Source organism: Histomonas meleagridis (assembly GCF_020186115.1).
Source record: "Histomonas meleagridis strain 2922-C6/04-10x chromosome Unknown contig_25, whole genome shotgun sequence".
NCBI classification, from domain to species: Eukaryota; Parabasalia; order Tritrichomonadida; family Dientamoebidae; genus Histomonas; species Histomonas meleagridis.
In genome coordinates this window covers 499125-628302 of record NW_027150831.1, presented here as the reverse complement: position 1 = coordinate 628302, position 129178 = coordinate 499125, and the positions used below count along the sequence as shown (strand labels likewise).

General features: G+C 28.6%; 37 protein-coding genes across 37 annotated transcripts; 16 read left to right on the top strand and 21 right to left on the bottom strand.

Moving 5' to 3' along the window:
* Window positions 1-21317: 21317 nt before the first annotated feature.
* GO595_004228 (putative glycosyltransferase) lies at window positions 21318-22286 on the bottom strand (the record flags this gene model as incomplete). Its single annotated transcript, XM_067917337.1, has 1 exon — window positions 21318-22286. One exon carries the CDS (start codon window positions 22284-22286, stop codon window positions 21318-21320), a length of 969 nt encoding a protein of 322 aa, XP_067775766.1.
* Window positions 22287-23255: 969 nt separating this feature from the next.
* Window positions 23256-24518, top strand: GO595_004227 (prosaposin; the record flags this gene model as incomplete). The annotated part of the gene is made up of 1 exon (XM_067917336.1): window positions 23256-24518. The coding sequence occupies one exon, from the start codon at window positions 23256-23258 to the stop codon at window positions 24516-24518; it is 1263 nt and encodes a 420-aa protein (XP_067775765.1).
* A 1101-nt stretch (window positions 24519-25619) lies between these two features.
* GO595_004226 (uncharacterized protein) lies at window positions 25620-27239 on the bottom strand (the record flags this gene model as incomplete). Its single annotated transcript, XM_067917335.1, has 2 exons — window positions 25620-26443; window positions 27032-27239. 2 exons carry the CDS (start codon window positions 27237-27239, stop codon window positions 25620-25622), a joined length of 1032 nt encoding a protein of 343 aa, XP_067775764.1.
* Window positions 27240-28036: 797 nt separating this feature from the next.
* Window positions 28037-28414, top strand: GO595_004225 (nuclear transport factor 2 family protein; the record flags this gene model as incomplete). The annotated part of the gene is made up of 1 exon (XM_067917333.1): window positions 28037-28414. The coding sequence occupies one exon, from the start codon at window positions 28037-28039 to the stop codon at window positions 28412-28414; it is 378 nt and encodes a 125-aa protein (XP_067775763.1).
* A 6100-nt stretch (window positions 28415-34514) lies between these two features.
* GO595_004224 (PHD-finger family protein) lies at window positions 34515-36623 on the top strand (the record flags this gene model as incomplete). The annotated part of the gene is made up of 1 exon (XM_067917332.1): window positions 34515-36623. One exon carries the CDS (start codon window positions 34515-34517, stop codon window positions 36621-36623), a length of 2109 nt encoding a protein of 702 aa, XP_067775762.1.
* A 7643-nt stretch (window positions 36624-44266) lies between these two features.
* On the bottom strand, window positions 44267-44635 carry GO595_004223 (uncharacterized protein; the record flags this gene model as incomplete). The annotated part of the gene is made up of 1 exon (XM_067917331.1): window positions 44267-44635. One exon carries the CDS (start codon window positions 44633-44635, stop codon window positions 44267-44269), a length of 369 nt encoding a protein of 122 aa, XP_067775761.1.
* Window positions 44636-45060: 425 nt separating this feature from the next.
* Window positions 45061-45783, bottom strand: GO595_004222 (uncharacterized protein; the record flags this gene model as incomplete). The annotated part of the gene is made up of 1 exon (XM_067917330.1): window positions 45061-45783. The coding sequence occupies one exon, from the start codon at window positions 45781-45783 to the stop codon at window positions 45061-45063; it is 723 nt and encodes a 240-aa protein (XP_067775760.1).
* Window positions 45784-48399: 2616 nt separating this feature from the next.
* On the bottom strand, window positions 48400-49341 carry GO595_004221 (Kinesin motor domain containing protein; the record flags this gene model as incomplete). Its single annotated transcript, XM_067917329.1, has 1 exon — window positions 48400-49341. One exon carries the CDS (start codon window positions 49339-49341, stop codon window positions 48400-48402), a length of 942 nt encoding a protein of 313 aa, XP_067775759.1.
* Window positions 49342-51421: 2080 nt separating this feature from the next.
* GO595_004220 (uncharacterized protein) lies at window positions 51422-52771 on the bottom strand (the record flags this gene model as incomplete). The annotated part of the gene is made up of 1 exon (XM_067917328.1): window positions 51422-52771. One exon carries the CDS (start codon window positions 52769-52771, stop codon window positions 51422-51424), a length of 1350 nt encoding a protein of 449 aa, XP_067775758.1.
* Window positions 52772-53301: 530 nt separating this feature from the next.
* On the top strand, window positions 53302-54399 carry GO595_004219 (uncharacterized protein; the record flags this gene model as incomplete). The annotated part of the gene is made up of 1 exon (XM_067917327.1): window positions 53302-54399. One exon carries the CDS (start codon window positions 53302-53304, stop codon window positions 54397-54399), a length of 1098 nt encoding a protein of 365 aa, XP_067775757.1.
* A 4223-nt stretch (window positions 54400-58622) lies between these two features.
* On the bottom strand, window positions 58623-59201 carry GO595_004218 (transcription factor 2B; the record flags this gene model as incomplete). Its single annotated transcript, XM_067917326.1, has 1 exon — window positions 58623-59201. One exon carries the CDS (start codon window positions 59199-59201, stop codon window positions 58623-58625), a length of 579 nt encoding a protein of 192 aa, XP_067775756.1.
* Window positions 59202-59367: 166 nt separating this feature from the next.
* On the bottom strand, window positions 59368-60507 carry GO595_004217 (ankyrin repeat domain-containing protein 16; the record flags this gene model as incomplete). The annotated part of the gene is made up of 1 exon (XM_067917325.1): window positions 59368-60507. The coding sequence occupies one exon, from the start codon at window positions 60505-60507 to the stop codon at window positions 59368-59370; it is 1140 nt and encodes a 379-aa protein (XP_067775755.1).
* Window positions 60508-62105: 1598 nt separating this feature from the next.
* On the bottom strand, window positions 62106-62543 carry GO595_004216 (actin-related protein ARPC5; the record flags this gene model as incomplete). Its single annotated transcript, XM_067917324.1, has 1 exon — window positions 62106-62543. The coding sequence occupies one exon, from the start codon at window positions 62541-62543 to the stop codon at window positions 62106-62108; it is 438 nt and encodes a 145-aa protein (XP_067775754.1).
* A 4591-nt stretch (window positions 62544-67134) lies between these two features.
* On the top strand, window positions 67135-69000 carry GO595_004215 (Ser/Thr protein phosphatase; the record flags this gene model as incomplete). Its single annotated transcript, XM_067917322.1, has 1 exon — window positions 67135-69000. The coding sequence occupies one exon, from the start codon at window positions 67135-67137 to the stop codon at window positions 68998-69000; it is 1866 nt and encodes a 621-aa protein (XP_067775753.1).
* Window positions 69001-79454: 10454 nt separating this feature from the next.
* On the top strand, window positions 79455-80114 carry GO595_004214 (serine/arginine-rich SC35-like splicing factor SCL30A; the record flags this gene model as incomplete). The annotated part of the gene is made up of 1 exon (XM_067917321.1): window positions 79455-80114. One exon carries the CDS (start codon window positions 79455-79457, stop codon window positions 80112-80114), a length of 660 nt encoding a protein of 219 aa, XP_067775752.1.
* A 640-nt stretch (window positions 80115-80754) lies between these two features.
* Window positions 80755-81576, top strand: GO595_004213 (ribonuclease III; the record flags this gene model as incomplete). Its single annotated transcript, XM_067917320.1, has 1 exon — window positions 80755-81576. The coding sequence occupies one exon, from the start codon at window positions 80755-80757 to the stop codon at window positions 81574-81576; it is 822 nt and encodes a 273-aa protein (XP_067775751.1).
* Window positions 81577-82713: 1137 nt separating this feature from the next.
* GO595_004212 (uncharacterized protein) lies at window positions 82714-83076 on the bottom strand (the record flags this gene model as incomplete). The annotated part of the gene is made up of 1 exon (XM_067917319.1): window positions 82714-83076. One exon carries the CDS (start codon window positions 83074-83076, stop codon window positions 82714-82716), a length of 363 nt encoding a protein of 120 aa, XP_067775750.1.
* A 67-nt stretch (window positions 83077-83143) lies between these two features.
* GO595_004211 (uncharacterized protein) lies at window positions 83144-83878 on the bottom strand (the record flags this gene model as incomplete). The annotated part of the gene is made up of 1 exon (XM_067917318.1): window positions 83144-83878. One exon carries the CDS (start codon window positions 83876-83878, stop codon window positions 83144-83146), a length of 735 nt encoding a protein of 244 aa, XP_067775749.1.
* A 2319-nt stretch (window positions 83879-86197) lies between these two features.
* On the top strand, window positions 86198-87454 carry GO595_004210 (uncharacterized protein; the record flags this gene model as incomplete). Its single annotated transcript, XM_067917317.1, has 1 exon — window positions 86198-87454. One exon carries the CDS (start codon window positions 86198-86200, stop codon window positions 87452-87454), a length of 1257 nt encoding a protein of 418 aa, XP_067775748.1.
* Window positions 87455-89794: 2340 nt separating this feature from the next.
* GO595_004209 (uncharacterized protein) lies at window positions 89795-90721 on the top strand (the record flags this gene model as incomplete). The annotated part of the gene is made up of 1 exon (XM_067917316.1): window positions 89795-90721. The coding sequence occupies one exon, from the start codon at window positions 89795-89797 to the stop codon at window positions 90719-90721; it is 927 nt and encodes a 308-aa protein (XP_067775747.1).
* A 521-nt stretch (window positions 90722-91242) lies between these two features.
* Window positions 91243-92082, bottom strand: GO595_004208 (uncharacterized protein; the record flags this gene model as incomplete). The annotated part of the gene is made up of 1 exon (XM_067917315.1): window positions 91243-92082. The coding sequence occupies one exon, from the start codon at window positions 92080-92082 to the stop codon at window positions 91243-91245; it is 840 nt and encodes a 279-aa protein (XP_067775746.1).
* A 35-nt stretch (window positions 92083-92117) lies between these two features.
* On the bottom strand, window positions 92118-92519 carry GO595_004207 (uncharacterized protein; the record flags this gene model as incomplete). The annotated part of the gene is made up of 1 exon (XM_067917314.1): window positions 92118-92519. One exon carries the CDS (start codon window positions 92517-92519, stop codon window positions 92118-92120), a length of 402 nt encoding a protein of 133 aa, XP_067775745.1.
* Window positions 92520-94058: 1539 nt separating this feature from the next.
* Window positions 94059-94400, bottom strand: GO595_004206 (Signal recognition particle 14 kDa protein; the record flags this gene model as incomplete). Its single annotated transcript, XM_067917313.1, has 1 exon — window positions 94059-94400. The coding sequence occupies one exon, from the start codon at window positions 94398-94400 to the stop codon at window positions 94059-94061; it is 342 nt and encodes a 113-aa protein (XP_067775744.1).
* Window positions 94401-94902: 502 nt separating this feature from the next.
* On the bottom strand, window positions 94903-96318 carry GO595_004205 (uncharacterized protein; the record flags this gene model as incomplete). Its single annotated transcript, XM_067917311.1, has 1 exon — window positions 94903-96318. The coding sequence occupies one exon, from the start codon at window positions 96316-96318 to the stop codon at window positions 94903-94905; it is 1416 nt and encodes a 471-aa protein (XP_067775743.1).
* Window positions 96319-97056: 738 nt separating this feature from the next.
* GO595_004204 (Diacylglycerol kinase 1) lies at window positions 97057-98082 on the top strand (the record flags this gene model as incomplete). The annotated part of the gene is made up of 1 exon (XM_067917310.1): window positions 97057-98082. One exon carries the CDS (start codon window positions 97057-97059, stop codon window positions 98080-98082), a length of 1026 nt encoding a protein of 341 aa, XP_067775742.1.
* Window positions 98083-98703: 621 nt separating this feature from the next.
* Window positions 98704-99867, bottom strand: GO595_004203 (zinc finger protein, C2H2 type family protein; the record flags this gene model as incomplete). The annotated part of the gene is made up of 1 exon (XM_067917309.1): window positions 98704-99867. One exon carries the CDS (start codon window positions 99865-99867, stop codon window positions 98704-98706), a length of 1164 nt encoding a protein of 387 aa, XP_067775741.1.
* Window positions 99868-102224: 2357 nt separating this feature from the next.
* On the bottom strand, window positions 102225-102773 carry GO595_004202 (COMM domain-containing protein 2; the record flags this gene model as incomplete). Its single annotated transcript, XM_067917308.1, has 1 exon — window positions 102225-102773. One exon carries the CDS (start codon window positions 102771-102773, stop codon window positions 102225-102227), a length of 549 nt encoding a protein of 182 aa, XP_067775740.1.
* Window positions 102774-103079: 306 nt separating this feature from the next.
* On the bottom strand, window positions 103080-104165 carry GO595_004201 (CAMK family protein kinase; the record flags this gene model as incomplete). The annotated part of the gene is made up of 1 exon (XM_067917307.1): window positions 103080-104165. The coding sequence occupies one exon, from the start codon at window positions 104163-104165 to the stop codon at window positions 103080-103082; it is 1086 nt and encodes a 361-aa protein (XP_067775739.1).
* Window positions 104166-104727: 562 nt separating this feature from the next.
* Window positions 104728-105537, bottom strand: GO595_004200 (uncharacterized protein; the record flags this gene model as incomplete). The annotated part of the gene is made up of 1 exon (XM_067917306.1): window positions 104728-105537. One exon carries the CDS (start codon window positions 105535-105537, stop codon window positions 104728-104730), a length of 810 nt encoding a protein of 269 aa, XP_067775738.1.
* A 429-nt stretch (window positions 105538-105966) lies between these two features.
* GO595_004199 (Clan MC, family M14, Zinc carboxypeptidase-like metallopeptidase) lies at window positions 105967-107235 on the bottom strand (the record flags this gene model as incomplete). Its single annotated transcript, XM_067917305.1, has 1 exon — window positions 105967-107235. The coding sequence occupies one exon, from the start codon at window positions 107233-107235 to the stop codon at window positions 105967-105969; it is 1269 nt and encodes a 422-aa protein (XP_067775737.1).
* A 526-nt stretch (window positions 107236-107761) lies between these two features.
* GO595_004198 (uncharacterized protein) lies at window positions 107762-108121 on the top strand (the record flags this gene model as incomplete). The annotated part of the gene is made up of 1 exon (XM_067917304.1): window positions 107762-108121. The coding sequence occupies one exon, from the start codon at window positions 107762-107764 to the stop codon at window positions 108119-108121; it is 360 nt and encodes a 119-aa protein (XP_067775736.1).
* A 469-nt stretch (window positions 108122-108590) lies between these two features.
* On the bottom strand, window positions 108591-108875 carry GO595_004197 (uncharacterized protein; the record flags this gene model as incomplete). The annotated part of the gene is made up of 1 exon (XM_067917303.1): window positions 108591-108875. One exon carries the CDS (start codon window positions 108873-108875, stop codon window positions 108591-108593), a length of 285 nt encoding a protein of 94 aa, XP_067775735.1.
* A 2685-nt stretch (window positions 108876-111560) lies between these two features.
* On the top strand, window positions 111561-112187 carry GO595_004196 (C2 domain containing protein; the record flags this gene model as incomplete). Its single annotated transcript, XM_067917302.1, has 1 exon — window positions 111561-112187. One exon carries the CDS (start codon window positions 111561-111563, stop codon window positions 112185-112187), a length of 627 nt encoding a protein of 208 aa, XP_067775734.1.
* A 769-nt stretch (window positions 112188-112956) lies between these two features.
* GO595_004195 (DUF5057 domain-containing protein) lies at window positions 112957-114861 on the top strand (the record flags this gene model as incomplete). Its single annotated transcript, XM_067917299.1, has 1 exon — window positions 112957-114861. One exon carries the CDS (start codon window positions 112957-112959, stop codon window positions 114859-114861), a length of 1905 nt encoding a protein of 634 aa, XP_067775733.1.
* An 852-nt stretch (window positions 114862-115713) lies between these two features.
* Window positions 115714-117063, top strand: GO595_004194 (uncharacterized protein; the record flags this gene model as incomplete). Its single annotated transcript, XM_067917298.1, has 1 exon — window positions 115714-117063. The coding sequence occupies one exon, from the start codon at window positions 115714-115716 to the stop codon at window positions 117061-117063; it is 1350 nt and encodes a 449-aa protein (XP_067775732.1).
* Window positions 117064-117265: 202 nt separating this feature from the next.
* GO595_004193 (ribosomal protein S3) lies at window positions 117266-117916 on the top strand (the record flags this gene model as incomplete). The annotated part of the gene is made up of 1 exon (XM_067917297.1): window positions 117266-117916. One exon carries the CDS (start codon window positions 117266-117268, stop codon window positions 117914-117916), a length of 651 nt encoding a protein of 216 aa, XP_067775731.1.
* A 1129-nt stretch (window positions 117917-119045) lies between these two features.
* GO595_004192 (uncharacterized protein) lies at window positions 119046-120608 on the top strand (the record flags this gene model as incomplete). Its single annotated transcript, XM_067917296.1, has 1 exon — window positions 119046-120608. The coding sequence occupies one exon, from the start codon at window positions 119046-119048 to the stop codon at window positions 120606-120608; it is 1563 nt and encodes a 520-aa protein (XP_067775730.1).
* Window positions 120609-129178: the final 8570 nt, after the last annotated feature.

Here is a 129178-nt window from a genome sequence, read left to right as displayed (position 1 = left end):
TTTAAAAATTAGAATTAATTATTGATAATTAGAATATTTCAATAAAAAATGAAAATTAAGTAAAATGATCATAATAAAGCATGAATGTCATTAGTTAGTAAGTTTAAAAATGCAATTTAAAAAATTTTGAAAATTTTGATGATTTTTGCTGTGCAGCACCCCATTAATGTAAAAAATTAGACTTTTTAAATAGTTTATTTTGTATTTCAGACCAAATAACAATTGAATTCTGTCAAAATTGATGAAAAAATAATATTAAGAATAATTCATTATAATAATAAAGTATACAAAATATTTTGAATTTTTATTTGGTCGGACAAAAATAAGCAAAAAAAAATTGAAAAAAATTTTTTTTTAAATTACATTATAATAACCATACAACTTAGGCTGACCCTCAGTGAATCGTGACTAAATGCCACTCTTACACTTACAGGACCCTAGTTGACAAAATGTCTTCTACATTTGGTCATTAAAACTAAAGAGATTTTTATTTAAAAATATATTAATTTTATCTCATAATTTTAAAATAGTTTTAAAGTATCAATTTTTAGAAGAGTTTCTGGCTTAAGAGGCCTTCAGCCATTATCTCAGATGGCGTAGCTTTGGAACATTTAGTTTCCTAAAATTCCTTAACCAGAGACCATAATCAACAGTTCCTCTCGTACTAAATCAAACTACTAACATGATACTTAATATAAATATCCAGTAGGATAAAAACAAACCTGGCTCACGACGGTCTAAACCCAGCTCACGATCCCTAATACGGGTGAACAATCCAACCCTTAGTGACTTATACATCACTAGGATAGGAAGAGCCGACATCGAAGAATCAAAAAGCTGCGTTGATTTGATCTCTTAGCAGCCACAAGCCAGTTGTCCCGGAGGTAACTTGTCTGTCACCCCAAGTCTTACATACCTAAGACTAATTAGGGATCGTTAGGCCTTACTTTCATAACTGATTCTAGTACAAAAAGACACAGTAAATTAAGCTTTTGGCCTTATCCTCAACGTAAGATTTCTGTCCTTACTGAGCTTAACTTAGGACACCTTCGCTGCTTTTTTTTTTTTTTTCCGCCCCAGCCAAACTTTCTATCTAATTCTATCCTTTTAATTAAAAAGTAAGTATAATTCCAGAAAGGGTAGTGGTTTCTCATAATCCATTTATTAAATGTCCCACCTAGTCTGCACCCCTAACGAAACTATACAAAATTAGACCAAAGTGAAGCTCTACAGGGTCTTCTTTCCCCGCTGGATAATTTGTGCCCGTTCCCACAACTGTTGGTTCGCTAAGTAATAATTTGGGACAGTGAGAACCTCATAGCTCCGTTCATGCAGGTCACTAATTAAGTGACGAGGTATTTCGCTACTTTGATAAGAGTCATAGTTACCCCAGCTATTTACCGGCGCTTAATTGAATTTTTCCAAGTTAACAAACACAGCACTGAGCAGGATTCATATTATGTTTAATACTTTTATTAGTAATTACATAATACTAAGTTTTTATTAAACAGTTGGGCTCTCCTTGTAACTATCGGTTCTGATTTCCATCAGAGCCAAGCTTTATCCCGAAGTTACAGCTCTAATTGGCCGAATTCCCTAAATTATTATAACTTAATGGCCAGAAGCTACTTACCTTGAAGACCTGATGCGGTTATCGGTACGAGTAAAAATTTTTTCGTTTAAATTATCTTTTCAAGGATTAATTAAATAGCCGTAACTTAAAACGAATTTTAAGTTTTACTAAATTATTTCAACTATTCTCCAATTGATTTGATTCTTAGGAAATAATTAAAGTTATATAGGAAAGAAATCCCTATTATTTACAGTATTTAATTAATATTGATAATTTTTTAAATTTGTGTTACCACTATTTATTAAAAAAATTTTTAGTTATGAAATATCATTCATATTCCCTTTCTTTCTTTATTGAAATTAGGTTCGACTAACTCTGGGTCTATTTAAGTTGCCCAGAAACCCTACTCCTCATCAGCCCCCAGGATTTTAACCTGGATAATCGCTACTTCAATTAGGATTTGTAATAAATAACTTTTAATTTAAATTTACATTTAAAAATTCTTAAAGTTATTCACATCCCCCTACTAAATAATTATTTAAAAATTATTTGTATAGTATCAGTAATTACTATATGCGCCATTCATTTTCGAGGCCAGAGTATTCGGCGGGGGAGTTTTAACACACTCATTAACGGATACCTGCTTTTAGGGGCACCGACCCGCTGTCTAAATACATGGACTCTCTTAATGGTTTCATTAATAGTAAATTTAGGCACTTTATCTATACGTTAGGTTCATCCCTTTTCGCCATAACCGCTTACCGGTAAGAGCCCACTTGTAATATATATTCTTTAATGATTAAAAAAAAAAAAAAAAATTATTCATTTTAAGAAGGTTCGAAGTTTGGAAATAAGTTGCAGAACCGGAGTTCCACTACACCTCTACCCATTTCTCTACTCTCCTTAACTATTAATAAATATTACAGCTATCCTTAGGGAAAATTCGGAGGAAACCAGCTATTAGGAGGTTCGATGAGTCTTTCGCACCTATACCCATATCAAGCAAATGATTTGCACATCAATAACGCGGACGATCTTCCATCAGAGTTTCCCCTGACTTCAATCTGTACAGGCATAGTTCACCTCCATTCGGGTTTTGACAATAATACTCTATAGCCATCTCCAAAAAAAAAGAGCAGTTAATTTCTTTTCGCATTTAAATTTTAATAATTAAATACTCGTATTATAGTCAAACTCCCTAATCCGTGTTTCAAGACGGGTGTATTAATGAAATACCTTACCCTAAACAAGTTCAGGCGCTATTAACTCTCCGTTCAGGAGTTCTTTTCATCTTTCGTTCACACTACTTGTATACTATCGGTCTCTTTACAATATTTAGCTTTAGATAGGATGTACTACCTATTTTAAGATAGCATTCTCAAGCTATCCGACTCCTTTATTTAAACCTATGCTTAATTAAAATAATTGTAACGAGGCTTAAACTCTTTATAGCCATGTATTTAATCAATAGTTTAATATTTTAATTAATAAGTTTAATAAATTACATTAATCTAAAAATAGATTTTAAATTATCGAGCTTTACTCTCTTCGGTCGCACTTACTAAGAGTATCCTAGTTAGTTTATTTTCCTCCGCTTATTGAGATGCTTCAGTTCAGCGGGTTTTCCTATATAATTTAGAACAATTAAAAAAAGCTTAAAATAGTTTCTCATTTTTTATTTAAAATGATTAATTAATTATTATTTGTTACTAAATTATATATGTATTTATTAATAAATTAATAAATACGCAATATGCATTCAAAGATCGAACTTATCACAAATTGAGCTAATCTAGTCGCTTATCACATTATGCAATGTTCTTCTTCGTGTAAAGAGCCAAGACATCCGTTGTTTAAGGTTTAATTAATGATTGAAAATTAATTTTGTATTTAATTTTTTTATTTTTTTAAAATTATTGTTTAAATTTTATTTACTAAACTGATCCAACGGCAGGTTCACCTACCGTTACCTTGTTACGACTTCTCCTTCCTCTAGATAACGTGATTTAATCACCTTCTTTTTTTATTAAAAAAAAATCCAATGATTTCACCGAGTCATCCAATCGGTAGGAGCGACGGGCGGTGTGTACAAAGGGCAGGGACGTATTCAACGTGCGTTGTTGACACACTTTTACAAGGGATTCCTGGTTCATGATAATGATTACAATCATCAATCCCAACTACGTTAAAAATTATAAGAGTAGCTTTTCATTTTATTTAAAAAATGATCTTTTCAAATTAGCTTTAAATTATTCTTATTGTTTTTAACATTGTAGCGCGCGTGCAGCCCAGAGCATCTAAAGGACATCACGGACCTGTTATTGCTATCCTCTTCCTCCTGCTTAGACGCAGGGAGTCCCAATTAGAAATTAAAAATAATATTTAAAAATATTATTAATTATTTAATTGGTAATAATCTCGCTCGTTATCTGAATCAACGCTAGACAGGTCAACCCACGCACCACCAACGGCCATGCACCACCAAAAATTATATCCTGAAAGAACTTCATCCTGATCAGTCATTAAAAATATCTGGTTCTGGTAAGTTTCCCCGTGTTGATTCAAATTAAGCCACAAGCTCCACCCCTGGTGTGCCCTTCCGTCAATTCCTTCAAGTTTCAGCCTTGCGGTCGTAGTTCCCCCAGAGCCCATGAACTATTGATTTCTCTAATGGTCCTACTTCTAAAATAAAAAAATAAGCCCTCGTCGGCATAGTTTAAGGTAGGAACTACCCGGGTCTCTGATCCGGTTGGATACTCCTACTCTCGCCCTTGATCGATAGAAGTCCACTTGATAGATGCTTTCGCCTTAGTTTCTCTCTCATGGGTCAAAACATTTCGCCGTTCGCCATGAAATAGATCTATCCCCGATGAATCTCTTTGATCTTATTTAACTTTACTGAAAGTTAAATAAAAATTTCATACTGCGCAAAATCATTCAAGTATATTTATCCTTACTTTAAGCGTCCTGATTTGTTCACAGTGAACGTAACCTTTTAAAGTTACTTAATATTAATTCAGACTACGAGCGTTTTAACTGCAACAATATGGGAGCAAACTTGCAGAGCTGGAATTACCGCAGCTGCTGGCACCAGACTGGCCCTCTGCTAGGTTCCAATATAATGGAAAATTATATTCCTATATAATTTTATTATTAAAAATAAAAATTATAACTGGTCATTACCACCTCCGAGAATTTCGAGTGGGTAAGTTTCGCGCCTGCTGCTACCCGTGGATATAGTCGCTATCTCTCAGGCGCCTTCTCCGGCAGTACGACGGTAACCGCCCGTTACCCGTAATAGCTTAATTAGGAAAAGATCCTAAGTACTGGCCTGATAGGTCACTCATTCGATTGGATTTCCTTAATAAAAAGGTAAAATTTATCATTGTATTTAATTTCCAATGAAATTTTAAAAACATGTATTAGCACAAGAATTACTTCTGCTATCCATTTATGATTTCTTTAAAAAATCTTTTCCAAGTAGATAATAAGTGTGTTAATGAGCTGTTCGCAGTTTAGTTACCTGAACTTACACTTGCATGGCTTAATCTATGACCATAGTGTGCTTCCTTGGCAGGATCAACCAAGTATAAATAATCAAAAATTGATAATTTAATAAATTTTTTTTTTAATTTGTTACCACTGATTATAAATAAAAATAATTTTAATAAATTCTTTATTAATTAATATTATTTTTATTAACCTAAATTACTTTTAAAATTATAAAGCTTCTTTTATTATTTTTATAGAAAAAAAATAAAGAATAATTAATATAGAGTTTCTCCTATTTAATTTTTATTTAATTATTTTAAGTTTATTTTTTTCCTGAATTTTTTTACTTGTTATCCTCATAAGGGGCAAAACGACTTCATTTTTATAGGTAAAAATTTTAATAGACAAGAGCACTAATTTTTGCTTGAAATATAAACCTGTCAATTAAGTTTTTAGGAGATTTACTTAAGTAAAGTATAGAAAATTTTTTGAATGGTTTACACGAAAAGTGTCAGTATTTCTTAAAATTTTTTTATTCCTTCTTCTCTTGTTTTATTTACTTTGCTTACTGACTTATTGTTTAATAATACTTTCATTTGTTATATTACTTCAGTTTGGTGAGAAAATTTCAATTTTTCGTCATAAAAAACCGTAAAATTTTTAAATGTTTTATATATTATAACATCTTTAATTAATTGCTTTAAATTGTACTTCTCATCTAATTTCTTCTTTTTTCCTTCTTTTTCTCTCTTTTCCTAATTTTTTCCATCGATATCTAATTACTTTAAAAATTATTTAAATCTTTTAATATTGTTTAAATTTATATTTTATATCTTATTTTATTCATTTTATTTACTATCAATTTTTATTTTTAATTTTTATTTATTAAACTTTTTTATTTATTAATTATTTTTTAATTCTCTTAACGGTCGCTCGTTATTTTATTCTTTAATTTCCTTTTATTTAAAATTCTTCTTCACTTTATTTAACCTTATAATATTGCTGTTATACTTCAAAATTTTGAAATCAAAAAATTTGATTATTATAAAAATTTTAATTTAAAATTAAATTTATTCATTATTAAATATAACAATCATTTATTGTTGTTGATTACTATTATTTATTATATTAAATTTCAAAATTTTTGAAAATTTCAATTTTCATATTTTTTTTAAATTTCATTTTTTTGATATATCTCTTCATAATTACTCTTTAAATTGTTATTTTTAGACTTAATTGCAGTTAAAGATACCAGTAATTTACTTTAAATCAAAAAAATTTTAAGTAAATAAAAACTTCTCTTTTTAAAACTTGTAGTTTAATAATCTTGCATCAAATCAAAAATTTGTCAAAATTGAAAATTTTGCAATTTTCAAAAATATTGATTTTTTTGATTTTTTGAAAAATATTAAAAAAATTGAAATGCTTCTAAAATTTTCGAAAAATTCATTTTGATAATTTTTTCATTTTTCAAAATTTTACGGTTATATATTAAATACCCATTTGAAGGGAGGAGGAAATTTTCCTACGATAGCCCAATGGTGGATTTGCATGCATCCAACATCCAGCTGCCGCCGGTTCGAAAATAAGTCACCCACGATATTTTTTGATTTTTGTTGAAATGTTTTTTATATTTTCGAAATTAAACAGATCTTTACTAGAACCGTTTTATTTATTATCATTTTAATGAACTTTTCTTCTATTAAAATTTTGATTTTCTCTTAGATACATGAATTATCCATGAGGCCACTGACCACTACAAAAAGCATCAGGAAATTTGTGAATATCTCTGGGCCCATGAACAAGTCATTTTAAACTTGTTTTTCTCTGCTTTTAACTTCAAAATTCTTTGTAGAGCAGAACATTTCTCCATACTTTAAATCACTTTCTAGTAAAATGAAGTAAGAAATTTTCTTGACGAATGCCAGTTTGATATTCTTGCATTAATTCAAAGATTTCGTCCCACTGAGAGACTGCTGATTTTTGAGGTACTCGAAAATTTTTGATTTTGGAATGCAAAAGGGCGAGACTTTTCAAAATGCTATACACAAATTTTTTCGAAAAATTTCATTTAGAAGGCCTTTTTTTATTTTTCAAGAATTTTTTGACTTTATATGTCACAACACCTGCAACTCGAGGAAAGTCTCCTACGATAGCTCAATGGAAGGGATTGCTACATCCAACATCCTGCGCCGCTGGTTCGAAATAAAGCATCCCTATTTTTTTGATTTTTCGACGATTCTTGTTATTTCAAGAATTTCAAAAATTTCATGTAAATAAAATATACCTGCTCAATCCTAATTATTTTTCTTGCATTAAATCAAAAATTTGTCAAAATTGAATAATTTGCAATTTTAATAAAAATTTGATTTTTTGATATTTTTGAGTAATACAACAACATTAGTGAATATTTTTTACTTAGAATTTTAAACAAAATTGATTTTAAAACATTCTTTTTGATTTTAAAACATTATTTCTGAGGTATATTTAAAACTGACATTATTAACGTCTTATTTGAATGTCAAAAAGTGACACAAAAATAGATTACAAACGAACTAAATTGACAAAAGAAAGTTAATTTAAATTATTAATTTAAGATACAACTACTTTATAACATTGTTGTAACAATGAATTCAATCAAATTTACAATTTTTTTTTTTTTTTTCATTTCAAATGAAAAATTTGAAATAATTTAAAGATTAAAAAAAAAAATTAATAACGACAACCTTAAATAACTAACACATAGATAAAATTTAACGACAATATTAATGTCAAAATCGACATTTAAAATGAATGATTTTTATGTACTAAAATAATAATAATTTCCACAAAATGAATCAATACACACAAAAACAAGCAATTAATAAATAATAATATCATTATTATGAAAAAAATTAATGTTTATTGAGTTCAAAATCTTCAAATTTCGAAATCTACAGAGTCAATTAAACAATGTTTTAAAGTATCAAAACTCATAATTTCCAATATTTTTCTGACATTAAAAAAAAAAAAAAAAATTATTCAAAATATAGTTTTTTTAGACAATACAATTCGAAGTAAACAAAATATTCTTGCAAAATCCTAGTTTTTTTTCTTCCATTAAATTCAAAATTTGTCAAAATTGAGTAATTTGCAATTTTAATAAAAATCGATTTTTTGATATTTTTGAGTAATACAACAACATTAGTGAATATTTTTTTACTTAGAATTTTGAACAAAATTGATTTTAAAACATTCTTTTTTATTTTAAAACATTATTTCTGAGTATATTTAAAACTGACATTATTAACGTCTTATTTGAATGTCAAAAAGTGACACAAAAATAGATTACAAACGAACTAAATTGACAAAAGAAAGTTATTTTAAAGTATTAATTTAAGATACAACTACTTTATAACATTGTTGTAACAATGAATTCAATCAAATTTACAATTTTTTCTCAACTAATCATTTCAAATGAAAAATTTGAAATAATTTAAAGATTAAAACAAAAATTAATAACGACAACCTTAAATAACTAACACATAGATAAATTTAACGACAATATTAATGTCAAAATCGACATTTAAAATGAATGATTTTTATGTACTAAAATAATAATAATTTCCACAAAATGAATCAATACACACAAAAACAATCAAGTAATAAATAATAATATCATTATTATGAAAAAAATTAATGTTTATTGAGTTCAAAATCTTCGAATTTCCATCCAAATAAAAATATCACAATTTACTAATAAATTGAAAATTGAAATCTACAGAGTCAATTAAACAATGTTTTAAAGTATCAAAACTCATAATTTCTAATATTGTTTCTGACATTTCTATATTTGACAAAATTATTCAAAATATAGTTTTTTTAGACAATACAATTCGAAGTAAACAAAATATTCTTTGCAAAATCTAGTTTTTTTCTTCCATTAAATTCAAAATTTGTCAAAATGAGTAATTTTCAATTTTTAATAAAAAATCGATTTTTTGATATTTTTTAAGTAATACAACAACATTAGTGAATATTTTTACTTAGAATTTTGAACAAAATTGATTTTAAAACATTCTTTTTGATTTTAAAACATTATTTCTGAGGTATATTTAAAACTGACATTATTAACGTCTTATTTGAATGTCAAAAAGTGACACAAAAATAGATTACAAACGAACTAAATTGACAAAAGAAAGTTATTTTAAAGTATTAATTTAAGACACAACTAGTTTATAACATTGTTAAAACAATGAATTCAATCAAATTTACAATTTTTTAACAACTAATCATTTCAAATGAAAAATTTGAAATAATTTAAAGATTAAAACAAAAATTAATAACGACAACCTTAAATAACTAACACATAGATAAAATTTAACGACAATATTAATGTCAAAATCGACATTTAAAATGAATGATTTTTATGTACTAAAATAATAATAATTTTCACAAAAGGAATTAAGATACACATAAACAATCAAGTAATAAATAATAATATCATTATTACGAAAAAAATTAAAGTTTATTGATTTCAAGGCATTCCAATCTTTTTTTAGGTACCCCCATAGCAGACCGAACTATCCAACATCTAAAATTATTAACAATAAAATTATAATTTAGTGCCAAAATGATTACGATTATAATATAAAATGATTTAAAAAAATCAAAATTCATGAAATGAATAAAAATTAATTTTGAATTTTTTAAGATATTTTTATTAAAAGATTAAATATTTTTAAACATTAGGAATAAATTAAAACTTTTTTTACTTAAAGTATAATGAAATTTTCACTTTTTTATGAATAAATTTAGATATTTCAAAATTTTAAAAAATCAAAATTTTGAATATAAAGATAATAAATATGAATTAAATTTAATTTAATAATGTATTAAATTTTAAAAAATTTTAAGAATTCAAAATTTTTTTTAATAAATTAAAATATTGTGGCGACCGTTAAGGATTTTTAAATAATTTAATAAAAAAAATTATTAATTTAAAATATTTTGTAATTTTAATTAAATAATTAATTAAATATTAAAACAATAAAATTAAATTTATTGATTAAATTATCAAATATTATTTAATTATAAAGTTATTTTAATTTTTATTCTTAACGGTCGCCATGCAGGAATTTTAAAAAATTGATTATAATTTTTTATATATAATTAATTCATTAATAATATTAATAAATTATAATCATAATTTTTAATATTTTATAAAATATTTATATACTATATTTTAATAAAATCATTCTATTTGATAGTTTTCTATTAAAATTATGAAAAAATTGAAAAATGTTAAAAATCAATAATTTTAATAAAAAAAAAAAAAAAATATTTTAAATTTAAATGTTTTATTAATAAATCTATAATTTTTATATTAAAAAATTCTATTTTTAAAACTTTAAAAAAATTTTTTTCAAATAAAAAAAAAAATATATATAAGAAATGTAGATTTTTTCAGACTTAAAATACCTCTTAAAATTTTCACTTATTAAAAAAATTTTTATTTCATAATTTAAAATCAATTAATTTAATAATAAATATTATTAATTAAATGCTCTAATATATTAATAACTATATTATTAATTAAAATATTAATTATAAAAAAACTTTTTTAATAAAACAAAAAAAAAAAAAAATTTCAACATTAAAATGAATTTATTAGATTATATAAATAATATTAAGTAAAATTAAGTTTAAAATAATTTAAGAATATTTTTAAAGTATTATATAAAAAAAAAAATTATTCAATTTAATTAATTTTAATATTTTTTAAATTTAAGATCAATTTTTTTAAATTGAATAAATTTTAAATTTTTTGATAATATAATAAAATTTAAAAATATTATTAAATAAATTTATTAAATAAATTTAAATATTTTAATTATAAAATGAAATTAATTTAATTTTAAAATAATTTTCTATTCTATACTTTACATTTTTCTGATGTTTATCATAAAATTGACAATCATTAACGTATTCCTTAACGTATCATTCGGACGTTAAAAAGTGACAAAAGAAGAAATAATTTTTAACAATATTACCTAATAAAATCAATAATTAAAACTAAATTTTAACTTAAAATGATATAATTAAGTTTAAACAAGTTATAATTTAACAAATATTAGTTCAAAACTAAAATTTATAAAACTTTACATTTCCAAATTTTGAACAACAAACAAACAAATAAAATCAATCATTATATTAACAAATACAAGGTTAATTATTAAAGAATTCAATCTTTAAATACTAATTTTATATTAAATAATAACTAAATCTAGACAATTTCATGAATAAAAGAAATTGAAAAAAATTTTTACTAAACCAATTTAAATATACAAGAAGTAGATTCATAATAACAATTTTCTACAAAATCATTGACTAAATTTTCGATGATCAATATCTCAATTTTAACTATAAGAAACATCATAATTTTATTTAACCAACGTTAATAATTATTAAAATGACTTAGCTTTTTTATAAACAACCTAATTCCAATATTAAATTCAAAAATGTATCAATTTTTTTAAGATTAAAAAAAATTGAAATATAATCAACCAAATAGTTATTTAACACTATTAATTGATATTTTAATCAAAATTATCAATTTTTTTTCACAATTTCTTTGTTCTAAAGATGGAATAAACGTTTTTTTATAATATGCCGATCAAAAGTGACACATTTTTTTTTGATTATTTTTTTGAAAAATAACCATAAAATAACAATTTTAAAGCTTCAATTCGAAGATATAATGAAGCCAACATGTTATAAATATCATAACTTCAAGTTAATTTAAGAATATTTTCACTCAAAGAAATCAAAGAAAATATTTGGAATTACAAAAGAAATTAAAGTCAATACAAAGAAACAATCAATACATAGATAATATTTATATCAATAAAATCAGGAAATTCAACTTAACAAAAAATTGAATATTTGTTAAAAAAAAAAAAATCCAAAAAATTAAACATAAAATCCACAATATTAAGATGTTACAAACATTATTAAATCATTTTAAACCAAATATTACCAAATTTTTTAAGATGTAAATATTTTGAAAATTTAAAGTAAAACTAAGTTATTAACCATTAAAATCATGATCTATTAACAAAAATACAAAGATTATAAATTAAAATTCTAAGATAATTACCAAAACTGACAAATTGAATAAATCTCATTTGTAATTTAATCTTAATTTTTTCCAAAAAATTTGGATAATTTAATCCAATATTACAAGGTTAATTATTTTTAGTAGGATATTTTAAGTAATTTTTGAAGATCTTTGAAATTAGTTGAATAAATTAAAATTATTGATTTCTACGTCAAAATTTTGTGTTTTTAAGAAGTATTATAACCTTTTGATTCTTTTTTTAATTCCATTTTTTAAATTTAAGTTGATTTTATTTTTTTTTAGATGTTTTGATTTGTGGCGACCGTTAACAAAAATCTAAACGTATATTAATCAAATCGACCGTTAATATATTAATCATGTTTGAAATATAATCATATAAGAATAATTGATTAATTTTATCTAAATAAAAAATACTTACAATTTGATTTTAATGATGATTTTATGGTTAATTTTTTAAATTAATTATTAATAATTAGAAAATCTCAATCAAAATCAAAAATTAAGCAAAATGATCACTAAAACATGAGAATTATTTTTAAATCTAAGTTTAAAAATGCAATTTCAAAAAATTCGAAAATTTTATAATTTTTTTACTGTTTAGTACCCCAATAATGTAAAAAATTAGACTTTTTAAATAGTTTATTTTGTATTTCAGACCAAATAACAATTGAATTTAGGCAAAAAATTGACAAAAATTTAGATAATTTTAAAATTAAATTTTTAATCATTCATACTTTTCGTAAAGCATTCAAAATAATCAAGATTAAAAGTGACAAATAATTTGATATATTATCTGGTCAGATAAACTTACTAAAAATTAACGTTTTTTAATTCTAAATGACCGTTAATGAAATATTTTTTATTAATTAAAGAACAATTTTTAAAATGTTTTTCATCAAATATTATCTAAATAAAAAATACTAAAAATTTGATTTTAAACATGATTTTATGATTAATTTTAAAAATTAGAATTAATTATTAATAATTAGAAAATCTCATTAAAAATTGAAAACTAAGTAAAATGATCATAAAAATATGTCAATGCCATTAGCTACTGAGTTTAAAAATGCAATTTTTGAATTTTTGGAAATTTTGATGATTTTTGCAGTGCAGGAACACAGCAAAATTCGAAATTGTTTTTAAATAGTTTATTTTTTACATCCATTGGCCAAATAGGAATTGATTTTTGACTACTTTATGAAAAAGTGAGGCATAGTTTAGATACTGACATGTGATGTGAAATATTATCTGGTCGAACATACTTAAACAAAATAATTTCTTATTAAAATGACCGTTAATTTTTGGTTTTGATTGACCGTTAATTCATTAATAAATGACCGTTAATAAAATATTTTTTTTTTTTTTTTTAAACAAATTTTTAAAATGATTTTTGATGAAAATCATCTTAATAAAAAATACTAAAAATTTGATTTTAAGCATGATTTTATGATTAATTTTGAATTTTTGAATTAATTATTAATAATTAGAAAATCTCGATGAAAATCAAAAATTAAGCAAAATAATCATAAGAACATATGAATGCCATTAGGTATTAAGTTTAAAAATGCAATTTTTGAATTTTTGAAAATTTTGATGATTTTTGCTGTGTTCCTGCACAGCAAAATTCGAAATTGTTTTTTAAATAGTTTATTTTTTACATTCATTAAATAAATACCGATGGGATTTTCACTGATTTACAAAAAGTACGATGTGATTTTATAATTGACATATTATGTGAAATATTATCTAGTCGAACAAACCTAAACAAAATAATTTGTTAATGGGTGACCGTTAATTTTTGATTTTTTAGATGAAATAGGAAGAAATAGAAAATTAAGGGAAATTAGGATATTAGAGCATAAATACTGAACATTCTAAGTTTAAAAATGCGAATAAAGGAAGGCAGAAACAATAAAGGAAAAATTAGTGTCAGATTCGACTTTTTCAATGGTTTATCGAAAAGTGACACATTGAAATGTGATGTGAAAAATTACTCGGTCGAACAGACTTAGTCAAATAATTTCTACGCAAAATGATCGTTAACTTCTATTTTAAATGACCGTTAACTTTAAGTTTAAGTGACCGTTAATTTACATTTTTGATTGACCGTTAATTCTTATTTTAATTGACCGTTAATTTCTTCTTGATTGACCGTTAATTCTTATTTTAATTGACCGTTAATTTTCATTTTAATTGACCGTTAATTTTGATTTCTAATTGACCGTTAATTTTTCCTTTGAAATGACCGTTAAATAAGAAATATTTATTTAATTAAAAAAGAATATTTCAAAATGATATTTGATGAAAATCATCTTAATAAAAATTGTTCAAAATCATATTTTATAGATGATTTTATGCTTGATTTTAAAAATTAGAATTAATTATTAATAATTAGAATATTTCGATAAAAATTGAAAATTAAGCAAAATGATCATTAAAACATGAGAAGTACTACTGATATTAAGTTTAAAAAATAGATTTTTGAAATTTTGAAATTTTTGATGATTTTTGCTGTGCAGCACCCAAACAATGTAATAAACTAGACTTTTTAAATAGTTTATTTGATATTTTTGACCAAATAACAATTGAATTCTGTCAAAATTGATGAAAAATTGGAAATTTTTATGAAAATTCTTCAAATTTCTTTTGACTAGTTTACAAAAAGTGTCGGGAGACATATGATGTGAAATATTATCTGGTCGGATGAAAAAACATAAAATATTTTTTTTATAAAGAATATTTTAAAATGATTTTCATCAAAAATTATCTTAATAAAAAATACTTAAAATCATGAATTCAAGATAAATTTATGATTAATTTTAAAAATTAGAATTAATTATTAATAATTAGAAAATCTCAATAAAAAATGAAAATTAAGCAAAATGATCATAAGAAAGCATGAATGTCATTAGTTAATAAGTTTAAAAATGCAATTTAAAAAATTTTGAAAATTTTGATGATTTTTGCTGTGCAGCACCCCATTAATGTAAAAAATTAGACTTTTTAAATAGTTTATTTTGTATTTCAGACCAAATAACAATTGAATTCTGTCAAAATTGATGAAAAAATAATATTAAGAATAATTCATTATTATGATAAAGTATACAAAATATTTTGAGTTTTTATTTGGTCGGACAAAAATAAGCAAAAAAAAATTCAAAAAAAAATTTCTTTTAAAACATTATAATAACCATACAACTTAGGCTGACCCTCAGTGAATCGTGACTAAATGCCACTCTTACACTTACAGGACCCTAGTTGACAAAATGTCTTCTACATTTGGTCATTAAAACTAAAGAGATTTTTATTTAAAAATATATTAATTTTATCTCATAATTTTAAAATAGTTTTAAAGTATCAATTTTTATTTTTTTTTCTGGCTTAAGAGGCCTTCAGCCATTATCTCAGATGGCGTAGCTTTGGAACATTTAGTTTCCTAAAATTCCTTAACCAGAGACCATAATCAACAGTTCCTCTCGTACTAAATCAAACTACTAACATGATACTTAATATAAATATCCAGTAGGATAAAAACAAACCTGGCTCACGACGGTCTAAACCCAGCTCACGATCCCTAATACGGGTGAACAATCCAACCCTTAGTGACTTATACATCACTAGGATAGGAAGAGCCGACATCGAAGAATCAAAAAGCTGCGTTGATTTGATCTCTTAGCAGCCACAAGCCAGTTGTCCCGGAGGTAACTTGTCTGTCACCCCAAGTCTTACATACCTAAGACTAATTAGGGATCGTTAGGCCTTACTTTCATAACTGATTCTAGTACAAAAAGACACAGTAAATTAAGCTTTTGGCCTTATCCTCAACGTAAGATTTCTGTCCTTACTGAGCTTAACTTAGGACACCTTCGCTGCTTTTTCGAAGGTGTGCCGCCCCAGCCAAACTTTCTATCTAATTCTATCCTTTTAATTAAAAAGTAAGTATAATTCCAGAAAGGGTAGTGGTTTCTCATAATCCATTATTAGTGTCCCACCTAGTCTGCACCCCTAACGAAACTATACAAAATTAGACCAAAGTGAAGCTCTACAGGGTCTTCTTTCCCCGCTGGATAATTTGTGCCCGTTCCCACAACTGTTGGTTCGCTAAGTAATAATTTGGGACAGTGAGAACCTCATAGCTCCGTTCATGCAGGTCACTAATTAAGTGACGAGGTATTTCGCTACTTTGATAAGAGTCATAGTTACCCCAGCTATTTACCGGCGCTTACTCTCCTTGTAACTATCGGTTCTGATTTCCATCAGAGCCAAGCTTTATCCGGAGTTACAGCTCTAATTGGCCGAATTCCCTAAATTATTATAACTTAATGGCCAGAAGCTACTTACCTTGAAGACCTGATGCGGTTATCGGTACGAGTAAAAATTTTTTCGTTTAAATTATCTTTTCAAGGATTAATTAAATAGCCGTAACTTAAAACGAATTTTAAGTTTTACTAAATTATTTCAACTATTCTCCAATTGATTTGATTCTTAGGAAATAATTAAAGTTATATAGGAAAGAAATCCCTATTATTTACAGTATTTAATTAATATTGATAATTTTTTAAATTTGTGTTACCACTATTTATTAAAAAAATTTTTAGTTATGAAATATCATTCATATTCCCTTTCTTTCTTTATTGAAATTAGGTTCGACTAACTCTGGGTCTATTTAAGTTGCCCAGAAACCCTACTCCTCATCAGCCCCCAGGATTTTAACCTGGATAATCGCTACTTCAATTAGGATTTGTAATAAATAACTTTTAATTTAAATTTACATTTAAAAATTCTTAAAGTTATTCACATCCCCCTACTAAATAATTATTTAAAAATTATTTGTATAGTATCAGTAATTACTATATGCGCCATTCATTTTCGAGGCCAGAGTATTCGGCGGGGGAGTTTTAACACACTCATTAACGGATACCTGCTTTTAGGGGCACCGACCCGCTGTCTAAATACATGGACTCTCTTAATGGTTTCATTAATAGTAAATTTAGGCACTTTATCTATACGTTAGGTTCATCCCTTTTCGCCATAACCGCTTACCGGTAAGAGCCCACTTGTAATATATATTCAAAGATGATTAATTTCTTTAAGAAAAATTATTCATTTTAAGAAGGTTCGAAGTTTGGAAATAAGTTGCAGAACCGGGTTCCACTACACCTCTACCCATTTCTCTACTCTCCTTAACTATTAATAAATATTACAGCTATCCTTAGGGAAAATTCGGAGGAAACCAGCTATTAGGAGGTTCGATGAGTCTTTCGCACCTATACCCATATCAAGCAAATGATTTGCACATCAATAACGCGGACGATCTTCCATCAGAGTTTCCCCTGACTTCAATCTGTACAGGCATAGTTCACCTCCATTCGGGTTTTGACAATAATACTCTATAGCCATCTCCAAAAAAAAAGAGCAGTTAATTTCTTTTCGCATTTAAATTTTAATAATTAAATACTCGTATTATAGTCAAACTCCCTAATCCGTGTTTCAAGACGGGTGTATTAATGAAATACCTTACCCTAAACAAGTTCAGGCGCTATTAACTCTCCGTTCAGGAGTTCTTTTCATCTTTCGTTCACACTACTTGTATACTATCGGTCTCTTTACAATATTTAGCTTTAGATAGGATGTACTACCTATTTTAAGATAGCATTCTCAAGCTATCCGACTCCTTTATTTAAACCTATGCTTAATTAAAATAATTGTAACGAGGCTTAAACTCTTTATAGCCATGTATTTAATCAATAGTTTAATATTTTAATTAATAAGTTTAAAAAATTACATTAATCTAAAAAAAAAGATTTTAAATTATCGAGCTTTACTCTCTTCGGTCGCACTTACTAAGAGTATCCTAGTTAGTTTATTTTCCTCCGCTTATTGAGATGCTTCAGTTCAGCGGGTTTTCCTATATAATTTAGAACAATTTTATATAAGCTTAAAATAGTTTCTCATTTTTTATTTAAAATGATTAATTAATTATTATTTGTTACTAAATTATATATGTATTTATTAATAAATTAATAAATACGCAATATGCATTCAAAGATCGAACTTATCACAAATTGAGCTAATCTAGTCGCTTATCACATTATGCAATGTTCTTCTTCGTGTAAAGAGCCAAGACATCCGTTGTTTAAGGTTTAAATTTTAAGATTGAAAATTAATTTTGTATATTATTTTTTTATTTTTAAAATTATTGTTTAAATTTTATTTACTAAACTGATCCAACGGCAGGTTCACCTACCGTTACCTTGTTACGACTTCTCCTTCCTCTAGATAACGTGATTTAATCACCTTCTTTTTTTATTAAAAAAAAATCCAATGATTTCACCGAGTCATCCAATCGGTAGGAGCGACGGGCGGTGTGTACAAAGGGCAGGGACGTATTCAACGTGCGTTGTTGACACACTTTTACAAAGGGATTCCTGGTTCATGATAATGATTACAATCATCAATCCCAACTACGTTAAAAATTATAAGAGTAGCTTTTCATTTTATTTAAAAAATGATCTTTTCAAATTAGCTTTAAATTATTCTTATTGTTTTTAACATTGTAGCGCGCGTGCAGCCCAGAGCATCTAAAGGACATCACGGACCTGTTATTGCTATCCTCTTCCTCCTGCTTAGACGCAGGGAGTCCCAATTAGAAATTAAAAATAATATTTAAAATATTATTAATTATTTAATTGGTAATAATCTCGCTCGTTATCTGAATCAACGCTAGACAGGTCAACCCACGCACCACCAACGGCCATGCACCACCAAAAATTATATCCTGAAAGAACTTCATCCTGATCAGTCATTAAAAATATCTGGTTCTGGTAAGTTTCCCCGTGTTGATTCAAATTAAGCCACAAGCTCCACCCCTGGTGTGCCCTTCCGTCAATTCCTTCAAGTTTCAGCCTTGCGGTCGTAGTTCCCCCAGAGCCCATGAACTATTGATTTCTCTAATGGTCCTACTTCTAAAATAAAAAAATAAGCCCTCGTCGGCATAGTTTAAGGTAGGAACTACCCGGGTCTCTGATCCGGTTGGATACTCCTACTCTCGCCCTTGATCGATAGAACTCCACTTGATAGATGCTTTCGCCTTAGTTTCTCTCTCATGGGTCAAAACATTTCGCCGTTCGCCATGAAATAGATCTATCCCCGATGAATCTCGTTGATCTTATTTATAACAATGTTGTTATAAATAAAAATTTCATACTGCGCAAAATCATTCAAGTATATTTATCCTTACTTTAAGCGTCCTGATTTGTTCACAGTGAACGTAACCTTTTAAAGTTACTTAATATTAATTCAGACTACGAGCGTTTTAACTGCAACAATATGGGAGCAAACTTGCAGAGCTGGAATTACCGCAGCTGCTGGCACCAGACTGGCCCTCTGCTAGGTTCCAATATAATGGAAAATTATATTCCTATATAATTTTATTATTAAAAAATAAAAATTATAACTGGTCATTACCACCTCCGAGAATTTCGAGTGGGTAAGTTTCGCGCCTGCTGCTACCCGTGGATATAGTCGCTATCTCTCAGGCGCCTTCTCCGGCAGTACGACGGTAACCGCCCGTTACCCGTAATAGCTTAATTAGGAAAAGATCCTAAGTACTGGCCTGATAGGTCACTCATTCGATTGGATTTCCTTAAAATAAAGGTAAAATTTATCATTGTATTTAATTTCCAATGAAATTTTAAAAACATGTATTAGCACAAGAATTACTTCTGCTATCCATTTATGATTTCTTTAAAAAATCTTTTCCAAGTAGATAATAAGTGTGTTAATGAGCTGTTCGCAGTTTAGTTACCTGAACTTACACTTGCATGGCTTAATCTATGACCATAGTGTGCTTCCTTGGCAGGATCAACCAAGTATAAATAATAAAAAATTGATAATTTAATTAATTTTTTTTTTTTTAATTTGTTACCACTGATTATAAATAAAAATAATTTAATAAATTCTTTATTAATTAATATTATTTTTATTAACCTAAATTACTTCTAAAATTATAAAGCTTCATTATTTAATCGAAAAAAAATAAAGAATAATTAATATAGAGTTTCTCCTATTTAATTTTTATTTAATTATTTTAAGTTTATTTTTTTTCTGAATTTTTTTACTTGTTATCCTCATAAGGGGCAAAACGACTTCATTTTCATAGGTAAAAATTTTAATAGACAATTACAGAAAAATATTTTTTAAATCGATGAAATTGTCAATTGACATAAGCAAAATGATATGCTTCAAACATCATCAATGTAACTTACGTCTCCTCAATTACAAGTAAGCCATATTGGGTTATTCTTTAATTTATTACAATATGTATCTTCGTCTGAGATATACACTTGAAGATCCATCGAAATGATGACTGACAATAAATTATCATTTGAAGTCATAAAATGCGTCAACTCGGAATCCATATGAACTGTTTTGGCCATATTTCAAGAAATTAAATGAGAATGTAATACATTACATTCATTGATACGGAACAAGCAACTTTATCCCAAAAGATATTGATGCATTTAAACTTGATCCAAATCAACTATTTTCGTTGCTTTCATTTGATAAGCAATTTCGATCATAGCTTATATTTTTAGTGCTGTTTTCGATGCGTGAAAGTGCAAGTTGATGAACTTCGTTGAATAATTATTTACTAGGGTTTATCTTTATGACAGAACTGATTATAAATCATATGCTGAAATTTTGTTAGTTATGAACTGTTTTGTACCAATCTTGTTGCAGTGTCGGCATGTAACACTTTTTAAATCCAGTATAAAATTATTTATAAATGAAGAAAATAATAAAGTATAAATTTTTAAACTCATGGGTAAAGAAGTTAATTCCACTCGACCTTTTATATGCATGTTAAATAATCGAAAACTAAGTTAACTTAATTATTTGATAGATATCATTCCAACGACATGTAATAACAAGTGAATTTTTAATTTTTTCATTATATAAAAAAATTTAAGTCTTATGTAAGAATATTAAATTAATCCAAAAGAATCACCATAATCTATGAAATGGTGGCATTATCACTAAAGAATTTCAATAAAAGACAATGAGATGATCGCTGCAAGCATTTTTAAAAAAAATTATATATATATATATATATGTATATACATATAACTTTTAATTAACAATGGAGTTATTCACTATTTTTGAGATAACAGGAGGGAAATATGCGTCATGATATTGTTCCTGATATAAATGTCTAATGTATAGCATCCACGAAAATGCCCAAAAAGCCTCTCCAACAATTGGTGGCTTATTTCCTGGATATCCAAATCTGAATGTTTTTGCAGCGTGTTTCAGTTCGTTTCTCATTTCTTGTATCTGTTCTTGTGTATAACTCTCTAGAATTTCCGGCATTTTCTCAATTTCCTTTTCTGGAATTCTTACAGAGAATTTCGAGTAATTCAAGTAAACGCCTTCGAACGGCGGCATCATTGGATCCGAAATGAAAACAGGGATACAACCGAAATGGACCACGTCGAAAACTCTTTTGCTTGGCACAATTAGATCGCCTCTTGGACAGATACAAAAGTCCGAATCGAGATAATATTCTGGAAGAGATTTAACAGTTTTAATGACAGAAGATTTATATCTACGAAAAAGTAATACTTTACCACGCGTCATGTTCCTTATGAGAGAAGTCGCTTTTTGACGAATATTTTTACTTTGGGTATTCGTGACATTATATGTTTGTGCAATGAAGGCCGTGTATTTGCGTTTGCGCGTCCAATCAATTTTTTCGGGCGGATAATTAGGAAAATATGATACAAATGGAACAGCTATGTTACGTTGGCCATGCCATGCGAGAGAAGAATTACCTGATTGTGGATTGGGGCTAACAATGATAAAATTGTCATTAAAAACAGAGTGATGAAGAACACTATTGAAATAAAGTGTTTCGAACGATGTGGCGATAATATGATCTGAACCATTCTTACGATCATACCATGGGCCAATAGAACGAACTTCTTCAATGAGTTGGCTGATATTACAGCCATCTTCATTTTTTTGGCAAGAGTAAGTATAGACTGGAATATAAAAAAAATCTGCTTCATCTGGGTTATTAGTAAGAATAGGAGATAACATTAATTCTCTGTGAAGTTCAATATCAACAAAAAATTGAAATTCTTTGCTGTCATAATTATAAACTAAATCACGAATGAATTCATTGTATGGTTGCCAGTGTTTTGATATGTTATAACAATAAATTTTGATTGGTGGGAAATAATTTCCAAAAAGTTCTATTTTTTGATTAGAATGTGGAAAATTTGGGACTTGATGAAGATTTTCATTATGTTGAGTTTGATTAAAAAACATAAATATAATTATAAACAATAATATGTAACCAATGGTGAGTTGTGTAGTTTGAACTAGGTTTTTCGGGTAGTGTTTCCGATTTTCCATGTTCGAGTTCTTCCAATCACTTTTATAGAGACAAATTTCAAAGAAATTAACGTCTTTGGATATTGCCACCCGACAAAAACCGTGATTATTGATTATAACCGTTATATGTTTGCGTGGTTATTTGGTCAATGAAATGGTCGTGTGAAATGACTTAACGGTCGGAAATCTTCGGGATATTCAAAATGAGAAAAGGAAATCATTAAATAAATTTTTAATATATTAACATTGTTATATTTAATTGGTCGTATTTTACTGGATTAATCTTAGGGTGACATTCTTATGTTAACATATAATTAACATATAATAATAACTTTATTATTAGAATATTAGGGAATATGTTATAAAAAATAAAATAAAATAAAAACAATCGATATTTCTTGGGGCATGTATTCCAATATTTTCCGTTCAAGAAAAGATATAAAGGTATATTTCAACATAAATAGTTTTTCGTGAATCAAAAAACTATTAAATTTGGGATCCCAAATTTTGGGATGATAAGCAGAAGGATGTTACAGTCAAATAAAGTTTAAATTTCAAAAATTTCCTGACAGTTTGCCAAAAATTCAATGTGTTATTTCAAACCTTGTATTAATGAGTCAAATGACATGCATTGAACGAATTGACTGACAGCTTGACTTCATTATCATTATAATGTTTGCTCTTCTCTTGATCAATACATTATCTTACATCGACGCAGTCGAAATTCCAGAAGGTCTTTCTAACGCTGATGCATGCTCAATCTGCAAGACAGTTGTTGGTGGAATTGCCGGATTCATCGGTGCTTCACCAGTTCAATCAGTCATCAAACAATTAGCTCTTGGTCTTTGCGGCAAATTCTCTGGCTCAGGCAACACACTTTGCAAGAACATTGTTAACAAGCTCCCAACAATCTTATCCTACCTCTCCAAGGGTCTCTCAAAGGCTAACGTTTGCAGCAGAATCAATGTTTGCAAGTCCAATGACGAAGAAGACGACGACGAAATCGAATACATCGAAATTCCAGAAGGTCTTGAAAACGGAATTGCCTGCTCCATCTGCAAGCACCTTGTTAATGCAGTTGCCAAGGTTCTTTCCAGCTCATCCGTCCAATCCAAGGCTACAGAAGCCGCACAAAAGCTTTGCCAAAAATTACCAAAGATCGGTCGTAACTTCTGCGACAAACTTGTCTCCAAGTATCTCGGCAAGATCATGACATGGCTTGGCCAAAAGGTTGGTGCTTCCACAATCTGCAACAAACTCAAGTCATGCAGCGGCAACGATGTTGACAGCGATGATGCATATCTCGAACTTTACCTCGAAATGGATGATGATGACTATGTTACTGAAATCGAACTTCCATTAGGTCTTTCCAACGCCGACAACTGCGCCATCTGCAAGAAGGCTGTTGGCTTCGTCTCAGCTGCCATGGGTAACAGCATTGTTCAAGCCGTCGTTAAGGCTGCTGCTACAGCTGCATGCGGTTTAATCAGCGGTGGTGTTGGCGCTGCTCTCTGCAAGACAATCGTCAAGGTTTCCGTCGGCCCAATCATGAGCTGGCTCAGCCAGAAGCTTTCACAATCCAAGATCTGCTCCAAGCTCGGCTACTGCAAGGGTAACGACATCGAAGAACTCGACTTCGAAGTTGAAGAAGAAGACGATGACGAAATCATCTTCATCCCAATCCCAGAAGGTCTCGACAACGGTGTTGCATGCGATGTTTGCAAGACAGTCGTTGGCGGCATCGTCACAATCTTAAAGGACACATCCATCACATCACAAGTCGCTGCACAAGCCGCTAAGCTCTGCAACAAGGTTCCAGCCGCTGCACAAGGCATCTGCTCAACAATCGTCAACAACTACCTTCCAAAGGTTATCAGCTGGCTCGCAAGCGGTCTCTCCAAGCTTAACGTTTGCGGCAAGTTAAACCTTTGCTAAGTGAATAAAAGGGTTCTCTTTTTCTGAAATGAATTTTTCTTATATCAATGGTATTTATGTGAAATAAGAAAATTCGAAACAGGTCATATTAATTGTGTAAGTGGTAAATTACATCATACTAATGGTATTCCAACATTTATATGTAATCTTTTAAGTCTTGCTGAAATGTACTATCATCTTCAAGAGGAAATAAAATAATTGTTAAATTCCTTATTGAACAAAAAGGAATCGAGGCAAATGAAAAAGATATTTATTTTTCTTGTTTAATATTTGTATACATTTATTAACAAATACATATACACAATCGAGTACATTCACTAAATCAAATACATTTACAGACACACTTCAAAGTGATTTAACTTTATCTTTTTATTATGCATTAACTATTTCATTATCATTTACGCAATCATTTGCATTTTTTATTTGTGATTTCGTAATTCTTTTGTAATCAATGGATGCTACAAAATGCGCATGCAAAAAAGATATAAAAAGATCGGATTCTGATAATACTTTTATTTCACCATCTCTGCTCTCATTATTTATTATTATGGTTTACAGATCATTTACCGAAAGGAACCTCACGGGCATACGTTACAAACTGTTTTAATAATTGTGTACAATCCTCGAACCAAGGTTAATAATGTTACCAAATCAATGTTTTAAATTCATTTAATGGTTGTCCAGAGCATAATTAAAGCAACACCTGGACTAAGTTGAATAATATGTTTTGTTAATAACCGTGATTCATACTTCGCTAATCTAATTAAAGCAGCAGAGGATTGAACTATGAAATATATGGGGAAAAGAATATGCAACTTTGTGGTACTCATCAAGCTAATATTCATGATTATTAAAATGCTGAAGACTGATGAATTTACACGTTTTGCTCTATACACTTCACATCATTAAAGCGCACGTTGCAAAAAGATGTGAAATTTCCTTCTTCTGAAGCTGATAATGGCATAAGAATAATAAAAACAAATCATTTGCCACTTCAGAAAGCGAAAACGAATCATAAATAATTCCATTTATTTATAATGACAACGTCAGTGGAATTTTGCATGTTAAAAACAAGAGGACTTTTGTGTGAATAATTTGTGTTTAGTTTTGGAAAATTATTTGAAGGTTTGGCGGCACTGTCTTCTTATCGAACACTATGACGTCTTTCTTCTGGAACTCTGGCTGCTCACCCATCCACTGCAGTGCCGAGTTCAAGCATTCCTGGATTGGCCCCTCGTGCACCTCTACGTTTGACACGTACAAATATATGTTGTTATCACTTGTATCGATAACAGAAGCGCCTTCGTCTGGTAATATGTCCAAAGTTGGCTTCTTTACGTGTACTTCTTCTATACCTTTACCCACTTCGAAGTTAAATATATGTAACATTGTTGCGAAGAATTGTAATTCGAAGAAGAATTGATCACCGGCCTTTTCTGCGTCTTGCATCATTATGATATTACCACCAATTGCATGTATCATATCTTTAAACTCCTCTGATTCTAATGATCTATCGACTCTATATACAGTTGGGTTATTCGCTTTCTCGACAATCAAATTAAGTAATTTCTCACCTAACGGTACTAAGTTATTAGGTGCTTTAGGTCCGATGAATAAATATATAGTATTATCTCTATTATGTGTACGGTCATATATGAAGACACCTCCAGTAGACAAATTGGAAGATTTAGGTGGTACATAATATGCTATTGGCCGATTCTTACCACGTACATCGATTAATCGATCAGTATATACAAAGTTAACTGCTCGTAAATTAGATGTAACTGCTAAAGCACGTGTGATGTTACGTACATTTAAGTTCCATTCATGTTTCTCTTTAACTTCTTTGGAAGCATTCTCTTCAATTTCACTCTCCTTATATTCATTAAAGACAAATCCGCGTGCTGCTAAGATTTTGTATTCTTCTTCCTTACGTTTAAGTTCTTCTTCTCCACGTCGAAGACGTTCGGCTTCATTACGTAATCGCTCTTCTTCTTAACCTCCATTTTTGGTACTTTTCATAAATTATTCAAATTTTTTTTGCTAAACGATAATGTTTTTTGCTGGGCAAATTTAATATTTTCCTTCATTAAAATGATATCTATATTTCGATCAGAGTTATTATAATTATATACTGGTCAAACTTCGCAAAATAAAAAATTTTGTAATCGAAAAATTTTTTCGTTTTGCATTATGTGATGATTTTAAGATGACAAATGATGAAAACCATGTAAATTTGTAAGATAATTCTTCCTAAAACAAAGACATGGTTAATCATATAAAAATAAACTAGTTTTGAAAAATATTTGACTTATTCTCTATTAAAAAGTCTGACTTCTATATAGAAAAATTCAGAAGTAGGTTATTTTTTATTGGAATTTGAATAAATAATTTTTTCAAATTTTCAAAAGATTTTTCCGGTTACATAGTGAAATGATAAATTTTTTTTTTAATTAAATTCTAATTCTCTGGGTCTTCTTTATAGTAATTTGTATCTTTATTACTTTCATCACTGACTTTGTTGGAATTTTTATTTCCTTTTTCACCTCCATAAAAGTCTGATGATGAAAGTTCAAAAGATGGTGCACAACCTTTTTGGAGTAATGGAGCTGAAGTTCCTTTAGCAAAGAAAAATGAGATAACATAAAGAGCAAACAAACACCAAAATATTACTGCAACAACGATTGGGAATGCATTTTTTGAAAATATCAAAAATCCCATAAATAAGAACATGATCCCTTTGCCCCAGAAAGTCAACATGAAAGCTAAATACTTGTAAAAATCGAAGATATGAATTTCGACCAGAATAAGTATCAAACAGAATACAATTGCAAATAAATTAAGAATGAATCCACCAACAGAGAAATGTGCAAAAATAGAATAGATGGCACATATAATCCCTAAAACTGAGGCTACTATGGATATAATTTGTATAATAAAAGGTAAATTGCATGAAACCATTGATCTTTTGGCACTTTTATAAGACTTTAGTCAAACTTGTACTTTGAATTGAAAAAACTTTGACCAAGACAACCGCTTGGTTTTCAGTCAAATACGTTAAAAAACATTGACAAAAGTTAATAACGTTACCTAATTAGTCTTTCGGTTATCTTCATAAGTATAACAAGAGCTTAAAAAGTTTTTCGAGTCGGAAATAATCGTATTGTAATATTTGGGGGGCTGATTTTTCGCACGTAAATTCAATCCATTTTGATCACCTTAGAAATTGAAAAGATAATTGGTCGGATAGGGATTAAAAAAAATATAAATGACTCGCTTAATGTACACACACTAAATTTAAATATCATTTCCAGATGATAGAACTAAATTTAGTTACATAAATTGTTTAAAATAATTTAAATTTATGAATTTCTATATCGAACGAAGATCACAACACGTGCTGCTTCCTTATGATAAACGGTCGTTGTTATGTAATAACTTTTTATATAGTTTATTGATTTCCTGTACGATAAATTTTCAATGCTTGCTCATGCAATCGTATTTGCACATCATTTCTAATGGAAACGAAACAAGACGAAGCAGCTCTCGCAAGATGCTATGACGAAATGTACCAATACATGATCAACAAAAACACAAAAGCTCTTGGTAATTTGTTAGCTGACAATTTTGTCCTTATTCATATGACTGGTTTAAGGCAACCTAAAAATGAATATCTTAAATCCATTGCAGACGGAACATTGAATTATTATTCATGTACAGACACTGACTTAAGTATTACAATTCATAGCGAAAAAGCCAAAATGATAGGCAAAAGCAAAGTTGCTGCAGCGGTCTACGGTGGCGGCCGAATCACATGGCGCTTGCAACTTAACATTGACTTAGAAAAGATAAACGACAAATGGCTTATAACGTTGATACGCGCTTCTACATATTAAATAATATCAATTCCTTCTTGTTCAAGAAGTAATTTAACTATTTCTGTATAACCATCTCTAGATGCTTTGATAAGTGCTGTTTGAAATAATTGAAATAATTTCCAAATAGTATTTTGAAATATAAAATTATTAAAATAAATTTCAAATAAAACAAATAAATGTTTTTATCATTAATGTTAACTCCTTTTTCTAATATATATTTAACCACTTCAACATTTCCTGATTTTACAGAGCAAAGTAAAATATTTTTAGGAATTTGATTGGATTCAAGAAAATATTTAACAAGATAAATATTTCCTAATCTTGCTGATACATTAATAATATTATCATTAATCTTCATTCCTTTTTTTATCAAAAATGTAAAAATTTCATAATTATGATATAAAACACATTTCTTTCCTAATTTTTCTAAATCAACAATTCCATCCAATTCACACATATACTTAAAGATATCGTTTTGATGGAATTCGATTGCTGTTTCATATCCACCTTTAAATGATGAATGATTTTGTTCACATAAATGAAAGATTTCAAGATTTCCACCTGCAATTGCATTTTTACCTGTGTTTTCTAATTTTGCACCATTCATAAGTAAATATTTAAAACATTTAATTGATCCAAAAAATGCTGAATAATCAATTAATTTAACATATTCTTGATTAATAAATGAACATCTTTCATAAAGTGATTTTGGAATTGTTTTATTAAAATCAAAATTTGTTTGTGATGAAATTTCTTGAAGTTTTTCTATTTCATCATTTCGAATTATTTTTGCAAGTTCATTTGGATTATGTCCTTCTTTAATCAATTTCTTATGAAGTTCCCAATCATTCTTTGAAAGTTCTTTGTCTTTGTAGAAAGTTTTCAATCGTTTGCATTGTACATAAATTGATGATTTAAACTCTAGAGTCTCAGCAAATTGCAAACGTATATCAATATCACGAATCATTTGATTAATTTCATTATCTGACATATAATGTGCAAAGTTTGGAGTTTTTAAATATTGAACAATATTTGGCTCGAGTAAATTGTTCTCAATCATATTTTCAATAAGATATTCTGATTCTTTTGTTAAACCACTAAGAATATTAACAAACACATCAAACATTTTGGGTTGGATTTTCTTTATCTCTTGCATTTTTGAAATTTATTTAATAAAATCCAAATATATGTCAAATTCGTTTAATTTTATAGTAAAAAAATGATATATCATTTGACTAACTACTATGTTAAAAGATAAATTGATATCAAATTTTTCAAATATTAAATTTGAAGATTGGGAAATATTTTCTTTATTTAGATTATAAACAATTTGTTTGATTAATAAAATTGTGTCCCATTCATTATTTGCTTTTTTCATTTTTTCTTGATGAAACAAAATTTGACAAATTTACTTTTCTGATAATTGAGGAGATAATTGGTTAGATACGATCAAATATGATTGATTTTTCTATCGTTGTTCATCAAGTTATTATTCTGTTTTTGTGTAAATAATGCAAAAGTCCATTTGGAATTAAAAAAAAAAAAAATTATATTTCGTTTTTCATAATGCAATTACGTATATATGTTATATATCCATAATGTCAAGAACGCTTTGTACGATGGTGCAAAATCGCTCTATTTAATATCAAAAATATTCAAAACACTTTTTATTCTTAAGCCCATTTCTGATCAATTCTTTGATCATATTTCTTACATTCGCTTAACAACATGAAGATTGACGTAGTAAACAATGAAATTTGAGAAATTTCTTTTTCGGTGAACAACTCATTAATGAAACCGCATTTTAGGACGAACTGCTGCAAGAATTTGCTTAGCAAAAACACGTGTTTTGCGTTTGTGTTCAGCACCACCCACAGCAAACACACGTCGCAATTGAGTCCCGGGCAATTAATGCACAAATTGGAAACATTTGCAGTCATTTCGAGTACGTAATGTACGATGACTGAAATTCCAGAATTCGGACGAATGTGTCCTAAAAGATCACTGCATCTTTGTAAGTATTTAATTTTAGAGAAGAAACTTTCGTTTTGTTCCTTTGTTACATTTTCGATTATTTCGTTTCGATGTTTTTCGATGATTTTTGTCACGATTACGGAATGTTTCCAAATATTTTCCGATGATTTATTTAATGTAAATCTTCTAAATGTTATATGCTCTGTAAGTCTAAAGTAAAGTATTCGCGATATTTTTTGGATTCCATCTTCGTTCACAGTCATTTCGAGTAATTTATTCGTAGCAATTGATAATATTTGCGTCATTACTTCTTTTAGTATATTTGAGTCATTAACAAATTCATGCGCTTTAGTCATAGCTTCTTTAATCGAATCACACATAGTATCAGACATAAAAATTTCGGCAATTTCTAATAATAAATGACTTTGTACATTTTTCCTTATGTCATGAACAATTTCTAACGCTGATTTAATTTTTTGGTTTTGAGTTCTCATTGAAGAAGTTTTATCGATTAATTTATATGTTAATTTATCATTTTTATTTGCTTCTTGTATAATTTTATCGATAATTTCTTCATCGGAATTTTTAATTTTATCAATTGCAAACTTTAATATTAGTTCTGTTTGAATGACAAAATTTGGTGAGATATACATTGGCAAAAGTAACAATAAATCATTAAATAATTCTTCTGTAGTTTTCACATTTAATAAATCAATGATCTTTTGGAACGGTGGATATTCCACAAAGACTCCACATAATTGTTGGATATATGGATCTTTCATTATATTATTTTGTGGTTCTTGTTCATCAGGGAATATTGAAACAGGTATTAACTTTTTATCTTCGAGTAAATTATTCTTTGTTCGACTTACGCTTATATAAAAATGTTGATTTGCTTTTTTAGTTTTTGGTGGAATTGTACTTAACTTCGATATAATTTTCCCAATTTGTTCATTAAATAATTCACTTGAATTTGTTACGATCTGTTTAAATAAGATTAAGTCGGTGCCAGTGATTAATATCTCTTTAGGAAATGATGTATATGTTTGTAAGATCTCTGTCTCGCAGATCATAAATGAATCAATCATTTCATCAGAGACTAAACGATTAATGATCTTAACTAAGTTTAAGTCATTATAAGATGGAAACTTACTCAGAATTCGTTTCAGAAATCGGAAACTATTCGATTGTAATGATGCAATGTATTTCGTTCGTAATACATCAGCAATATCATGCGCAGGTTCCCAATTCTGATGCGATGGATGCCACGGAAGTAATCCAAGTAATGATGGATTATCAAGCGCGCGATTGATAAACGCTTCGAAAAAAACTAAATATAAATCAACGCCAAATTCATATAGAAAATGACATAACTTAAAGACGCCGCGTGGCATTAACTCTAAACATTGATATAATGAGTTACATACTTCAATGGCATAATGAAGAATTTGCTCCCAATAATCAAATGGAGCAATTCCTTCATATGTCGCTTGAAATGTGGTTCGGAGATCACGTAATTGTGATAATGAATGAAGATGAATGATAATTGGTGCTAACGAAGATTGGAAATATGAAAAAGACGCCGCATTAAAGAGATATGAAACGGCAAATGATATAAATGGTTCGTACTTGGATGAGGCTACAATTGGATCACGATTGGAGTATTTGAGTTTACGCGCTTCGGTTTGTAATGAAATTTCAACGTTTTTGTTTTGTTTAAATTGTAAAATCGCCATCTCTTTTAAGACTTGAAAAAGAAGTTCATCTTCTTCTTGAGACCAGCCTTGTTGAAAGAGTGAGAGAAAAAGTGAATACGAGATTTTTTGTATTTTGGAAGGATTTTGACACGAATAATCATATAAAATTTTTGCAAGTACTTTTGGATTGCGTCGTGTGTGTAACAAAAGAAATGTAAAATGGTTGGTGGAGTTTGGATCAAAAAAACTAAGATTATACTGCAAAGGAGACATATTAAGTCCGCAAAATGCTTGTGAATTAAGTATTTTTTCAATCGTGCGAGGTTTCCGATCAACTACCTTTTCACGGATTAAAGCAAGATGTCTTAATTCGCATATTAGCATTTGTGAATTTTTTGAAATATGTTTTACAAGTTTTTCTTGTTTTACCTTTTGTGATGTGATCAAATGAACACTTGAAGTCAGCCTGCTTTGTTCTTGTGATAGAACATGTAGGGAATTATTGGACATTTAGTCCTTTTCCAAAAGATTTTTTTTAACCGACTTATATCTGACAAAACGATAGCAAATTCCCACAATATCCATTGAATTTTTGAAAACAAACTCCGGCAACCGATCAAAAAGCTAACAAAAAACGAGCGGTTTGCCTCAATCTTGTAACAAAGACAGGAAACAATTATTACATCCAAACATTTTAATACATCAGCTCAATTATTTATATACGAGCATATTCGTTCCTTCTTCTATTATTGCATATTCTAACAATCATATCTATAATAATTGATACAATAAGAATTGAAAACCCAATTGCATGCCGAACAGAATTTTTTGCATCGCCCCCAAGTTCTTCTATGCAGCGCCTTGTTCTAGTTGTTTCTTTATTTTTGCAAATATATGTTGCATTTGTCGGATGACAAGTTAAGTCATCAAAACAATAAAAACATCCTTTGACATCGAGGCAACGCAGACAGTTCGTTTTGCCTGTTATGCACGTTGCTTCAAGATTTAAAGCCAGAAGGATGCAGAATAACATTTTGAAGAAACGTTTCCAAAGTAAATAAACGGGCATTGATCATCCAATTCTGCTTCATTGTTTTGATTGAGCTGGCATTTGTTTTTTCATCGTCTTTTAGGTGTTGTACAAATTTATAATACGAGTTACATGATTTATCATAATTAAATAATATGCTTGCTCTTTTTTTATTTATTAGAAATACTCTGTTTATATTCACTCTTTTCCCTCGAACATGTAAAATGTGTAAACAACAAAAAAATCTTAAAATATTTTTATAGGATGTTCATATGAAATGTCATATGAAAATGTACGTTTGACAAATTTTTTTGAATGTCTGGAGACGCGACCATAGAGCTAAGAGCGCATTCTCGAGATCTTGGAAAGATATCCCTTGCAAGGCTTCCAAAGAGCTTTAATCGTGCTTGTTTTCTTTTAATAAATACAACACAAAGCTATCGGTTGAATGAAGGAGCAGCACCAATTCTCCGAGCAACCAAAATTGCAAAATGCTTTTCTTCCTTTGGCTATGAAGTTTATTCCATGATAAATCCCCATTGTTTAATGTTTGCTGAATTTTTCCAAATCTTTTTAAAAAGAACCAAAAATCACTTAATATTTTTCTCCATCGGTAGAGGAGGAATCGAAAGCTCATCGTCTCTTTCTTTTGATGATGAACCAATGGAAGATGATCAATTTTTGTCAATTGTAAATAATCAACGAAGCCAAAACCTTAAAGTCACATTGATATGTGAAAACTGTGCTAACAACTCAGTGTTTCAAAACATCGAATCATTTTCTCCGAATACTGTTTTAATTGGCTGCTTTAATACAAATAATCAATCCAGCAAACATGATATATTTGTTGAACACTTTATTCGAGAAGTTAAAAATAGAAAACAAATCACAAACATACAATTACATGACTCTTTAAGAATCATAATGAATCGGAATCAAATTCAATTATCAGTTTTTTGCAAACCCGATGAATTACTTAATCAGCCATTTGCTGAGTACAATCCAAAGAAGGAAATGAATGAATTGATAAACTAGATTTATATTTGACTTTTTTTTGTCGCATAAATTTCCAAATCAAAATTTTAAAATTAATAAATTAATCCAACATTCCTATTTTTTCTTTTGAATTAATTGGTGATTAGAATAATTATTAAGAAAATTTTCTTGGTATTTAAGATGAGATATTTGTGTAAATATTATTGCTGAGAGTTGCCAACGGTTTTATCAATCAATTATTCACTCAAAATTAAGGTTTTTGGCAAGTCACTTTTCAAAACGTTCGCTAGATGAATTCATAAAAAAATAAACCGAAAACAAGACCAATTTTTAATAGACTTTTGAAGGGGTAGTGGCGGGTATAACACAAAATTCAAAATGAATTGAATTTTTCAATCCCGTGCCCTTAAGTTTTGCTTGCATGAGCATTAACGCCACACACCAAAGTTCAGAGAACGAGACGTCGACCAATCTATCTGACAACGAAAGCTTTAATACGTCACCGTCTTCTGGACTTCATGTTTCTTCACTAATCAATGAATCAAAAGTTTCTATAGAAAATAATGGCAATACCAGCATTTCACATAAAGATTCAATCAACTCTTTAGAAGGTTTTATGAATACCCCATCAGATACCCCAAACTCCAAACAAAGAACAAATCCAATAGTCAGAAAAATAATACAACAACCAGTTAGGCGAAGGGTGGTTCAACCTATTGTTGAAGAAAAGCCAAGCCTTCCTAATCCAGTTCGCATAATGCCATTACCTTCTATTCCTCCAATGAAGACAAATTTCCCACAACAACGAACACAGTCAGAACCATACATTCAAAGTCAGCCTGCAGTTTCATCCTTTTCTCCATCATTTTACCAACCAAATTTTACATATAATAATATTTACTACCCACAACAGATCTATCCAGTATACCCACAGTACGTCCAAATTCCTCCGCAACCAATTACAGTTCCAAAACCAGTTATTCAACGAAATTCAATTCCACAACCAATTGTAATTCCGTTAAAACCAGATGAAATGTTAATACCAGATCCATTTCCATTGACAAAAAATGGCAAACAAATCTTTTTACGATGTGTTTGTGAAGAGCATCATTCAGAAGGATTATTAATTCAATGCAAAAAATGTCAGAACTACTTACATGCAATGTGTGTGAACGAGTATAAACAGCGAGAAACTTATATTTGTCCCTATTGTGCTAAGAAAAAGATACGTTGTAAATGTAATCGTAATACTCTTTATAATGAACCTTTAATTCAATGTACCGAGTGTAAAATGTGGGTTCATAAGTCATGTGAAAAACTTGATTTCGGAGCGAACCCAAAGAACTTCAAGTGCTCTAATTGTGGCCAATACACATATGAAATTCCGTATGCCACTTTTGGAGAAAAAGACGTTACAGTTCCCGACGGTTATGTTACAGTTGATTTTGACAGAACCGATTTTATCAATTCAATTCCGAACGGTTATTTCTCCAAACTCATTACAGAAGAAATTGGAAAAACTCAAATTCCTTTTAGGAAAACATTAGAGAAATATTTTCATCTATTTGCTTCTCTATTATTTGCTCAGACGCATGAATTTTGGAAAGTTTTTAACAACACTTTTTGTAAACTACTCAATTGTGAAAGACAAGTTCTTTTAAATGCAATTGACATATTAACAACGCGACTTATATACAATGAAAAATTATCTCATGAAGTAGATCCAAATAACGATAGTTTTTCATACACAGAGTCTATTGAAGATCTTTTAAACTCGACACAAATTCCACGAATAGAAAAAGAACCGGAACAAATCGAAATATATAAAGGTGAAGACGAACATATTCATTCGACAGTACAAATAGAAGATGGCGCGTTAATATGTCTTCTTCCAGGTCTTCTAATGCATACAGATGAAGTTGAATGTGAAAATGGAATTCCGCTTTCATGTTTAGTTGTAACAGATACGAGTGTAGTGATTGACACAAACAAAACAAATTTTCCTTTTACGCCATATTTTCGACGGAGTTTTCATTTTAATTGTATTGTGAAATTAATTCGCGTTAATGATGAAATTCGAGTCGGATTATTTGCTACACGAATGAAAGGACCATTAAACGAAGAGAAGTCAAGAAGAGGATTCGCGATACAAAAAGATTGTGAAATAATTCTTCCGTTTGATGGCGAAATTCCTTATCCAACACCGAAATGTGAATGGAAAGAAAAGAAGAGAAAAGTGAAAACAATAATCGAAATTAAAGATGACCCCGAATATAAAACAAGTATGCAAACAAGAGCTGCAATTAAAAAGAAGAATAAGTCGGACGATGAATTGTTAATGAGCATTTCAAGAAAACATGAATTGGCTTCCGGTATATCATTGTTAAGTACATTCACTGACGAAAGTGTTCCGGTAATTCCTTTTATTTTGCTGCCGGATGATGAAGCTGTGCAAAGGTTTAAGGAGAAACAAGAAAAAGGAAAATTTAAAGGGAAAAAGATTAGTAAGTATACAAGTGTCCTCGATTAATAAATTGTTTAGATATTTTTTATGTAATTTGTTTCATTTTAAAAGTAATTTTGTTTCTATAGTTAAAAATGATTTTTAGCGATTATAATTTTTAAATTGATTGTTCAAATAAAAATTAATTTTTATTATCCATCGCATTAAAAATTTGGTATTCACTTATAATAAAGTCATATTACTTCCTGCAAGCAAAAATTTAAAAATTAATATTTAATAATAATAAAAATATTTTAAGAAAAAGTACAAAAACATGGATGAGTTACTCTATTTCTATTGATAAACTGCGATATTGAACAACCATTGGTTTTTGGTTATCCTCTAGGACAAATTGAGAAACATTTCGTTCTGCTTGTACAGCAGATTTAACAGTTTCGTATAGTTTCTTTAGTCTTGCAACTTCAGTTTTCATATGTAAGAGTTGAAATTGAAGTAATTTGATTTTTTTTTCATCTTCATTTTTGGGAAGTTCTACAGTCACAGATTTGCTTCTGTGTTCATCGTATTTTTGTTCAAGCCCTTGAAGCGATTCTATTGTCTTTTTTGTTAACTGGTCAAGTGGAAATTGGTACATTTCCCAAATTTAAAGGTCATTTTTAGGGGCACCCTGAAAAAAATGAGCTAATGAAAATTAATTAACTTCTCACATAATTTCCACCAAATTCCAAACAATATTTATTCCAAAAATACCAATAAAACTTTGATATTTATATTCTTTTGGTGAGAAAACATCGGACATTGTGTGTGTTTATTTTTTTCTTAATCAATAACCCCTTTTTAAATCTAAATTTTCAATTATATATGCGAAAACACGAAAAAATCAGATTGCAAAAATCATAATCAAAATGATATGTATCTTTTTTGTTTAATTAAACTTAACCTGATAAAAAAAAACCTTACTTAATTTAAGGAGTTCATGATCATAAAAATATTTGAAGATATCATTTCGATGAAATTGTGAAATATTTTCATTTTTAGTTAAAGAAGGAATGAAAATCAATGATGATATTATTAATGAAGCTGTATTAACAGGAAATTTATTTCGTTCAAAATATTTTCTTAAATTCAATTAAATCTCAAAAAATATTTTAAAATTTTCAATGGAACTTGGAAGTGTTGAACTTGTCAAAACTATTTTAGAAAAAGAAGGAATGAAAATAAATGCTAAATACAAAATAAATTTTAATAATTTTTTTCAATCATAATTTTAATTAATAACCATTTTTTTTCAAATCGTCAACCGAAATGTTTTATTGTACAATTTTTGAATTTATTGTTTGGCAACATCAAATAAAAGCACAATTTGTGCTTAATTTTCCACTATTTCTCAACTTTCTATACATTTGCAAATAAAACAAGACAAAATCATTAACGAGATAATATTTATTATTTAACACACATAAATGACATTTAATATATCTGACAGCTCTTATATTTTCCTCTTTTTTTCGCGAGTGATTTCCTTAAATTCTTTTTCGGCTTATTTCTATATTCCTCCAAAAAGTTTTTACTTTTTAGTTCTGCTTCTGATGCGTATTCATTATTCACAATCACTCTACTAAACGAAATTACACTTTTTGATCTTCTCAACAATTCCTTTGGTTGGAACTCTTCTTTAATTTCGGCTTTAATTTTATTTTTCATTTGTTGTTCGAAAGCACCGACAACTAATGAATCGATTAAAACGAAATCGATTCCATTTGAAGGAATTTTATAATTTTTTTGTATTTGTTTTCCTTTTTTAAATGGCTCCAAAACAAATGATTGGAAATAATACCAACCATCGAATGAAGGAACGCCATCAGATATTAACAATGCAACAGATATCAATGAAGAAGTAACTAAAAGAGGACAATTCTCTTTTCGTTTATTCCAACATTGATATATAATATGTTGCATACATTTAGAAAACAATTGTTTATCACTCAAAGAAGTACTCATTCTTTCAACAAGTTTTATTGCAGAACTTAAAACAAAGTTATTCTCTGATGTCGAAAAAAGTCGGAACAAAAAAATGATTAAAAATTGATAATAATCAAATGAAAAATGTATGTTAATATAATCAATGGACTTTTGGAGTATGATTGGCTCCGAATGATTCGATTTTAGATGTGAAAGTGCAATCGCGATTGCATTCTTTTGTGGCGGCAATGTGCTGGCTAGGTCCAAGAGAAGCGACGTCTCTTCTGTATCTGTACTTTGCGTAAACAATTGTGGAAGTAACTCAATGATAATTTCTGTAAATTCTTTTTCATTAGGAAAACATCGAATAAATATGGTAAAAAGTTTATATATCTTTACGCGATGTGATGTGCTGATTTTGATGTATTTGCAGTTGTTAATGGACATGTTTTTGACATCCCATTTTGTGGAAGGTGAATGTTGAATTTTATAATTGGGTATAAGTGGAAGAAGATAACCCCAAAGAAATGAATGGTGCTTCTCGTCATTGGATTGCGAAAGTGTAAGAACACAATTACTAACTGATTCGATATCGAGATTTTGTAATGAAGAACTCCAGAAGGTTGGTGATGAATATAAAATGTCAAAAAGATCTTGTGGATATTTACGCATGGCTTCAGAAATGATTTTAGTGATGAGACCTGTCTTATAATAATCAATATTATTTCGGTTGTATAAAATTTGTGAAAAGCTCTCAATGATATCAGGAGACTTGACAAAGTAACGGAGCATGGTTTGGTTAGTTGACAGAAATAGTGAGCAAATTAAATATATCATTTCTCTATCACTTTGGAGAATTAAAAAAGACATTAAATCATTAACAGTATTAATCTGCGTAAGCCTTTCATTCAGGAGTTTATCGTTTTTCTTGTATAAACTCTGAAAAGAAGTACATTTACAGATATCAATAATTGATGTTTTGGAATCTTGTATCATTTCATAAATAGGGTCATTTAGTTGATCATCACCTGATTTAAATATATCTGTAGATTGAAAAAAATTCCCTCCAGAGTAAGGAGTAAAACCCTCCGACATTTGAAGGTTCACACAAAAAGTTATGCGATGATCGTATTCTTATGAAAAAGTGTCATACGGAGACGAGATCACCGATAAATATTTTCAATAGAAGGCAATTTTCTGATACTTTGCTATGATTTTGGAAGCACCCGTGTTTAAAATTAAGAATCATAATAAATTTTAAAGTAACACAATGAACATATGAAATCAATCAATTTAATTAAAATTCAAGTAACATATTATAGAAATAATTCAGCAAAAAATATTTTTGTTTTGAAAACCATAAAGTTCCTATTAGTCTTACTTTAAAGTAATTAATTCGTTTTTTTGAAGAATAAAAAATTAAAATATTACAAGTTTTATACATGTCAAATGGAAAAAATGAAGTACACTAATACAATCTTATTAGCAAATTTTAGCATTTGTCACAATTAAAATAAAAAATATAATAAAGTAAAAGTTAAGGCATGATCTGTTTTGAATTTTAGCCAGATGGTAAAAAATTTTTATATCGTTTATAAATTAATGCAAGTTCGATATGTAAATTTAAGAAGTGATTTTACTATTTTTTTGTGACCAATAATACAAGCATATACAATTGCAGTTTTAAATAATTTAAAAAGTTTCCAAATATAATTTTGCAATTTCATATTGGCATATCTAATATCAAGCAAAATGAAAAAATATCTTTAACGTTAACATCGATTTCTTCTTGTCTAAGAAGTATTTTGACTATTTCTTTGTAACCATCTCTCGATGCATAAAAAAGTGCTGTCCAATATATTTTGAATAATTTCCAAATATTATTATGAAATCCTAAATAAAACACATGAATATTATTTTTAGCATTAATATCAATTCCTTCTTTTTCAATTAGTAATTTTGCTATTTCTAAATTACCATCTTCAATAGCTAGCATAAGTGCTGTTTGAAATAATTTGAAGAATTTCCAAATATTCTCTTTAAACATTATATTATTAAAACTAACATAAAATAATATAAATAAATAATTTTAGTATTGACATCAATTTCTTTTTGCTCAAGAAGTAACTTAACTATTTCTATGTGTTTATTTTTACATGCATAAATAAGTGCTGTATTAAAAAACTAAAATAATTTCCAAATTGTGATAAAAAGTATCAAAAAATCAAAACAGTAATAAAGAAAAGCCAACAAATATTTTTAGCGTTAACATCAATTCCTTTTTGTTCAAGAAGTAATTTAAAGATTTCTGCATGACCGTTATAAGATGCTAATGTAAGTGCTGTATCAAATATTTTAAACAATTTCCAAATATTATTTCCAAAAATTAAATTGTATTATGAAATTTCATAATAAAAAAGTAAATATTTTTAGCATTAATATCAATTCCTTTATGTCTAAGAAGTAATTTGACTATTTTTATGTAACCTTTTTCAGAAGCCAACATAAGAGGTGTAATAAAAAAATTTAATAATTTTTAAATGTTATTATAAAATTCTACATATTTTTAAAGAAATATCAAAAAAATCCAACAAATATCTTTCGTATTAATATCAATTCCTTCTAGTTTAAGAAGTAAATGTGTTATTTCTGGTTTACCTGATTCTAAAGATAATATAAGTGCTGATTTATGTATATTGAATAATTTCCAAATATTATATTAGAACATAAAATTTTAGAAATAAATTACAAACAAAATTTATATAAATTTTTTGTATTAATATCAATACCATTTTGCTCAAGAAGGAATTTAACTATTTCTTTATTACCATATTGCGATAAAAGCATAAGTACAGTTTCAAAATATTGTATTAAATCCCAAATATTATCAATAAAAATTAAATTAATGGAACAAAAATCAAATCAAAATTATATATATTTTTAGCATTAATATCAATTCCTTCTTGTTCAACAAGTAATTTGATTGTTTCTATATGAGCATTTCGAGATGCCTTCATAAGTGCTGTTTCATATATTTTAAATAGACTTCATATTTTTTAATGTAATATTAAATTTTTGAAAAAAACAAATTATGAAATAAATAAATGTCTTTTGCATTAATGTCATTTCCTTTATCAATAAACATTTTGACTATTTCTGTATAACCATTTTGAGCAGCCTTCATAATTAATGTCCAAAACATATTGATCAATTTCCAAATATTATTTTAAATCATAAAACCAATAAAAATTACCATAATTTAAATAAAAAATCATTAATATTCGATTTAATTTCAATACCATTTTGTTCAAGAAGTAATTTAACTATTTCTGTATAACCATTTTCAGATGCTAACATAAGTGCTGTTTCAAATAATTTAAATAATTTCCAAATATTACTTTAAAATAAGAAATTATTCAAAAAAATTCTATATATAACTAATAAATATTTTTGGCATTAATATCAATACCATTTTGTTCTAGCAGTAATTTAACTATTTCTGTATAACCATTTTCAGATGCTAACATAAGTGCTGTATAAAATATTAAAAATAATTATCAAATATTATTTTGAATTCCTAAATATTTTTAAAAATTATGAAGTATAATTAATAAATATCTTTAGCATTGATGTTAATACCTTTTTGATCCAAAATATATTTAACAAGTTCGAAATTTCCTTGATCAATAGAAAATATTAAAATGTCTTTTGGAATTTGATTTTTTTCAAGGAAATACTCAATAAGAAATATGTTTTCATTTAGCACAGCTTCAAAAATAATATTATCATTAATTATTCCTTCTTTTTGGAAAAATATCAGAAGATCATAGTTATGATATAAAATACATTTTTTCTCTAACTCATACAAATCAGAAATTTTACTTATTTTATTTTCATATATATATTTAAAGATATCATTTTGATGAAATTCAATTGCTGTTTCATATGCACCTTGGAATGATGCATGATTTTGTTCACATAAATGAACTATTTCTGTATTTCCACCTGCAACTGCATATTTACCTGTGTTATTTACATTTGCTCCATTCATAAGTAAATATTTAAAACATTGAATTGATCCAAAGAATGCAGCATAATCAATTAATGTAACATTTAATTTATTAATAAAAGAACATTTTTCATAAAGTGATGGCTCAATTCTTTGATTAAAATCAAAATTTGGTTGTGATGATATTTCTTGAAGTTTTTCTATTTCATCATTTCGAATTATTTTTGCAATTTCACTTGGATTAACTCCTTCTATAATTAATTGTTTATGGTGTTCAAAATCATTCTTTATTAATTCTTCACAATTTTTCATGAAAGCTTGGGAAGACATAGTATAATTAACTTTATTTTCAATTATTATTTTAATGTATTTAGAATATTTTGAAAAAATTAAATTTTGTTCTATCATTTTCTGAGTTAAATAATATGCCTCTTGTTGATCAAAACAAGAAATGCATCTTAAAAAAATCTCAATGATTTCAAAATTATTTTTGTATATTTCTTCTTCTTTTGTTTTAATCGATTCTAAATATTTTATATATATATCACCTGCATTCTTTTTTGAATATAATGCAAAGTAAGTTAAATTACTTATAATCATATTAAATGAATAAGGGTAATGTTGATCAAAAAGCTTCATTGATTTTTCAATTGCCAAATCAAAATTTTCTTCAGACAAATTAAAAATGGTTTCTTTAAGTGTTGTCAGTAAGTCCATTTGGATAAAAGCACTTTTAACCGCAACATATTGGATTTATTTTGTATAATGTATTATTATAAATAATATTAATGAGAAAAATACGAATTAAAAAATCGAATCAATTCACAATATTATGGATATTTAAAATTTATATTTTTTAAGTTAATTCTTAAAATAATGAAATTGGTGATTAACTTATTCAAAGACGAAACCATTGTTAACATGTAAATGCCACAATAAAAAGGAATTTCATTCAAAAAAAGATATATTATATATTGATCCAAAATTTACTTATGTTATTTTAATGATATACATTATAATCATTTAGAACCATCTGTTTTTTTGCATCTCTTTTCCTTAAAAGAGATATTAAGGAGTGAGTGAAGGTTATTTTTAAGTTCATCCATGTTTTGGACATTGTTAAACCATAATTCAACCCTGTAATCATTTTTCTTTTTTGATGAGTAAACACCATTGAAGCATTCAGTTCCTACCTTAGCATCTATTTGACCAGATATTGCCATTTTTAAACAAAATTCAAAACTATTTGAATCTTTTGAAAATGAAATTAATCTTATTTCATTATGTTTATCATTTTCGATTGGTTCAATCCCATCTTTAAATAAGGAAATACCGCCATCATTCATTTCAGTAAGAGGGCATTGCGTAATAAAATTGTTATTTGTCGGAATAAGAAAATAAATTTTCCAAAAATCTTCGATCGTTTGAAAACTAGCTCCTAAGGGACCATATGAAAATTTGTTTCCAGCATAAGATGTATACCAAAATCGCCATGCAGAAAGAGTTTTACTGGGAGCAGTTCCTTCCATTACTTCAAGGCAAACGGAAAAATTAACGGTCGAATATTTTTTTTTCGTAAGAATCAAAGAATTCATTTTTAATTTGTATGAATTGGAAACAAAATGGAAACTTAAAGGTACCTATGAAAGAAAAGTAAAAAGGTTATTGGTTTTGAGAGAAGATATTTATTTATTGCCTCGCGAGAGAAAAATATATTCAACAGAAAAAGCATAAAAATTCATGGGTCTTTAATAAACTTCTTGAGTTGAGCCATTGGAACATAAAGTAAGATTGAACGAATTATCCATGTTTGTTGCTGCAAAGAAAATTGCCATTCACCTGCTTCGTTTGAGATAGTCAAGGTATTTTGACTTGAAGGTGCTTCACTAGCAGCTTTCATTAATTCTGATGCTTCAAATTGTGATTCAACAACCCTATAACGAACTGTGTTCAAACCAACATTATTTTCTAGGAGGAAAGTAACGTGTAAAGTATCGGAACCTCCAAGAGGTAATGGCGGAATATCATTTGTAAATATTCCTACCATGTTTGGCGCGTCTGGTACATTCTTTTTAATTTTTACGTCAAAGAAAGCATGGGCTCCCATATCATTTAGTGAAAGAACTCCATGCCAAAAAAAGTTTTTTTCTATCATGCCTTTTAATCTAAAATGGGGTGCCTTATTTTTGTTGATAAGATTAATTTTTGATGAAAAAAGATGATCGATCTTTTAAGCTTAAATATTAAAGGAAGGCATTAAAAAGAAGAGAAGATAAAAAAATTTGTCTTGCTCAACAATTAATTTAAAGATTTAATTGATTTCAATCAGATTTTTGAAACAATAAAATTGACAAATACAAATGCTCTTATTTAAAAAAGAAATAACTAACGAATTTATCGATTCTAATTACATGGAATGGCTTTGAGAACCATTTTCATGTTCCAATAAAGCATTAAATAATTTGCATCACTTTTTCACATGATTTTGATCGTTGAACTCTCAAATAAATTTTAAAAATGACAAAAAGAAATTTAGACTACTGAATCTGAAATCACTCTTTCGAGTTGTGCCCATTTTTCACGTGGAATTTCAGGAATGTCAAATGGAAGAAGGAATAATGCAGATGTATCCATTCCAGGGAAACCACCAGTTGAATTAGCTTGTGCTTGAGATAAGCTGTAACCGATAAGAGACTCGATATCACCCTGCATTGGTTGATTTTGGTTAACAAATTCCATTAAAATGTTTGTTATTTCGCGTTCTTCAACGCAATCATCGTATAAACCTAATCTAACGCACTCATCAATTTTGCTTGGATCAGCCATTGTCTGTACACCATTTTTACCGTACATTGGCACTAAAAACTTTGCTCGGAATTTGACGAATGAATCCATTTTTGATGCGTCGGGTATTGTGCATAAAATGCGGATGTCTTGGATATCGTCTGGATCCAGAGGTTTTTTAGCAGCAGCTTGTGATGAAAAATGAGCTGCGTTATCTTTAAGTTTCCTTACTGCCCCAAGAATTCTTTCGTATGCGTTGTACATACGCTTTGACTTTGCAGCTTGATGAGCATGGTGAAAGAGGCTATCTCTATCACCCCTGCGACAATCGTTTTGGAATAATTTGAATGTCATGTCAATTTCTCTCTGGGCTTTTTGGAAGCATTGCCTAGCTTGTGCTTCCATGACACGAAGGTCTATCATCATTTTAGTTGGATCTACACCTTTTGGTTTCCCAAAGCCAAACTTCATTTTCTAATGTCACTTTTCCTCATTTTGAGCAGAGAAAAAAATCCGGTGGTTTAACGGTTAAAACTCTAAGTTTTTCAATTAATTGAACCAATTTATTTTAACTAAATATGATCGTTCTGTTACTTTACATAGATGATAAACAGTTAAAAAAGGCCTAAAAGCTTTAAATTCAGTGAATGGATACTTACAACAAGAATTACTTCGAAAAGTAAATAGAAGAAACAGTGTTAAAGAAAAGTTCATCGTCATTTGAAATTATCTAATTTCTGAGAGATCTCTATTTCATTCACTGCTCTTTTTTCTTCATTACCAATGTATTTATTGCACTTTATTTATAACTCTTTCACTCAGATTTTCAATTTTTTCTCTTTATTCATTGACAAGAAGAGTGAGACTGTTTTCTGCACGTTTTTTAAAACTTCAACGTGAAAATAAAATAAAATTCTCAATTTGTGTTCTATGTTTCCTAAATTTTGATTAATAAATCGGAAAGCTTTAATGCAAAGACATGTGAATGTAAAAAAATTTAGAAGGAATAGAAATAAGATTTCCTTCGTTGTGGTTTTTATAATAATATTTTTTTTTTATAAAATCTATTTGAAATTTCATAGAATTATAATTAAATTAATTGAGATTTTTATCTTTCATCCATAATAGTAACATCAATGATTATTTATTTAATATTGTAAATTAAAATAAATTTTTGGCCAAAAGAAATATTAATAATAGTTATGAAAGAACAATTTTATACATAAATTAATATATTTACTTACATTATTTATTAATAAATTACTTTATTATTGAAGGAAAGTAATATTTTTAATTGGGATAAAGGAGTAATTTCATTCAAAAGAAAACAATTGAAGTGCAATCATTAAATAGAAAATATTTATCGTTTGAAAAATGAAGAGAATTTAACAATATCATTGTATAAGAACAATAACTCTTCAATTAGTATCTATATTTTTGTTGGATTTTTAATAATGAATTAAATTTATTTCATATAAAAATTATTTCAAATCGGAAGTCAATTGCTTTTGATTTCATCATTAATTTGATTAATTCGGAATGTCTTCAAAGAGCCGATAAAGTGTTTATGTATTAGAATATCCAAAAGAGTTCCAAAACATAATTATATGTTGAAAGTAAAGTATTTCTAAAAACTTAAAAATTGAATAGAGTTCCCATCAAAAATTTTCGTGATAAAATACTTTTTCTATATAATACTTGGTCCGAATATTGAAAAATTACCCGAAGATTTGAATTGCATTATGGGCAAAAAACAAACAAAGATATTTTCATATGCCCAAGTTTAATCAGAATTATAATCATACATTATTATTAACATTTATAATTATCTTCCGCATTCCATGTAACATATGATTTTAATCTCTTTGAGAAACAAAAAAATTGTTTGAAAAATTCATAAGTGCTTTCAAAAAGCGGATCACTTCATTTTTTAGGAATACAACACGTTACTTTCCGGACTTTTTCTTTCAATTCCTACCAGCTCAATTGAAATAATTCTGAGCAAGACGGTGGTTAAAATTATTGGCTTTGAAAATTTGTGGTTTCATATAGAAATCTAAAACAACGCTCCAACAAACCAAAAGCGGTTCACCGCGCAAACGAAAAGAAGAAGATGAATACATATAAAATAAAAACAAGCTTTATTCTCCGTGTAAAACACTTTCACATTCGTTCCTTGTGTTTGTGTTTTCATGATTTCCATTACTCTGCAAATTCGATTCAGTTCCAATCAATATTTTTTCATAATCATTATTTTGCCATATTATTGGAAGCGGCTCAGATGAAATATCATTTGATGTTGTTAGATCACTTTTTTCCTTCGCAAATAATTTGGGAGAATCTGAATCAGAATATGATTTTGATCCAGATTTCCTTATTTCTTTTCTAGAAACTTTAATGTTCGTTTTCATATCTAGAACGCGTGCCATTTCTCTTACAATAGATTGATCTTTTTTCGAAAATATTTCATTGAATCTATTAAATCGATTAACAATTTTACATTCAATCACATCGCCTTTTCCAATGCCTTGGCTTTTCAATGTTTCGGCTGGATTAAGGATACATCCCTTATAAAATAGATATATTTTCTCATGCTTAAAACATGCAAACTGTAATAGACTTGCAAGCTCCTCAGCCGTAGATGAAGAATGGGTCACCACTGTAAGAATTAAATCTGGAAGCCATTGAATTTTGACCTTTAGTTCATCGCTCATAAGGTTTTCTGGGAAAAAATTCTGGGCAAATGTGCACTTTTTGAATATATCCCCGCTGAAAATATTTGGCCGATCAAAACCGAATTCAAAATATTAGCGTTTGTGCGACTATTCATAGTTTTAATTGCTTCACCAACGAAAAGCATAAAAACATGTTCTAATTAAATAGGTAATTGTTGACATATTTTTTTCCCCTTATCATGTGTTTTTCTTCGTTAAAATAACATTTTTCAATTCAATCAAGTAAACTAAAAATTAATGAAATCATATCAAATAACTAATTTCCTAAACAGAAAATATATTGGAACCAATGCGTAAGCAAAAAAGAGTCAAAAAAACAAAATAATTTTACCTCTAAACTTTTACATTATAATTACTGTTTTGTTAATTCGTTTATCTTTTCCAAAGCGATATTTAACTGTTTTCTAAGTTCGATGTTTTCTTTCTTTAGGGCTTCATAATCGGCTCTTGAGACGTACTCCGAGATATTTGCAATTAGCAAATTTGCTGATCTTGTTCTTTCCATTAGTGCATCTACTTGTGCTTTATAAGTATTTTCTAAGTTGTCCAAATATTTTTGTGTTTGTAATGCTAAGTTAGTCATAAACAATGGATCGCACATTTGATTATTATTATTATATTCATCTTCATTTGTTGATGTTGTTGTACAATTTGAAGCATCGACAGCAAAACTTAGTGAGAAACTTGTGTCTTCAAATTGCTCTATCGAAGGAGTAACATTTACAAGAACTGCAGCAATTGCACATTTTCCTGGCGATTCGAAAAAGTCCTTAAATAAACGCGTTATTAAACTTTCTCTATATGGGACAGCTTGTTTATGTGAAGCCAAACTTCGAATACATCTTCCAAGCACCATCATTGATTTATTAATATTAACTGATTCTTTTATTCTCGAGTTTTCTAATGCTTTAGTTCTTTCACAACCAGCTAAATCAACAATTGATATACATATTGGATTTCCAAATGATCTTTCTAATGTTATCCGAAATATTACATGACTTCGTGATGACCTTTTGTTTGATAATGTCTCTGCCATATGTCGTTCTGCATTAACTATTTCTAATATGTGATCAATTTCAGATTCTTCATTGATTTCATATTCTTGCGCATTTTCGACAATTGTTTTTCCATTATTATCTCTGCTTAAGTTTAATGATGTTTTTTGTGTTTTTGCTTGTTTCTGGGACTTATATGTTAAATCAAATAAATCATATAACTTTTCATTGAAAATTTCGATGCATGAAACTTTCATTTTGTTGAATGATGAAAATGTTGATGGTATTCCATCTTTCATTGATGTTAGAATCGTTGATAGAGTTTGTGGTAAAATTCCAGGATTTTCATGTGTTCCTTGAATTGAAAATGTTTTCCCTGCACCTGTAACTCCATATGCAAAGAATAATAGATCTCTACCTTCAGCACATCGTGGAAATAATTCATTGATACTTTTAGAAAACACTTCGTTTTGATTGCATTCTGGTCCAAATACTTTTTTAAAATTGAACTTTTTTGATTGGATTCTTCCTTGTGATTGTAAAATAATTGAATTATCTTTAATTTCAATGCATGATTCTTTTTCTGTATCTTTTAATGGGCGGACTCTTAGGTATATATTTAAAGCATTTTCTTTTATTTTAATCAAATTTCTTGGAATCTTTTTTGGTGTAGAAAATTGATTTGATGTTCCAAATTCATTTTCTCTCTTGTACTTGACTGTTCTAGCACTGTAACATGATTTTATGCTTGAGAAATTATTTCCAAAATAGACGGAGGAAGCCTTCATTATTTTAAACGTACGTTAAAATACGTTTATCTAATTTTCAGGTATAATTGAAAATAAAAAAAAAAAAACATATTTGGTAAAGTTGTTTAACACCAATTAAATTATAATCATTATTAAAATAAAAGTTTATCTTTGATTTCTCAAAAAATGATCTAAATTGATATCTAAATTTTTAAAATAATTTATTAAAAATATGAATATAGAGGTACCGCGGCAGAAAACGGTTACTGACATTTTGGCCTCATGGCTCGTTAACATAATATAATTAATTATATAAGCTTTATTTGGTAAAAACATGCTTTTTCCCGAAATTCGTCCTGACAATTTTGTGATATTTTTATTTTAATACTTGAAACGATACAATAGAAAATTGAACGCATTTTTCGGTTATAAAATTTGAATGATATGAATTATATTTCAGTTCTCCATCTGCAATAAGAGATTTAATTTGGATTCCATTATTTTCACATTGAGAGATTATCAACAAGATCATTAATTTCATTCTCAAGCATACCTTTAAAATGTTCTCTTAATGATGTTTGAGGAAGAGGAACAACTTGTCTCATGTGATTATAAGGATTTGGTGATAAGGAATTTAAAATATATGCAAATTTATATATGTAGATGTCATAACTTTGTTTAGAAATATCTTTATATAGATTTGAATGACAGATGGAGAGAAAATGTTGAGAAAATTTAAAATTTTTAACATTTGGTTTTGTTGGAATAGGTTTTTTAAATTGGTTTAAGTCGTTTTGTATCTTTTCTATATATGCACCTAATAATTCATATCTGGACTTTAATAAGTTATTTTCTTGCTCAAGATATAATAATTGCTTTTTTAAAATTGTATTTTTATGTCTTTCAATTCCTATAATTTGTTCCAGTTTTGATATTTCTCTTTGGTGTTGCGCCTTTAATGATCCAATTAATAAATTAATCTTGTTTTTTTCTCCAAATTAAAAAAAAAATGGCGCTAAAAACCGTTTAAAAGCAAATTAATACAAACAGACACTGTGAAAAAAATGCTTGAATTCGCATTTAAAGAAATCAAAATTTTGGAAAATTGTCAGGATCATTTTTCGCGAAACCAAAATAAATCAAAATAATTGCTATTTTGGTCTTTGATGTTAGATTCTTAAATTCTGCAGTCAATTTTTACGGCAGAAATACATGATGCAATATGTATGTCAAAAAAATAATTTTGATAAATTATCTCACTTAATAATTAATTTTTTCCATTTTACTTAGCACAGTGATAGAGTCCAATTATAGCATGATTTATTTCATTAAAAAAAATTCACTTTTAATGAGATTTCAAAAAAAGATCAAAATCATTATTTCTTTAAAATTTCATCAAAATTTAAATTTTATATGGTATACATATATATTATAATTATTTTATTTAAGATAAGTTTATTTTATAATATATATCTTGAGATATTTATATTTTAAAATTATTTACGGTTTTGACATTCTGCCGCGGTACCTCTACGAATATCAAAAAAATTTGTGTGATTGAAAGTTTCAGTGTAACTGATTTTTTAAAATATGTAAACAAAAATAGAAAAGTTAAAGAATTTTGTTTATTTTAACAAGATACAATTTGTTGATACCTTTCTGTATTTGCTTTATATCCGAATTCACTTTCATCTATTTCATCATCGCTCATTTTCATTATTTTTTGTATTGAGTTCATTACGTCATTATACATATTTTCATCACAATTTGGAGGAATTTTTCTTGTTTTTATAATCCATGAAGTTTGTAACATAACTAACAAATGTTTTGGATAATTTCCGAAATCTCCGTCAACTGATTTACATGTAACTTCTTCAATTTCTTCAAATACTGTTTCAGGATTTGTTAATCTTTGAATTGATTCTTGTAATAATTCGAATGATTTCTTTTTTTTTAATTTCATCAAGAATTGCGGTAATTCATATTTTGGATGGAAAATTTCCAAACTATCAATAATTGGTTTGATAAATTCTTCTGAATTATCACATTTGATCATATGTAATTGTTCTAAAATTGGTTTTAATTTCATATCATTTGATTCAGCAACATTTGCTTCAATTGATTTCCTTAAAATTTCAGGTGAAATATTTTGGAAAAGTTCATTAAAAAGATTTTGTATTGCTTCTGATGCTTCAAATGATTTATCTCCATTTAGAAATGTTTCACCACTTAAAATTGAAGCACAAATAGATATACAATGATAAACAACTTCAACTGATGCTTCAGTATAAAATGGAAGAACTGCTTCTGCGCATGTAGCAGCATGAACAAGAACAACCGCAGAGTCATTAAATCTTTGCATAACAGTAACAATGTTCATCATGAAATCAGAAATATCAGATGGTTGCCCATTATTTTCAAGAGCTTCAACGTATTCACTCAAAATTTGAATGGCTTCTTTTTCATCAGAATTTTCTGAGATGTTTGAAAATTGTGTACCGGAGTCTTTGATTTGAATGCCAATTTTTGTGAGGACTTTGATGCAAAGTGAAGACAAATTTTCATCTTGATGTTTAGCGCCATTTTGAAGGCGTGTGCATATACAATCTTCAAGTTGTGCAAGCTTACCAAGAACTGAAACAACTAACTCTTTTTCATCAGAAAAAGAATTATATAAATTGATGAGAACTGCAAATAAAATATTTGCTTCTTGTGAACGTGTTGATTTTAATTCAAGAAATTCATTTAAGAAATGAAGGGCACTTTCACTCGAATTTTGATTTATTGAAAGAATTAATGATGGATAGAGAAGACAAAAATCAGTGATTGCAATAACTTTTGTTTTGCATTTTGTTATAAGTGTTTCTAAATGTTCAAACGCGGAAGAAAATGAAAAGTTTTCAGGTGAAGAATCATTAAGATTCGCATTTGGAAATAAAGATGATTTTCGAAAAACTGGAATATGACTTGCTGTACTCATTATAGAACTTCTTGAATTGTTACTAATTATTGATAGTCTTGAGTATTGTGATGGAGAAAAATGATCTGGAAAGAACATTTTGAAGTATTGAGAAGTGAAAATAGAACGCGCAATATCTTTGGTGTATGTGTATAGAGATTCAATTTGACTTTGGTTTCCTATAATATGTGGTCTGCCTTGTAAATCTTCAGGAATTGATCTTTCTTCTAATAATTTAAGTGTTGGCGTGACACTAAAAACAGAACTTTTATTTGACGCTTTTGTTGTTGTCTTTGTGGACGTTCCTGATATTTTATTTGTATTTGATGGTGTTTGTATTTTAAGTTTTGATTTTGTTGAAGATATGGAATTTCGTGGAGCAGCTAATTTACTTTTTACTTCAGTATTTCTTGTTACTGATTGCCTTGTAGGAATCATGGAATCTCTGCGCGTTGCTATTTTAGACATTTAAAAATTTATCGTACGTTTATAATAAAAATATGTACGTTTAGAGCACTTTTTTAGGAGAAGTAAAATAAACGTTCGACAATATGAACGTAATTGATTTATCACTCAACACAGATTCAGATGATGATATAACATTATTACCAAAAGTTAAAACATTAAAACTCGCTGAGAAGTCAGAGAAAGATGAAATATTTCCTGCTGCATTAACACATAATTCACTTGCACAAAAAGATCCATTTGCTGACCCTTTGATTGACTCATCACGTTCCCTTTCTTACATGTTTTCTTTTTCTTCTGTTGATCCATTGTCAAATCTATTGAGACATTTAAATGAGGCAAGTAGTGAAAGTAAAGCTCTTTTATCACACATGTCACAAGCGCTTTCATTTGGCGCAACTTCGGTTGATATTTTTCCAATGTTTTATGAAATTATCTTTTGTTCAGATTCTATTGATAATTACACAAAACTTCTTGCAATTCGTGCAATCTATATGCTTGCTATTAACGACATCAATTTTTGCCAAATTATTTTTACACGTACACCTGATTTTTTAGCAATTTCAGAAGATGGTCAATTTCTGATTGATATTCTCAAGTTATTCCAAATCGTCTCAACATATTCCAGCAAAGATGATGCCAAGTTAATCATAGAAGAATTTCACTTAAAACAAAATCTTGTTCATTTCAAGGAAATTGATGAATTAATCGAGCCGGTTCGATCATTAGTTCTCTCAGTATACTCCGAAATATCTAAATATGGTGATATTTTCCCAAGAGATCTTGTCAAAGACATTTTGAATAAATGTAATTATCCCGGAAGCAACCATGTTACCCCTTCCATTGTTTACCCTTCCATGCTATGTACCTATTCGTTTCTACAACAACCCGAAACAGACGCGTATGCATATGTTAATGAGAATCCAAATTTGCTTTTTGGTAAAGTTTCTTTGGCTTTAATACATTTGGACGCTCAAAAAGACATAGACTTACAGATATTAGCATTGAAGATTTTGCTTGACACGTTAAACATGTATTGCGGAAACATCCACAATTTGAATTTATATTTTCAGTTGCTATCGGCGCTTGTCGGCATGAAAAACTCCGAAAATAAAACTATCAAAAAGTTGGCCGGGTCAATTTTAATGAAATTTGGAATTGACTCCAATAATGAAGCTCATTAACTATTTTTATGTGTTTTAAATAAATAATCTTTATGTAATCTCTAATGAGAAATAATTTGATAAAATGATTTTTAATGTGGAAAATTTTCTTTCTTAAAACTTGAACAAGAAGGAATTGATATTAATGATAAAGATATTAATTTGTTTTATTTAATTTTTATTTTAATAATTTAATATTTCAAAATAATATTTGGAAATTATTTAAATTATTTTGGACAGCACTTATTTGTGCATCTTCAAATGGTGATACAGAAATAGTTAAATTACTTCTTGAACAAAAGGGGAATTGATATTAATGCTAAAGATATTTATTTGTTTTATTTAATATTTATTTTAATAATTTTATATTTCAAAATAATATTTGGAAATTATTTATATTATTTGAAACAGCACTTATGATTGCATCTTCAAATGGTCATATAGAAATAGTCAGATTACTTCTTCTGCAAAAAGGAATCGATATTAATACGGAAGATATTTATATGATGATTACTTTACAGTCCTGGACAAGTAAAAATCCCCACTGGCCGACGGAAAATACCCGTCAGAAAGCGGTTTTTGGTTATGATTTTTCTTTTTTCTTTTTCTAGTGATTTTTTCTTTTTAATTTTTTATTTTAGAATAATTACATGGAACAAAATACATTTATTAATATCAAATTCTTTCGAAATGTGATTTTCCTCAATGACCTTATCAAACACATAAATTGATATAATAATTTATTTTTATTCTTCAACAATTATTAGACTTGATACAATTGTCACTTTTCTTGTCAAACAAACACAATGCAAAATGATTATTTGAAAATCTTACAATATGTTCATCAAATTATTTTTAATATGGATGAATCTAATATATCAGAATGTGTTGATTTAATTACTAACGTTTTTGATACTAATTTTCCATATTCTACCAAACTTATTTTGAGTCAAATATTATACTCTTCTTTTGTATCTCAGCTTAAAGATGCTAACATTTATATAAATTTTATAAAAACAATACAAGAAAAAGAAATCTTTAAAATGAATGAAACTTTTAGTAATTTTCTTATGCAAAATACACAAGAATCATTTTTTCTTCTCGAAAAATTGATAGAAATCAATTCAACAAAAATAAAAATTGATTCAAACAAAAAGATTTCTTATTTTTCTAATCGCATGCTGAAAGATGAATTTGACCAAATACATAGTGACAGATTTAAAATCCAAATAATTAAAAATTATGAAGAACTAACAAAGAATGATTTTGAACTCCATAAACAATTAATTAAAGAAGGAGTTAATCCAAGTGAAATTGCAAAAATAATTCGAAATGATGAAATAGAAAAACTTCAAGAAATATCATCACATCCAAATTTTGATTTTAATCAAAGAATTGAGCCATCACTTTATGAAAGATATTTATTTATTAATCAAGAAAATGTTACATTAATTGATTATGCTGCATTTTTTGGATCAATTCAATGTTTTAAGTATTTACTAATGAATGGCGCAAAATTAGAAAACACAGGTAAATATGCAGTTGCAGGTGGAAATGAAGAAATCTTTCATTTATGTGAACAAAATCATTCATCATTTGAAAATGCATATGAAACAGCAATTAAATTCCATCAAAATAATATCTTTCACTATTTGTATGAAAATAAAATAAAAACAATTAATAATATAGAAGATTTGGGAACTAAATGCATTTTATACAATAATTATGAAATTTTATCATTTTTAGAAAAAGAAGGAATGAAAATTAATAATTTTCTTATCATGGAATCAATTAAAGCAGGTAATACGTTTATTGTTAAATATTTTCTTGAAAAAAATCCAATTAAAATAAATTTTTTAGATATTTCAACTTTTTCAGGTAATGAAGAACTTATTAATTACCTTATTAATAATAAATATATTGATTTCAATCCTAAAAATGTTTTTTTGATTTTATGTAAATTTTGTTAAAATATTTTGATATTTTATATTATTACAAGAAATGCATTTTACCTATTTAGATATTTACTTTTGAATGCATCTAAAAAGGGTTATATTGATTTAATCAAATTTCTTCTTAAGCAAGAAGGAGTTGATGTAAATGCTAAAGATATTTGTTAATTTTATTTAATTTTCATCGAAACGATTTAATATTTTCCAATAATATTGGGAAATTTCTCTTATTATTTGAGACAGCTCTTAATTTAGCATCTGAAAATGGTAATATAGAAATAGTTAAAACACTTCTTAAAAAAGAAGGAATTGATGTGAATGCTAGAGGAATATATTAATTTTATTCTTATTTTGTTTTGATAATATTATGTTTCAAAATAATATTTGGAAATTATGTAAATCATTTTGGACGGCTCTAATGAGTGAATCTTATGATGGGAATTTAGAAATAGTAAAATTACTTCTTAAATCTAAAGGAATCGATATTAATGCTAAAGAAATTATATTTTTTTATATAGTATTTATTGATATTATTGTTTGTTTATTCATAATATATGGAAATTATTCAAATCATTTGAAACAGCTCTTATAAAAGCAGTAAGGACAAGTCAGCATGACATTATCAAATTACTTCTTGGACAAGAAGAAATTGATATCAATGTTAAAAACCTTTTATTAGATAAAATAGAATTTTTTTCAAAAATTTAAAGCTCTTAAGTAATATTTGGAAATTAAATGAATTGTTTGAAACAGCACTTATGATTGCATCCGAAATAGGTGACATAAAAATGATTAAATTACTTCTTGAAAAAGAAGGACTTGATATTAATGCTAAAAATTTTTATTATTATTATTTTATATTAATATCAATAAAATTTAATTTCAAAATCATATTTGGGAATTATTTAAATTATTTCAAACAGCACTTATGATTGCAACTAAAAAAAATAATACAGAAATTGTTAATTACCTTAAAAACATATCTAAATAAAATTAGAAACTTTTTTTCTATTTGTTATGAAATAATATCTATTTATAATCATTAAAAAAAACTATAGTTATACTTTTATTTAAATTAAAAGAAAAATAACATTTATTTATTCCACAGAAGAAAAAGTTGCGATTATTTTCTGCATTGCTTCAAATCTAATTCCGAATTGATTTATCATATTTTCCATTTTCTGTTTTTGTTCTTCTCTTTTTTCTTCGATTTCTTTTATCATATTTTCGATATTATTTCTTTCTTCTTTCACTTTACGAATATTTTCATTTAAAGATTTTATTATATTATCTTTTTCTTCAACTTCTTTTTTTGCATTTTTAATTTTTTCATCAGCTTTAATTTCCAAATTTTCAGAAATTTCTTTAATTTTCTTTGTGTATTCTGTTTGAAAACATTTTAATTTCTTCGTAAAATCTGTTTCTATTTTTTCAAGATTATTAATTTTCTTCGTGATATTATTTGTCCTCATAGTTTCTTCTTGAATTATCTTTTCAAGTGTTTCATATGATTTCATTTTATGTTCTTTTTTGATTTGCAATGCTTCGATCGATGTTTGCATATCATTAATTGTTCGTTGTGTAATTTGGATGTTATATTCAAGATCAGAAATGGAATTATTTCGTTGCACAATTTGTTTTTCTAATGATTCGATTTGTTGTGTTACTTCTTCAAGTTTTGTTTTAGTTTCGTTCGATTCGTTTTCATATCGTTTACATTCATTTTGAAGATTTTCAATCTTCGATGAAAGCATTGAATACGTTTTTTGGTATTTTTGCTTTTTTTGTTTATGCTTTAACTTTAACTGATTTTGTATTTCTTTGGGTGATGGATTATTCTTCAAATTTTGTACATTCTTGGTAACAATTTCTAAATCTTTGATTATTTCTGTTTCTTTGGTTTTAAGTTCTTTTAACTTATTTCGTTCTTTACAAAGGCTGTACACTGCCATTTTGATTTCTTCTTTCATTTTGATAAGTTGTGAGTTATCAACTTCGATCAAATTTTGCATTTCTTTTAATTTTTCAAGATCACACTCTTGATAGTTTTCATCTGGGCATTTTAATTCAATCTGTTTAATTTCATTTTGTAGGTTTTTATTTTGCATTAATAAATATTCAATTTCGGTTTGTTTTTGTTTCACATCTAATGAAAGGTCGTCCTTTTGTTTCTTAAGTTTTTCCAACGTTGTTGTAATTCTTTGTTGAAGATTCACATCAGACATTTCATTTATGTACGTTAAAAATTGACTAACTTTGTTTGTAAAAATCAAAATTTTATTCATTCAGAAATCATTCTTCATTTTCCGTTTTCGTTGGTATTAATCTATACTCTGGTGGAACCTCATCTTCCGTGTATAATCGATCACTAAAGTAGATACGACGAATTCTGCAATTTGCAAATACACTTACTCTTAATGTTTCTAAGTAGTTTGTACCATATGCACGTCTTGTGAAATCAGAAAGATTGAATTGAATTTGATTCCATCCTGGATCGAGTCTCATTGGAAGTGTACAAACAAATGGTTTAACACGAGTTTTGGACTGATAATTTGAAGCCCTAAATCTTCTTCTCATGTTCATGTCATCTAAAACTTGGATTTCAAAAGTGAAATATTTCTTTAAATATTTCAGCACCAAGACAAGGAAAGGTAACTTAATTCCAAGCTCTTCTTTAGCACCTTTTGGACATGTCACGTATGTGTTATTTACATTTGTACTCACAATTTCAATAACACAACTTCGAATATCTTGATCTGTGATTCTTTTAATGTAACCATTTTCTACGTGTTGATTCCAAATGCTTAATGGTTTTGATCCAACAGAATAAAAAAGATTTAAGAAACCAGCTTGGTAGCGATCCCTGAACATGAGCTAACCGACAAAAGATAAAAAAACGTTATAATAAAACCGTTAATGATCCGCCGTTAAAAACCAAGAAAAACAAAAATATCCTTTGGATAAAGTCACACAGAGTATTCCAACAAAAAAACTACAATTCATTATTTTTTGCAAACAGTTTTTAATAACATTTTTGTTAATTTTCTTCTTCTTCTTCATTTCGGAATGCTTCCTTCTCAAGCTGTTCAAACGTTTCTAAATCATCGTCTGGTTCTTGTAGCTGGTTCACATTTGTGATGTCTGGATAGATCTGTTCATTTTCTTCTTCCTCTTCTTCTTCTGGAACAAGTATTATTAACCTATCTATGTCACTATATTCTTCCTCTGGCTCTGATTGATCACTGTTTTTTCTTTCGCTTTCAGATTCTTCTTCATATTCAACCTGCTTATTTTGTGCCATTTTTTCTTCTTCTTCATATTCCTTTTCATCTTCTTCATTTTCCTCTTCTTCTGGGATTAAAATCAATAGTTTGTCGATATCATTTTCGTCGTCAGATATTTCTTTTTTACTTTCTTCTTCTTCAAAGTCGAATGTTTGCCTTATGTATTCAATTACCTTTTGTCTCTTATATCTAAACGCAATATCTGCAAAATTTTTTCCTTCATTGTTATAAGAGTTCACTTCAAAATGATTTGTACTTAACAAAAACTTAAGCATATCCGGGTTCATAAGTCTTGCAGCAAGATGCAATGCTGTGTTTCCTTTGTTATCTGTATCTTTGCAGTTTGCATTTTTCCCAACCAGTGTCTTAACGAACTCCAACTGACCGTTTAAAACCGCTAACAAAAGTGGCGTTAAACCGTCGTTGTCTTTTTCAGAGAGTTTACATTCGCCGGTTGCAATCAAATCGTGGAACATTTCCTCGGACCAGTTCTCGATTGCTATGTGTAATGGCGTTTGACCTTTTTTATTCTTTAAGTTTAAGTCTGTTTCTTGAAATTGAAGTAAAGTTTGAACAAATGTTAATTGCATGTTTTTGATTGCCAAATGAAGAGGCGCATTTCCATAATTATCAACATGATTTAGTTGAATTTCATTATCACTTAAATCGAGGAAGAAGAAAAATGAATCTTCTTTTCCCCATATGATTGAAACTTCAAATGGTGTTTGACCAAAGTTATTCTCTTTGTTAATGTACTTACTTCCTTTGTCATATAATAACTCTAACATTTGAACATTTTCCATTTGAGCCGCAAAGTGAATTGGATTCCAACCATTTAGGTTTGGTGTAAACAATTCAATTTTCTTATCGTTCCTGAAAAGTAATTCAATCATTTGAAGTGAATTGTTCTTAACGGCTTCAATCAGGAGTGAATTTCCCTCATTCGTTGTAGTGTTCAAGTCAGCATTCTGATTAATTAGAATTTGGACGCACGAAATATTATCTGTTTGAACTGCTTTCATTAGTGGGGTATATCCACATTTACATTTTATGTTAAGATTAATGTTTTCAAGGCTAACAAGAAATTTAACGATGATATCCATTCCATTTGATACAGCAAGATGAAGAGGAGTATTCCCATTATCATCTTGAATATTTATATCTTGACCTTTAGTAAGTAAGAACTTAACACAAGATAAATTACCATATTCGCATGCATAATGAAATGGAGTTTTAAAAAATTAAATGAAATTCCGTTTCTATCGGTCTGGCCAAATAAGTTCAGATTTAAACCGTCAAGAAAACGAAGAACGTTAAGATGACCGTTAATAGCCGCAATATGACTTAAGTTTCTTGAATTTTTATCAAGCAATGAAAAAGAATTCTTTGCTTGTTTCTGCAATAAAGACAAAACCTCAACACAACCACAAGACGCAGCGAAATGTATAATTTTCCATTGAGCGAAATTTTGTTGATCACATAAATCTTCAAAATTTTCAAGAAGAAAACGAATTGTTTCGATAGAATTAGTTTCACATGCTATCTGGACAATGTGCATTATATCTTTCGGTTCCAAATTGTTGACTTCTTTGAGCTGTAAAATGTAATTAATTGCGTTGATGCATTTGTATTTGATCGCATAAAAAAGAGGTTTGAAATTGTTGCAATTTTTGGATGAGAGATCATCTCCGCGTTCATGGAATAGCTTCAGCATGTCAACGTTTCCACAAGACGCGGCGAAATGTGATGGAGTGAAGCCATTTGAATTCGGGATGCAAACATCAACTTGTTGTGAACAAATAAATTGCGCTATAGAAAAACGATTATACATCGCGGCGTAATGTAATGCTGTGTTTCCTTCTTTGTCTGTTAGTTTGAGATAGTTTAAATTCTTGCAGAAATATTTGAAAATTGATAGATTACCACCAGCTGCTGCAAAATGAATGGGATGTCTAAAAATTATAAACAAACATTAAAAAATAGAATATGACATTGGAATCAAAAAATAAACTCTAAAAGATAAAAATAAATATCAAGTTCATAAATATTTGCCTTTTTTGTAAGGAACGTAAAACAATGTGTCGATCCATAAAAAGCTGCAACCATTATAGGTGTTGGATTATCTTGAAGCATTATTGGTGTATCTTCAGGAATCAGACATTTTTCAAATGTTTCATGCCTAATGCTTAAAAGGTGTGATAAATTATCTTGCCTAATTGTTTCGTAAAGCATTTGGAATTTGGAAAACATTTTAGGGGAATCTTGAGCTGCGGATGTGATTCAGCACTTTTATTGACGATTAAAATGGGTTCAAAGTTTACTATCGTTCAAACATGGCAACTCTTTCCAAATATCTTTATTCTGCCCAGCAATTTTTTTTTTCAGGAATAAATGCTTTGGAAAACATTAATAAATGTGTCGAAAAAATAGGAAATTACTTTTGATGAATAAGAAGAAAAAAATTATCAAATACATCACTTGGTAGATTTATTTAAACCTCAAGACGAGTGTGAATGGAGCGAATAATGGGGCCGTTTCCGTTGATTTTTGTGATTTCTTCATGGGCCTTTAAGAGAAGGTTGCAATCATATGTGCATTTTGGTTTGCCATCAACAATTTCACGTTCGGCAAATCCACGATAAACGAACTTCATCAAAGTATCTCGTTCATCATCAGTTAATTCTTTAATAGCGCCAGCGAGTTTAGCTGATTCAATAGAACAAAGTATTGAGCAAACTGCTTTTGCAGCTGCATCCTTTGCTTGTGTCATCTTTTGAGCTTGTGCTTCTTTGCTATCGCTTTTTTCGATAACATGTTTTGGACGAACTGGCATTTCCTGTAAAACAATTTTAAGAGCCTTTCCTGGGCTGGCACGTACTTGACCTTTGGCTTCCTCGGCGCGTTGGTTTATTGTGTCAACGTAAGACATCTTAAATATGAATTATTCAATTTTTCTAAAAAACCGCTTTTTATTACAAAATCCGTTTTGCTTGTCCTCGTCACTTTTGAATAAAATTCTGATAAATGTTTTCTAATCGAATATTTCGCTCTTTAGTTTTTTTATTATAAAGAATCGACTGATTTATGGTATATTTTGAATGTGTTACGCATAATTAATTTGAAACGAAATAAGTAATGTTTTCAATATTTCTTCAAGTTATTTTTGTTGAAGTTTTCGGCGAACGGATTGATAGCGGTTATAACGGTTATGGTCTCCCTTTTTACAAATGCCAGCAAACTTTGTTCCAAAACACAACCGTGATCATGCTAAGGGTTCTTTTGAACGTGGATGCCGTTGCTGCCAACGCCGTCGTGGTGTTATTCGCTCATATGGAATTAACATGTGCCGTAGATGCTTCCGTGAACGTGCTGGACTTCTTGGTTTCAAGAAATATGATTAAAACAGACGCAACTGAGCAATAATTTTTTAAACCTACTCATAACAAATAATTTTTTTTATCAATGCATTCTTTTAAATAATATTTAATATTACAAAAATTTATTACTTACTCACATTTCCCTAATCAGTTATTAATCTTAACAATGAAAAACATGATTTAATTAAAATTAACTTATTAAAGTCTAATTAAATATTTAATGAATTAATAACAATTTTTGATTTTTATATTTATCGGATATAACCTAAAGCCAAAGGTAAACAAACATATGAATTGAAAATGTTTATAGACAACTTGAAAAAGATTAAATTTTAAAATTACATTAATTTTTAAATAATTCTCCGTTAAATAGCAAATGTAGAATTGAGTTAAATGTCTTAATATCGCAAACAGCCGCTGTTTCGCGGATTGTATTTAGTCCAAGAATTGGAAATCCAATTTCCATAACATGTGTTCCTAAATTATTCATCAAATTTTTACCCATTGAGCATTCAAGAGTTTCTTCATCTTTTATCTGTACATTATTTAATTTAAAAGATTTGGCCATAGAAATGATTTTGTTAATAAGCATCTGATCACATGCAAACTTATTAGAAGGACTTTGCACGTAAAATACGCCACTCCCTAATGGTATGTTAGAAACTTCATTTGTATGATTTGGTGCCGAACCTGGAATTCGACTAACAGAAATTATTGACACTTTCCTGAACGACCGTTTATCAATGCCGATACGTGTCAAAACCGTTTCAATGAAGTTCGTTTTTTCGTTTTCACTGGTGATATAAAGAGAACGGAAGCCATCAGTCGGAGGTTCCGAAGAAATAAGTTCCATCAAACTAAGGATACTAGGAACTGATGTGCTTATTCTTTGCGAATTTAAAAATTCGTCGTTGATTCCAACTTTTGCTGCTTTTTCGGCAGATACAATCGAAATATCAAAATCTATAATATCTGATACATTGCAAGAACATTCTTTAGCAATTATTTCTAATAATTTTGGTGAAACAATATTATTTGTTGGATCTGAAAAATTAACACTTATCACTGAGTTAAAATGTTTTTCTAAATCAAAATTAGTTGTAATTGAATTATGTGATAGATGCGATGCAATTGAAGGTATTTCTGTGACAGTTGAATCACAATGAATAAGTTTTGATTCTTTTTTCCCATTTTTTTGGAATAAAACTTTCCCTGAGATTGTCAGATCTCTGTCAAGCCAGGAAAACCATAACCCAAGTCCGTGTGGTGCAAGGATAAGTTGCTCACAATTTTTAATAATATGTGTATTTGGTTTAATTTTGAAACATGGTGAATCTCCATTTACAGCGACAATCAATCCATTATTTGTGTTTGCCACTTTAAAAATTGCAATACTCTCATTGAGATGACAAATAAAAAATTTATCTGGGATTGTATTCCATTCATCATTTTCGTTCAACTCAACATAATCGGAACCTAAAAGTAGATTCTTTGAAATTTCTACTAAATGTGCAATTGTAGGAGTTTTATCGATATATGATAAGATGTCCATTTTTGGCACTTTTGATATTCATTATTAACGTTCGCTGCATCAAGAAACAACGATGCGAATAAACCATTAAATTTTTGACGCTTTATGAAAAGTGCATAAATTGGCCTACAAAAGGAAAAATGAACAACTTCACAGAAACTGAGTTTAAATTTTGTAAAGCTTTTATAGACAAACTCATGGCACATCCTCTCTCAAAAGAGTACTTAAGACCAGTAGATACTAAACAAAATCCAGACTATCTTTCTATTATTCAAGAACCTATGGATCTTGGAACAATAAAAAGTAAGCTCGAAAAAAGGCAATACAAAAGCCCAGATGACTTTCGGTATGACGTAAAACTTGTTTGGTTAAATTCCAAAACATATTTACACAAAAATAAAACTCATTTACTATTTCAGGTTGCAACGAAAATGGAAGCAAAATGTAAAAAAGCATTGAAGAAGATTCCAAAAACACCCGAAGATGAATGGTATTTAAAGCTTGAAAAAGCAAATCGTCGATTACAAAAATTTTTAGCAAACCCTCATCCAGGGTCACGCCTTGTTCCAAGAAGCCCTTCGCTATCAATTTCAGATAAGGACTAGAATAAAAATGTATTCAATGAATTTTTTGTTTTAAAATATTTAAACACGAATTTTTAAACTACGCTTTAGTTTTGAGAGTTAAAGAAGACAAATTGTGATTCAAACAACATCTAATTTTCATTCATTAAAAGACATAACTCTTTTGACAGTGCATCGTTTTCTTCTTTTAATGACTCAATTTCGTTTGTAAGTATATTGATTTCTTTTTGGTGTTTATCAGCTTTTCTAATTAATTTTGACAAAAATGCAATATTATGTTCATATGTTTTTGTGAGTTCTGCTGACTTACAAACAACACCGCATGCCTCCTGAAATGTTATTGGAATAGATTTTATGAAAACATAAAATTTGTTATTTAATTCAATAACTTCAATATCTTTTGGCTCAACACCCATTGATTCAACAATTGCATCAGAAATGGCATCATTTAATGGATCTCCTGTCACAAATAACCCAGGGACTGCAACGAAAATCGAGTTTGATTTTTCTCCCATTTAATTTTCGACGTTGAAATCCGATTTTAAACGTTCTTCAAAAGTTATCATTGTTGTAAATGGACGTATTCTTCGTTTTTTCAACATTAGCAATGCTCATAAATATCGGTCTGATTTGCATTAACCTTCTGCTTGGAGGTAATGCTCCTCGAGGAAAATCATGTAAATTATTTGACATAACAAAATTGCTCCTTATTCCTTCAATATCGATAGTTTGGCTTCAAATAACACACGACGTTAATTGGAAAGTAATTGTGTTCGGTATATTTTGTTGGCTAGGAGATTTATTCCTCCTTTTCCCAAAATTAAAATATACAATAATAGGAGGATTATGTTTTGCAATAGGTCATCTTTCCATCAATTTGTTCTTTGATATTCATTGGAAATCTGTTTCTAAATTAATCTTATCATTAATAATTCCAATTCCATTAATCAATGTATTATATTTTGTATCCAAATCTAGCCTTACAAATATGCTGAACCTTGCTTTCTTATCATATTATTTACTCCTTAATTTCAATTTGGCTTCATCAGCTGCAAGGTGCTATATTTACCCAATTTTCCATCCATCGTTCATTCTATGCTTCGTTGGATACTGTTTCTTTGTTGTTTCCGATTCTTTCCTTCTGCTTCATGCAATGGGTGTTGATAAGAATCCAAGAAGATTCGGAATCATGTCAACATATTCAGTTGCACAAGTTCTAATCCACCTTGGTGCAGCACTTGCAATATAATTTTCACAAAATGTTCACTCAAATTCACCCTTAAAAATTTTAATATAACATAAATTTTATTTTTTTGAAGTACCCGTTGGTACAAATTAAGTGTTATGGAATATTAGAAATTTTTTGGATCAAAAAAATTTGGCCAAAACGCGATTATAAAGGAAAAGATTGAATGGATGTATGTAAAATAACATTTTGACTGGCCCAAACCGTCGTTATTCGATGCGTGAGTATTTTGTATGCAATCTACGGGCGTTCTGCCACAACCCTTCTTTTATTTTTGCTTTTGGAAAACCACTCCTCCTGCCATGATGTAATTATGCTTCACATCTATTGTGCTACGCTGTAGCGGTTTTTTGAATGTCCTCTCAATTCATGACGATCCCAACATAAAAACGGAATCGTTATAAAAAAAGGATATGTATTCGATTTGTTCAGAACCGACCGATTATTTATTCAAAACGTATTTATCGGATAATGTCATTTGACATTATTGAATCACATTCGTATTCAATTAACCGATTTGACCGATATCGTTGGCACTTTTATTTTTCTCGTTTTGATAAAAAACTGAGTCAGTGGTCATTATGATATTTAGTTAAATTTTATTACAATACAGAAGTAATTATTGCACTTTAGGTATCTTGTTATATTTATATTTTTTAAATGTACAACAAGAAATTCCATTTTTTAGATAAGTGAAGTGAAAAATTTGGCAAGATTTAGGTATGGGATTGAAAATAAAAAATTTAAATGGTTTATGAATTGTTTTCATACTCGTTTTCCAAATGGGTGTATTTGCATCAATACGCCAAAATATATCACGTATCATATCTTTGTTTTTGCCGCCAATAATTGTAGTGATTTCATACTTTTATTATGATACAAGAAGGGTTCCTGAAATCTTCAAAGAAATTCCTGTTGATGATAATACAATATTTGATCATAACACAGATCCAATTTGGATTGCTCATCTCACAGACCTTCATGTTTCACCAATCCATCCTAATTCATGTAAGAGACTTGGCAATTCTCTTGAACATATTAAAAATGTTGTCAAGCCTATTTACACAGTAATAACAGGAGATATCACAGATAACCTAGATGAAGAAGATGTTTTTTCAGCAGGATACCCACATGAAGATCATTGGATATTATACAAAAAAATTCGTGATGCTTCAGGAATGAATGGCTCTGATCTTATCGAAATCCTTGGCAATCATGATACGTGGGCTCGTGCTTCATTTCAACCAAAATATTATCAATATTTATTAAATCCAATCGGAATGTTTTATGCTAAATCATATATAAAAGGAGGGCTTAGAGTTGTTGCATTCAGTCCTATTGATTTTCCCTCAGGACATTCAGCATGGCATTACATTCTTCCCATGAAACCAAAAATGCTTGATGAACTCGAAATTGAACTCGATAATGATAAGAGCGCAATGTACACCATAGTTGCTGTTCATTTTTCAACCGAAATGATGTATCCACTTGATAATGTCAGATCAACAATATCTAATCGAACTTTTGCCGAAATCCTCAGTGACAAAAGTTATAACATAGTTACTCTTTTAAATGGTCATTCACACCCACATCACGACTTCGAGAGTCGACATTATGGAAAAACGATAGAAATCACAGGAACTTCACTCATGACGATGGACGGTTACGGAATACTTTCAATAGATAACGGTCGCGTCAATTACAAAAAACATTATTCGAATGAAACAGATGTCGCAATACTCACATTCCCTACACCCGATGAAATTGCCGCGACTACAATGGCATTCGAAAGTTTCCAGATTCGTGTTGTTTCATTTTCTGAAAAACTCAAGAATTTCCATGTTTCGGGTGATGTAACAGGAGACTTAGTATTTAATAGAAAAGTCGGAAGAAATGGGTATTTGTATACAATGAACACGTACCTTGAAAAAGGTAAACATTCAATTACAATTTCTGGAGATTTGAATGAAACATGTAATTTTTCAATTGGCGTCACTGGTGGTCCAGTTGTACATGAAAGAACCATTGATTATAATGTTCATTCAGTTGTGTTTTTCTTTTGGTTTTCCATTATATATCAAATTCTTGTTATCGCATCAATGTTTATTCCACAGAAAATTTCAAACAAATTTGAGAACACTTTTCAAAGGCATACAATTTTGAGAATTTTACTTGCGCCCGTTTATATCGGAACGTTATTAAGGAAATCTTTGGTTTCTATTTTGTTAATCATCTGGCTGATATTATCAGTATTTGCCACACCAATTTCTTTTACACAAATTGAAGGTCAAAACGGGTTCATTTCAATTTATGGAGTTCATTTAGGAAAATCATTTTCATATGATATTGTTTCACAACATATGGGTCTTATTGTGATGTTTTTGAGCGTTACTACATTCGAATGTTTGTTTGCTATGCTTGAGTATCAGGTTAGTTTTGGAATGATTTTCGATATTGCATTTGGTGTATTGGTTGCAAATGTTTCCACACATCTTTTGGCTATGAAATATTTGTTTGATAAGGCAATATCGCCATGGTTTGGAATTTCTGTGCAGTTCCATGTGATACCACTTTTGTACCAAATCATTTTTGTATTTCGATTTGTTGCGAAAATTTTAAGCCGGAAAAAACATGAAAAAACACACTAAACCTATGTTTATGGTTTTTATTTTTTAATATGATGTTTTTGAGTGACATAATGTTATTGATATTCTTGGAAATATCAGTACTGATTGGGCTATTTTTAGTTTTAAAAGAACTTGACATATTCTAATTTTTTTATGAATTTTAAATATAACATATGATGTATTTTATTATATATATATATAACCAATTCTGGATGGGTGTTTGTGTTAATATTTTCATTTTTTTGTATTAAAAATGATCGGTACCATTCAGTTGTATAACAATTTCGAAATTAAATAAACTATTCAAAATTGTAGACATTTGGTTAAGCTTCATTTATATATATAAGAGTCCCAGTCTGGACCCAAAGTAATTGTGAATTAACGTTAGGTTGGAAGGTCATAAAAAACAGGTCAATTTACTTAGAGCCGCCTGTATTTATCAATCAGATTTAACAAACTTTTGTGATAATGATGCTGAGATCAATGAGTAAACACCATCCAAATATGCTACTTATAATTGAGAAGCATTAACGAATAAAATGATGAAAAATTTATGATTTTAAATTATAGTTAGTTCAATGAAGCACAATTTTTTATAACCTATAATAAATAAATAATTAAATATTAAAATATATATTATGAATGTATGGCATATATATTCTATATTGATAAAGATATTTACATTTTATATCAAGTATATAACTGACAAATTGAATACGATGTGGGACAAAAATTTTTGTGTTTTATATTAAATTAGAAGTAAAGTTGAAGTGATCCTTTAACGTATAATTTCAGTGAAAAAGTCCACCCTGTCTCAGAAATCAGAAAAAAATTACCTGATATGCTAAAGGTATCATTTTTTTAGATCATATTTATAGAAATGCCATGATAAAAACTAAGTTAGTTTTTGTCCTATATTTTTAAGGATTAAAATGATGAGAACGACGAGATAATTTTATTCTATTCAGTGTCAAACGACCGTTTAGAGAATAAAAACTGTTTGTTTTAAATATCATTACCTTCTTATATAATGTTTATGAGATTTGTGGTAAAATAAATTTTAAAGATTGAACATTTAGGTTAACTTATATTCCCTTTTAGATCTTATAAAATAAAGGTAGTGAATAAGTAAATTGTTTTTTGTTAACATATTTATTTTATTTAAATGAATTTTTTGACTAAATTATTGGTTTGAAGAGTTTCATAATTATAAAATTGAATATTGATGTTATCCAAATATAAAATATATCATTTCAATTTATTCTTCATCAATATCATTACCCTATTAAATATAAATAAAACAATTTCGTAAAAATCAAGATCTAATATAACTATTTGGAATGAATAACAAATCACGCCCACGATTAGATTTATACCTAATATCTTTTTTCAGTTTTAAAAATCATTGATGAAACGATATATACGAATCGTAAAAATCGAAAGTCAATGTTGACAATATTATGAAAAAGTATTAAAGACCGTTTAAAGTTGGCGAATTCTCAGAAGTTTATTATTCACTTTTAAAGATGGAACTCTTTGAAGCATTAGAATCCATAATTTTCATTCTTAAAATAGAAAATATTGAAACAGCAGTTCAATCAACAATAAATTTATTTGATGATAGCTTACCATATACATTTAATTATTTTGTTTCCAAGTTATTATATTCAGCTTTTGTTGTTCAAACAATCGACAAAAAGACAATTTTGAAATATTTAATAGAATTACAATCAAAAGAAGAAAAAGAAAAAAATGTATTTGACCTATTTAATATCTTTTGTCATTATGTAATTAGATTAGAGTCGCAAGAATCATATTGTCTCCTTGAAGAAATGATTGAACAAGAAATGGTCCCTCCATGCCTTGTCAAAAAACTGAATACTTTATATTTTTCTCAATACAAAACAATAAATGAAATTCAAAATCAAAGATCGTCTATACCAAGATTCTATGATAAATTCATATCAAATATTAAAGAACTATCAAAGAATGATTGGGAACTTCATAAACAATTAATTAAAGAAGAACATAATCCAAATGAAATTGCGAAAATAATTCGAAATGATGAAATAGAAAAACTTCAAGAAATATCATCACAAACAAATTTTGAATTTAATCAAAGAATTGAGCCATCACTTTATGAAAGATGTTCATTTATTAACAATTGGAAAGTTACATTAATTGATTATTCAGCATTTTTTGGATCAGTTAAATGTTTTAAGTATTTACTTATGAATGGTGCAAATGTAATAAACACAGGTAAATATGCAGTTGCAGGTGGAAATGAAGAAATCATTCATTTATGTGAACAAAATCATTCATCATTTAAAGAATCATATGAAGCAGCAATTATGTTTCATCGAAGTGATATTTTTAAATATCTTTATGAAAATAAATTAGAGAAACTAAATGAAAATATTCAACAAGTTCCAACAAATAAATCTCCTTGTGGAAATAAACTAATATCTTGTGGAACAGCTTGGGGATTTAAAATTGAAAATAATCAACAAGTTCCAACAAATAATGCTAATTGGGAAAATAAAAATACACTTTTTGGAAAAGCTTGGGGATGTAATATTGAAAAGAAATCAAATGCTATTAATAAAATTATTAAGCAAAATTCGCAAATTAAGTCAACACCTTCTCCTTCTGAGAAGACACTTGTTGAAACTAGTAAAACAGAAAACAATACACTTATTTATCTCGGGAAAAAATGTTTGGAATTTAATAACTATAAAACTTTATCATATTTAGAAAAGGAAGGTCTGAAAATTGATGATATTACTGAAGATGTCGCATTAAATGGCAATACTTTTTTGATGAAATATATTGAAAATATACAAAATCAAAATGCAATTTTATCGTATTCAGTTAGATCAGGAAATGTAGAAATAGTAAAATTACTTTTAGACAAAGGAATTGATGTTAATGCAAAATATATTCATTTGAATAATTTGGAATATGTTTTAATAATTTAAAATCTATTTTAATAATTTTTTATATGTTTTAATAATTTGGAATATGTTTTAATAATTTGAAACAGCACTTCATATAGCAGTTAAAAATAATAATATAGAAATAGTAAAATTACTTTTAGACAAAGAAGGAATTGATGTTAATGCAAAAGATATTCATTTGAATAATTTGATATATGTTTTAATAATTTGTAATATGTTTTAATAATTTGATATATATTTTAGTAATTTGAAACAGCACTTCATACAGCAGTTAGAAATAATAATATAGAAATAGTAAAATTACTTTTAGATAAAGGAATTGATGTTAATGCAAAATCTATTCATTTGAATAACTTGGTATATGTTTTAATAATTTATAGTATGTTTTAATAATTTATAATATGTTTTAATAATTTGAAATATGTTTTAATAATTTGAAACAGCACTTCATATAGCAGTTAAAAATAATAATATAGAAATAGTAAAATTACTTTTAGATAAAGGAATTGATGTTAATGCAAAAACTATTCATTTGAATAATTTAGAATATGTTTTAATAATTTGGAATATGTTTTAATAATTTGGAATATGTTTTAATAATTTGGAATATGTTTTAATAATTTGGAATATGTTTTAATAATTTGGAATATGTTTTAATAATTTGAAACAGCACTTCATATAGCAGTTAAAAATAATAATATAGAAATAGTAAAATTACTTTTAGATAAAGGAATTGATGTTAATGCAAAAGATATTCATTTGAATAATTTGATATATGTTTTAATAATTTGGAATATGTTTTAATAATTTGGAATATGTTTTAATAATTTGAAACAGCACTTCATATAGCAGTTAAAAATAATAATATAGAAATAGTAAAATTACTTTTAGAGAAAGGAATTGATGTTAATGCAAAATATATTTATTCGAACAATTTTGGTTATGTTTTAATAATTTACAATATGTTTTAATAATTTAGAATATGATTTAATAATTTGGAATATGTTTTAATAATTTAGAATATGTTTTAATAATTTGATATATATTTTAGTAATTTGAAACAGCACTTCATATAGCAATTAAAAATAATAATATAGAAATAGTAAAATTACTTTTAGACAAAGAAGGAATTGATGTTAATGCTATAAGTTTTAATTTTAATAATTTGAAATATGTTATAATAATTTGAAACAGCACTTCATATAGCAGTTAGAAATAATAATATAGAAATAGTAAAATTACTTTTAGATAAAGGAATTGATGTTAATGCAAAAACTATTCATTTGAATAATTTGATATATGTTTTAATAATTTGGAATATGTTTTAATAATTTGGAATATGTTTTAATAATTTGAAACAGCACTTCATATAGCAGTTAAAAATAATAATATAGAAATAGTAAAATTACTTTTAGAGAAAGGAACTGATGATAATGCAAAAATATATTTATTCGAACAATTTTGGTTATGTTTTAATAATTTACAATATGTTTTAATAATTTAGAATATGATTTAATAATTTGGAATATGTTTTAATAATTTAGAATATGTTTTAATAATTTGATATATATTTTAGTAATTTGAAACAGCACTTCATATAGCAATTAAAAATAATAATATAGAAATAGTAAAATTACTTTTAGACAAAGAAGGAATTGATGTTAATGCTATAAGTTTTAATTTTAATAATTTGAAATATGTTATAATAATTTGAAACAGCACTTCATATAGCAGTTAGAAATAATAATATAGAAATAGTAAAATTACTTTTAGATAAAGGAATTGATGTTAATGCAAAAACTATTCATTTGAATAATTTGATATATGTTTTAATAATTTGGAATATGTTTTAATAATTTGAAACAGCACTTCATATAGCAGTTAGAAATAATAATATAGAAATAGTAAAATTACTTTTAGATAAAGGAATTGATGTTAATGCAAAAACTATTCATTTGAATAACTTGTAATATGTTTTAATAATTTGATATATGTTTAAATAATTTGAAACAGCACTTCATATAGCAGTTAGAAATAATAATATAGAAATAGTAAAATTACTTTTAGATAAAGGAATTGATGTTAATGCAAAAACTATTCATTTGAATAATTTGATATATGTTTTAATAATTTGGAATATGTTTTAATAATTTGGAATATGTTTTTATAATTTTTAATATGTTTTAATAATTTGGAATATGTTTTAATAATTTAGAATATGTTTTAATAATTTATAATATGTTTTAATAATTTGGAATATGTTTTTATAATTTTTAATATGTTTTAATAATTTGTAATATGTTTTAATAATTTGTAATATGTTTTAATAATTTGTAATATGTTTTAATAATTTGTAATATGTTTTAATAATTTGAAATATGTTTTAATAATTTGACACAGCACTTCATATAGCAGTTAGAAATAATAATATAGAAATAGTAAAATTACTTTTAGATAAAGAAGGAATTGATGTTAATGCAAAATATATTCATTTGAATAATTTAATATATGTTTTAATAATTTGTAATATGTTTTAATAATTTGATATATATTTTAGTAATTTGAAACAGCACTTCATACAGCAGTTAGAAATAATAATATAGAAATAGTAAAATTACTTTTAGACAAAGAAGGAATTGATGTTAATGCAAAATATATTCATTTCAATAATTTAAAATATGTTTTAATAATTTGGAATACGTTTTAATAATTTGAAACAGCACTTCAAATTGCACAACAATTAGGTTACACAGAAATCGTAAATTTACTCCTTGAAAAAATTACAAACGAAAATTCTAATTCAGATTCCTCTTCTACAAATATCAAATCTTCATTTTCAACAAGAAATAGAAATGAAGCGCATATTGCTAATAATCAAAATCAACTCAAAGATCGAATGTATGCAGAAAAAAATCGAAATAATAGTATCAAAACAAAAGTTGATATAAACACACAAACATATGAAAATCATCAAAATTGCAATATACAACATAACAAATATCCCCACAAAGCAAAACGTAAATACATAAACACAATAATATTATAAAGTGCATTATATGAAAAACTTCAACAAATAATTTTTGGAAAAAATATTGCAAAGATAATGCATAAATATTTCATAATAATCGCTTTGAGTTCAATTGAATAAAAATTTTGATATCTGCAATTGTTCTTAAGGTATTTCTTCCGTATTTAATGATAATTTCATTGGTTGCATCATCGTTTAGAAAATGAAACAGTTTAATTTCCATTTTACAGGAGTTATACACATAAACCATTGACTTTTTTGGTAATATTTTTGATTTTTTTAGTACTTCAGAAATAAATATAGCTCGGATTTAGTGTACACGCACTTTTGCCGATAGTATACACGGGAGCAAAAGTAAGAAAAACAAAAGAAGCAGAATAAATGCATTTATTCTTTATTTCATGATCAATTTAGAGGAGTTTTATGTAATTCTTGTCAATCTGTTGAATAAAAATTTTTTATTATGGAACTTATACTAAAGCTATTTAATATTCCACATAGATTGTTTTATAACGAGTGATATAAGTTCAAAATCGTAATTTCAATAATGTAAATTTAACATTGCTTTTAAATACAAGGATGGCATGATGTAACTTTACAAATGGAATATGTGCATAGTTAGAAACCAAAAATATATATCTCGTATTTTCTTATTAATATTGAGCTTTTTCATATTTAATAATTCTTTATATTTAAAAGCCTATTTAGAAATCAATTTCATTTTTATTTCGAAAATAGATAGTATTTAAATAAATAGATATTTTTAATTGTTGTCAATTTGACAAATTGAAAATTTATAATAATAAGTTTTTATGTTTTTTATTGGATAATCATTATTCAACATTTATTGGAAATATTTATCCTCTGCAAATATAAAATTTACTTAAAAATCTTTTGATTTATTTTACATTATGTTCAATCAATAATGTCTGTTTGGCAAAATTCAAATAATTTTTCAATACTTTACATTATTCTATTGTTTTGTTATATTTATTTGAAAAGTGGCAGATTCGCCATGAATTCCATGTTCGGTCGCATTTACAATATATTTTTTATGGGTACAATAACCATTTGTATTGTTGGTGTGATAGGTGCTATTTTAGCACTATGTTATTCTGTTGAAACTCCTGTATCATTTGAAGTCGCAAATATTACTGGTTTCGGAAGAACTAAACGTGGATTTGAGGAAGCTGCGCTTACATTTAATATTGATGCTGACTTGACACCATTGATGCATTTAAACACAAATTTATTTTACACATACATAGTTGCTGAATGGGGCGAATCGAAAACAGACCAACACAGCGTTACGCTTTGGAATGAGCTTATCAAAAAATCAGATCCACACTTTGTCGCTCACAATATTCCAGGAAATTTCACACTTAGACAAGTTGGACCTTCAATTAAAGGGAAAACAGTTCAACTTCATTTTAAGATTCAACAAGTTCCCTATGTAGGAATCCTCCGAACCCGTACTTTGTTAACAAAAGAATTGAAATTACCAAATAAATATATTTATCCAAAATAATTCCCACAACTGTCACCAACAAATAGCCAGGAAATAGAGTAAATATTTCTTAATTTGATTTTTGGAATTATATGAATCTATGGTTAAAGTTTTACATAAATAAAAAAAGACATTTAATGGTGATATAACAAAATGGGTTTCTATCTCGTTGATTTAAAAGATGAAACATAATTTGATTAATCAAATTTAAAAAAAAAAAGTTCTAATAAAACCTTTGTTAGCATACCATACTTGCCCTCATTTGGTTGGTTAAAAATAAAATTATTTGAGATGATCTTGCTGTTGTAACTGGTGTCAGTTCGCTCTCCAAGGTTTGATTGAAGAGAAATGTCCTGCCGATAAAGAAATTGAATGCTTAAGTATCGTTCCCAATTAAAGTAAACTACACAAAAATTTTATTTTGGGTGCTGTCGACTTTTTCAGAAGATTTTTTCAATGTGCAAATCAAAACAATTCCGAAATGAGAAATTCATCCAGAAACATTGATAAAGGAGCTGAAACAAGGAAGCTTGTGATCATAGGAGCAGAAGGAACCGGAAAAACATCTCTTATCAATAGATTTGTAAAAGATGAATTTTTACAAACACAGCAAACAATCGGTGCAGCACATTCCATTAAAGAAATCGAAATCAATGGGGAACGAGTAACCCTTGGTATATGGGATACAGCAGGACAAGAAAAATATCGTTCATTGGCACCAAATTATTATAGAGATGCAGAAGCCGCAATAATTGTTTATGATGTAACGTCAAAAAAACACTTGAAGAAGCTCAAGGTTGGGTTGTTGAATTAAAAGAAAATGGACCTCCAAATGTAATTATTGCTTGTGCTGCAAATAAGTATGATTTCGAAGTAAAAGAACATCAAATTACTGAAGATATGATGGAGGAATTTGCTCAAAAAAATCAAATTACAATATCTTTTGAGACATCAGCTAAAATTGATCTTAATGTTAAAGATCTTTTCCAGTCTGTTGCCAAAGAAATTATCAGTGCTAGCACAAAAATTGAAGCAAAGACGAATACTGTTGAAATTACATCTGTTGAGAAACCTAAAAAAAACAAATCCTGTTGTAAACAATAAATATTTTTTTTTTTATAATAAAAATGACTTTTTTCTTTGAACCAATAATTTTGATAATATTAACTTCAATTTTTCTCGTATTTTCAAAACAATGTATTAATTTTAATTGATTGAAAATTATTATCTTTATCACAAATTTTAATTTGGCCAAGCAAATTTAATGAAATTCTTTGACATTGATGTCAACTATTTTTTACCATTGCATATCTCGATGTCTTTGATGAAAATAAATAATTGTTACGAGTTATTTGACAAGGTTTGTTTGAAGACATGTGTCCTGTGCGAAAGACGTTAATCAGATATATTTAACGTTCGTCTTAGATTTATGTCCGAGCTTGGCAAATATGATAAGCCAAAAAATCGGATAGATATATCAAGGAAACGCTCATTTTCAATGTATAATGGGCATGCTCACAAAAATACTACAATCAATTTACAGAATTTCAAAATTGGTCCAAAAAATAACAGAATTTTTAGATCAACATCAACAAATCAAAAAAATAGTCTATGCACAAAAATATATGACACACCGATTGAAAACTTAATACTGCAAGCAAATTATGTTTTTGATTTCAAAATTTTATTAAGACCAAACTTAAACAAAATGATAATATCTCGTTTTCAAAAAGAGGTAGAAAGGAAGGAAAGCGTTTTAAATGTTTTGAAGAAAAAGCTCAAAACTAAGGAAGCTGTTGATTTTTTATCACCTTCACAAATTCAAGCGCTTTTACACATGATTGAAATCAACATTATTCACGATACCTCAGTTGAGCAAAATGAACATTCAATTAAACAGATATTACTTTGTCATAAAATCTTCACAAATTTGTTGTTTTTATGCGACCATGAAAAAATTGTCACATACCTTCAAAAACAGTTTTCACGAAACATAGTCGAAATTCTAGCAACGCCAAACAAAGAAGAACAAGATGCAACATTGAAAACGATAAATGCCATCTATGGAAGAATTCCATCACATCGGTCTGTTATTCTGGCCACGCTTGTGCATATGATTTGTTGTTATATATCAGATATGATTACAGTTAATTGTGTTAATCCAATTTTAATTTTTTTTGACACTTATTTCCGTTCTTTTCAAAGGACAATCAGTAAGACGTTCATCAACTTGTTCAAGCAAAACATTTTCCCACTTTTTAACACAAAAGATCTTGAAGTTTTTTTTGAAAATTTATCCAAGGTCACTGTTTTTTTGTGTTCAAAGGACTCAGACCTAATTCAATGGTGTACAACTTACTTAATGAAACATTGGCCAATCTGTAACCCCAATAAAATTGTTGATTTCTTGAAGATCATATCTCAAATTGGAATTTATTTCAATGTCAAAACCGACGACACTTTTCTATCGTCTGTTTTAAAAAAAATTTCAGAATGTATCAGATCAAAGAATGCAAAGATAAGCAAAACAGCATTAGAAATATGTGGGGATCCCAATTATGTTGAATTATTTTCAGATCATTATGATATTGTAGTTGAAATCATTGTTCCTGCTATTCAAGATTCATGTAATCATTGGAGTGAAGAAATTTGTGCATTATCAAAAAGCGCTATGAAAACAATGGAAAGTAAAAACATTAAAATTCGAAGTTTTGATTCTGGAAATGAAACTTCAAAAGAAGAAGAAGAAGAATATAAAAAGAATTGGGAAATCATCTTTAATCAGGCAAAAGAATTTTTCCCAAATATTACATTTGCTGATCCATCTGCAGAGTATGCATGTATTCAGCAAAAAAGTTGTTTTTAACATTTTGTTTTTAATAAATTTTGTTATGTTAAAAGTTTCTTCTTTTGGTGTTTAACGATAAACTATTCAATTATACAAATAAACTTATCAAAATGAGTTTTTAAAAGAAAAGTGTAAATGAGCGACACTTTTTTGGCGCTGGTCATCCTTATCAAAAAGTGGTATATTTATACAATGTCGAGTGGTTCAGAGAATGCGAGCCCGCCGCCAGAGGACAAGCCGGATACCAATAAAGATGAAGATCCACCACAAAATTATTGTCTTTATGTTGGCAACATCAATTACAAAACAACAGAAGAACAATTAAAGGAAAGATTTTCTCAAATTGGAACAATTTCGAATGTCCAAATCCCCACCCACAGAGGTGCTTCGGCCGGTTATGCTTTTGTTGACGTTCCTGATAAGGAAGTTGCATTGAAAATAATTGATGAATTAAACAAAACAGAATTTGATGGCCGACGTATAACTGTTGAATTCTCTGAAAAAAATGGAGACCGAAGAAGAAGCCGACGTAGGAGCAGATACCACGATGACAGGCGACATGAAAGACGTCATAGTTATGACGATTACTATTCACCACCACCTCGAAGATCACGCGATAGGTACCATGATGACTACTCTCGCTCAAGGAGGAGTCGTGGAGGATATGATGACTATTCTCCACCACCAAGAAGAAGTTATGATTATGATGACTATTCTCCACCACCTCGAAGATCACGTGATAGGCGCAGCTCACCACCAAGAAGGAGTCGTGGAAGGTATAGTGATCGAAGATGAATTAAAACTTAACAATAAATACAATATTGTAATGTTCCGAAATCATTTCATTTTTAATCATTGAGAGACTGAATAATTATCGTACGACAAAGTCTTTAAATAAAAATTATATTACACTTAAAAAAAATTATTCAAATGAGATACAATCATTAGATTCTAATGAATGGATTAATAAAATTCCTTAAAAATATTATTTTATAGATATTTGAGCATTTCATTATCATCACATATGAGGAATAACAAACAAATATTTTGATTTTCAAAAATTAAATTAATTTCTATTTCGCTATTTTGTTAGATATACTTATATATTTATTTAAGTGTAGACTCATATAAGTTTCCCGAAAATTCTCAATTCCAAATCATTATCTAAACCAAAATTATAATAACAGTCAAAAAATCCACATTTTAATTAAGTATGCAAATTGCTTGTCGTTCCCTCTTAACTTTCCTTTTTTCTCTGAACCTTTTGGAAAACAAACTTTTTGAACGAATTCGTCACCATTAAAATCGATAGTCCAAGATTTTACAAACGAAATAACCTTTGAAATTCACTTGAAAAAGTTTCGGTGTTACAGAGCGGTGGCATTATTTTTGTACCCCACTTCCACTCCGAACCCTACCACAACAAATCAAAAAAATGGCATATCAAAAAGGATTTTATAAATTCGATCCTGCACAACAAGGAGCATATCACCAAACACAAAACAATCAAGCACAGACAAACCAACAAATAATGCAACAAGGATTATTACTGATCCAACAAGGAGTGCAATTAACTCAACAAGGAATACAAGCAGTCCAACAAAAAATTCACTTTATTCAACAAGAAATGCAGCTTTTTCAACAAAATATGATAAAACCTCAAGAAATGCAAAACTTTCAAAAGGAAATGGAATACCTACAACAAGAGATGGAAAGTCTTCAAAATGAAATGCATTATCTTCAACAAGGTACACATTTTGTTCAGCTAGATATACAAAATATCCCACAAGAGACAATAAATTCCCAAACAGTAGCTAATCAAAAAGCAACTAATAGCTCGCCTACAAAAGCATCTCATGGTAAATTAGAAATAGAATCCAAAATTGGATATCAATTTAAAAACAAAGGATATCTTAGGTGCGCATTAGCACGCTCAATTGAACTTCAACCTGAACGCAAACGAATGGTTTTTATTGGGTCATCTTTAATATCTTTTAGTGTTACCGAATTTCTTTTTAATAAATTTCCAGAATCCAAAGAAGGCGATTTGACGAGCATCCGCGGTAATTTGATCAGCCAAGATACACTTCAAAGGTTTTCTATTCAATTAGGCATCAATAAATTTAGCAAACAAAGTTCCCCATCAGGTTTGGTAAAGACACTTAAAGCGATTGTTGCTGCAATTTACATTGATGGTGGAATAGAGTCAGCAAATTGCTTTGTAAAGAATTTAATACAAAGCGAATTTACCATTTAACGTACAAATATTTTCAAACGACGATAGAACTTTTTGAGAGAACGTTTCTCATTAGAATCATCCTCTATCGTCTTTGGAAAATTAAATTTTATGAATTTTATTTTATTTGTTAATATAATACAAAACCATCTGATGTTTTATATATTTCATCATTCACAAATTATTAGTGATCAATTTGTATATTGGAAACCTTTGTAACGACCGTTAAATATTGTCAAAAATTCTAATTGAATGCTTTACAATGACTTTTTGATATAAAAGTAACTTTTTCATATTAATATGATAAATCGATCTTTTTAAAGAAAGTAATATTTACATAAGATGTTTATATAAGTATCTTAAATTAATTTAAAAAGATATTTAAATTTTACAATATCTAAAATTTAAATTAATAATTAATAAATATTTATATAGATATCTAAAAATAATTAATAACAAAAATATATATTCTTATATCTTAAATTTGTTTTAAGATATTAATTTTTATATATATTTGGGTATCAATAAAATATTACTAATTTTTAATTTTTTTCGAACTGTGCAAAATAACTCTGTAAATTTATTTAGTAAATATTCCTCTTTTATTTTTCATATTTTATCATTTCAAACCAAATAATTCACACAGGTAATGCACAAATTGCGTTATCTCGATTATTGTTAAAATCAGTTCAAAATTTCTAATTTAACTACTTATTTCTCCCATTCGAATGCCAACTTTTATTCATTCATATGAAATTTAAGTTTTAATGCTCTATATGAAACTTTTTAGAAGATGAAGTGTAAAATATTTTCGAAAGCATTATAATAATCAAATTCAAATGTTTTACAATTGCGATTAAAGATTCTGTAAATTAATTCTTTTAGTATCGAACCATGAAATGCATTTGATTCCATTATCCAAATTTATTCTCACTAAATTTGTACATTTACATAAATTATTTCATGTTAACCATCAGTAATCATATTAAACATGACAACTTTCAATAGATAATTTAATTACACTAAAATGTTCATGATTCGCATTTGGGTAAAATTATGAAAATGTTTGGATTCAAATTCCATAAAATTCTCATTAATTACATAAAATTTCATTCTGTTTGTGCATTGTTTTGTTTACTTGTTTACTTGTTTACTTACTTATGCAACTTTCACGTCGACTTTCACACGACCATCTTCTGATGTCGTAAATGTAACAATCGCTTTAACGAATTCTGATTCCCATTCATGAACTTTCTTCTTCAGTTCTTCCAATGTACTTTCAACTTGACTCATATTCGATGGTGCAGAAACGTCAACAATAACAAATTGTGAAATCGCATCCATAGAATGATTAATTGGAATTTTCATATTGTTCTTCTTTTGGCGTTGATTCTTGTTCTTATTATTATTTTTATCTTTCTTCAAACTTGCTATAAGTTTCTCGGCTTCTTTATTAGAACGTTTCGTGTGTTGAACATTTTGTTGTTGTTTGTTCTCTTTATGCTGCGGATGTCCTTGCATTCCTTCAAGATATGTAATAAGTGATTTACCTGCTGCAATCTCTTTTTGATGTGGATTTTCACGTTCTTTAATTTCTCCAATAAGTTTTTTGACCTTCAAGAATTTGTAACATAGTACGTTCTGCTTCACGATAAATAACATCACGTTCATAATGAATATCTGTGATTTGATTAAGTTTGTTTCGATATTCTTTAAGTAATTTACGATATTCATTTTGTTCTTTACCTCGTTCTCCATTAATTCCATTTAATTCTTCACGAAGTTCTTTGATTTTATTATAATAAACTTGCACTTGATTATTATATTTCTTGGTTTCTTCACGAAGTGAATCAAGTTGTGTTCGTGTACTATTTCGTTTTTGTAATAATTCACTAATTTGTGTTTGAACTTTCTTCTTTTCTTCATAAAGTTGATTAACACGTTTACGACAGTCATCATCTTCTTTAATAAGTTTATCAGCACTTACTAACTCTTTCATGACTGTGAAAATTCGATCACGTTCTGATATTAATTTACGAAGTTGTGGGGATGTTAACGTTTCAACTTCAATACGATGATCAATTTGATCGATTTTCGCAAGCGCTTCTTCCTGATTCTTAATACCTGATTTAGAACGAATGTCTCGAAGTTGAACTTGAAGTTTACTATGTTTATCATTGTTTTCTTGAATGTCTTTCTCGATTTGTGATTTCTTTTCGTAAAGTTCATTAAGACTACTTTGAATTTGATTAAGTGCATTAGGTGCTATACCTGAATGTTTACTAACATACGAATCTCGTTTAGCATACTCTTCATCAATCATATGACGATATGTATCAATATTACCTTTGATTTGATTAATACGTTTTTCAAGTTTTTCTAACTTAAGTGTATATGATCTTTTTCTGAAGGTGCAACTGCTTCGCCAAGTTCATGAAGTTTTTTCATTAAGTTCTTTAATCTTTTCACTTTGAACTTCATTTAATTTAATTTGATCAATTGGTGTACGAAGTTGAATCCTTGGTCGACGTGGTTGTTGTGTTGGTTTATCTTCTTGTGTTGAACGTTTCTTATTATTAACATTGTTGTTATTGTTGTTGGTAGAACGTCTTTCTTTGTTGTTAAATCCTTGCTTCCTTTGTTGTGTTTTTACTTTGGAATCCATAAGGTAAAAAGTAAAGCTATCTGGCCAAACTGTCAATAAGCGTTCAATTGTGGAAAAGTGTCATGTCGGTTAATGAGGCAAAAACCGAATGTATGACAATGTCATTTTTTGAAATCTTTTTAATAATGAAATTTTTAATAATTGGCAAATCTTACCTCTTATTCTCACACACGCATAAATTCTTATTCATGACTTAATGTTTGAACCAAGAAAAGAATCCCTTACGTTTTCTTAGAATAAACATTTATTTATGAAGAATAAACAGATATAAGTAATGATCTCAAATATTATGAAAAATCAGAAAAATTGGTTGCTTTATAAAGAAATGTAATAAATGTGCCACTTTTTAATAAAATTAATAAGTACGAATTTGATTGAAGTAAGACGACATTCAATATTGATAGCCATATAAATAATTAAAAAGTTAAAGCTAATTTCACTTAGTTCGTACGCCAATATTCAAATTGAAGCAGTCAAATATTGTTCAATCATATTCCAAATTTGGAACATATTCAATTAATAAAACATTTGGTTTGTTAATAGATGAATATTTTCTATTAAGTGATAGCTAAACTAATTGATTGAAATCAAAGTTTGTTAGTGCTGATATTTTTTGAAGTTTCTCGATTTCATCATTTCGAATTATTTGTGATATTTCGTTTTAATTAACACCTTCTATAATATGAAGTTTCCAATCATTATTTGATAGTTCTTCATTATTATTAAGATTATTTACTTGTGATTGCTGTGAACCGAAATCTCTTTTTTGAAATATTTTTTCATTGAATCATTTTGATTGAACCCAAATGCTAAATTATTTTGCCGTTTGTTTTCTTCTTTTGCTTTATAATGATAAATATGTTTCGAAATATATAACATGATATATTTATCAGTTAAACGATAAACTGCTAGTTTTGTTCTATTAGTATTTCAATTGAATAATATTATGATTCTTGTGTGTCCGTTGTAGATATATGTTTGAATAAATATTTTTAAATCCGTATAACTATATTTTGATTAATTTTTATATCTTCCGTTTAAAGTGTCTATAAATAGATATCAAATTCACGATTTGATGATAACAATTCATTATATACTATGTCACTTATAATAACATTAAATGTATTAAGAAAATTTGAATCAAAAAATCTAAATACTATCTTAATCGATGCCTCGGAATTTTTTTCAGTCAAAATGATTATAGATTTTTCAAATCCAATTAAAAATTTCAAGCAGAAGTTACTTTAATCAATAATATAATCAAGAAAGAAAACATGAGCAAACAAAACACGGAAGTAGTCATTTAAAATCAATATAAGATATAATGATATGATATACAAAAATTGTTTCTGAATCACAAATATTTCTCAATTCAATTTGCATTCAAATTTCGGCACAACGGTCGTTTGCCGGCAAACGATACCCGGGTATCGTTATGACTATATCCATATTTACAATACAGAAACAAATTATGCTATAATTGTAACAAAGATCCTCCTTGCAAAACATTAGAAAAAGAATGTTAGATAGAAAAAAACATGCTTAATATTAAGAAAAAAACATAAGAAAATGATGTCAATATTATTCCACAATTAATAATTAACCAGATTGTTTATTTTGAGAATTCAAAATTGAAGTTATTGATAGAAATGTGATTGATAAAACTATTAAAATCATCAATTTTTTTTTAAGAATATTCGGAAAAGATCATAATCTTGATGTCCCTCAAAAATTATAAATTTCCAAGAAATACTAATCACCACATAAAGGTGAAGAATATGTACCATGAAAATTTAGAAAAAAATTTATACAATGAAAATTCTTTATTTCAAGAAAAATTCCATATGGATTAGATCAAAAGTGACAACATGATCGTTTTATATTCAATTATTTGGACTGCTCCATTAACCGACATGACACTTTTCCACAATTGAACGCTTATTGACAGTTTGGCCAGATAGCTTTACTTTTTACCTTATGGATTCCAAAGTAAAAACACAACAAAGGAAGCAAGGATTTAACAACAAAGAAAGACGTTCTACCAACAACAATAACAACAATGTTAATAATAAGAAACGTTCAACACAAGAAGATAAACCAACACAACAACCACGTCGACCAAGGATTCAACTTCGTACACCAATTGATCAAATTAAATTAAATGAAGTTCAAAGTGAAAAGATTAAAGAACTTAATGAAAAACTTCATGAACTTGGCGAAGCAGTTGCACCTTCAGAAAAAGATCATACACTTAAGTTAGAAAAACTTGAAAAACGTATTAATCAAATCAAAGGTAATATTGATACATATCGTCATATGATTGATGAAGAGTATGCTAAACGAGATTCGTATGTTAGTAAACATTCAGGTATAGCACCTAATGCACTTAATCAAATTCAAAGTAGTCTTAATGAACTTTATGAAAAGAAATCACAAATCGAGAAAGACATTCAAGAAAACAATGATAAACATAGTAAACTTCAAGTTCAACTTCGAGACATTCGTTCTAAATCAGGTATTAAGAATCAGGAAGAAGCGCTTGCGAAAATCGATCAAATTGATCATCGTATTGAAGTTGAAACGTTAACATCCCCACAACTTCGTAAATTAATATCAGAACGTGATCGAATTTTCACAGTCATGAAAGAGTTAGTAAGTGCTGATAAACTTATTAAAGAAGATGATGACTGTCGTAAACGTGTTAATCAACTTTATGAAGAAAAGAAGAAAGTTCAAACACAAATTAGTGAATTATTACAAAAACGAAATAGTACACGAACACAACTTGATTCACTTCGTGAAGAAACCAAGAAATATAATAATCAAGTGCAAGTTTATTATAATAAAATCAAAGAACTTCGTGAAGAATTAAATGGAATTAATGGAGAACGAGGTAAAGAACAAAATGAATATCGTAAATTACTTAAAGAATATCGAAACAAACTTAATCAAATCACAGATATTCATTATGAACGTGATGTTATTTATCGTGAAGCAGAACGTACTATGTTACAAATTCTTGAAGGTCAAAAACTTATTGGAGAAATTAAAGAACGTGAAAATCCACATCAAAAAGAGATTGCAGCAGGTAAATCACTTATTACATATCTTGAAGGAATGCAAGGACATCCGCAGCATAAAGAGAACAAACAACAACAAAATGTTCAACACACGAAACGTTCTAATAAAGAAGCCGAGAAACTTATAGCAAGTTTGAAGAAAGATAAAAAATAATAATAAGAACAAGAATCAACGCCAAAAGAAGAACAATATGAAAATTCCAATTAATCATTCTATGGATGCGATTTCACAATTTGTTATTGTTGACGTTTCTGCACCATCGAATATGAGTCAAGTTGAAAGTACATTGGAAGAACTGAAGAAAAAAAGTTCATGAATGGGAATCAGAATTCGTTAAAGCGATTGTTACATTTACGACATCAGAAGATGGTCGTGTGAAAGTCGACGTGAAAGTTGCATAAGTAAGTAAACAAGTAAACAAGTAAACAAAACAATGCACAAACAGAATGAAATTTTATGTAATTAATGAGAATTTTATGGAATTAAAATGGCATCGAATCAATGCGTTGCAGATGTTTCAGAACATTATTACGCTCGATACTAAATTGTTTTTTCTTCATATTAATCTGGTACCCGAAGCAAATAATTGTTGTGCAAGTAGTGACACAATATCTTTCTGAGTGTTCAACATTTGTAAGCAAACTTTTGCGATTCCATACTCTGTAATTATTGAAAGTTCGATCTAAGCTGCTGACAAAAATTTGATTGTGTCTTGGGGTATGGATTTTATTCTAACAAATTCTAATATATATTTTAGAGAATTGCTAAATAAACAATTCAGATTATAATATCCTTTGGTTGAATATTCTATGATTGATGAAATATACTAAAATGTTTTTGTGATTTTGAAAAAGCCTTAATGCATAATTAAATTCGATTTTTTCCTGGTAAAGTTCAACTATTCCGTTGTTTCCCTTCTCTTTTATTAAAAAATAAATATATGATGGTGTTTTTAATATATTTGTTCTTTAGATATTTAATAAATCTCTTTCATATGTAAAAGATTATTATATATTATTATAATATTCAAAATTGTAAAATTAAATAAATCTCATAATATTCACTCATATTTAAATAGAAATATACTTGTCAAGTTTATAACTTAATAAATCCGATTGACAAAATTAATTTCGACAAAATGGTTATGGTTTACGCGTTTTTTATTCTGCAGTGATAATAACGGATGTTATTGAAACATTAAACGGTTTCGAATTTTGATTGTTTATACAAAAAGTGGAAATCTTTTTTTTAACATGAGGTTACAAACGTAATTTTGCGTATTTTTGGATATTACATCAGCAGATTATCGACTTTACGTATGCAAGGAATCATAAAAAAATTATTTGTTATTCTATGAAAAATAACATTTTTTCAATTTTTTAAATCAAGCAAAAACGTATTCGAATTTTCACTAAAACATAAATCTCATCATATGTACACATCAGGCGGTTATAAATTTTTATCAAAAAATATCAACATTTTTTGAATCATCACATATTATCAAAAAAAAAATTTACATATTATCCAACACTATCCAAATTTACACCTGCTATACATGCATGGTTTTTAATATTTAAAAATTAAAATGTTTATATGTGGAAAAAAATTCATTTTTTTCAAATTTATCCAAAAACACCGACATTTCATTCATTAACATTTTCATATGTAGATGATATTTTTAAATAAAACCAAGGCCATTTAAACCATCTTTTCCTGTAGAATAATTTTTAATTTAACGAGAAAATTTATGCACCAAGCTATCATTATCATGTTGAATGATTTAATGAAAATTGCATATTTCTCGAACATTTCTTGATATAATAATAGTTAATTGATATCTTTATGAATGGCTATATAATATAAATTTAATGGAAGTGTTTAACTGAGTTTTCTTCAAAATTTAATTTTTGTAAATTATTATCATTTTTCTTATGAAGGAATTTTTTGATCAAGAATTCCCATTTAATAGATTTTATATAAAGAAACTGATCTAGTTATATTAAAAAGCTATATCAAAATTTATTGTCGTTTTTATAACACTTACGATCTCCTTATTTTTCCAAATTTGTTGTTTAAATGTTAAAAAAACAATGAAACTTCAATCATTTTTAATTAGAAATTCTCATGAATTAAATAAATCTTTATCAAAACATTCGCATTCCAATCAAATTCATAGAAATGTTCACATTAATTCAAAACAGTGAATGCTGTTAACAATTTCCGGTGACTTTCTCGCAAAAAATAATGACTTACTTCATACTTCACTTAGAAAATGATGATGTGATTAAATTGACTTCACATTTATACTAATGTTTGCTGTTTTAATTGGACTCTCTTATCGTGTTTCAAAGGCTACTATAGTATATGGTTCTAGCCTTTCCAATGTCCAAGATGATCTTACAAAAATAAACCTTATAGATTCATACCTCCAAAAAGAATATTCTTTTTCTTCATATGATGCACAATTAAAATCTCTTATTCAAAGCGCGAAGGATGAGTTTAGCACATGAAATAACTTCTGTCACAGATCCAGAACAAGAATTTAAACTATCTCAATACTCAAATTATGATTTATTAGTATTCGACAACCAGCAATCTGGCGTATCAGTTGATTTAGAGGGTGGAACAAATAAAGTTTTTTCGGTTCATCGTCTTAGTTCAATTGAGATAAAGAACTCATGCTCTTCCGCACTTGTCGACATTAATTCATCGACAGTTAACTTCCAAAATGCGGCATTTGATAAATTATATGTAAATGAATGTTCTATTCAGGGCGACTTTTCTGCAAATTACTTGTTTTCAACAGATCCTTCCCAATTGGAATCAAACGAAAATGTAAAGAATAGAGTATATATTGTAAAAAGCAATTCAGTCACAGTTTCTCTTGGCGTTCATTCATATACTGTTGATGGTCATTCGTTTGATTATAGTGTTGGATTAATGTTTAATCCATATACATATGAAAATGGGGTTTATTACTCATTAACCATCAATGGCAAAGCTCCATCTGAAGAACTTAAGATTTATTTTGATGAATCATATCAAGCAATGTTAAAATACAAATTTAATAATTATCCTCAAATCATAAACAAAGCACAAAATCCTTCAATAATTTCCACAATGCCATACATTTCACTAAGTGGAAAATACACTGGTACACTCAAAATACGTACGTCCATATCAAATGATATTCGAAATTTAATTGATGAAAGTTCAACTATTTCTTCTTCACTATCTTATGAATCATTTTCTTTAACTGATGAAAGTTTTATACCAACAGCAACAAATACAGCAACACAAACTGGTGGCGAAAGTACAGCAACACCAAGCCCCAGTACAAGTGATGGAGTTAAAATGGGTATCGCAAAATATTCAATTTCGATAACATTTCTTGCTTTAGCATTAGGTTTAATGCTTTAATTAAAAAAATCATTTGATTTATTTTTTTCCCCTAAATATATATTCAAATTATACAAATATAAAACTATAGCTATTTTCATTTAGTGAGACTTGAAGACTTCGGCTTCATTAAGATGTTGAAGAGAGGGAAGTTGATGTGAATATTCTAAATATATGGAGAAACACTATTTGATAATTAAAGAATTTGTTTCAAAGTACCAAAAATATTTGTATAGGCAAATAAATTTTGGTATTGAGTTCTTTTTGTCCAATCTACTTCATTTTGAGTTCTATAACAAATGAATTTTTCTCTGTGAGAAATACGGTGTTTAATGTTCAATAAATAAAGAGACAAATTAGTGAACCGGCATTTTGTTATAATTTATGAATCCAATATTTTAATTACATAAAATGTTCATGATTCGCATTTGGGTAAAATTATGAAAATGTTTGGATTCAAATTCCATAAAATTCTCATTAATTACATAAAATTTCATTCTGTTTGTGCATTGTTTTGTTTACTTGTTTACTTGTTTACTTACTTATGCAACTTTCACGTCGACTTTCACACGACCATCTTCTGATGTCGTAAATGTAACAATCGCTTTAACGAATTCTGATTCCCATTCATGAACTTTCTTCTTCAGTTCTTCCAATGTACTTTCAACTTGACTCATATTCGATGGTGCAGAAACGTCAACAATAACAAATTGTGAAATCGCATCCATAGAATGATTAATTGGAATTTTCATATTGTTCTTCTTTTGGCGTTGATTCTTGTTCTTATTATTATTTTTATCTTTCTTCAAACTTGCTATAAGTTTCTCGGCTTCTTTATTAGAACGTTTCGTGTGTTGAACATTTTGTTGTTGTTTGTTCTCTTTATGCTGCGGATGTCCTTGCATTCCTTCAAGATATGTAATAAGTGATTTACCTGCTGCAATCTCTTTTTGATGTGGATTTTCACGTTCTTTAATTTCTCCAATAAGTTTTTGACCTTCAAGAATTTGTAACATAGTACGTTCTGCTTCACGATAAATAACATCACGTTCATAATGAATATCTGTGATTTGATTAAGTTTGTTTCGATATTCTTTAAGTAATTTACGATATTCATTTTGTTCTTTACCTCGTTCTCCATTAATTCCATTTAATTCTTCACGAAGTTCTTTGATTTTATTATAATAAACTTGCACTTGATTATTATATTTCTTGGTTTCTTCACGAAGTGAATCAAGTTGTGTTCGTGTACTATTTCGTTTTTGTAATAATTCACTAATTTGTGTTTGAACTTTCTTCTTTTCTTCATAAAGTTGATTAACACGTTTACGACAGTCATCATCTTCTTTAATAAGTTTATCAGCACTTACTAACTCTTTCATGACTGTGAAAAATTCGATCACGTTCTGATATTAATTTACGAAGTTGTGGGGGATGTTAACGTTTCAACTTCAATACGATGATCAATTTGATCGATTTTCGCAAGCGCTTCTTCCTGATTCTTAATACCTGATTTAGAACGAATGTCTCGAAGTTGAACTTGAAGTTTACTATGTTTATCATTGTTTTCTTGAATGTCTTTCTCGATTTGTGATTTCTTTTCATAAAGTTCATTAAGACTACTTTGAATTTGATTAAGTGCATTAGGTGCTATACCTGAATGTTTACTAACATACGAATCTCGTTTAGCATACTCTTCATCAATCATATGACGATATGTATCAATATTACCTTTGATTTGATTAATACGTTTTTCAAGTTTTTCTAACTTAAGTGTATGATCTTTTTTCTGAAGGTGCAACTGCTTCGCCAAGTTCATGAAGTTTTTCATTAAGTTCTTTAATCTTTTCACTTTGAACTTCATTTAATTTAATTTGATCAATTGGTGTACGAAGTTGAATCCTTGGTCGACGTGGTTGTTGTGTTGGTTTATCTTCTTGTGTTGAACGTTTCTTATTATTAACATTGTTGTTATTGTTGTTGGTAGAACGTCTTTCTTTGTTGTTAAATCCTTGCTTCCTTTGTTGTGTTTTTACTTTGGAATCCATAAGGTAAAAAGTAAAGCTATCTGGCCAAACTGTCAATAAGCGTTCAATTGTGGAAAAGTGTCATGACAGATGGCATACGATGCAAACAAAAATTTTATTGGAAATAGCCTTTAAAACAGATAACATATAATATACTCTATATAAAGAAATTCAAGGCTTATATATTCCTTTGTTATGTTCTTACATTTTTATCCAAATAATTCTAATCGACAAAGCATTATGCAAATAGATTTTTTTTTGAATGCAAAACACGATTAGATTTGCATATGGTTTGAAAATAAAAATAACGAATTTCTTGCTTAGAAAATTTGATTAATGAATCATTAATTATATTGCATTCTTTTTAAATTATTCACTCAAATACTTTATAATATTTCAAGAGCGAAACTTAAATCACTATTTTACTTTGAATATCTTTAAAAAAGAAATTAAAGAAAAGCTATGATTTATGATATACTTTTTCTTCTCAAAACACTAGTGAATCAAAAAAAAAATCAAAAAAACGACACGAACCAGATTCGAACTGATGCGGGACAAGCCCATGGGGACTCTAATCCCACGCCTTAACCACTCGGCCATCGTGTCTCTGTTTTTTCGCATTTTATATCAATTAATGTATTAAATGAAAGAAAAAGAACTAGATTGAATTCAATTCCAAGTTTAAATGGAAGAAGCGCCAAAAAATATTTCCAGGGCTTCAAGTCAAAATTCTTCAAGAGAACCAACCCCAACTCCAACTAGAGTAAAACCCGCAAAAGTTAAAAAGAGTTTCTTTCCTATATCACATATTTCTTTTAGAATATTTTTTGGAATTTCAACATTTCTTCTTTCCATTATTGCTATTTTGACACAGAGTAATTTAGAGTATTGTGCTGATGATTCACAACTCATCTGCAAAGAATGCCCTAAACATTCAACTTGCACTAGAACCAATTTTTCTTGCCCAGAAAATTATATACAAAATAAAGGACAATGTGTTAAAACTAATTTAACTATTCCAGAACTATCTTGGCTTCATTTTAATCTAAAAATGAAAATCAAAAATAAGGAAATAAGCACAAAACTAGATTTGTATCAATCAGAATACAAAATGCAGTATACCAGGAATGACCTTAAAGCAGGTGTTTTATATGATGAAGAGTATATTTTTGGAACAGATACAAATCAATCCATTATAAAAATACCACCACCTCTTGACTCCCGCTTTGCCTGGTCATTGTTTGTTTTGTCTTTAATTTCCTTTTTTGCCTCGGTCGAAGCATATATTTACAAATCATATAATTAAAGTAAATTTCATATTATTAGATATTTTACTTGTTTGAAGTTGCACGAACGCCAGCTTTTGAGAACCCGGTCATATTTTGTTTCATTAAACGATCAAGAGAGATTTGAAAAGATACTATATCACGTGCAGTAACAATTGCACTAATTTTCTTTTTGTTTCCATCTGAAGCCCTTATTAAAAGCATAGCTGTACCAGGCTCTCCTCCGCTAACTGATTTAGGCATTGATTTTAATGGACCATTTCCTGATTTTTTCACGGAATATTGCCCTGTAAAATGCTTGAATGTTATGAAAACCGAACCTGCTGGTTGTTTTTTGAACATTGCATCAAGTTGAGTAATGAAATCCTTTGGTGATAGTTTGACCATTTTGGGTAATTAGTTTCCAATTGAAACAGACCTTGTCAAAAAACAAGAAACGAGGGAATAAACTATTTAAATAATTAATCAACAAATTTATGCAAATCCGGAAGATCAATTCTTTTCATGAACAAGATATATTTGAACACTAATCATAAATCATGATTATCATTAATGTTTACTCAAAATTTTTGATTAAATAATTTTTCGAAATTAAGTATTAATAATTCATAAATCATGATCAAAGCAAATGATTTTATTCAATTATTAACCTAAAAAAATACGCAGCTCCTTAATTTTTTTTCATATTTTCTCAATTTAATCAAAAATAAAAATTATTTTTTTCACTAAAGTTAAAATAATTATCTCACACAAACGCTCATCATTTTGTTCATATGCTAATCTTCTTATTAGTTTTGGTGAATCATAAATATCAATTTTATTTTTAACGTTCCACAATTGTAAAAAAATTCATAACTTTATTTCATTTACACACATCAAATTAACGTTTCTATTTATCGTCTGCTAATTGCGTTAGCGAAGCTTCCAGATAAGCGATTGATGCCATTACTCTTGAAGTAAATCCCGGCAGACAAGAGAAGTTATTTATGAAGTTCATTAATCTGTTTGGGTCTGGTTCTCCTGTTGCGCAAACTAATGCCATCCAAATTTCGAAAATCTCATCAAACCCGGGCATTTTCTGGTAGAAGTCCTCCACATCTGAGTTTTCTTTCTTTGAAGTAACTCTTAACACTGCCATTACCGACAAAGCTTCATGTACCTTAACAATGCAATAAGCAGCGTCAATTGGGGAAAATTGATTTATCGCACTATGGAACCATTCCTTAGGAGCGCGAGAAATGGAATCAACTTCGAACATTTCGATAACAGGTTTCCCAACGCATTGCTCAGGAACGAACTTGTCGAGGATTCCGATGTCTTTTGGTGTTCTTTTTCCGAAATTTTCCATTTTCTTGACAAGCTCTTCGTCATATGAAGGCTCAGGATAAAACTTTGGATAAGTTTCGGCAAACAAAAACCGAACTAAAAGGATTTCCAATGCAGCAACTTGATCATCATTTAATTCATTATTCCCATACCACTTTATAAATGATGCTACCGAGTTGCTGATCCATTGCTTTACCGAATCGTTGTCATTTCCGCCGTCGTAAGGATATAAAACTTTCCCATTGTTAAATTGCGGATTTAATAATGGTGATTTCGGAGAACGAAAGAAGACATGTAATGTGTCTTCGCTCGGGAGCTCAATAAAATACGATGTTCCGGGCTTTTTGGCCATGACTCCGGCATCAATAATATCTTTGAGATATGATTTGTTCTCATTGTCTGAATCAAATGGTGTTGGTATCATTTGGAGGCGGACTTGTTGATAATGCGCAAAACTTCGGATCATATTTCGCTTCAAAACTGACGGAGGAGCTGATGATGGACGAAATTTTTGGCCAACTATAGCCCGTTCGACTTTGACCGAAAAAGGAATGGGCTTGTTAATCAGATAGTCCATTAAGTTTTGGAGATCGACAAGAAGTTGACGATGAGAATCTAATTGAGATATTCGATGTTTGTCCGATTTGATGTTCATACGCACAATCTTGTCGATAAGAAATCGAAATATGAGACGCACATCACGATTGGATTCGGTTCGAGTCGGAATTGGAATTTTTTTGAGTTTGTCTGGATCTTTTTGTTTGAGAGCTTCAATGCGTTCATTGATTTCTTCGTGCGCTTTGACGATCTTTTCTTTGCATTCTTTGAAATGCATTAGAAGTCGATCAATTAACTGTGTATCTTGTAGAATAAATGTTTCGTCAAGAAGTATGAGATAACGTGAAAGAATGGACCAATCTGTGGTGGTCTTAAAGTCACCACCGGTCTCAAGGAATATCTGTGATGGTGTTTTGTGCATTTGTGTGTAATTTGATAAAATTTGATAACTTTACATATTACTTCATATAACATGTCACTTTTGTCAAAATCTGTTTACGTCATTTTAATAAAAATTCTTTTTGTTTTTTTATATGGCTGAGTTAACCAAATCTTAATGTTTGGTTTCAGGCTGAAAATGGTTTCACTTGAAAGCAAAGCGTTGCAAGATAAAAAACTTGTTAAAGAATCGTTTTCAATTGAAATATTGTTCAAAAAAGTTCTATCGCTACCATTTCATTCGTGTCAATTGAAAAATTTCATAAACAAAAAAATAACATTTGTAATTTGATAGTTGAATTGTAAAATTTAAAATTACATTTAGAATTAATTAATATAAAAAAAATGAATTTTAGCTATTATGTAATTGATTGAAATTTCTTTATAACTTCCACGATTTAAAAAGCGATTATAATATTTCATAGATCCTTCAAATAATCTTCAATATTTGATATCAAATTACAAAAATATTCTTTAAAAAAATAGGAATCCAAATTTGGCCTATTTTCACTTTTTCATATCATATCTGGCCGTACGTTAATTAATTGTATACGCAGAAAAAATGACTATTTAATTTCTCGTATCGTCAATTAACCTTTACCTAAATGCCGCGGTTTCTAACCTCAAACAAAAGTGGTCAAATCTGCTTATTTCAGACCCTATCGTACGTAAACAATTCAATTGCCAAATTCAGTCACATACAGCTCTAGCTTCGACACTAATGACGAACGAAATACCCCATGGCGACCAAACACCAATTCTCATCTTTGTTAATTCCGTCAGTGGTGGCGGAATAGCAGCCGGGGTGATTCCGTATGTAGAGAATGATGTTTTCATTAAAGTCGTAAAATTACCGTCAGAAGCATCAACATTCCGTGAAACTCATGCAGAACTTCTCCGCAATCCAAGTTTGCGTATTGTTGCTGCCGGAGGTGATGGAACTGTTAATTGGGTTATCTCTTTATTAAAACCAATATTTAGCCTTGACGAAACGCCAAATCAATACCGGCCACCACTTGCAGTGATTCCATTTGGTACCGGTAATGATATGAGTCGATCATTAGGGTGGGGCGGCGGAATGATGAATGCTGATTTACATCGCGTACCTGAAATCATCCGAAAGATGCGAAATTCGACACACGTTGAAAACATTGACATATGGCAGCTTACTCTTACTGATACGTCGAGTCAAGAAGTCGTCACCAAACAAATGTTAAATTATTTCTCAATCGGCGTCGATGCCGAAGTAGCGTTAGATTTTGAACATTGTCGAACCGGATGTTGCAAGTGCTGTTTCTGTTGCCAATGTATGTCATTATGTTGTTACATTCCAGTCGGAGCATCGAATCTGTTTTGCAAGCGGAACATCAGAGACTATTGCAAAGTCATGATCAAAGAAAACGATGAAAGCGAGCCACGCGAAATGTTGTTAAGGCGAGGAGAGAAGACAGTTGTTGTTCAAGCGATACCAAATATTTATGCTGGAAGAGACTTATGGAGGAACACAAGTGATAGAGGAATGTGCGATCATAAGTTCGAAGTCATTGCGCAAGGCGGCGTAATGAAATTGGGATTGCTGCAAATAGGCTGCAGAACTGGAAGGCCTATAATTCAAGGAGTAAGTACAGAAATGCATGTCGATGAGCCTTTTTATTATCAGGTAGACGGCGAAGGTGGTATGGTGAACAACCCAACGACTGTGAAGATAGAAAGATCTGGCTCATATCCAATGGTGTTTAGTGAATAAATGTTTCTCTTAATTAAGTTTGATGTGCAACGATAAGTGTTTTTGAGTGGAAAATGATCGTTTCCCGCAAACGATAAACGGTTATATTCAGAATCTATTTAAACGGTTTCTTAGAACTTCGATTTTGCTATAAAAAATGAAAATGTATGTGATGTTTATTTATATATTTTTTGATACTAAGAATATCTTATGCAAATCTTAGCAAATAATGCCAAAATTGCAACACAATTGGCTAATCAATTTTTGAAATTGCATTTTGAAGTGCATTGCGCAATAAAGAAACATAAGAGAATATAATAGCTATTATATAACAACAATTTGTATAAATATTGACAGCTTAATTTTGCTTATAAATTCTGCACTTCAGTGAACAACTTGACAATCGTTGATGCAACCGTTTGTTGTATTTTCCGTAACCTCCTGAAAATTGCTGATTTCGTGAAAACATTTCGTTTTTGATAAATTTTTATTTAAAACATTATAATTTATGACTAATTCTACACGTAAAACTAATAAAATGCGTTATTAAACAATTTGTTTTCGATTTTAAAATGACGAAATTTGATATCAAATTTTGATGCACAAACTGATTTTTAGTATTTATATTCATAAAAAGAATATTTACCGACGGCCGCCTCTTCGCCGTCCTGCATTCATTCTTTCGCAAACGGGAATATGCCTTCGTGCTGCCTCTTCCGCAAATTTCCTTCCACAATAAGGACATGGAACACGATCATCGTCAATAATTTCATACTTTGGTACTTCAGGTGGCGGCCCAACGTTCTTTCCTTTAGCCTTAGCGTCTTCGTAATTCTGTAGTTTTCGTGCAGCTCTTAAACTTTCAATAAGTCGCTCATGTTCCAACTTATACTTCGCTACGCCGTTGATTGTCTTCTTTGGCTCTGGTGCGGACTTCTTTGGAATAATTCGTTCGCCGCCAATGTCAGCAAGTCTTTGTTTGGCTGCGTTGAAAACTTTTCGCTTCTTGGACGATGACCTTGCGCATATTTCTTCATGTTTATCGATTCGATCCAATCCAAATTTCCTTCCACAGTATGCGCATGCCCTACGTTCACCATCATCTTCATCATCATTGTTATCAAAACTAGATGGAGGTGGTTGTCTTGATGCTGTTTGCCTCCTTTTAGGAGGTGGAGGAGGTGTATATCCATCATCATCGTCATCTGATGGAGGTTGTGGTTTTGATGGTGGTGGTCTTGACGCTGTCTGCCTTCTTTTAGGAGGAGGGGGTGGCGTATATCCATCATCATCGTCGTCTGATGGAGGATTTGGAATTGTCTTCTTTTTGGGTGGCGGATTTGGTTCTTCGTACACAACTTTTTGTGGTTTCTTGGTAACGCTGAGATCTTTTTCTTGCTTTGATTGCATCTTTTTCATCATCATTTGACGCCTTTTTTGTTCCCATGAACTGGATTGCGTGTCACGTGGTGGCGGAGCTTCTTCCTTTGGTTTTGTTTCTCGTGTTGTGGGTGTTTCAGTTATAGATGAGCGAGTTGAGGAAAATGAAATATTAGATGATGAATATTCACTTTTTGGCTGTGAAATTGTTGGCTTACCTTCAATGGTCTCTTTGATGAATTTAAGGAATCGAAGACGGCTTCCAACACGACTAATTCCCATTTCTTTGAGATGAGATTCATTGAGTAATGGAAGAACAGCACCAGAAATATCATTACCCATGAGTGCTTGAGAGTGTTCGCCAAGTCCGATTGCCTCTATTTGTTCTACTACATCATTGACAGTCCATTTGAGGTAATCCCCCATTTGAAAATCCGTTATTTATAATTTGAATACAAATTTAAATTTTGAACATGTGTAACACAAAATACAGTTACTCATCTTTATGAAAAAAATAATAGTTAAAGTGATTAGGCATTTTCTTACGCAATAAGAAATTAATAATTTTTCATTTTTATTGTTTAAGTCACAAAACCTGTTATCATTGTACATGCTGTTGAATTCGAACGCTGTTTTAATCATTTTATGCATTTGTAATTGTTCAGAATTAAAATTCCTTCAAATGTTGCTGTGATTACACATTTAGAAGATGTCAAAAATGCATTTGCATCTTTTTATAGTTTAGTTATTTCTTAAAAATTGCACATTTTATTTTTATAAAAATTCCTTCTTCAAAATTAATAATCGAAAAATCTGAAGTTACATAACGACACTTTGTTAATAACTATTGATTTGCTACATGCAAAAGCTTAACAAATTTGTTGTAATTCAACATGTTCTTCATTAAAAATATTACAATTCCTGAAACGTTATATTATTTCATAATGTTCTTTAACATTTCATATCATTAATAACATCAAAATCCCGAATACATTTGTCAACTAGAAAATGCATTACATATCAAACTTTAAGACTTTTGTCCATGTTACAATTGTAACATTTTTATTTAAGAAATTAATTATAATATTTGTATTATTGGGTAATTTCAATTGTTCTTTTTCATTATTTTTAATATTTAAAATAACATTTTTATCACAATTAGTTTCAAATATTGAACATTCCTTCTAATAAATGAATTTTCTTAATTTCTCCTTTAAAATGTAATTGTAATTAATTCTTATTATTGGAATTGGTTCTTTTGCATCATTCATCAAAACATTATTTGTTTGGATAAATGTTCCATTATATGATTCATAATCACATATTAAGTTTTCAACTAATAGATTATAGTTATTTGTTATAATGTTTACATTTATGATATCATTTACGTTTTGGAATTTTATGTTTTCTTTTGTTTGTATTATTTCATCACCAAATTGAATATCTAAATCTTTAATATTTAAAACATAACCATTTGGATAAGTTATATTATGTTTTGTATCTTCTTTATTAAGTAATTCTATATTAAATACATTGACGAAATTTCAGCTGATTGATCAATATAAAATATTTTATCATTAACATAATTATGAAATAATCATCCGTGATATTACATAATTCTTTAGAACATTTATAATCATAAACAAAGTGGTCCATCCATTGGCAATAATAGTGTAATCATTAAATAATTTTCTTGCTTAGAATTAACAACTAATTTTTCTGTTACACTATAAAAGTATTTAAAGTTGGAATTTTCATAGGATTTCTTGTTAATGCAGAAATATATTTATCATTTGAATCCATTTCCTAAATATTATTCGGCTGACGACTATATAAAGTAATAAAAAGATTTTCATTTTGTGGCGAAACTTTGAAATATTTAATTGTGCGATTGATGGGATTTCTTAGATGTGGATATTACATAATTTTCATATTTATACATTCATTTGTATTTGTCATTTTAATGAATTTAAGATTTGAATTAATATCATTTTGTGTAAATTTTGGACCAACTTCTGCTTTTACATCCAAATTTTCTTTTATATATATTATTTGTTATTCTCGAATTTCTAACTGTGATTGAGGAATTATTACTTTTTCATTCAATGTAAAATGTGTTTTGTGTTCAATTATTTCCAACATAAATTTTATTACTATTAAATCTAAATCATGATAAATTGGAAGGAATGTGTCTGAGCATAATACAATTCGAAGTGGTACATTTTGATTTGTAACTTTAATTTTTCCGATATGATCTGTTTGACCATTTATCATTTTTGTGAATTTAGAAAATTACTACCACTAAATGGAATTACTGTTGATATATCAATTAATTCATGACCAATAAAACAAACACATGTGTAGAACTTAAATCATTTCTTGAAGCTGAAGCAAATAAAATATTAATAAAAGTGAATTTACATTAATTTTTTCAGCTAAATAATTTCCATCTTCTAAATTAGAGCTACTGCTCCAGCTCCAGAAGGTACTGGAAATACTTTTTGTCCATTCCTGAATGTGCAAATGTTCAATTACATTTATGAACATCCAAATAATATAGTGAAGTGTGCCGCGTCGTTAAATAGTATGTACACTCAGCCATCTATCTACTTCATATGGAAAATATATTTTAAAACATTTGTCTTTTCAATTTTTTTTAAGTATTCCGACATATGTTTCATATCATCAATTAATAAATATTTCCAATTCATTTAAATCCGAAATGAATTTATGCAGAAAAAGCGATTTCATTTTTTACTGAATGATGAATTATAATAATTGGTTTACTTGACAAACCTTTGAACACGACGGAATTGAGCTGTTCTACAACTTTGAAGAGCTTCATCAAGCTCATCATGGAGTTGGCAGAGCATTGCTGGCGTTGATTCCAGTGTTGTATTTCCATTAGTTGTCTTAAGGTTCATTACAACATGAGGCCGCTTAAACTGCCTTAAAGAGCGTCTTGCAAATTCAACTTGAACTCTCCAATCAAGACTGATAAAATGTTCTGAATTTGGAGAAACTTGAATTAAGCATTGCCTTATTGTGTCAATCGAATCACCGTAGACTTGTAACACTTCGGGTGTATTTAAAAACTCCATTTCAGCAATAAACTCTCTGAATTTATCTACTGAACAACGATTGCGAACTGCTTCACAAAGCGTCCACGCAAGACATTCCATGGCTTCCATAAATGTTGGAAGTGGTACTTGTGCTTCTCTTGCTTTTGCTTTAATATCATTTTCAGAATATTTTCCAATTACATAAAACACTGCAATCTTAACTATCTGATGTACGGGGATTGTTTCTGCAATTTGCTCGACTGATTTCATCCCTGAACGAACGCTTTGCGTCAAGGAAAGAACAGACATTTTCTAGCAATTAGATATGGGACACCCCACAACGATAGGAAAGTGCACTTTTTATTTATCGTTTCTTATAAAAATTTCATTCGCACATAAACTCTAATCATTAGACTTTTGGTATCTATTTATAGTGTGGTCAATCTTTAATAAAATATTAAAAGAATAATATTTTTTTTAAGTGAATTAACATAAATCTAAACAAATTCGTGAAAAAGTATTTAAAATTACTAAATAAAACTCGCCACATAAATAATATTTATTAAATTTATATTATTATTTTTTCTTATATAAGAAATCCCCCTCAATTCTTAATATTTCTTCATCTTCATAACATGCACTCAGCCACTTATGGCTTAACACTTGTTCTATAGTATATCTACTTTCCGGATTTTTATCCAAACAATGCAAAATTAAATCTTTTGCATCTTCCGACACATTCACATTCTCATTAAATGTCACATCGTTATACTGAATCTGTTTTGCAATATTAAACAAATGCGAAAGAAAAAATCCTTCTTCGGAGATATCAAAAAAAGGCAATTTGCCGTATAACATCATGTACAGTGAGACGCCGCATGACCATATGTCGGCCGGCTTGCCGCGATATGATTGGCCAGTACATTGCTCAGGTGAAAAAAAAGCTGGCGTGCCATCAGTGTCCTCAAGGATTCCATCCGAAGAATCCAAAATAATGGACGTTGAAAAATCTGTAATCGCAATTCTGCCATCTGGAAATAATAAGATATTTTCAGGTTTGATGTCATGGTGAATATAGTTATGGGAATGAATGTGCTCAAGACCACTCGCAATTTGGAAAAAATAAAGCTTGCAAATGGGCTCTGGAATTGGTGATACTTTGGAACGTTGTGGTAATAAGAAACTTTGGGCTAAAGGGAGAATAAGAATGATGGAATTGGTACAATCATCGTCTAAAACTTCAATAAGATTCATACAATTGGGATGGTTGAGTGTTGACATTATTTGTATTTCACGAATAAGCTTGTTGATGGGTGGTTCAGAATCACTAAGATTGTTTCGATAAAGAAAGAATTTATCATATACTTTGGCAGCATATTGAACATTAGTTTCTACATTTTCAACCAAAAATACTTCTGATTGTGACCCATGACCAATTGATTTTTTGAACTCATACTCAAATAAAAGAGGACGCCCTAATGCACCTGAAATGAACGTTTGAAATGAAATGGTTTCGGCTTCTGAATAATTAGTGTAATCACTATCTTCTTCTTCATCTGTATTGGAATTATCTGTGTCATCAGGTTTTGTGTTGGTGCTCTCTTGTTGTGCGCTATGTTTGGGTGCTTCGATTTTTTCTAGCTTGGACGGAGCGCAACCCATTCTCCTCACAAAACGTATTTTTAATTGTGACGTTTACAAACATTATTGAATTTTCAATTCGTTACAATGCGTCAATAACCTCAGAAAACGTGTAAACTATTAAAATATCATTCGAAAATAAAATGGATTTGACTGCAAAACGATCACTAGAACTTTTTCTTATAAGTTATCAAAAATCTGTCGCTCCTTAATTTTTGCATTACAACTTGCACAAATTATAATTCTAAAAAATATAGCACAAGGAAAAAACGTGTAATGAACATTAAGTAAATTTTAATAATATCATTATATTGGCATCAATCTTATTCAATTGATAAGCAAATCGATTTTTTTAATGATATCTATACGATGTGTAGATATAGTTACAAAATAATTTATAAGATTTTCATGATAGTATAATTAAAAAATTCGATATTTTTGATAAAATTTTGAAGATTTAATCAAGTTAAATAACAAACATTTTAATTTTATTTCGTTCATGAAACAAATAGATATATTAATTTCTTTATGTCAAGAAGAAGTATTTATTCTAATTAAATCACATAAATTTTTATTTATTTATTTAGTTTTCGTTCTCTCCGAGCGTTGCAACCTTTGGCACTCTGAATGAGGTTATATCCAAGTGGTGTATGTCTCCGTAAGCTTGAATGTCTTTTAGCTGTTTCTGATATAATATTGCTGCCCTCGCTTCCTGGTTTTGGTTGAGCTTCTCAATAGATTTTTTGTGCTTTTTGATGATTTTCTCGTATCTGACATTGTATTTGTAAAATCGTTGGACTCCTAAATCAACAGGATACGAAATACGTTTAGAAATATGTCGAAGAGCATCTGATAATGGACGGTGATCTATCATGTCGTTCTTTTGCATATTTTCACGAACTTGGGCATCATAATAATTGTATAAAATATGTGAATGTTCCTTCCGAAAATCATATGCTAAGTTGGAACGCTCCTCAGCATGTCTCCGAAGGATATTCTGGAATTCAATATCGTTTGGAATTTCTTGAAATTCATATTGTTGAGTAATAGCAGGAATTTGTTGTAGAAGACTTGTAATAACTGAGTTAGAGCTTTCATTGGTCTCATCAGTTGTGACTTCTGTTTTATGATCATTTTTAGATTTTTCATTTGTTATAAGAAGTGGTGGTTGTAGGTTTAAAAAATGATCACTGGGACGATATGTACGAAGAGATTCTTGGAATGCCTTAAGATCTCTTGATGCTTCTGCTAATTTTCTTTTATTAATAAATCTTAATGCGGGTGGATTACAGACAAAATCTTCAAGAGGCTTATGGCTTTCATCGTCTGGCTTATCTGGAGGTGGGTAAGTACTATTTTCAGGAGAAGGAACAAAATTTATGTACTTCTCCATTTCAATGAGCAGCGGTTTTGTTACTTGGATTTGGGGCACTCCGAGTAAACATCACATTTTTTTTATCGTTAATTCGAGAATATAATTTTTATGCTTTTAGCTGAAACACTTCTAAGCGAAGCTGCGAGACCATTCAACAAAATGAACAAAGATAAGCTACTAAAGACAGTTGAGGAAGTAGATGCAAGTGATGTAGATTCAGCTCCAATGATTTACTTTTCCATTGAAAGTCTTCTTCATTTTACCCAAAACTCGGAATTTCCAATCAGTAAAAAAGAGCTTCTCAAGGCAATTTTAACAAATCCAACATTATATCCAATTTTATTCCAAAATAAAGATAAACTATCAACCGATGATAAAGAAATAGAACAAATGCTCAGCGGAATCAAAGCGTTTTTGCAGTGAAATTTGTTTACAAACAAATAAATTTTATTTTTCTAGTTTGAAAGAAATTCTTTCCCACTTTGGCTGTTTAACACCAAGGGAAACGCTAGAAATATCATCCTCCGTAAACTTTCTCTTTCCAAAGCAATCACTCTTATTTGTCATGTCAATTTGTATCTTTTCTTTTTCTTGATTCTGGGATACAGGGAGTGTTTTTGGAGCTAAAAGCTCGACTTTCTTCTTGGCGTATTTAGTATATTGCGAATTGTCGTCTAGCAAATAATGATAAATTGCTAATCCGCATTTTTCACCAATTTCTTTCCATAATGTTTCATCGTAAAGACAATTAGCGCAACCTCCTGCAAACACACCACCGAATGACGTTTCTACTGTATAACTATTTAATATATTAAATTCTGTTCTTACAACGATTCTACCAGCGGATTTTCTTTCTTGAGGAAAAGAAAACACGCAATGGCTCAATGAAAAAGTATCGCTTAATAATGATAAAATACCAGGATAAATTTTTTCTGAATTTCTGAACTCATGATCGTCATCATTAGGGCACCCGTAAATAAACGTTCCATGGAGTCTGGAGTGCCCGTGGAAGTCTATGTAAAAAGTGCAACCTTTTTCAGAAACAATTTTTCTGATCAAACTTTTTGTATGGTATACAACGGGATGTAAAATCAAATCAGGGGCAGTCCACATCCGATTTAGGTCGTTCCCGCTCAGAGACACACGATAGAATCCTTCAACAACTCCATCAATGTTCATCATTGGCACACATTTGATAATTGTGCTTTCTATGATATAATTTGCTTCAGGAGTATCAGAAAGAAGAAAATCAATAAGTCCATGGACTAAAAAACTACTATTAGATTCACCAGGATGTATCCTCCCTGTTATAAAAATATATTTCCGTTTTTCAAGTGGGATTGTATTGTTTGGAGATGTGATTGTTAAAATTGGGCAATCTCGACCTCCGTCTGTAGAACAAAGGGTTTCGTGTTTAAACACTCCAGGTTTAGCTATATTATCCCAATGATCTATGGATTTAAGAAGATCTGAATATGTATAAGGAATTGCATAACATAAACAAACTTCGTCATCTGCATAAGGAAAACAAATCTGAAACTGTAGAGATGCTCGTGGGTTCTTTTTAGAACGCTTTGTGACAGAATAAGCATAATTTGTACCTCCACGAGTCCAAGATACATTCTTAATTTGAGCTCGCTTTTTGCTATACCAAAATATTTTTGAACCATTACAATAGAGGCTTTTAGCTTTGTGGAATCCTGAAATGTAAAACATATACTTTTGTGGGCGAGTATTGGTAATTTTAAAATAAAACCATTGACATGAAGCTGATGAATTTCTGTCATACTCTAGAATACAGTGGTAAATATTTCCTTTAATATGATATACTTTAGAAAGATTTCCACTTTCGAATTTCGAATCAAAACGCAAAATAGTGTCTTCAGGTGTTTCTGGTGGAGGCGCGCATTTCTCTTGGTGAACTATATCATAAATTAACTTTCCAGATTTCCATAAATCAGAAGGCCATTTAATATTTGCTGAAGTTTTCGCAAATCTATAATGATCAGATGGAGGCTTTCCATATATCATATGATAAGAATTTTCTTTTATGGAGTCACTTGGGTAAAATTCTGGTAATTGCTCTTCTTCTTTTGCTTCTTCTTCGCGAAAGTTTTCCATCAGCAAAAACCTTCATCGGAAACCGTTTGCAAACCAAAAAGTTATGTGAAAAAAGCATTCAAAATATGCCATTTTAAAAAATGACACAACGTTTTTGTCAAAATATCATTCACTCTTTAAGATGAGCCAAGGAAACGCCATTCCATCAAATTACCAACTAGCCGGTGGCCAAGGAGAGATGCACACCTTGGAACAAAAAATTGAAAAATTACAATTTATTATTGAAGGCGTAACGGATGAACAATGCAAAAAAGCTCTTGAGTTGTCTAATTACGACCTAAACGGTGCTGCTGAGAGACTATTGAATGGAAATCATGATCCAGAGTCTCAGGATTCAGATGGTAAAGAGAAGATCACTATATCACAAAGAATTAAAGATGAGTTTGGTGGATCATTGAACTTCTTTGAAATTTCTCAGGTGCTTTTAATGTGTAATAATAATGAAGAAGATGCCATAGAAATTCTCAAGACAATGGTTTGATCTTATTCTTTTTACGAACTTAAAAAAATAAAATTTAATTTATTTCAGAAACTTTTGAAAATATTATGCCTTCGAAGCCAGATTATCCGCAACGTTTTTGTCAAAATATCGAATTGTGACATTTGCTCCATTCAAAAAGCTTTCACAATTTACACAAGTTTTTGCCTCAATTCTGACATTAAATAATTTGACGTGATTTTGCGTTGACAAAATCCGTGTCAAAATATGTTTCGCGTTCATCTCTTCATGATTTAGATTTATAAGCATTTATTAGGACATGCACATTTAAAAACAAAATCACATGACTAAACCCTTTGAGTAAAATAAATGATGAAGTTTGTTAAAAAATATTATCATGACCATGATATCTCATGAGATCTTAAACTCAATAACAGTGAAGGTTTTGTAATGTTTTGAAGAGAATTTACAGGTTTGCGCAGAAATCACATTTAACTTTACTTAAAAATAATTAATTTTGAAGAAATCCAAGAGGATCGTTTGAATCGTAAGCGCCAAGCTTACAGTACAAATCGGATACTTTGTAGTTCTTAACGAACTCGATTGCTGATACCAGAAATAAACGCGCATATTCAAGAGGTGGTTCATATTGGATTCCTCTTATACTAGAAAGGAATGTTCCCATTGCTATCGAGTTAGATGGTGGCGCATAAGAAAACACAAGGCAAAACAAAGGGAAGAAATCGTCAAATGACATTAATGTTGATTGTGCTTCGATCTTTGACTTATCAAACATTTTGATAAATTGACCGACCTTTTTCTCCATTGAGTTTGTTTTTACGAACTCATCAATTATTTTCAATGATCTAAATACATGAATATAAATATCAATAGGATTGGCGAAGAAATTCAGGATTTGTATTTCCTCTTCCGCTGATTGTAATATTGATGAATTATGTACAATTGTTACATATGGTGTATCCATATATTCAGGTTTCATAATATCTGTATTTATTTCAAACATGGCTGGCGTAGACCACCTTAACGAATAGCATATGTTATAAAATTGGTTTGTTTGTTCATTTGGGTCCAACATAATTTTCCTCAATTCATAAAATCTGTCAAAAAATAAACGTATTAAACCGCATTTTAAAACGGTTTCTTGCGGTTTTGTCTTTGGATGGAACAAATTATTATACTTTAGATAGATCTGTTGGCATGGGGAAAAATCATATCCCTTGTTGAAATTACTATAAATGAGATTCAAACATTTGTCTATTTCGTCTAGTTCATTGTTATCAATTACATAATAATAAAATTGTTCATCAAACATATTAGATGGAGAATAACCAGTAACATCATCAACATTACTGGAAAATTCTTTTATCATGCTTGTGAGTTGCTGAACTGAAATTTTTGTGTGGCGTGTGGATTTGCAATATTGAAGTCCTTTATTGTATATTGAAATGATTTTGTACTTTGTGGATTTGAAAAATTTGGTTTCTTCGAAGTTGGTTATGATAAATTCAGAAAATTCAGAAATCATAAATTGTGGATAGTTATTTGTTTTCATTTGTTGATTTAAATAGGATACCATAAAATTAATAATATTCACTGATGCATTAATAAACTTCTCTTTTGCTTGACTAAATTTTGCTTGAAGTTTTTGTATTTTTTTAATCAAAAATAAGTAAATAATTGGACTTTCTGATGGAGAAAAAACAAGAGAAAGGTTTAATTTTTCAAAGTCATATGATTTCTTTTTAACTTTATTTTTTAATGATTCAAGAGAAGAAATATTTTCAGATATAATTGACTTTGTAGACTTAAAATTTTTTTGGATGAAACAATGAATGTATACCTTGTATGGTTCAAAGTGAATATCTTCCATTGACTTTGGAGATTTGGCTTCTGGTTTTTCGCTCATATGCCTCCTTTTTACGACCGTTAACCGCAATTATGTCAATTTGTCAATTGACACAAAAACCTAAATGGGGCGCCCTATAGATGATCAAAATATCCTACGATTTTTATGAGTTGCCAATGCAAAATTTATAACCATGAATTAGTTTGATATATAATAGTATTGCCAGAATATGAATAAATCATTTTGTTTCGGATAAAAACTCAAATATACCAGCCTTTTATGGTTGTTTTTATAATTCATCATATTTGTACAACTTTTTCTCAAAATTAAAAAGAAAAAATTTTATAGGACTTAAGGGATCTGTCAAAAGAATTTAATTAAATAAAATATATTTAAAAATTAAAAAAATTGACAATTTAATGAAATAGGAAACAAACTCATTTGAATAGTTTACAATCAATTATTAGGTTTATATATAAATGAGACAGGCAGTTTTTTTGGAGGAATCTGGGAACAAGCAAAAATTAATATAAGCAAAGATAAACATCAATTTCATGGCAACATGCATTATCACAATTTTAAACAAAATTCATGAAATATTTGATCTACTTTGGTTAAATTCATATAATGTTATAAAGAGAACGTTTATATCATTTAAGAGCTTTACTCATTGTATTTTTCAATCAGTATTTGGTCGGAACAACCCTGTTTAAATGCCAATTGAATGGACGATGGGAAATTCAATAGTTCAAACATCACTTTTCTTTAAAAACAAACCAGTAAACAGTGTATGTCACATTGAAAATGACTATTCTGAATAGTCAAAATCAAATTTAATTCCTTAAGGAAAATTTAAGCTTTTAGGATACAAAATTCCCAGCAATTAGGTGATTTATACAATCGCAATATTTAATAACATGTTAATCATTTCAATGATCATTTTATTTTTAATCAAATTTGGAAAATGAATTCTATATTTGGTCACTAATCTTAATTCAAGCACTAACAATGTACCACTTGAAGGAGTTCTATAAGGTATCAAAATTTTTTACATAAATTCACGCATTTCAAAATAATTTGGAAATTAAATATTTGATAAATCTATGAACAATAACAAATGCCAAACTTCAAAGCAGTGCACATATTATCTATGTTAATTTATACATTTTCCATCAACTTAATTTTATATATTAATTATTAGAAATTTTGATAATATTAGAAACCATTCAAGTTGTTGTTGTGTTAATTGAATCCCTATTAAAATAAAATAATATCCTCTATAAAACTATCTTATTTGATATATTCTGTTGGGAATTTCCTTTTTATTCAAGGGCACAAAAATTGAATTCGATTTTTGTTAATTGAATTGTGTTATTTGAATGAACAACCGAAAGAATGAAACTTGCGATGCAGCTCCATTTACGCATTGTTGAAGCAGTTGATATTGCTAAAATGGATTTATTTTCGAAAAGTGATCCATATGTTTTAGCAAAGATTAATCAGAACGGAATTACACAAAGAACAAATTATATTATGAATACTTCAACCCCAAGATGGAATGCAGAATTTCATTTTCCACTTTCTAACCCCTCTTCAGATAGTCTTCACTTGCTAATGAGAGATAAAGATACAGTTTCAGATGATGACATGGCAACTTTAACAATTCCTATATGCTCACTTCCGCCTGGTCAAGTCATAGATCAATGGTATAACATGATTCCATGCCGTAGAGTCAAGAAAGGAGGTCGTATTCATCTTATTTTGCATGTCGCTCCCTTTGGAGCTACTGCATTTGTTCCACAACCGACCTTCCAACAGAACTTTATGGGCATGCAGAATACAATGATGGGTATGGGGCGACTAATGAATCCAATGATGGGAGCAGTTCCACCAAATCCCATGTATCATCCACAACCAATGAATTTACAGCCAGCAATGTACCCACAGATGATGAACCAGCAACAAATGTTACGTCAATCACAACCAACGATGTATCCACAGATGATGAATCAACAACAAATGCTACGCCAATCACAACCAACGATGATGAATCAACCAATGGTACAGCCAATTCCAATGTACCAACCACCACAGAATCCATATAACCAGAATATGATGCCTATGCAAAATGGTTTTGGTCAAACGCCCAGACCCTATAACATAAATGCTTCTATTCCTGGAATGTCAGAGAAAGACATCAGGAAAATGCAGAAGCGCCAAAGGCAAATGATGGGTTATTAATTAGTTGATAAAGGATTTGAATTGTTTACTTTTTGACACTTGTGAAAAACCGAAAAAATTATTTTTATTTTATCATTCTGTTAGTGATCAAATTTTAGCCTAATTAAAGCTTTCTACAATCTTTAAACTTTATAATCTTATCAGCGTAACCATTATTTTATTTCTAATGCAATTTTTTTCAACCAAATTTCTCCTAATTCTTTTACTTCCATTTCAAAAATATTTTTATGATTTTTGCACCAAGTCAATATTTTTTATATTGGTTCTTTATTCAATAGTTCTATAGTTCGAATTAGGTTCTAAAAATAAATGTTTTTAATAAATTTCATCAAATTTTTTCATGTGTCTAGTTCATTTAATATTTTTTAATTTTATGAAAAAAACTTATGTAGGGTATATTTATTAACATACATCTTGTGTGTTCTGTCCATAAAAACCAAAATAATGTCCATTTATTATTGAATTTGGAAATTTCCTTTAATGCTGAATGTCCATTAATCAGAAACTGAAAATAAACTATGTAAATATTGAAGTTGTGTTACCAAGTTTGTTGTAATTTTTGATACCTGTGTTTACAAATTTATTCAATTATCTTTCAATGATTTTTGTTAAATGTATATTTTATATTAATATAATATATTCTGTATCTAACTTAATCATTTGTTATGATATGAATTTTTTGAAGTAATATCAAAATTTTTTCACAAATTTCATCTTTTAAATTATTGAATTATGTTATCAAAATCACAATGATGAGTTATTATTTTTGATGTTTGTTTCCTTTTTTATACATATACTAAGCGATCAATCACTCATACTTACTGCAAAAGCTAGAAGTGATTTTGCATCTGGAAAAGGCGGAACATATCTTAATTGGACTAATATTACAGGAGATATTTATTATAAATTATATCAAAAAAGTTCATCAGAGAATGAATTGTCTGATTGGAAACAAATCAGTACATATATACCAGGAACAAATGTTAGTGTACTCAATGTATATCCAAGTCAAATCGATGGAACACATGGACAGCCTTCAACGAACCCTCTAGCATATCGAACATATCTTGTTAATTTTACATTTGCAAATGGAACATCAAAAAAATTATCAAAGTCAGCATCATTAAAAGTATGGATGGAAGGAGGAACTATTCAAGATGATACTCTTGGTACAACAGAAAATTTCACAGCATTTGGTGTTGATCAAAGCACGGGAAATCAACTTATTTTTGTTGATGTAATGTCAATTAATGATTTTGAAAAAAAAATTAATGCTAACAGTAATTTTATATATGGTTATGATGTTATTTTCTTTGGAACATGGGATGCCAGCTCAGGATATTCAATCAAAACAAAAACAGCAAAAGAACATATCGCAAAATACATTGCAGGAGGATATGGTTTATTAACGGGTCATGATTCGATTTCTAATGATTTTTATATAAAGCACGAAGCTGAAGGACTTCTTTCAATTCGTCATCTATTCGGAATATACTCAAAGGGACCTGATAATAAGGTTACTAATTTAAATGGTCACATTGGTTATGTTTCATATAAAATTATTGAATCTAATAAGGTTTCTGTTCAAAGAGAAGGATTATTAACCAATTATCCATATCAAATTGGGACCAAAGGAAGTATACTTACAATTCCAAAATCACATACTACAAATCATGCTGCTATTGGAGATGTTTGGATGTCATTTAATGGAAATGGAATTGATACGGATAAATATGGACTTCATCATAACTTCTATTTAGCCACTAATAACAATACAGGATTTATTCAAACAGGTCACAGTAAGGGTCAATCGACTGAAGATGAAAGAAAAGTTATTGCAAACACAATCTATTATTTAAAGCAACGTACTTTTGAAACATATGCAGAAGATCATTCATCACAAGATTATGCACCTCCAAAAATCAATGCATTAAAGTGGATAAATGAAGATCTTAAACTAGAAATTAATGGTGAAGATGAAGGATCTCATTATATCTTCAAAGTTGAAGCATTAAGTAAAACAAACAACAATGTATTATATTCATCTAATGAAGCAGAAGTAACAGTTACAACAGGAATTAAATATTGTAAATACTTAATCACAAGTGTACAAATGACAAATATTCAAATAACTGATTTAATTAATATATCAAATTCTACAACAATTCAATTAACTCGTGAAGACTTTAAAGAAAATGATCACATTTATGTTGCTGTATTCGATGGTTTTGGTAATGCAAGTCCAATAAAAGATGAAATACTTACAATACCTTTACCAACACCTTCACAAAGTCCATCACCTTCACAATCGCCATCAGAATCAATTTCAGCTTCACGTAGTATATCAGCATCAGCTTCGCCTTCAAAAAGTATTTCAGCATCACGATCGCCTTCTGCTTCATTTGTGAATGGTATAACAACAGAAGCACAAGGAAATGTGCCAGATGGAAATGGTAATGTAAAATATTATGCCATTGGAAGTGCTATTGTTGGCGTAGCAGCAATTGTTGCTGCTGCTATAGCAATATTTAAAAAATTTGGTTCGTCAGGATTTGCTGCAGAAATTGATATTTCAAATAAAAATATCGAAAAAGATGGAATTATTAGTTATATTAATCCACTTTATAATGAAATTAAAGATGACCCTTTCGATGACGATTTTGTTGAAGAATAAAGAAAATTAAATTCGAAAAAAATTTAGGTGGAAAATTTATTTCAATAAATTACTTATTTTTATGAATTTTTTTTATTAATTACTTTTAATTATTTTTGTTCAGACGTTTTCTATGGAAGCACATCAACTAGGAGCAAAGTATAATATATAAATTCAAATTTGTGTTGTTTCGTGTATGTAATAATGCTTGTCGAGTTATGTAACAAATCAAAACATTGAATTTTATTTTGAATCGAATGATTTCAAAAATGCTCATTAAATTTTATGTCTGACAGGATGAAATTAAAGCAATACAAACACTGAAAATATCTAAATAATACAAAATCTAGAGAGAAAAATTTATGATTTAAGTGAAATATTTTGAGTTAATTGATTAGTAAAAGAAAAATAATGACAACTCCTTTAGAACGATGTTGTGCTTGCATTAACATTTTTATTCAGCATGCGTTCAATGAAAATTTACATGATGAACATTTGAAACTATTAATAAGGGTTAAATTAATAGTTTTTAGATGCGTTTTAATTAACAAAAAGAAAATATTCCGTGGAACAAATTAATTTATTTATGTAATAGCTTATTGAATGCCTAAGTAAAAAGTGAAATATACTAACAAAATGATATATGTATTTGAAAAAAATGAATAATTTGATATTGTTTCTATAAGTGATAACGTATACTTCGATGTTAGGTCACATGAAAATATTGTAAAAAATTCAGATTAATATATTTGAGTAAATTTTCTTTCTCCGTGATGTCACTTTTCTAATAAACTTTTTTTAGAAACGTACATTTGATAATTTCTTCATCGCATTATTATGTCTGATGATTTTTTAACAATAAAAAAGCTCAGCATGAACCCAACAAGAACAAAAACTCAATTAAATAAAACAGTTGATTTTGTTGATTACAATACAACAAATAACAATGATGAATCATTAGCTTATGTTTCATATTTACAAGATCAAATTGAAATGAAAGAATCAGAGGTGACACGATATAGAGAATCTCTTGGTCGCAATGATGAAACAGATATGTCTCATGCACCAACTGAACTTAAAAAACTCCAATCAGCCTTTGAGCAAGTCCAAAAAGAATGTGCTGCCAAACTGTCACCATACGAAGACATTTATCATCAAAAAGATTCTGTTTTTGAAGGCAAACAAAATTATATTGATACTTTCACCAAACTTTCACAGCAAAAACTCGATTCTCTCCAATCTTTAAGTCAGAAAGTTGATGAAATTATTGCAAGTACAATTGACCCACCAGTGAAAATCAACGATTCACAATTAGAACCTCTTATTTCCAACATTTTAAAAATCCAATCAGACCTCGATTCTGCATCCAGAAGCCTCAATCTCGATTCGTACAGTGCTGGCGAGCTTAAAAATCTCAATGACGAACTTTCGAAGCAATTAAAAGATAAATTAATGCAAAAGCAAAAATCAAATCGACGAATTGAAACACTCAAAAAAGACATCGAATTAAAGACATCAAATAACAAACCGCCAACAATTGATAATGAATGGGTTTCATATCAACAAAAACTACAATTTAATACAATTCTCCTTCGCGAATGTAATAGCACAATTAAAAATTTAAACAAAGAAATTGAAACAATTACGAAGTTAAACTTAAAGTTTAATAGTGATATTTCCAAACTTCGTGAAGAGTTGATTGAGTTGAACAAATTTCTTCCAAATGAAAACTTCAGTTCACCTATTCAAAATTTCAATGACGCTTCAAATGACTATGAAATTTCAATTGTAAAATTGTATAATTCAAAGGCAAAACAAAAAGTTGAAAAAACAAAACTTTACTCACTTCAGAAAAAGTTGAAGGAAATAATGGTAAAATTAAAAGAAAAAGAAAAATCTCTGGAAAAAACAAAAGTAAAACAAAAAATGGCAGAAACAGAACTTGAAGAATCTCAAAAGGAAACTGGCGAATTTATATCAGAGAAAAAATTTTTACAAAATCAAAGAGATTATATGAAAGAACAAATTAATAAATCAAAAGAAGAATTAAAGCAAATTAAAGAGAAAACAAAAAAGCTAAAATTAATTTTAAAGAAACAGAAAATGATAATAATGTTAAATGAAGAATTCCATGCTTTCAAGAATATGAACTTGACAAAGGTTTCGGATACTGTATCAAATCTTCTGAAGATAAATGGTGAAATTGACAAGCTTGAAGATTGAATTTGAATTGCGAATTTCTATTTATTAATAAATTGTTTTAGTTTTTTATAATATTATCTTAAGCAAACGATTGAGACAAAAGAATAGCTCTGTTAATTGATTTTCTTGTTTTGAGTCCGAATAAAATTGTTATCTTTACATAACCGATACACAAACGGTTTCTTGTATTTAACGGCTATATCGGTTATGGTCCGGCCTTTTCATGAAGGCTCAACGCTGCACAAAGGTACGCCGCATCATCGAAACAGGTCTTTTCTATGCAGAACTCAATGAACTTTTCACACGTGAATTAGCTGCTGATGGCTATGGTGGTTGCGAAGTCCGTACAACACCATCCCGTACAGAAATCATCATCAAAGCTTCCAACACAAAACTTTTTGTTGACAACAATGGTCGCCGTCTTCAAGAAATCCGTATGATGGTTTTAAAGAGATGGCACATCAAGGATGATCAACTCGAAATCTTCATCGACCGTATCCAACGTCGTGGACTTTCCGCCCTCAACCAACTCGAATCCCTTCGTTTCAAACTTGTTAACCGTATTCCAGCTCGTCGTGCTGCATATTCCATCATCCGTTTTGTCATGGATGCAGGCGCACGTGGTTGTGAAGTTGTTATCTCAGGTAAGATGAGGTCAGCTCGTGCTGCTGCTATGAAATTCCGTGAAGGTTACATGGTTAAGAGTGGTGATGTTTCACAAAAGTACGTCTTAAAGGCTGTCGGCCACATCCCAATGAAGCAAGCCGTTGTTGGTATCCGTGTTCTCATTATGTTGGCTCATGACCCACAAGGAATTACTGGCCCACGTGAACCACAACCAGATGTCATCAAAGTACACGAAGCCAAAGATTAAAAATTCTTCGTCATCAAATTTCGATTTTTTTTTAACCATCTGTTTATGACATAAATATAATTTTTAGTCCAAGTTGGAACTCGAAATTATTTTTTCCCTTTTCTTGACTCTTTCTTTGTTCTTTTATAAAATTTTGGCGCTAATTTGAAAATATGATAAATTCCTTAATGAGTATCATCAAGTTATGAGCAATATTGCTCGACATAATAATCTTAAAAAATCAAGAATTAAATTTTCTATAGAAAAATAATTATTTACACCATCGCATCTTTATATTGAAAACAATGTATGCGATTGTATCATCGTAATGTTAAAAATAATAGGTCGCCAAAAAGTTTGTAACATTTTTGATCGTTTTTGGTTGGAATCGTTTTCAAAAAGTTGAATTTCACGAAAACGTTTTTAAGTTTAAATCATCATAGACGTTAAATCACTTCATATTAACTGTTATTTCTAAATCTTTTTGATAACAATCAATTTTGGCGTTTTAAAATATTTCAATACTTTACATATTTTCTCCCAGATGAAAAAAGAAGAGCCGTTTGTCTTTAAATCAGAAGAAAATCAATGTTTTAGTAAAATACAAAATAAAGGGACTCGGTTCTATTTTGTAGATTTAGATTCGAATTCAATTCTTTTTATTGCAAGATCACGTCATTACGATCAATTAATAAGATCAAGGCTCGAGGAAAAAGGTAAAAACAGAGTTTGCGCAGATTCTTTTGGTGTAGTTTATCAAACGCGCATTACAGAAAGAATTTATTATGCATCAATGCTCGAAAATAAGCGGTGGTATTTAATTGTTCTTATGCGATTTGGAGATGGGATTGACCAACGCACAAGTTATTATTCAATATTAATCCATTCTAATCAAAAAGAATTTTTATATCCCGTTTCAAAAAGGACTTATATACCACAAAAAGCTTGCTGGATTGGATATGGTACAAAGTATTTTTTTTATACCGATTTTATCAACAAATCCTTAACATATGAAGTTGATTTAAAACAAGACAAAAACAAACTTCAAATATCATGTCGAGGGGAACCAAAAGTAATCAACAGCTGCTACAATCTTCAAACAAGTTATGCTAATTTTAAAACATTTAATACTTATATCAGTAAGAATGAAATGAAAATGATTGATCAAGCTAGTCGTGAAATTGCTCCTATTTCATATTACATTCCCAAATGTGTGTGTTTCACAGAAAAAGATGAATTTAAGCTTTTCCGTCTTGATTTATATCAAACGTTCAAAATGCCAATGAGTTTTCCCCAATTTACACTTATCGTCAACGATACGGTGCTTAACGTTCTCATTCCACCTTCTTCACAAAACATCCAAATCAATGTTGACTATCTCACAGCCACTCCGGATAATGAAACAGCTATAGCGTGTGAAGAACTAGCACCTCTTTGCTTAAAAGATGCTAAAGTTTGTTTTGATCCTCGAAATGCTAGTCAACAACCATATACAAAACTTCCATTTTATTACTTTTCAAAGAATGTACTTATGATAGGAGCTCCAAAAGGCTTCATTACTACCATTCTTCTTGGGCAAAAGAACCGAATTCGATGTATATTCTTGACTCTAGTTCCTGATAATTCATCATATAATCAAATGTATCCACTTATAGACAAATACGCTATCTCTACAGTGAGTGGTAAGTTTTATAACTTCAAAATTAATTACAAATTCTTTATTGATCAAGATCCTCAATATATAATTCCATATCTACATACCCAAATGAACAATGAAAAGTTTAAACTTTCCGAAGTTCTCAGTGAAAGTGTTTTAATGAGTTTTTGGAACTCAATGGTTTTTAATGAATTATTATTAATATGTTTTAACAAACATTGTCTTCGAAAAATTTATGGTCAGGACTTCAAAGAGCCAAATTCTAAAGATGGTAAGGAACCTAAGGATCCTCGTGTCCAAATTCCATTTTTTGAAAATGATATTTGTTCTACATTTTCATACCGAATCATGCAAATCAGCTCGAATGACAAAATCAAGCTCTTCGAAGGGAATACTGAAAAGGCCAAAGAACCATTCCATGACTTTCAAGATTTTGGAGATTTTGAAAATGATAGTTCTGTATTTGCATTATCAGATATGCCACCCGAAATATCTGATTATGGATCACTTTCTAAGCTTCTTCTTCATTTGATGGAGAACAAGGGCACGTATAATACCTTTCAAAATAATATGTTTAACTATAAGTCATATCCCAAGAAGATAAGGCTTCCAGTAATGCTTCAACTAGCCGCCATGAAGTATTCTTTTCATTTAACAGCTCGTCAAACCAAAGAAAAAGATCATCAAGTTAAAGTTGACGATGAAATTATCGACATGGGATTGTTAGAAACCGCCGAAACCTCTCCTAACGTTCTCCAATATTGGCAAGGAAACGGTTTTGAAACGGTCGCCAAGAAAAGTCAAACGAACGATAGCGATAAGCCACAAACGTTAGAAGAATTCCAAAGGGATTTCTTGATAGCAAGGAGTGAAATAGCAGAAGGAGCTGTAGAACCGGTAAATAATGGAGAAAGCAACTTCATTTGCAGATTGTCTGAACTGATGAGTTCGTATCAAGACAAACTTCCCGGCGCTTATAAATTCATAGAAAACATCCACAACGAATTCATTGAATCGATTGCAGCCAAAAGCGCTTACAAATTCTCCTTTGTATGATCTCAATAATGGATCGAAATAGAAGTAAAAAGTTGTATTCATTTAAATTTAGTGACGTTTGTGGATAACGAATGTAATTTTGATTATTGGGAAATGATTTGATTTGCAACCTATGGATATAAGTTTCTGTGCTGTGTAGATTTGAAACTATTGCATTTTCCAATTGATTTTTATTATAAAGTCGATGTGAAAAACCGTTAACTTTCATGCAACTATGAAGAATTGCTTGGGAAAAATATATAATGATATGTGTACCAGAATATTTATTGCCAAAGGTACTGAAGATTTTAACATTTACAATAGCACCAAATTGGAAATTGTTAAAAATGAAAACCTTTTAAACGATAAATTCTTCAAAAAAATAATGTGTAAAGTTCGATGACATTTAACATTTATTTCTTAAACTTTGGATATATATTTTCATATGTTGTAAAAAGCTCCTTGAATGACACTCTTAGCAAGTTACACAGTTTTTCACGACGCCTTTAGGAACATTTTATTTATATATAAAAATCCAAATGAAATCTAAATCCGCATTTTATTAATGAAGTTTTGGGCAACAAGAATGCTTTGCTATAAATAAATCCTCACGATAAAGGAGTGTTTTTGCATCTTTCAACATTTTTGAAATATCCCAATTTCTCCAATGCAAAACTAATTGGTTAACGCTTGGGCAATCATTTGGAATTTCAATTTGCATAACATGAGCGACCGTTAAACATGGAATAAACTTTTCAATTAACTGTAACCGCCCAATGATTTGATCCCAAATTCGAAACAAATCATTTCCGTCATGTTCGTCAGCAAACATTAAGTATTCCCATCGACTTCCAAAGCACATAGTGCCGCATTCACCATCAATCATCAGTTGATACTTATTTGGATCTAATTCTTTTATTGCCAAGTCAATAACATGGAAATGATTTCGAATTACCGCCTGATCATGTAAAATTTTGAAAAAGGGTACGCGTTTTGTAAGAGCTTTGAAAAGGACATGCGCAATGCTTTCTGCAAAATCAAATGAAAAATTGCACGACTTTGAAAAAGATGCGGAAAGAAGGTAACAAACACATCCATATCGATCCAGTCCTTGAATATAGTTAAAAGATGGATCGGTTTTGGATGATAGTGCATAGAATCGTGATATGCGTGTAATTGCATCTGAAAAATCGGATTCATCAAGGCCAATATCATGGCCAAGTGTAACAAGCCAATTGAACGTTCTAACAAAATCACGTGAAATTGCGTGTGATGTCTCATGATCAATCAAAGTTAACGGATTTTGTAAATTTGAAGCAAATTCTCTTCTTATTTGTTCCAAATATGATGTGTGAATTTCTAATATTGAATCAGCCCATGTTTCTGAGTCATTTTGAACTATTTCCAAAGCAACCATCCAAGAAATCAATCTGTCTTTTACATTTTTATTTGTTTCATCTGATATAAGAAAAGAGTGTGCTTCGTCTATATTTTGTATAGTAATTAGTTGTTGAATTTGTTCCTTTGTAGGAGACCAGAATTCCATTTTTCTGGCTATTTGGCACCCTGATAAATTGAATGCGTATTGTTTTTTATATAAGTAAACATCACAAAAGTTGTTAATCAAAATTTTTTGATTTATGAAAACGAATGAAATATTATAAAAATTGATAAAGCTGTATATATAATGATATCGAGCAATTACAAAAATACTTTTGGTAACCAAAAATTTTACTGCTTCCAAGAATTATTCCATTTAATTGCTTTGTGAAGTGCAGTCATAAGCATGAAATACCTCATTTATATTAACTCCTGGTTTGCTTGAAAACTTAACGAGTCATTTCGATATTTTTTTCCTGCACAGGCATAATTAATGATTTTGAAGGTGATATTTGGAAATATTTAAGAGAAACACGGTCTTTTCTGAAATATATTTATTTCGTAATTATATAGATTAAATTCAATTTATTATTAGTAAAATAAATTACATGGATGTATAAATTATCTAAACAGAGTATAATATTAATATTTATTGAAATATGTTCGAAAATTGCATTTGAAATTTTTATCTTCAAATTTTCAATATCTCTCTATTAGTTGATTTCGATTTATTTTGTAATTTATTTTGTTTTATCACATATATCCATCCCTCTATATTCATTTTAAATTGCATTATCTCAAGGGATTGAATTGAATGCAATTTGATCGATTTGAATTCAATTTTTTTGATGCATTTTGCGTTTTTTTTCCCCCTCTTATTTTCTTGGATTCTAAATTTGTTTCATATTATCACATTATTAAATGGAATTTCGCATATTAATTTCAAAAAAGGATTTTTCTTTTATGATGATTTATTCGTCATTATTCTTAATTTTCTTCCTTTTCTTCTTCTTCTTCAATTTCTCCTTTTTCAGGACCATATGAGGAAAATTTATAAAAATGAAATAGAACAATTTTTTCATTTTATTTTGATATAAAATTTAATTATCTGTCATATTTTATCAAAAATCTCAATATTTCAATAAATAAAAAAGTACATCATTATGTAGAGATATTATTTTTTTTTAATCATAAGTATTACATTCAACCACGAGATTTTATGAGTAAAAATAATGCCTAGGAGACCGTTTATGAATTTATCGAATAATCGTTTTCTATCCAATATAGTGGGCCCACCTTTAAATAAGATGATTATAAATTTATCACATTTATTTGTACAAAAACATACAACATTCAACGTAAATGTAATCATAATTTAAAATTATTTTTTGTTGTTTAACAATATTTATTTTGTTAAATCTAAAGTCATTATTTTGTAATACATCTTCAAAATTAAGAATTTATTATTAAAATGAAATGATAAAAAACTTAAAAAAGTCAAAACGCTAATATCGTTAAGATGATTCCATTTTGTTTTATATAACAACAAAATAATTTTATATTCGTTTATAAAAATTAAATTTAAAAATTTGATTATTACACATTTTATTCATAGCCAATTGTCTTCATCTTCTTTGGCAATATCTTCAACTAAACTATTTACTTCTTCGATTTGCTTTGTACTTGATGTTGTCGTGTCCTTAAATTGTAACTTTGAATTCGATTTTTCTTTCTTGTTATTACTTTTCACTAAAAATATAACAATTCCAACAATGACCAAAACAAATGCAAATGATCCGCAAATAATTCCAATCAAAGCATTTGTCGTAATTCCTTTTGGAGAATTTTCATCGGAAGTGTAAAACATTGTAAAGAAATTGGAATAATAATTATAATAAGTCGAATAAATAACAATCGTGTAATTGTAATAAATAAATTCTGTTTCAATATATGAAAATGTCGAATTGTTTATATATAATGAAAATGATTTCGTTTTTGTTTCATAAACAGTTAATGAATGCGTAATTGATAATGTAACTGTTAATGTATATGAAAATGATAATGAAATATCACTTTGAAGTGATACAGTAAATGTATCTGAATTAGAAAATGTATTTGATTTTGTGAGTGTATTTGATTGACTAAATGAATGTGTTGGAAGTGGTTCGCATATTCCTTCTGTGGGTTCGCTAACAACACCCAAACTTCCAAAATGATCGTCTACATATGTTGGATATGTGATAACGCTTGTTGAAACATTAAAAAATGCACTTTCGCCAATATTTGGTTCTTTATCTCCATAATAATAAATGCATTGAAGATTATAACAATTCCCAAATGCTGAATTTCCAATTTCTCTAATTCCATTTCCAAGTGTTAATATCGTTAAATTAGAACACGATGCAAATGCTGAATTCCCAATTGATGTAACTGAATTTGGAATTGTAATGTTTTTGATTAATGAACAGAATGAAAATGATGAACCACTAATTGTTGTAACATTTTCTCCAAAAATAATCGTTTCTAAATTAAAACATGACGAAAGCACATTAATTCCAATATTTGTGACTGAGCTACCAAAATTAACTGAAACAACTGAAGGCCATTCTGAAAATGCACTATTTGGAATTGAATATATATTTTCACTGATAATTATAAATTTTGTTATGTTTTGATATTTATTAATATCTTCAAATTCATTTGAATACATGATTGAAAGTGTTGAATCATCATAGTTAAATATTTGCAATGAATTTGCAAAAAACATAACAAAAACAAAAATATTTTCAATTTTTTTCTTTTCTTTTACTTTCAATATATATTTGGTCGTTGATATTTTCTGAACTGAAACCGTATTTTTCTGATAAAATTTGATATAAATAACCGAAAATATAATTGAAAAAATGACAGTTAAATAATGTAAAACATTCAAAATATTTGGTCCTTCTTCGTTATCGTTTCGCATCAACAAAAAATGTGAAAATTCACCTTTTAGAGAAGATATATCTTCATAATATTTGAGCAAGATTTCCTCAAATGTGCTATTCTTGTCAAATATATCAATTTCGAAATCTTTTTTCAAAATGTTTGAAAAATATGTTCTTCGAAATTTTTGTTGGTTATTAAAATCTTGACGTACTATTGTTGTATATTCATTGTTTTTTATCAAATTTAAAAATATTTTGTTTATCAAAACTTTATAATTATTATGAAATCTTTTGAATTTTTTGTTCATAATTTCATTAATTGTTACTTCCTTATCACATTTGTAAGTCACTCCTTCCTTGTTTTCGTGGTTTTGTATTTGGAACATTTCTTCTTGAATACTAGATAGTGTAATAAGCTTTGTATCGTCTCTAAAACGTTTCCTTACTATCGCAAATAGTAACAAAATAAGAATTTTCATGTTTCAGTTTGTAGTATACTACAAGGCCTTCACCAAATATACATCGGCTATCACAAAAGTTTAAAATCTTACGGTTAACCTATAAAAAATTTGTTGATTTATTGTAGTTTTTCAAATTAATTTTGAAACATTTGAAATGATGTTTTAGAGCCAAAATCAAAGAGATAACTTTAAAACATCACAAAGACACTTTCAAATAATTTTATGAATACATGTATTAAAGTTGAAAATGTGATACATCCCTACACGCATAAATTTATGGATTTTTTTATATTCATATATTTCAATTATTTGAATACTTTATTTTATTATTACTTTCTTTTGTGTTCATATAAAGAGCCTATAGAAAATTATAAGGAAAACATTTATCAAATCTATTAAAATTTGAAAGAGATAAAGATTCGGAATATAGTTGTCGAAAATAAGTACTGGGTACCCACTTTTTTATGCATACTCTATCATTGAATCCATAACACGAGTGCAGATAGGGTACCCTATCGTTTTGCGACGGTTTTTGGGTACTCAACGTTTTCATAACACATTTTTGAAACAACAAAGAGATTGAAGGAAAATGGAAAAATCGATAAACATAAAACTCGAAAAGATTTCCTTGTTGATTGTGTGAATTTATCGGATACACCTTTTTCACGATCACTCTATCGGTATTTTGGGGCTACCTCATATTCAAAAACATTACTTGCAATTAAAAAGTATTAATGGGAAATAATCAAGCTCAAATCAAAGAAAAAAATACAGATTTTATAGGAATATTGCAACAAATAGAAGATGATATCTTTAATATGAATGAAAACAATATTTTAGAAACAGTTGAGTCAACATTATATTTTATAATTCAGCAATATCCATATTCATTTAAACTTATAATTTGTCAATTACTTTATTCATATTTTGTGATGGAAAATCAAAATGTTCAATTAATTTTTGAATATATAAAATTATTTAAAATAAAAGAAGAAGAATTATATAAGAAAAATAAAGGTATAAATAATGAAATGAAAGAAGATAATATCATTAATATTTTTACAGAATTTCTTTTTAAATTGAATACACAAGAATCGAATTATATTCTCGAAAGATTAATAGAAAATAAAATAATTGAAGACAAAAAGATCAGAAGTATAAACTCATTATTATTTATTAATTATAAAAGAAAAAAAGAAATTAAAAATATAAAATCTAAGTTTCTACAATCAACTTTAGATAATTACAAAGCTCTTTCAAAGAATAATTTTGAACTTCATAAGCAATATGTTAAAGAAGGTGTTAATCCAAATGTAATTTCAAAAATAATTCGAAATGATGAAATAGATAAACTTCAAGAAATGTCATCACAATCAAATTTCGATTTTAATCAAACAATTGAACCATCACTTTATGAAAGATGTTCATTTATTAATGAAGATAATGTTACATTAATTGATTATGCAGCATTTTTTGGATCAGTTAAATGTTTTAAGTATTTACTTATAAATAATGCTAAAATAAATAACACAGGTAGATATGCAGTTGCAAGTGGGAATGAAGAAATCATTCATTTACGTGAACAAAATCATTCATCATTTGATAAAGCATATGAAACAGCAATTATGTTTCACCGAAATGATATTTTTCATTATTTGAATGAAAATCATAAGAATATTCATGATTTAGAATTTTTAGGGAAGAAATGTATTTTGAATAACAATTATAATATTCTTTCATTTTTAGAAAAAGAAGGCATGCAAGCTGATAAATTGATTCTTATTGCATCAATTGATAATGGGAATTTATTTATTTTCCAATATTTTCAAGATAAAATATCAAAACCAATAAAATTTTCAGAGATTTCAAGTTATTCTGGTAATAAAGAACTGTTTAATTACCTTATTAAACATAAATATATTGACTTAAAACAAAATGTTTGAAAAATTTGTATGAATTTTATTAAAATGATTTTATATATCAAAATAATATTTGGAAATTATTTAAAATATTTAGAGCACTTATTTTAGAATCTGAAAATGGTCATACAGAAATAGTTAAATTACTTCTTGAACAAGAAAGAATTGATGTTAATGCTAAAGATATTTATTTGCTTTATTTAATATTTATTTTAATAATTCTTTATTTCGAAATAGTATTTGGAAATTATTTAAATTATTTAAAACAGCACTTATGTTTGCATCTTGGAATGGTCATACAGAAATTGTTAAATTACTTCTTGAACAAAAAGGAATTGATATTAATGCTAAAAATATTTATTTGTTTTATTTAGTATTTATTTTAATAATTTTATATTTCAAAATAATATTTGGAAATTATTTAAATTATTTAGAACAGCACTTATGAAAGCATCTGAAAATGGTCATACAGAAATCGTTAAATTACTTCTTGAACAAGAAGGAATTGATATTAATGCTAAAGATATTTATTTGTTTTATTTAATATTTATTTTAATAATTTTATATTTCAAAATAATATTTGGAAATTATTTAAATTATTTAATACAGCACTTATGTACGCATCTTATAAAGGTCGTAAAAAAATAGTTGGTTTAATTAAAAAGAAACTTGAAATAAATAATTCGTATAAAGTATCATTTAAATAACTTATATAAAGATGAAATAATAAGAAGAACTTAATTTTTTCATTAAGAATAATAGTTCTTGAAAAGGATTATTTTATATATTTCAAATATAATATTTTATTCATAAATTTCTCTCTGAGTAAATAAAATTTTCATAAATTATTTACTTATTCTTTAGGTGATTAATCCTTGCGAAATCACAGTTGTAGTGTCCTGTTCATTCTTTTTCTTTTTTGCTTTGACAAAACATATAATTCCGATAATTACTCCGATTATAGAAGCAGCTACAGCAATGGAAATTACAACGATTGGATCTTTTCCTAATCCATCTTTTTTATATCCAGAGATGATTTGTTTTATATATTCAAGACTTTTGTCCATGTTACAATTGTAACATTTTTATTTAAGAATTTCAGCATATAAAAAGTTAGGAGACCAATCAACAAAAAAAAAGGTATTCATATTCAACAAATTAAATGAATTACCACAAAATCTGTTTCATAAATCATTAAAAAAAATCTATTTTTCAGACATGATAAAACACAATATGAAGAATTATCCTGTAAGAATAATTTGATCGAATTAAATGACTTTAGATTCTAAACGTTCTCTGTGCGAACAGATTTTGCTTATAACTTTTTGTATAGTATATTTTTAAAAATAGCAAACTCGAAAAAAAGGGATTATGACTAAGGTTTTACCTCTCGGATTATCAGTTTTCAAATTCCAAATTCGTTCTTCAGCTTCAACAAAATTATCTTGGTTTGTTTTTTTCTTCTCATTTTTAATTAGCATTATTTATGCAATCATTAATGAAAAAGATAGTGAAATTCAGATCGAATACAAGGGATTGCAAACAAAAGAAGGAAATAGATCTTATGTTCTTGCTTCATTCCCTGGTACGAACTATACAAATCTTTTTTCAATTATTTTGTTGACTTTCATGAATGATAATCTCGATATTTTACCCATAAATACCGAATTTTGTTGTCAGTGGTTTCATCCAGTCAAGAGCTCTATTATTCCACTTCAATATTTTGCTTCAAATGATACAGTAAGATTATTCTTATCTGGATTTTTTTCTTATGATTTACTTACATCACAAATCCACATAGAAAACAAAGAAAACAACATCCATTCTGTTCGTATTTTATATATTACAGGAAATCCAGAATTTGGAGAAATCACAATTCGCATTCGATACATACTTTCCTTTAT